Source organism: Drosophila ficusphila, unplaced genomic scaffold (assembly GCF_018152265.1).
Source record: "Drosophila ficusphila isolate 14025-0441.05 unplaced genomic scaffold, ASM1815226v1 contig_106, whole genome shotgun sequence".
Lineage (NCBI taxonomy): Eukaryota > Metazoa > Arthropoda > Insecta > Diptera > Drosophilidae > Drosophila > Drosophila ficusphila.
In genome coordinates, this window is record NW_025063993.1 from 3,103,501 (window position 1) to 3,225,396 (window position 121,896).

The window sequence follows — 121,896 nt, forward strand, 5'->3', positions numbered from 1 at the left end:
TCCACCACCAAAGCAGCCCATTCAATACTCCCCAGGACGGCAACGTCCATTGAAATCATCTCGTAACTGGTCAGCACCACGTTGAACTTGAACTGGGTATTGGTGATTCTCGTCTTTCGAAAGGCACCCTCCTTAAGGCCCATCTCGTTTTTTCGTATGATAGCTCTGGAGGCCCTGCAGCCCACATAGGTGATGCAGTAGAGGTCCGGAGCCCACAACTCCAGCTCCCGCTCCCAGTTGACGAGAGTGGAGAGCGGCACGACCACGAGGAAGGGTCCGCGGCAGTGGCCCTCCTTGAAGAGCGAGTACAGGAATGTCGACGTCTGAATGGTCTTACCCAGGCCCATCTCATCGGCAAGGATGGTGTGGATGTTCTGGCCCCAACAGTGGCGAAGCCAGCTGACGCCCTCGAGTTGAAAGGGATGCAGTTGCAGACCGGTCCCCTTTAAGAAGGCCGGCTGATCCTCGTACTTCTGGCTCAGGTCCGTACTGGGCTTATTGTTGTTGAGATCCATCGTGGAGCTACAGGCCTGCAGGTAGAGTTCAATGGCGCGCCCTAATCCCTGGACATAGTCCTCGTCCTGCTCCCAGGTGGAATCGGCGTAGGGCAACTCCCGCCACTTTACCAAGTAGACTGCGGTGCCGTCGGGCTCTTCGCGATGACCGATAATCCTCTGGAGGAGGAGCCACTGCGGCTTAACACCATGTCTGTAGAATCTGTCTTTCAGATCCCCATCCTCGTCCTCGAATTCGTCGATTATGGGCGGGTCCTCCATGTCGTTGTTCATACAAAAGAAACGCGTCATATTCGAATGGTGCTCCTGCATCAGCACGTCGGGCACCCATGCGCAGTGCCAGTAGGATTTGTTGTGCCACTTGACGAAGTACTCGCGCACCCTTGACCGCTTTGCTACTCTTTCGTCGGCCCATCGCCAAGATAATATCTTTTCGACTTTACCGGGAAGCGGAATGCAGCGTGGACAGGTCCAGTCGCCCTTGGGAATGGACTTCAGAGGAGGATCCAAGCAAGTCAAGTGATACACAAGAGGACACGAATCGCAGCATAGCAGATCGCCTCCATCCTTGCAAACTCGACAAAACTCTTCGTCGCTCAATTTGCTCTTTTTGGCCTTGTTTTGCGGTCGTTTTTTCTTTGTGTCCATTTTCCTTTTTGGTGCCATCACTGGAGTAGTTCCTTCCAAAAAAATTTATTTAATTGCGCGTTATTCAAATTTGTTTTTGGAAACAGTTTACTGGCTAGAGGACCCAGCGTACGTGTGAGCGGGAAAAGTCAAATAAATACTAGCTTCACATATACGGTCCTACAAAGATCCGTAGAAAAACACATTAAGGGCATTCGCTTCTGTAAATTCTTAGTATTTTTGTTCTACATTTTTTTGTATTGTTACAAAAGATATAACTCTCAAAAACTACATATTTTTACTTTAAAAAAATTTATTTAATTGCGCGTTATTCATATTTAATTAGGAACACAATTCACTGGCTCTGGGACCTAGTGTAACTGCGAGCGAGAAAAATCAAAAAAATACTAACAACACAAATACGGCCCTACAAGCGATCAATAGAAGAATAATATTTTTCCCAACTGTCTTTGAACGATTTTTTTATTTCTGTGTACCCTATTTCCAGTGTGGTATTTAAAAGACGTAGTGTGCCCGCATTTACAGGACTTATCGTCAGCTGCGTTTGTTGATCAACAAATCAAAGCCGTTTCTATTGGATGCTAATTCACATTGAACAGCTACATGTATGAGGTTCTTGGTAGGGGCGTACAAAGTATTTTTATAGCCTTGCAGACGGTATTATAATTTCAGTCAGAAGTTTGCAACGCAGTGATCGAGACTAGAGATGCCACAAATATTCGGCTACTATTCGGTATTCGGCCTATTCGGCCACTTTGTTCGGTATTCGGTATTCGCCCGGCTGACAGCATTGCCAAACATTCGGTATTCGGCGAGATCACTAATAGTGGCACCTCTAAAGCAGACACCACAGATCCTTAAGGTATATACTTTATATACTTTATACATATATTCTTGATCAGCATCGCGATCAGAAACGAAATACCTCTGTGCGGACCAGTGTTGCCAACTCTGAGTTCATATATAACAGTGGAAGCGAAAATAAATAGCCAAAAATAGCTAAATTTCTTCAAAAATAGTAAATTAAAATAGCCGTTAGTTTTCAATAATAAAATCTTTTTTTTTGTACATTCAGTGTTGATTATTTAATGATTTTTCTTCGGTAAGCAAATTGCTTAAAATTTTCCCAATTTCTACCTCCTCGGAACTCAAATACTTTCCCATTGTACCAATCTGTGAAAGGCACTTAGGGGGACGTCGTTCTGAAAACAGAATTCAATGTGCACTTACAATATTTGCAAAATGCTTTTGATTTGTTAGTTAAATCTTTTGTAACCCAGTCCTTAAATTGGGGATCCTCCAACCAAGCATCGCGAACATTTTGTTTATACATTTTAAGAAACAACCGCACAAACACAATAACCGGTGAATTTGAATGTAGAGATGGTAGCCTTGCGAGCGCGAAACGATGTTGAGAAAATACGAAGTACCCAAAAGCTACAAAGGGGTAAATAATGTTTTTGTTATTTAAAATACACAATTCGGTCACGTTGGGCGGTAAACATGGTGTCTATGTATCAATAGCCACAGACAATGTCTCTATTGCCAATATACGATTTCCGAAAATTTAATTTGAAGGTCGACGGTTTTTTTGTCGACTATAAATAATATCAAATATTACAAAGTATTTAAAATAGCTAAAAAATAGCAAATTTTTTTTATGAAATAGCCATCAGACAGGCTCCTGCAAAATTGAGTGGTTTCTAGTTTAAGGTCATGCTAAATAGCCAAATCTGGCCAGAAAATAGCCAAGCTGGCAACACTGGTGCGGACAGACTTTTTATTTGAAAACTAGTCTCTCAGTTTTAAAGCTATCTTGCTGAAACTTCTTCAAAAGTTGTGTAGTCATTGCACGCAGTATATATGTAAGTCGGAACGGGCCGGATAGGGCTTACTACATATATGCTATCCGATATATCCCATACGAGAGAATGAAATAAAAAGTTCTCAGGACGTTGTTTTTGATCAGATGGACTTATTTTCTTCCAGATAACGTTTTCTAACTGCACGGATATGATTTTTAGAATATCGAGTTTTTTTTAATTACTCTTGAGTCGAGAAAAATATTTCATAAAAATATAATATACTGTATCATATATGTATGTATGTATGTAGCTGCCATAGGGAAGATCAAAAAATCTACATATATAGAATTAACGGAAACAAAATGTAACATCGTTGTTTTCTATCAGACAATCATGATTTTTGGAAATTATACTTTTTAAACGGCTCTTGAGTTTCGAATTAAAGCTCATAAAAATCGGACTATATCTGTCAATCCTCGAAAATATAAAAAAATAATTAAAAACTGTTAATAGCTTCGATATTTTTTACCGTTTTTGTTTTGTAAGGTAAAATTGATGACTGCAAAGGTATATAAGATTCGGGTCGCCAAAGCTTGCTTCCTTTTTTGTTTTTTCTATGGTAGGTTACTTGCTAAAGGATCTTTTTTATTTTAAAATAAATTATTAAATTATTCTATGAATGGTATACTATGAAGTTCACTTGAAAAGTGGAGTAGAAAAAAATATATTTACAGAGAATGTTAAAGTTGAATTAAAGGCGATCTATTTACGGCTTTAATTTAACTGAAACTGAGAGTTAAAGTTCCTGTCTGCGAATCGAGGCCTGCGTTTATCCCAAAACCAAAAAGCAGCCGCAGAGCAACGAACCGGCGACCGCCGAAACATTTCAAAGACAAGCCACCAACAGCAGAAACACCGTCAACAGTCGGCAACACCAACATCACCATCACCAACAGGATGAGGACAATGGATTAACTCAAACTCGAACTCAAACCTTGTAACTGCCTGACCGCACATTCACTGACAAAGTGGGTGGCATGTGGGCAGTGGGTGGTGGGCAGTGGGTGGCAGCCGAGTGGGTGGCAGGACAAAGAAGTGAGGGCCAGTTGATGGCCACATGTCACAGACATTATGGAATCATGAACTTATGTGCACCTGTGCGTGTTGGCGGGGCGGAACTGGCGAGGGTTCTGGACTCCATTGAGGTTATACCTGTGTGGACTTGTGGCCCAGGACAGCGATTTGTGGTCCGGTTGGAGATGGCAGCGTGATTCGGATGGGATTTCAGTGAAAGCAACGAAATCTTTTTTAAAAATGTAAACTAAAGATTAGAGCTCTATTCAGCCATAGTTTTTACTACATTTACATATAGCATACAAATTTAGTTACCTTAAGTTACCATTAATCACATTATTTATTTTAGAGTTGTAAAATTGTTGTTGTAATTGTGGTCAGATAATATTTACACGCATTCAATCACCAAGCCAAGCTTTTCAAAACTATGCAATGATATTTTTGATATTTCACTTATTTGTGATAATAATCAAAACGGTATATATTACTTCCCAAATGCACTATTCTAATAAGAGATAACCTTTTTAAAATGATTAAAAACAAACTTTTCACGCAGCCATCACTAGTCCAGACCCGTGCCATTTCAATCATCAATCAAAGTGTTTTGTTACGACTTTCATACGTCATGTCCATGCCTCGAAGCCACCGCTTTTTGCATCCCATCCACTTCGCCCCTATATCTCTGCCATGATTCGGGATCCAGTCATGCGGAGGTGTGACTGCGACACAACAGACGACATTTATGGTGTCGTCGAGAAGGATTCCCATTACCGCCACCAGACAATCAATCACATGCGCACCGAAATCAATTGTCGCAGCTCCTATTTTCGTTTTCAATTTCATTTCGCTAAATATTTATGAGGCCGAGCACTTGGGGCGTTCGATTTGTAATCCTAATGAGGCGTAATTAGAAAACATTCGATTACATTTCAGGGGCATCAATCAGTGACGCTTTTTATGGCCATTTCGAAGGGGACAACTTTAACCAGCCTAGGTTTCAATTTTCAAGCACAATATTGGTAATCCTCTAATGCCTTTCTCCCGCTTTCCACCCACTTCCCCATCTCCTGTTTCTGTTTGTTGTTCCTGATTGCTGCTCAAACTTTTCTTTCGCTCTCGACCCACTTGCTTGTGATTAAGCCTTATTGTAAAGAGGTTTTGTACGCCTTTTGATTTATAGATATTGGATCATACCACTCACCCTCCGCCAACAAAGCCCGTTGAGAGCCTTTGCAAACCGGGGATCCAAAATGGGGGGCTAGAGTTAACTTCAGGGGAAAACTTAATGGAACAGCTACCTAGCAAACTTTCCAATAAGAAAAAATGGTACATTGAAGGAATTTACGAGTATAGGTTCATCTGGTTTTATTTTGATGTGGGGCTTGACTCACCTTATTTTTTATGACATATAAATACTATAAATTACTTTGCTTATTACGAATCCTGAGAACTTGGTGTAATGCGGATGTAATTGTTGTGTTTTTTATAGTGTATTTCCGCAGCGAATTAAGAGTTCGTGCTAGCTCGCTTCCTCCATTTAGCGATTCTCACTTGTGCCTTTGTTGCATACTTTAGGCGCGCGGCTGAACTTGTTTACAGGAAAACTCTGGTCCAAGGACCCTGGATCCTGTACATTGGCCCAAACAGTGGACGATGGCCGGCACTACGGCTTCTCTGCCATTCGGCATCCTTGACAGCCGCACAATTTGCTGCCGCGTTTTTGTATCTCTCAGTGCTTGTTTGTCTGCACCAAAGCGCCTGTATTCACTGCACAGTAAAACTATTTGTTTCTTGAACTATTAAGTATAAGCTTAAAAACTAATAAAAGTGCCTAACTTATGAAGGGCTTGAAATCTTGATCAACTTTGTTGTTCAAAAAAAGGTTTTTTCAACTGGTTCACTGATGCAAAGTAAAGAAGTGTTTCTTAAGAAATTAATGTGCGGTTTTTGGACATTTTATTCACTAATCCAAAGTCGATTATATAGAATTGTTCAGCACTATTTTTCTATCTGTATGTTTGTGTGGGCGCTGTTGGCCAGCAAAAAGTTTGCGCACTGATTGCAAACTTGTTTCAATTGTTTCGTAAACCAAACCGAAGGGAAGAGCCCAGAAGAGCCCAGTGGGCGGAGGAGGAGTTGGGCGGACTTCGTGCTGGTTTTTCCGCCATGAAAGTCAAGGCAAAAGCGTCGAGCGCCGAGGCCAAGGCAATTCGCCTGCATATTTGTGTGGCTTAGTTTCCGTTTCACAAACGAAACGAAATGAAACGAACGGCATAAAAACCCATTGAAAATTTGCATACGAAAATGAAATTCAAATAGGTTTCCCATGTCCCTCGCAATCAGTTCCGGCTAGTCCAATCACAAAAAATAGTGAACGAAACTTTCGCTTTCCCTCTGCCGTTTAAGCCCCATATTTATGATCCACAATAATGCAAGGGGATATTTCATCTTTGTGGCTTATCCCCTCTGCCAGTTGGCAATTTTAATCTAAATCGTTTGGCTGACTTTGTTTATCGAGGCTTACTCTGGACGCTTCTACCTCGAATTGCGATTCGAACACTAAGTGATTTTTCATTGACTTTGTAATGCAAATTGCTTGTCTACTCGTATCTTCGCCCTCTCCCTTTGCCATTGGCAGGCTCTTTGGGCCTTTTATCACAGGAGGCCTGGGTTACAGGCCCTTCAACGATTAGAAAGCCAATAAAATGCAAATTTTTTCATCGCGTAAACAAATCCTAGCCAAAGATTTTTAGAGATGGTGGTTTTGGTGCGTGAAGATGGGAACAGAGTCGGTAACTCAATTCGAAATCGAATGCTTGAAGAAAAGAATGATTTTGGGTATACAAGTAAGCACTTGAATAACAAATACTAACTAAGGTTAAAATTAAACTAAGCAGTTTCGCTAAATAAATAAACTAACCACACACCTTTTTTAAAATTTAATATTATTTCAAATACTGTATCTGTTAACCTCAAATGCTTTGAGTTGGTTGGCCCTTAAAACTCACGACTCCATCTTCAGTGGCCGATGGAACTCAAAAACTCAAACTCAAAACCCAAACTCATTTCCATCGGCATAAGACTTGACTTGATCTGGGGCACTCGATTCGCAGCCATTGATTTAATTGTAAGCTGTTGAATTTTGATGGCTTTTAATTGTCTTAAGACCGGTTCAGCAAAAACCAATCAGGGCTCCTTTGATAAGTCCTGATGGATGGATGGTCAAACTGGTGGTAAAGGGAAGGCAAGGGGGAAGGGGGAGAGACCTTCTGTTGTCAGCAGAATAGTTTGAAATTCCACTTAGTGCTGACTACTGACCCACTTATTGGTCACTTCTGGGTCTGTGTTTCCGCTGGACTCCCGACTCCCGACTCCCATCCACTCCCCCAACCTCCTCCTCCTCCTTCCAAAGTCAACCACTTGACTAAACAGCACTCAAATTTGATTTTGATTTATGCTGCCCAGCAGTCCGCACCGAATTGCCTCCTCCGTTTTTGCCCCCACACTTTTCAACTTTCCCTTCGGCCAACTATCTCTGCCATATAAGTACAATTGCAGGCTCATAACTTTGGCATCTATCGTCGTTCGCCTTTCATATTTACATGCTCCTTACGCGCGCATCGGCGTGTAACGGAAATCGAGTAGGGTTGTTACACAGGAAAAAATTTCTTTAAAAAGTAAATGTAAACAATATTGTTCTGTATTTAAAAAGCAAACTATATGTAGTTAGATCCAGTTGCCAAAAGGGATTATTAACGTACTGAATTATAAATTTTATTTTTGATGGTTTCGACACGATTATTGTCGGTGTGTTTATGGCAACTAGGTTTCAAAAACTGGTTATTAAATAATCGTTTTAATTCTGAATTAATTAATTCTTTTATTAAACTTGAATTAAACAATTGTATTTTCAATTATAAAATTGTTTTCAGTGTTGTTTCGCTCTTCACCATTTTCTAAAAGGGTTGTCCGAAAAGACTTGCCCTCGCCCCCTAAACCTATTGAAAGCTGGCAGAGCAAACGGTTTCGGAATTTTCTTTTTGTTTTCCGCCTGCATCCCTTGGAAAAGACACGGACACTTTCCCCATTCCTCGGCAGCTTCACAATGGAAAATACAATTTTCACAATCTTTGCTTATCTTTTCATCTCTCTGTGGCTGCCTCGTTCGCTGCATGATTCGTTGTTGCTGTTGTTGGCCAACCAGAAAATCGGTAAAAAGCTAAGATCCAAAGGGGCGTGGCAGCGGCGGAGGCGGCAGCAGGATGTGTTGGCGGTGTATCCTTTGTTTGTCGGCAGTCCCGGTAATACCAAGTTGCTGCAATAAGCTCAAAAGCATCGGTTATGGACGAGGTTCGCTTGAAGATATCTTTTACTTTTATATTATATCCACCATTTCTTTAATTAAAGTTTCGTTCTCAAAAAAGAAATGGTTCTAGATTGTTAATAATTATTATTTTTTCTATCAATTCAAAATTTCTTAATAAATAATATTTTATTTAAATTTAAACTGCTTATCCATTTTCCGTTTCCTTGTAAATTCTTACCGCAGTGATTCTAATTGCTGGTTTTATAATTTAATAAAAACCGATTCTGGAATGACGTAAGACTGTTCTGAGTTGGTTCTTTTTTATGAATACGCTGAAGCTTAACAACTCTGGAGTCTTCCCTTGCCGTGTGTCAGTCTTCTTTTAGTTGTTTTTGTGTTTCTTATTGCTGTTCTCCGTTTTATTGTTGTCATAATGTGGTGGCTTGTTGCTGTTCGTCTGCCCCCAACTTTCTCCGTGTTTCTCGTACTACTTTAGAACTATTGCCACTATTGACTACCTTCTGGCTTCCCCGCCTCGCCCTTTTCTTCATTTCTGCATTTTTTACTGCTTAATGCCAGGACACGGACACAGAGAACAAACATGGGAAAGGATTCCTTTCTCGGATCCTCTTTCCACCCCACAGTTTATGCTGCTTTTCGTCCTCCTTCGGAGGTCCTACTCCCTTCCTGCATTTTTTATAGGCACCACACAAAGGTGTATTTTACTTGCCATAAACAAGGATTGCATACATTGTTCCTGCTCATCGTGTTTTTGTTAGTGTTTCTCTGGCTGCCTCCTGCGTCAAATGAGGATATTCAATTTGAACTTGATATGCATTTTATTTTGTTGCCGGTTATAAACCGAATGCTCAACAAGCGTATTGAAAATCAGAACAACCATCACACAAGGGTCAAGGGTCTAAGATACAGCTTGAAAAAGTGCCAAGCTGCCATATTTATGCATCTTAGAAGTAAATTTACATGCATAAAATTGACAATTATTTTATGTGTTGCTGTATATCGAAACTCTTTAAAATTTTGCGAATTGAAGTAGGTCTGTATATAAAGTATATTTGTCGTTTCCACGAAACATATTACAACCGTACCATGGCCTATTATAAATAATTTATTGTACTTAACAAATAAATAAATCATGAAAATATTTTAATTGCTTGAGATGTCAAACACAAAATCGAAGTTTAAAGCAATCTAGACCGCCTCGACCGCACTAAATGGGATGCAAAATAATTTATTTAGTTAAATTACACCTGCTGTTCCTGCAATTCACAGAACTCAAAGTCTCACGTTTCGACTGCAGTTTTGCCCACACCCACCGAAAATGGGATCTCGAATGCCTTCTTCTAACAATACGCACGCAATTACCGCAGGACGAGCCGAAAAGGGCGAAAACTTCAACTCCCAAACGCTTGACGAAAGTTTCCAGTTGTCCCGATGACGATGATGATGATGACGATGGCGCTGGACAAACTTTTTCAGGACTCTAATTGCCCAAGTGGCTTTCGAGCTCGAGTCGAGCGACGCCACGTAATGGAGAAAGGAGCCCCAAACTTTTGCCCAATTCAGCAGAACTGCGAACCCGACATCTTCTTCTTTAGCTGCTGCTGGGCCCACTTCTATTTCACTCACAAAATGCACAATCAAAGCTGACCGGTGGTATAAACACAAAACGAAAATTGACCAAACTCATACACAAGAAAATAAAAATTAAAAAAAAAATAGTATCTTTGGTACAACGTAAGTATTTACTTTAAAATTATTAGTTAGTTTTTGTTATAACGTTTACAGATTATTAGGAAAATATTATAGTTATTATTTTGTATTAGTTAATGTAGAGCAAATATGTAAATTATGGGTCCTTCAAGATTGTCAATTATTTTTATAGGGCCAATTCACAGAAAATTAAAAGTACAAGTTTTAATACGGTTCAACTCAGTTTTAAGATATTTATTACAAAACCTAAGATGCTCTTAAAAGTTCCTTTTTAGAATAAATTAATAAAAAGACTACACACATAATTTTCAAGTGCAAATATGACTTCATCTATGCTCTTAAAGGGCAAAGTGTTTTGGTTAATTTATGAGATGGTCAACCTTTGGTAAGTGTGGAGGGCTCCACTTGGACCAATGATGTTCAAATTTAGAGGGGAAGAGCAACCAGAAACTTGCAACTCCTTTATCACATATTCAGACTCATAAATGTTCAGTTCCAACTCCGAGTTTCCTGTGTCCAGTGCTTTAATATGTATTTTTACTTTTTGGACTAAACTTAAGTATTTTAGTTCAGTTCTAACCTGTACTTAACTTCCCGGCTTTTCCTTAACTTTTGACTTCTGTTGAAAACGGGAAATGGTTACGGAAAATGAGAAGCAACGAATAGTGAGGACTTCGGATCGAAGATTAGGTAGGTTTTCCAATTAATGTGCCATATAGCCGTATGTGATATTGTTAAGTTTAATTTGTTTTCCAAGAGAAGTGAACTTTCGCTACTTAATTTTAACCGGTTTTGCGATAATAAGTATCGCAAACAACATAATGCGCCGCAAAATCTTAACTGGGTCTCCTTTTTGACCTAATAAATAAGTGTAGCGTGTAACGAAGGTATTCTGTGGTGAGTTCTAGGATCTGTCCTTGCGGGTGCACACTATAGGGTCCGGCTCTCGCTCGTCTGCTTTGGGGGTGGAGGTCTTGCTTAGACAAATCCGCACACTAGCTACATATTATTATTTTTAAGACCAGAATTGAGTGTGCTGACGAAAATAAATGCGAGATATCAAAATCAGAAGAGAAATAGATAAAATTCAAAAAAAACAAGAGATAGAAAAGATCGAGAAAAGTTAGAATCAGCGATGCCACAGATGTTGTCGTGGTCGCGAAATGCCCACCCTACCTATGATCACCATCCTTCAGAGCTAAACTCCGGTGACCCCTAATACCCTACGATTGTGGAAGCATCAGCCGAGTTAAAAAAACGTGAACTACTCGAAATTCATTTCAAATACAATTTAATTAATAGTTATACAAGAATTCATTATTGTTATTTGCTAACAGGTAGATACTACAAATTTTATATAAATATAATAAATGATATACAGGCGATAAAAATACTATTTAGATACTTAAATATTTAAATGATGTTATCCTCATAAATTAAAGTAGTTATAATGTTCGTATATATTTAAAAAGATAAGAAATAAGAAAAATATAGGGTATTCAGATATCGTACTTCACCAATAAAAAATATTACTCTGGTATAACAATAGATATTTAAATTTCATTGCTTTAATTTATTTTTTTTATTTCACTAAATCATCTTCATTCTGTTTGATATCTTTTTGTTTAATTTAATTTAGTTTAGTGAGGCTATCGGTTCAGGGTTCTTTAAATTCACAGTTTCATTCAAGTAGATTGTTAAAAATTATTTCATAGAGTATTTCGCAATAAGATATAAATAGAATAGATATAAATGCAATAATGAGAATAATAAACTCACAGCTTATACGTTGTTCCAGCGGCGAAAGATCGATCTCCCGGGCAGGTGGCTGTAAAGGGTGAAATTGGGGCTCGAAAACACAAAACTATTCTATAAAAATCTTTTAACTTGGAACCCTTTTAGGCCTACATATTTTACTGAGAACCGACTGTGATATCTTCACTTAACCACATTTTTAAATTTAATATTCACTATTGTTTCTTATCAGAAGTTGCTATTTTCAAATTATATTTAAATTTACAAAAAAAAAATAAATATTTAATTTATCGCTTTTAAGTCATAGTTGAGCGAATTTTCCAAAACAAAATCGATGCGTAAATAACTCCACTCGTGAAAAATTAAGTTTTAAATTTAATTTAATTTAAATATTACGTTTTAGACTGAATCATTCAGACTTTAGAAAATATCACTTAAACTTGATTTTTACGGCATGTTGCTATCTTTGATTCATTAAATTTTCTTCACTTTGGCACGTTTCAAAACTTTCAAATTTTTAATTATAATATTTCACTTTAAAAAAAATCGCAGTAGCGGCTTAAAGGCAATTCCAGGTTATATATTCCCTTTTGTGTCCATATTTGGCTATACTAAATCTGCTGCTGCTGCTGCCGTGGGTAGAGAGGGTTAAACATCTCTCCAAATCACTTCTTTAATGCCGCATTCTTGAATTTAATTCCAGTTGAAACTCCTCATTTTTCTTGTCCGATTTAATTTGGGGCACGATATTAAATCATGCCCCCCACTGTCTTGAAGGGGAGCTCCCACGGATGCCAGTATTGATGGCCACGTGAGAAATATATATATCATATATATCTAAAGAAAATCTGGGGTTAGAATTGATAAAAAATCTACTTCCACCACTTACATCTCAATAGTTTTCCAAAATTAATCACAAAAATATTACTCAGCTAGGCTCGCTGCACTTATTCCTCTTATTATTTTCCACGATTTCAATATATAGTATTTAAACAAAACTTTGTTGACGTTGAGAAAAATTGGCACGTCTGCTCATATCGGATGTCAATCAGAAAAGAACCTTACCAAATATAGGTAGTGTTAGGCTAGGGTATGGTCGGAAGTTCGCCACAGATGATAACACCAGATGTCTAAAACGAGCTTCCCACTGCATCTCTGTTACAGCTGATTTATCAAACATATGTGTAATTAGCTAAGACACTAAGCCGAGCTTAGATATATTTTAAAGCATGCTTCTAGGCCGAACTAAACTATCTGGTCGCTACAGGCGCCGTTACAAAACCCCCCTGCCGCAATCAGACTAGGGTATTTCATTCTAGATACCCTAGGCTGATACCGCCTGGAGTGACGTCATTGGCGAATGTCTTTGGCGTGATAATTACCCAACAGTCGCCCTTGCAAATCTTCAAGCTCGTAGTAATTATTACCTATCTTTCTTTTAATGCGTGCTTTTACGAAGGAAGGTCCAAATTTGGCGTTGTAACCTGTTTGAAAGCAACTCTGCTTGAAGTTACGTCGAAATACCTCCTGTCCTACCACAAAAGATACTTCTCTTGAACGTAAGTTGTATCTCTTTTCGTTACGATCGTGAGCTTTCTGCATTTGCTTACTAGCTTCTTCGCGAATTATCTGGAAAGAATCCTGTCTATTAAACAATAGCGAGCGGTCGTCTAGCATATTCAATTTTCTTAACAAAGCATAAGTTGATCCTGAAGTAACCATATGCTGACCAAAAGCCATATAGTATGGTGTGGTACCAATACTAGAATGAAACGAAGATCGTAAGGCACAACATATCTTGTTCAAATACTCATCCCAGTCTTTTTGATCAGGACGCAAGTACGCTCTAATAGCTGAGATGACAGAACGATTTACGCGCTCAGAAGCGTTGGCCTGAGGCGAGTGAACAGCTGTTAGCGTGTGTGAAATTTTGTACTGCTTCATAAGTTTCTGAAATGCTACAGAACGGAATTGTGACCCGTTGTCTGATACGACAGTTTCTGGAACACCAAATGTCATAAATAGTTCGCCTTCAAGGTACTTTATTACGACATCAGCATTTATCTTTCTAACAGGTTTTAAAAATACAAATTTAGAGAAATGATCGAGGACAATGAAAATGCCTATGTTTCCACTTCTCGATCGAGGGTAAGGACCAAGAAAATCAATGAAAATTCGTTGGAAAAGCCTAAAAGTTATTGGTGCTTTTCCTAAAGTCGGTCTGAGAACTTGATTTGGTGATTTGGTTGTTTTACATGTCTCACAAGCATTGATATATGCTTTGATGTCAGGCACAAGACGAGGCCAAAAATAATATCTTCTAACACGCTCGATAGTCTTATGGATGCCACCATGGGAGGCCAAAGGACTGTTATGTGCTTGGAAGAGGACTTCAGGTATCAATTCTGTCGGTATCCATAACTTCCAGGCATATTCATCGTGAACCTTTTCACCTGTCAAATGTTCTGCTTTTCTGTAAACATAGCCGTCTTCTGTTTTTAAGTCAGGGAAATTTACTTTATTTGCCGAAACTTTTGCTACCAAATCTTGATACGCAGCAGATTTAAAGTGCTCTGAATTTAAATCAACCAGCAACCCTTCACGAAAATCTAATGCTGCTACTTCATCTTCGTTAACGCGAGACAAGGAGTCGGGAACGATGTTTAAAGAACCTTTTCGATGCTCAATCTTAAATCGAAATCTTTGAAGAGATAATGCCCACCGAGCTAAACGAGAACTAAGGTCATGATTGGACATGAGCCACTTGAGCGATGCGTGATCGGTGATGATGGTAAATTCGTGTCCTTCCACGTATGCTCTAAAATTCTTCAGGGCTACTATAGCTGCTAAGCACTCCTGTTCGGTTACGGTATAGTTTCTCTGCGCACGATTTAGTTTCTTCGAAATAAAAGCTATCGGACGTTCGTCTCCCTCTTGAGATAATTGTACCAAGACGGCACCGACACCAGTCTTGCTAGCATCACAATGGATGGCGAACGGCTTAGAAAAAATCCGGGCTACTCAATACCGGAGCTTCACTAAGACGACTCTTCAGCGCTTCGAATGCCTTCAGTGCTTCAGGAGTCAAACAGAATTTACGTTTTGTTGTCATCAAGTCGGTTAAGGGAGAAGCAAGAGAGGCAAAATTTGGTACAAATTTGCGATACCAGCCGCATAATCCCATAAAACTCCTTAAACCTCGTAAAGTTTTAGGAACAGGAAATTCGGTAATTGCTTTGACCTTATCAGGATCTGTTCGGATTCCGCCATCGCCAACAATATGGCCAAGATAACGCACCCGTTGCATACAGAAATGACTTTTGCCAATATTGATTGTCAATCCTGCACGCTTGATGTGAAATGCGATCTCTCTGAGAACGTCAAGATGACTGTTAAAGTTGGAGGAAACCACAAGAAGATCGTCTAAATAAACGAATACTTCGTTTCTTAGATGCGCTGGAACGACTTTGTCCATTAAGCGAGACATAGTACTTGTGGCATTGCATAGGCCAAAAGGCATTACCTTAAATTGGTAAAGAGGCCTACCGGGGACTGTAAACGCAGTCTTGTCTCGAGAATTAATTTCTAAAGGCACCTGCCAATAAGCATCTTTCAAGTCCAAGCTTGAAATATATTCCGCCTTAGGCAAACGACTCAAAATTCCGCTGATTTGAGGAAGCGGATATGCGTCTTTCTCTGTAAAGCTATTGACTTTTCGACAATCTAAACAAATTCTAACTTTACCAGGTTTGGTAACCATCACTATAGGGGAAGACCAAGCGCTTTCCGATTCTTCAATTACGCCCATTTGCAACATCCTGTCAATTTCGGCGTACATACTCTTCTCAACAGCTGGCGACACTGGAAAATGGCGCTGTTTAATCGGCTTCGCTCCACCCACATCTATTGCATGAGTTATTAAATTCGTTTTTCCAAGTCCTTCCTGCGTGAATGACGGGAAACAATTGATGACATTGCCAAGCTTTGCTTTTTCCTCAGCAGACAAGTCGTGTTGATCAACTTCGACCTTGCTGCTAGCTTCGATAGTAGTTTCTAACTCTGATATATTAAGGTTTTTGGGGAGAAGATCATATAGTCTCCAAAAATCTATACCTAAATAAAGATCATGTTTCAAAGACGGTACTAGGTAAATATTTAAAGGTTTTCTCTTGTCTCCATATTCTACGTCAATTTCCATTCTTCCTACTACTTTCTGAGGTCGTCCATCTGCTGTTTTGGCTTTAATGTTTAATGGCTTGTATTCGGTATCATTCGCCATAACTTCTTTAGCTAGATCTCCTCCAATACAACTTATTGAGGCCCCTGAGTCCAGCAAACCAAAAACAGTACGGTCTAATAAGCGAATCGGCAGAAATGGTCGTGGATCTCTTGATCCCGTAGGGAGAGAACAAATATATTTCAACCCGAGCCTACAGCTTTTAACATTCTGCCAAAACCTTTTAATTCTTTCGGCGCTGCGAGACTTACGGATTTCTAAGAGATGTTCAGAAAACACAGTAGGAGTTAAAATCTGAGGTAACTTTTTAAGTTTACAATGCAGTAGAGAGCCGACATTGCTTTTTGATACGTCCGGGGAAGTTGGTGATGCGACTAATGGTGCATTCACATCTGATCGGTCATAGTTGATTGGTGACGAGAGGCATTCAAAGTCTTCGGTTTGAACTGCGACTTCGAACTGCCGGGCTTTAAGTTTTTTGAGCACTTAACGCAGTTTGGCTTATAGGTGTTAGCGGTTCCGCAACCGTAACAAAATACGCGCTTCTCTGATAAGCAATCTTGGTATCTGTGCCCTTCTTTGCGGCAATTCCAGCATACCAAGGAAAATGCGTCCACCTCTAATTCACTTTCGGATTCGGACCCATTCTGAGAATCTGGCTCTTGAATAAGCTCTGAGACTTCTCGTCTAAACGGTGTGTTTTTACTGTATCCGTGAGAGCGTTTGACATCGTCTAGAAAAGCTTCGCGTCGACGACAAGTTTCTCTCAACTCAGATACTGAAGAAATGTCAACATTCAACAATTCATGGCGTATTTCGGGTCTCAAATTGTTTTTGAGAATTCGGACAAGTTTTCTCGGCGACCATGGTACTTCTAACTGATCGACTAATACGTTTACACTATCGTAAAAACTATCAAAAGATTCATTGGGCTTTTGTTTTCTGTTTCTGATTAACTCTTCTACATCAATATCGTCCCTTTTTTGACGAAATTGCAATCGCAAGGCAGAACATAATCTATCCCAACGTACTTCGGTTACCGATTTATGGTAACGCCAATAAAATTCGTTGGCTTTGCCCTCGAATAAGACGCTAGCATTTCTGCAAAGCACTGAGAAGTTGCCTTCAAGTGTCTGATGCGTCAGCGCTTCGACTCTGTAAATAAAATTGTCTATCGATACACCTGATCCGGAATATTTTATCTTCCATCCATTCAGGATATGCACGACCTTGTCGGGTCTATTTAAGAGATCAGAAGGGATACTTCTATGAGAACTTGGAGAACCTAAGTTAGGCGCGACAAAATTTGTGTTTTGGATATGTTCATTGCCAGAAATTGGTCGGTCTAAGGGTGGTGGAGTAGCTGACCTATCTCTGTCATTCGCATTGGAGCTAGATGGAGGGGAGATTAATCTCTGAATACTGTCACTCACTGAAGTTTGTATTAACTCAGTCATTTTCTCTGACAACACTGTGAGCAGTCTTCGCTCCATTGAGAGTAACGTCATTGCATTAGCAACATTAGCTGGATCTACATCCCTACTGCTACTACTATGAGCGCCTCCTGACGTACCAGGGACGTTTTCAGATATATTTCTATCATCAATACTTTCTGTGCCACGACTTTTAGATTGGGATCGCGTTTGTAAACCTTTACTCTCGGCTACTGGCCTGCAAGAAATTCTGCATACTGGACAGCTTTCACTTTTCTTCAAATGTGCCTCAATACATTTCTTGTGAAATTCGTGATGGCATACAGTTTCAAATAAATCGGTTGCTGCCTTAATATCTGCTTTACATAACGGACAGACTGGCTTTGCACCTCCTTGCGATGCTTTTCCCGGAGAACGGTCTAATCCCATTTTGAAAATTTATAAAAATATAACAAAAGCAAAAAAAACAAAATGTTGTATCCTTAATTTCCAACGATTTAAACAACAGCTCAAAACCAAAATAATTTAAAACCAAAATGTTGTATCATTAATACCAAATGATTTCAACAACAGCTCAAAAAAGAAATAAAAAGATAAAAAAAAAAATGTTGTATCATTAATATCAAATGATTTCAACAACAATCGGTAACTCTCACGATATAAACTGTGGTTATAATAATAAAGATAAAGCTTTAACTCTAGCTTGATGTCCACAACTCGTAGGATAAAAATTTTATTTACTACTAACATTTCTCAGGAAAGAAGAAAAGAATACAGATGAAGTGAATTTCTTGCCTTTCTTACTACAAGAAAATTCAATAAGGGAAGTAATTAGGCTTTAATAAATATGAAACGGATAAGTTATTCTTAAAAAAAAAAGTTCTTATGTTCCAGTCTCAACTCACATAAGTCTAATTCCTCTAAGAAAAAATTATAAATAATTCTTTCTAAAAGTCAACCGTGGATAGGGCACTTCAGTAAAACAATGCCTCTATTTTCCGAAACGCCTAAGCTTGAAGAAAGCATTTATTTAAGTAAGTGTGAATATTGTAGTGATTTGGTAAACCAGCAAGGGCCAGAAGATCAATCGCAATTTGATACTCTCTGTATTTTCCTCAGACTAAGTTTTCCTTATCATCACATACAAAAGGAAGGAAAATTCTTACACGGACTTTTAATTAAGGCCAGACGGAAACTAATGTTCACTTGCTCTGTTATCCATAATAAATAAAAATCAACATAAGAGATTTTGATCAGAAGTTAAAGTTGAAATAAATGAAAGAAAGAAAAGAGATTGAATTTATCTATCGGTGAGTCTTAATGAGGTAATACTGTACTCACTAAGGCCCCACACGTTGGGCGCCACCTTTCTTAATAATAATAATAATAATAATAATGATATTATAACTGTAGCGTGTAACGAAGGTATTCTGTGGTGAGTTCTAGGATCTGTCCTTGCGGGTGCACACTATAGGGTCCGGCTCTCGCTCGTCTGCTTTGGGGGTGGAGGTCTTGCTTAGACAAATCCGCACACTAGCTACATATTATTATTTTTAAGACCAGAATTGAGTGTGCTGACGAAAATAAATGCGAGATATCAAAATCAGAAGAGAAATAGATAAAATTCAAAAAAAACAAGAGATAGAAAAGATCGAGAAAAGTTAGAATCAGCGATGCCACAGATGTTGTCGTGGTCGCGAAATGCCCACCCTACCTATGATCACCATCCTTCAGAGCTAAACTCCGGTGACCCCTAATACCCTACGATTGTGGAAGCATCAGCCGAGTTAAAAAAAACGTGAACTACTCGAAATTCATTTCAAATACAATTTAATTAATAGTTATACAAGAATTCATTATTGTTATTTGCTAACAGGTAGATACTACAAATTTTATATAAATATAATAAATGATATACAGGCGATAAAAATACTATTTAGATACTTAAATATTTAAATGATGTTATCCTCATAAATTAAAGTAGTTATAATGTTCGTATATATTTAAAAAGATAAGAAATAAGAAAAATATAGGGTATTCAGATATCGTACTTCACCAATAAAAAATATTACTCTGGTATAACAATAGATATTTAAATTTCATTGCTTTAATTTATTTTTTTATTTCACTAAATCATCTTCATTCTGTTTGATATCTTTTTGTTTAATTTAATTTAGTTTAGTGAGGCTATCGGTTCAGGGTTCTTTTAAATTCACAGTTTCATTCAAGTAGATTGTTAAAAATTATTTCATAGAGTATTTCGCAATAAGATATAAATAGAATAGATATAAATGCAATAATGAGAATAATAAACTCACAGCTTATACGTTGTTCCAGCGGCGAAAGATCGATCTCCCGGGCAGGTGGCTGTAAAGGGTGAAATTGGGGCTCGAAAACACAAAACTATTCTATAAAAATCTTTTAACTTGGAACCCTTTTAGGCCTACATATTTTACTGAGAAGCGACTGTGATATCTTCACTTAACCACATTTTTAAATTTAATATTCACTATTGTTTCTTATCAGAAGTTGCTATTTTCAAATTATATTTAAATTTACAAAAAAAAAAATAAATATTTAATTTATCGCTTTTAAGTCATAGTTGAGCGAATTTTCCAAAACAAAATCGATGCGTAAATAACTCCACTCGTGAAAAATTAAGTTTTAAATTTAATTTAATTTAAATATTACGTTTTAGACTGAATCATTCAGACTTTAGAAAATATCACTTAAACTTGATTTTTACGGCATGTTGCTATCTTTGATTCATTAAATTTTCTTCACTTTGGCACGTTTCAAAACTTTCAAATTTTTAATTATAATATTTCACTTAAAAAAAAATCGCAGTAGCGGCTTAAAAGCAATTCCAGGTTATATATTCCCTTTTGTGTCCATATTTGGCTATACTAAATCTGCTGCTGCTGCTGCCGTGGGTAGAGAGGGTTAAACATCTCTCCAAATCACTTCTTTAATGCCGCATTCTTGAATTTAATTCCAGTTGAAACTCCTCATTTTTCTTGTCCGATTTAATTTGGGGCACGATATTAAATCATGCCCCCACTGTCTTGAAGGGGAGCTCCCACGGATGCCAGTATTGATGGCCACGTGAGAAATATATATATCATATATATCTAAAGAAAATCTGGGGTTAGAATTGATAAAAAATCTACTTCCACCACTTACATCTCAATAGTTTTCCAAAATTAATCACAAAAATATTACTCAGCTAGGCTCGCTGCACTTATTCCTCTTATTATTTTCCACGATTTCAATATATAGTATTTAAACAAAACTTTGTTGACGTTGAGAAAAATTGGCACGTCTGCTCATATCGGATGTCAATCAGAAAAGAACCTTACCAAATATAGGTAGTGTTAGGCTAGGGTATGGTCGGAAGTTCGCCACAGATGATAACACCAGATGTCTAAAACGAGCTTCCCACTGCATCTCTGTTACAGCTGATTTATCAAACATATGTGTAATTAGCTAAGACACTAAGCCGAGCTTAGATATATTTTAAAGCATGCTTCTAGGCCGAACTAAACTATCTGGTCGCTACAGGCGCCGTTACATAAGCTACCTATAATACTGACATATCCATTGGATTAAAAAACATCGCTGTAAAGTCTTAAAGTTAACCGAAAGCCGCAACCGCCAAACCTCAAACTTGAAGAATAATTGCGACCCATTTCAAACCGGCTTTCCCAACCTATTCTGAATGGAGTCGGTATTCAACAGCTTGCGGTTTATTGTGCGTGGCGTCAGCAACAGATTTCAATGTCTATATATATTCTGGACACTCCCGACTCTGACCGGTGGCCCCTCCTCGGCTCATTTGCATCATCGATATGAGAAGACAATCTCCAGCTAAAAATGAGGATTTCAATCTTGTCGCTCTCCTAATGTCCTCGCATTGAATTTTTAATTTAATTTAGCTGTAAGCAAACGCAGAAAAATATATATCAAGTGAAACGCGAGGGGAGGGCGTAGGAAAACCAATTTGTTTTATTAAACTCCTGGCGTTGATTTTTGCATAGAAATTGTCTAATCAAAAACAAATTTAATTTGAATAGTGTTTGATGTCGAGACGTGACTTTCGCCAGCATCTACCCCTAAGATTTGCTCCAGGTGATAACCAATAATGAAAGGGAGATTTCCCGCGAAGTTTTCTGGCTCTCTGGATAACTTTTTACCCACAACTTCTTCACCATTTTCACAGGATTCCTCTGCCGCCCTGACAAGCCACAAGAGCCACAAATTATGCTATTAAAATGTATTTTTTCAATTAGTCGCCGACGCACAGTGGTCGGGCTTGTATGGAACCGCGGCCATAAATACTTCTAGTTGTGCTATCGCTATGAAACTTTCACAAAAAATCTATAAAAATATTATAAATACAATATAAAAAAATTGACCGGATCGTACCACTATATCCTATAGCTTCCATAGGAACGATTTGATCAGTGGTGGCGCTTTGATGACAGAGCAGTCCTAAAATCACTTCTTATGGTCAGATCAGGCTAATATTTTTTATATATATTTATATAAATTTATATATATTTATAAATCGCGACGCCCGCGATTCTTTGGCTGTCTGTCAAAATATATACGTGTACTTTTTAGCGGCATTATTTTGGGCGAAGGGAACTCAACCCTAATTAGAAACGACCAGACGAAAAGCACCAAAAAATGACAGGCTTTGTGTGGCGCAAACAAATTTTAATTAAAACCCGCAAAATTAACTGGAGAAAAAGTGCCGAGATGTGAGAAAGTTCGACCGCAAAATGTTGCCAAATTATGCGGTTGCAGTTCTACCCCAAACAAAAAAGTGAAAATTAAATTTTTAATGGCTAGCTAAGTAAACAAGTAGCTTACAAACTGGTTTGATTCGATATGGCTAGTTAAAAGGTTTCCATACTTTTTACCAATTTGTATTGCTTTTAAGACTTTAATTTAAAACGCGAGCTGAGTTTCATTAACTTATTGGCCTTTCTTTTTACTTTTTGTCATATTTAACAACGATTATCTTTCAGATAAACGTAATTGCATGCTTACCATCGCTTAATTGTTTGATAGCAAATATCTTTTTATCTCGCCAACTGGTCACTGACAGGACAATTAATTGCGAAAAATCTTTACTGGTAAAGTTTGACAATCCCCGGTAGTTGGTGTTCCGCGTAGTTTTTTCTTGGTCCGCACTGGCTTACATTAAATTTCAGCCGAAACTGTTTGCTATGAAACAACAGGCAAACAATTCTCCCCCCATTTATATCCATCAACTGCCAATAAATCATTACAAAAAATCGTTTTATGCTAAAAAATGTATGTGCACATGTACACATGGAATTCCAGCGGCCATTAGTCTTGTGTGTGTGCGTGAGTGAGTGTGCTTATATGGGGGCTGTGGAAATCCCGCAAACAGCAAGAAATGTTCAATATTTGCCAACAAGCATTTTTTGGTAATGTTTCAATTAACTTGAGCAAAAATATTTATGAGCCTGCCCCATAAAATTTGTTGGGCATAAAAACGCATCGAACGATCCCCACACGCATACCAATACACACAAGTGGCTGTCTCTTTTCCGCACTTTCTGTGTGCCGTTTGTTTGCTTCTCGTTCGCTCGCATCAGCCGACAACATAATTTGCGTCTATTTGATGCGTAGCATACTTTTTGGCTGTGGGCTCAGAGCCAAATACAATAATAACAGAAAAGACACTGACGAAAATAAAACAGCGCTCTAAGGGGCAAACGACCAGTTTTTGTGGCATTAATTTATAACTTGAAATCATTATTTTTGGGATCGGTTTTTTTGATTCGAGTTAATAAAAAAATGATAAATGCATTTTAAGAAAAATCGGCGTGGCTTCGCCCATTTTACATTAAAACATTTTTTAATAAATATGTAAGTAATATTAAAAAGAATTTTTTTTTATTTTCCAGAAAGAATTTTCAAACAATACAATTTAAAAAAAATTCGTTGTCCTATTTTTCTTTATAATAAATATTTCGATTTTTTTTTGTATTTTGCGGAAGAAAAATAGAGTAAAATAGTATTAAAAATAGTATTAAAATAAATACTTGAAATCACGGGACTTTTAATAATTTAAATATTAATACATATTTTTTTATTTATTTATATAGCAATGTTTTTGATAAAAACATGTTATTTTGTATTTGGGTTTATTTGTATTTGATAAATAGCAGTAATCTATCAAAAACTAAAGATTTGGTAAGTGCTCATATAAAAATATACCTTTTATATTAAGTTTGTAATAAAATTAATTTATCTAGACCCTTTAAATAACTCATTAATTGTTAATTAAAAATAGTATTAATTTGAATTAAACATATTAATATTAAACATAACTATGTCGAAATATTGAAAATCGTTTTTGCCTAGTTCTTGAGTATTAATTAATATGGTCATGACTAGCAGAGAAATTCCCCCGAAATTTACAGTGGTTGAATTGAAGTGCCAACCTCATAGGCACACTCACGCAGCCACAAAGGCAATCAAGTGCCGCTGAAAACAAAACACACGAAAATAATGTTGAAGGATTGGGAAAGAGTGGCAATAAGGGGATGCTGAGGGGCGTGGCGGAGGGGTCACGGTAGCTTATGCGTGACAAGCGACAAAACCATCAGCAGAATATCGTTAATGTTCGCCCTCCGAAATCCCTTTTCCCTTTCAATTCCTCAATCAATTTTGTGACATTTTAGAGCTTCCTTTTTATTGGGGGGCAAGGGCAAATGGGGTCAGCTGATTGTGCGCCAAAATATCCTCAGATGGCAATTATCAGGAGCTTTGCCTAAGCCCAGACATGCTAAATTTCTCGAACTTTGCTGCCTCGTTTAGACTTTGGAGAATTTCACTTCCGGAACACCCACACCCGGAAAATGTCTATGGCGACTTCATCAGCAACGGCTGGCAGCCCAAACGACCAAAAATCAATGGGCTGGAAAATATTTATGATTCCCATACACCCACATGTATGTGAGTGGGGGAGTGGGTGGTGTTCTGGTGGTGCCCTTCAGCCACCCACCGAACTGGTGTGAAGTTTGGCGAAAATGGCAAAAGTTGACGGTTGCGTATGCAAAGTGGTGAAAAGGTTTCAAAAGGGAGGAAGGCCACAATTAACAGGGCATAAAAACTTCGTGCCACTGACTTTTGCTTTTTCACAGTTGCTTACCGCACTCCCCAGAATCGAAATATATTCCCATATAGCACTAAATATTCATACTACGAATGAATTCCTAAACACATATTTTTTAACTGGCTTAACCTACTCATGTAGACTGATGTTTATACATTCAATTTAATTATTGTTATTTGTTTTTACTTTCATCTTAGATTCATTTATGTATTTTTCAATTTATACACGAATTTATTGTGACAGTACAAACTGAAGTTTTCTATTTGGAATTATTTTTACGGAAAACCAATTCGGAACCACTTTCATCAGCATGGGTTAAAAGCATTAAATGCTTGGTATGAAACTAATGTTGTTATACTTCTCAATGTGTATTGGTATTTGGTGCAACATTTTCCAGTGGCAGCCGCAAAAGAATTTGCCGCTCGAATAGGCATCCAACGGCATTTCTTTTGCCGCTTCCCACATTATATATAACTATATAAATCGAAGCCGATACTAAAAGAGCTGCCATTTTGTTTGGGGTTTTCGGTTTTCCTTGTTCTCAGTCTCCACATTTCCCTCGGTTTTCCCCCTCAATTTTCGCCTGCCTTTGGATGCTGCTGCCTCTGACAATTTTCCTTTTCGATTTTCCCTTACATTTTTTCAGGTTCGGCTGCTGTTGCCACTCGTCGAATGTGTTTTGCCTTTGTTCAAATTTATTGTCTATGTTTTTGAGGCAGAGGAGGGCTGGGGGTCTTATGGCATACAAATCGCTTGCCTCTACCAAAGTTTATCGATCTCTGTTTGTCTGCCTGTTTTTCGAGGGCCTTTGTAGCCCGTTTGTTTCCGGTTTTCAGACTTCGCCAGTCAAAGTAATTATGTTTTATCGGAAATGGGTCTCCAAAACGGTCTTTAAGGGTTTAAGATATTAACCCTGCTGTTAATAGAGTACCACACTCAAGCGTTAAAGTCATGAGGGCAATGCATCAACAATTACTAAACACACTTGCAGTCAAAACATGGAAATTGTTTTAAGGCCAATGTTGCTATTTTCGATTGTCATTTTGTCTCTTTCACTCGAAAGCTGTATCTCTTTCCCACGTTCCCCATGTTTAGTGTATGTATGTATTTCTGCCATAAACAAAAGTCGTAGGCATATAAATAAATTTCTTGCGGAGGCAATGAAAAGCAGTTGACGGGGTTTTGGATGTACATACATCAGCTTGACAAACGCTTGACACAACTGATTGATCGTAGGAGAACTTGATATGCGGAACTCAAATGACAAAAATATTTCCTTCGGGAATGTGGTAAAATAAGGTCTGAAGGTAACGAATCCGATTAATATTATTGGCGAACAGATTTTAAACTAACGAACAGTGTTGTAGTTTTGTCAATTACACAAAATAATGCGGTATATTTTCTTTGAAGACCAAATAAATTTTTTTTATTCAATGAAACTGCTGATGATTGCGACCGAGAATACATTTAAAATTGCAGTTTACCCTTTGTAATAAGCTCCCCATTTTTGCTTTAATCAGGATAAAGCTTATTGTGCATACATAATTTCCCTTACCGCTGCGCTTTTGCCATTTTCTTTTCTTGAGCTCTGCTGCTTAAGATCTCAATCAAATTTACGTTTCTGAGCCACCTGCAGGAGCAGAATCCTTTGCCGGATGCCCAGGGGTTGAGCAATCCTTGCTGCTGAATTGGCAGTTGGCCGTAAAATACTTCCATTCCGGTTTCCGCTGCACATTTCCACAAACAATTGCTGAATCGACCGCATCCTTTTCGTCCTCGTGCTTAATGGGCTGGGCTATTTCGGTGGCATCGAAAGCGGGGTGAGGAAATCATTTTTATAAATATTTTCCACAGGAGCCGCGGGTCCTGGACGTCCTGAATGGGTATCAGACCTTTTTCTGCATGTGTGGGATTTTGCTGCTCATCAATTGACACGCCAACGTGCATTTAATTTTTTATGCATGAAGTGTAAATTAAAATTAAATTGACTGTGCGGTGTCCAGTGTTTTACGTTAGAAAAGCTTTCCCAGCGGCCACCGCTGCGTATGAATAATAAAAAATTACCATGGCGCAAAACTTAAAGTTGCCAGCGACCTCAGGAATGCTTTTTCCCCCATTTATTTTTATATTTATATATGCTTGCTTCTTGTTCCTTTTTTCTGGCTCTGTCGCTGCTGCTGCCGCTGTTGTTGTTTTTAATTAAGTTATAAAATATTAATTTGCCCTGTTTTTATGGTTGTTTGTCCGCTCTGCCGTTGCTGCGGTTGACATGCATTTTGTGGTCGGAATCGCGCAGTCCCAATCCGGAACCTTTCCCCTGCATCCATCCTCCAGGGCCTCAGCCAGGGATTTTGCAGCCAGTTTCGGCCAGGTTTATTGGGCCTCCAGCTACATAATCCATCTTGCTCACTGAGAAAAACGTTGCATTTAACAAGGCAACTGGAGCATAAATACTTTTTCAGATTTACATTTCTTGAAGTTTATGTTTCGCGAAAGAACCGAATGTTGAGGTCGCCTTCCAGCGTTTTACGCGTCATTTAACCCGCTTCGATTTGTTATCCTTTTCAATCATATGCAAAAATTCTCAGATTTGCTAGGTGCAGAGTTGACAACTGTTGCCTGGAATCCAGATCCCGGAATCGAACTGAGGCTGCTGGTTCTGACTACAATATGCGATGCCATATTTGGCTGCATATTCGATTTGACTGAGTTTGCCTGCTCCTGATTTGATTTAACTAGGGGAGTCGAAATCCCCCTACTTTACGTGTTTTTACCTCTTCATTGGTGTTTGCACTAAGGAAGTATTGGGTTAATGCTGGCTTAACCCACATTCAGTGTGACCCTTCGAGAACTGTTTAATTGAACGTCGTTGTGGCGGAAAACGAATATAATTGCACTCATCTTAATATCCGTTTAAAAACCCGAAGTGTATGTACTTTTTATTTGTTAGTTAAATTGTAAAGTACACAAAAGGTGTTTTAGTGATTAGTTTAGTGATTGAATGTTTAAAAGCTTTAGAAATATTGATTTGGACTAGATTTGCATTTAGTTTTTAGTGTTTGTACTAAGCATGCACTTATCTATTATATATTAATATGTATAAGGTTAAAATTACTAAAAAACTAACTAGAAGTGAATTAAATTTGAAAGAACGTGTATACCAAAATAATCAAAATTATTAATTAGCATAAGCTTAACTTCCGATTCATGAACTTTCTTCCCAAATCATTTTTTGTTGGATGGTCCTTAAATAATCCATTTAAGGCGTCTCCAGTGTGGCTTATCCCTTCAGCCATTTCATTTATTCATTGACAACTTGATAATCCCGCATGCAACCGTTAATCCCGCTTCACTTTTTCCACTTCGCAGCCATATCTGCCATCATCCACTTCCGCCTGTTCGTTTCTAATCTCACAATTCCACAACCTAACCCAACTTTCATTGCTGTTGCTGCTAAAGACTGTAACATGACAGCTGTCATATGTTGCCATAGCTTTACATCTATATATCCTATGCACACATACATATATAGAGCACATTCCCCAGCATATTTTTTTGTATTTTACAATCCTTTGTCTCTCTGTTTTGTGCGTTTCTCTTTGTGCCTGCCATTCAACATTTTCACGCACAAGCACGTGCTTTCCTCTCTCTTTCTTTCTTTCTTTCTCTCTCCCTAGCTCCCTCTCTTTCGGCAATTTGAGCTGGCGAAAGCTTTCCTTTCTCTCCGCTCTCTTGGAGCTGACTGGAAACTTTGTTGAGTTTTTGAATAAAACATTGGTCTCTCAGTTTCTTTATTTTTCCTGCTTTTCTATGCTCGAGATTTTCATTTGAACTGCTCCACATTTGCTCGCTGTCATTGGCATCGAGTGGAGCACTTTTTCCGCTGTAAAAAAGGTTGGCTTTGACAGGCTTAACAAAATCCAGAACATGAATTGATGACGTAAACACCTGTGTTCCGTTCATTTCAAACGGTATACTTATATGCTGAAAAGCACCTTCATACCTTTAGCTTTGTAGTTTATAAAGCTAAACGAAGGAGCTACAACAGATTAAATAAAATTGTTGTTAAAAAAAATTTTTTATTTAGTGGGTATATTGCATTTAAGAAAATATATAAAGAAAATGAAGGAATGCTCCAATTGCTTATTTTAAACAATAATGAAATGCAGCAGCTAATATTTCAACTTAACTTGTTTACATCTAAGCAGCACAACTTATTTAAGGGAGCAGCAGCGAAGGGTCACAAAGAACTTCAGACAATAATTCAATCTGAGTTTAAAGGCCCCGCCCACTTCATAATAAATAACAACATAATCATAATCAATACCTGTCAAATGCATAAGCTGCCAATTTCGAGCAGTCGACAAAGAATGAAATACAAATCACAATGGCTGCAAGAACAAGCAGAACAGAACAACAACTCGACATCCGTTTAGCTGGCCCTCCAATAATGACATTTTCCACCGGGCGGGAGAAAAGCCAAGAAAAGCGGAGGAGCGAGGCAGCGAGCAAGCTCATTAATGTTGTTTTTTGTCCTGTTCTTTTTATATTTCGCTCTTCTTGGCTGGCCAAACTACTTCAATTATTTGCTTTGCTTCCATTTTTGCCATTGAATAGAATTTAACGCTCATTGTTTGGCGGTTCTGCCCGGGTCTCCGTCTCCTCCTTTCAATTTTCCCCTTTTCCCACCGACCAACCCCATCACCGTCATCATCGTTTCGTCTGCCTTTGTTCTACGCTAATTAAAAGAATTTCCAGCAGGTGTTTGTGGTTTGTCCAAAGCAAAGATGGAAAATGAAAGAGGGCGAGACGGGGAGTTGCGGAAAAACTGAAAATAGTCTTTGCATTTAAGCCGCAGCTAAGGCCCAACAAAAAATATTAGTTCACACGTTTATTTTTAGCTAATTGACTGAAATTGATTCAGAACGACTTCATTTGTAGGTCAGCCAGACCCCATATTATACTTATCTGCGCCCGGCAAATTGTCAGGTTAATTTATCCACCGAGCACCCCGACTTGTTTAGCACCACTTAAAATTCTCTTTATTGTTCAGCTTTTTGTGTTTCTTTGTGAGGCACTGGCCCAGAAAATCTATTTTTTTTATTTTTTTCCATTTTAAAATTTTATTTTTGTGCTAGGCATTTGCATAAAATGCTTTTCGAAGAAACACAAAGTGGGGAGAACAGAAGGAGCGCGGTTTCCAAACGTCCGTCGTGTGTATATGAAGGAAATCCCCTCCAATTGCGGTGGATTTAATTTTTTTCTTTATTGTATTCGCTTTGGGTATCTTTGGCAGCTAACGAAGTGTAAATATTTACACAGCGCCATCTGATAGAAGTGGTTTGAATTCTATTTGAGCCACAGAGTGTTTTCCGCAATCATCTATTTGTAATTTGTTTTTAATGTGTGTGCCAATGAAGTTTGTTTTTGTTTTGTCATTATTCGGAAGGTGTCTATCTCGCTGGATTTTCAAGGTTGAATTGTTTCTTTATGGATTTATCTTTTGTGATGGATGCGACAGATTAGCGAAAGGTGGAAAAGTTCTAATTTTTGGTGAAATGTTTGGTCTAAGACAAATTCATAGGTGTTTATGACCCATAAAGACCTCCAGACTACAATTTAAAGTTCTGTTAAAGAAGGTATTAAATATTTTGAAAACTATATATATTTTTTAATTACTGTTATGGTTGTACGCGAAATATGTAAGTAAATATTATGTTTAAATTATGTTTTTCTTTATTTACAATCATTTTACTTTTAGCCTCATGGGTCATCGCTATGTATGAGAATCGAATACATTTAGCCAAGTTAACAGCTTAAGCCAAGAGCTCCGTTTAAGCGTTTCTCTTGATATATATTTCAAGATCTTCACCCATCCATTTAATGAGCCCAGCGACTAGACGACTTAAGTAAACACTCAAGTCAGGACCCACGACAACCTTGTATCCGCAGCAGTTTTCACACCACTTTCCTTTCAACGTAAGGATTTTGTAATTTCAATATAATTTTCTTTCACGCACACAAACACCCCACGTTATGTATACGACCTGGTGACGCAATGCGCTTGTGGTAAAGCAAAGAGCCGATTGTGGGCATAAGTGTGTGTGTGAGTATTTGCTGCAGCTGCTTTTGTTTGCTAATATAATATTTTGTAGCATACTTAGCAGCGCTATGCGGGCTTGATTTTCCACCTCTTCGCCCCGGATTTCTTTTCTGCTTATTTGTAAGCCTTTGCAGTTCACTCAACTTTTACTTTGGCCTGCTCGGGGTTACCTGTGCAAAGTCTAGACAAAACTCCGGCACACACACGCTCGTATAAATACCGACTTAATATGATAGACGCGTTAAAACCCTTTTTACTTTATTTTATACTTCTTTGCCTTGCTCTCTCTGCGTCTCCCTTCTCTTTTTCGTGGCTGCGTTGCTGTGGCAATTTAAGCAACAAACATTAAAACGATAACAAATTTCCACATGCCAGCACTGAGATTACAAATTACGACACAAAACACAAGCCATGCTCTTGGCTGAAGAAGAGGGGCTGAGGAGCTGGAGGGGCGGGCTTATACGAAGTTAGAGGGTGGCGTCATAACTTCAAAACAGTTGCAATTATATAATGAGGCTCCGAGTTGGCGCTCTGAGTTATCCAACATATGTTGGCCGGTGCCTGGCCTTTGTGTGCATCGCTTTAGAGGGTTGTTGAAGAGTTTTAGACATCAAAAGGTAGCCATATACGTTTGAACTAGGTAATTTTAAAACAATAATTTTAGTATCTGCAATTATAAAATTATTAATAAATTTTATTAAGAAATGTAGTATTTTTTTTTAAACTGTATGAAAGCAATTTTCTTTTATTTTTTTTAAAGATGAAGGAAAAATTACATTTTTACAAGAATTTATTGTAGGCATGGAATTTCTTTAAAGGGTTTTCATTTGACATTGTCTTTGGCAACCTGAATACTGATTAAAAGAATCTAAAATGACTCTGGAATTTTTAGTTTTCAGCTTTATCTCTCCAAAACTCGTAGTGCATCCCTCTTTTGCGCATGTGAGTTTTTCCTGCTTCTTTTTAGTTTATCAGACATTTCCTGCGGCGCTTTTTGCGAATCCCTTTTGAGTTCTGGTGTGAGAAAGGTTGAGAAGAGTGGCGCTCTCAACTTTTGCAACTATCGGAAGTCGTTAACGCTTTCACACAAACGGCAATAGCAAAGGAATCAGTGGATGAAACTGAGGGGCGGCCACCAGACTCCCACCGCCTCATCATTAATGGGAACAGGAGCAGTTGCTGTCCCCTTTCTGCACGACCGTATGGCCCTCTCCATGCCAAATCTTTCAACTTCCTGGTCAGGGGCTGCCACGTTTGATTTCTTGCTTTATATGTAGGCTAACTTGTGTTTGTGCTGTCAACTTGCGAAAGACCCCCATTTCTCTGCCTGATCCAAACGTCCTACTACGCCCACAATGTTGGCACATTAATTAATTGAAACGCTGCCGGCCATTTCCAGAGTGAGGGGAGCTGCCCAAAGAAAAAGGGAGAGGCAGAGGAGGCGGCGGGGCGGGGAGCAGAGTGCAGCAGTATGTTCTGCTTGTTAGTTTAACTAGCGCCCGGCAATTAAACGAAAATTAATTATGCCACCTCGGAACGGAACCAAAGGCAGCCTCGGGCAAAAAACGTTAACCTTGAACTTAGCGACCACAATTTAGTTAAAACGTTTTCAGGCACTCTTACGTGGTTTTATATAACACCCTCACGTGCGAGGAGATGAAGGTAACGACTGGCGTTACACTATGAATACCCTTAACCCTCAAAAGGTATGAAATGACTTACAGCTTGCTAATGAGGTTTTTCATTTTACAAACTGGTTGTGGTATATTATAAAAATGATTGATTTCTACTCGAGGTTAGAAATTGTTCTTCCTTAAAAATAAATTTATTTATTAAATATTCAAAAATAATTCTGAATGCAAGTTCCTTAGTTCGACCTGGTTTTGTTTAAAAAAAGTGACAAAATGTAAATATTTTATTTTGTTTTTATAATAGGTATTTGCCAAATAGTAAAAGAAATACCTTATTATTCATAGGTCGCACGACATTATCATGTAACTGAAAAGCCATAAAACATTAATTTTTTATATCTGAAAGATTTAAACATTTGTTCGATATGCAGTACAGATTACTGGGAAAGTATTTAACTACATATTTGAAATTTAACTTAATATAGAAAAGTCCTTTTCTCTTAATTTATAAACTTTTAATTTTTCACGGTGTTACTTTGTTTTAAGTAATGACTGCTACGTAATGACTAGTAATTTAAACTTAGGGTCAAACATTTATTTTATTAGATGGTGGAATGCCATCTTTTATTTCTGAGACTTGGGATTTTAAATTCAGATGTGCTGATAAGGGTTAAGATTGCGGGAAACCTGAGAGGCCCTTCCTGAAGAAGCCAATCAGCTGTCTTCTCTCGACTGCCGAGGCCAGCGGAAATGTGGCCATCATCCGCCGCCTTACAGAGACCACGCCCCCCGCCCCCGGCCTACGCCCTGTCCCTTTTCCCTATCTCTTATCTCCGGCTAATACCTACTTAACTTTGACTTTGGTGACAGGCGACGGCTTTAATCAATGCCACGTCCCTGCCACCAGCACAAGGTTAAAAAGTTCGCCCTGGCCATCTCTCTCTTTCCCATTTCCCATTTCCCATTCTGCACTTTGAAAAGTGAGATGGATGGCGGGAGAGGTGGCGGGGCTCGAGGCCGCGAAAACGAGGGAAATTCATAATCCGCGCAAATCATTTTTCATTTTTTCGCTAGTTCTCGGGAAAGGCAGCGAGAATTCTGGCCATCAATCAATTTCATGCTGCTTGAAGATGTAAAACTGCTTAAGTTACGTTGTACTTACATTTCACTTCACAGAGCTCCAGCGGTCTAAAGTTTTCCTCCCTTCCCATTAGATTTTTATTCTCGACCGCCTCTGACTATATTTTTTCTAAATTTTACTCTGGGTGTTCGGGGAGCTTGTCTAAAAAGCCAAAAGTCAGGCAAGCATAAACTCATTTCCATGCCCACTATTGGTCAAGGATAGAAGGGGTCATTTGGACACAAAGGTGGAGTATATTCTATTTTGAATATAAAGCTTTTTTTTTATTTTTCTGAAACTACAAAATTTGAATTAAATTTAATACAGTTTCCTATTAGGAATAATGTTCTAAAATTATGTTTTAAGTGTATATAAAAGTACTGTTTTGACAATAAGTTTATGGGTCTTGCAATAGTTTATAGGTTTTTATAACATCAATGCACTAGTACTTTTTAATACATTCATAAGCCCATAAAAACAATGTGCTTTTCCAGCCCAAATATATTCCCACAACCTTCTAGGGCATTTATTTTGGCCATCATCCATCACCGTTTGCTTCACACTTGTTAAGTTTTCGCTCGGTCGTTACGTTTCGTTAGTCTCGTCTGGGCAGCTACTCCTCCTGATTCCGAATAGGACTCCACCCGATTTTGGCTCTGATCCACCCAGAAACCCCAAACTCGCCCTGAATATTGGTTCGCTTCCCCGGCTCCCGCCTGCAGTCTTCGGCACTTTCGGCTTTCTGGGCCACCTTGTGTCGCTGCTGTTACATTTTTATGATTTATGCTTCGGTCGGCAGTGTCATGAGCCCAATTAACATTTTGGTCCTGTCCAGCGGACCAACATTTTCTGGCTTGTCAACATTTTCGGGTCTCGTTTTTTCATTTTTTCGTTTTTTTGGGTTTTCTCTCCTTCTCGGGTTTTCTTTTGATACTGGTAATTTGATTGCTAACTGAGCTCTATTGCATTTGCCACTGCCTGCTTTCTGTGCCAAAAGTTCACAGCAATTATTTGCATATGGTAGGTCCCTTGGGTGGTGCGGAGAGTGGGTGGTTCGGGGGTGTTTTTCAGGGTGCTTGGGTGGTTTAGTGGTGCGCTTTCAACTCTCTATGCTCATTTGCTTTTCACAGTCGCCGCACAAAGTAAATTTCCACGATGAGGGCCAACGGCTTTTATCTTTTTTAATATTGTTCGAGTTTTCCACTCGCGTTTTATCAGCAATTGTCTTGAGTGCAGTGGGTGGTTGGGTGCTCTTATTATTTTTTTTAGGGATACTCGGCTTTGTTCTCGACACGTCAATTAGCTGGCTGCAAAGTTTTCGGCGAGCGGATTCCCCAGGTGTTTACTAGCTTGTCTTGCGAGTCATGCATTTTATACTTGTAATCGCAAACAACAACAGCCGAACACGCATGCATAGTTAATAAATGCTAACAGCCAAAAGGAAAACACGGGGGCGGGGCTGAAACGCATAACTTGGGATAGAGGTGCTCGAGTGATGCGATAAAATATTGCCTTTTAAATGCTGTATTTTTAACTTCAGTATTAACCATAACCAGGCTTTTACAACCTAATACATTTATAAGAGGGTTTTAGAGAATGGGAACTTAAATATATAAATAAATTGTTAGTATCACCGAAATTTATTTCACAGTGGCTTACAAAAAATTAGTGTGGTTGTAAAAAAAACACACATTATTTTTACTTTAATATCAAATATTAATGTATAGGTATGCTTAAATACTCTTACCAATAAAACTTTGTGAACAAATTTATGTGTTACGTTTTTTTTGAGCATTTAAATTTGAAAACAAAACCAACTCGAATATAATTAATTTATTTAATATCCAAAATATGCCCGATTTCTTAAACATAAGACAATTAGTTTACTTTTGAATATCTGAATAGATCTAAATTAAAAATTAAGCCATGCATTCGTTTAATATTTACAATTTACAATCCTTTGACTTTTATTTCAGGGTTTGGAATTTTTCAGTAAAACAGGCTGAAATTCCTAATTATATTTCAAACTTCAGCTGCCGGCAATTATTACCACATATCTTATATTATATTATATTATTTATTATATTATTATAGCTCTTCTTAATTTTAAAACAATTCGGAAAAGGTCGCGTGCCCGTGACCCAGCATCCTTAGTCACGACCCCAACTCAGAAGCGAGCACACTCTGTTTAATCTGCCGTTAAGCCAAAACGCCTGCCTTTGGGCTCACTGTCTCGACTTTTGGCCATTTAGTTTATTTATAGCCCGGCGAAATATGAGCTCATGTTCGGGCTTAAGCTCGCCACGGGTGCGAGCGAGAGGGCCTCACTAACATGCTCTGCTGACACATCATAATTTCTGTCAGTGTATGCGTGTGTGTGCGAGTGTGCGAGTGTCATCGTGTTCATGTTTCCAGTTCATGTTGTAATATTTTAATGTGTGAAGCGACAACTGCTGCCGATGTCGTTTTCCAAAGGAGGCTGCTCTAAAGGGGAGACGGAAGCCCCGACACAGAATTAGGTATAAATCAAGCATTCTGATAGCATTAATTTAACGTTTCCCAGAGCCTTATATCATCTCAATATGCTAGCAGAGATCGCATTCTAAATATTTCGGAGGGTGGGCGCTTGGTAAATTACTTCAAAGATAAATATTTAAAAAGGGGTTCAGATGGAATTGGCCTAAAGAATGTTCCTTGATTTTATGTTTAGGGGGGAGTACATTGTAAATGGTATTATTTTAGAGCGCCTCGTACCGAAAAAAATATGTATAAAATAAATATACGATAGTAATAGAGTAGTTGATTTGAAAAAAAGTTGCAATATTCTTATGTTGTAGAAACTATTGGTAAATAAATTCTTTATCATAATTTGTTAATCAAAGTCTTCAATAAACAAAAAAACATTAAGCTTTCGACAATGTATTTACAATTTTTTTTATATATGTTATTTTAATTAAATTTAATTTCTGTAACGTGAATACCCCATAAACTAATTGAAATCTGCAGACAAGTTTGCTCTTGTGACCGGCTGTCTGAACTGTGAAATTACAACTCGGGCTTGATAATTAACCTTGTTAAGGACCCACAGCAGATCACCAAGCTCCAAATCCCCTTTGGACGAATCATTCTATTTCAACGCATTACCAATTCCCAGTCGGGTGTCAAGAAGCTCCCTGAGTCAAGAAGGAACAAAGGCCACCCGAAAGTTGAAACCCTTTTCAGCACCATCGCTCATTCATCATCGGCGCCTGGCACTTGGCAAATTTGCACAAGCCAGGTAAATGAATAGGCAAAGGGGAAGAGAGCGAGCCAGAGCCGAAATACAATTAAAACCCAATCTAAACTCAAATTTTAAATCACAAAAGTTATCAGTTACCTTTTCGGCCAGCAGCAGCCGCGTGTAAACTTTGCCCAGAATCCGTAAGTTTGCAGCTGGATCTTGGTCAAAAGATACGCCCTCGACTCCATACACACGCACATTTCGGCAAACACACTCAATTATAGATACAGACAGAGCCAAAAACTTCGGTGGAAACTTCTCGGGCACTTTGGAAATTAAGTGATGCCAGTCTGTCTGCCGGGCCGGCTTTCAAGTTCGATTCCTGGCATTTGCTGTGCTCGGCAAAATGCATTTGCCATTCCAAACTAGTTCCAATTGATTAAGTTTCTGGTTAATGGATTGTTTACATACCTAAGCAGGCCACCTCGGACGAGAAGTGCAAGGCTGCAACTTTCGGCAACGGCCACAGAATGGAAATCACAAATTCATTGGCTGACTTAGTCCTTCGATTAAGTCTGAAAGCCAAATTGGTTGGAGATAGGCGCTGTCTTAAAGGTAAAATTACATTTTCGTATTCAAATGTCATTGTTAGGTTCTATATGCTAAGAAACTCATTCAATACATGTCAATTGTTAAGTCATGGGTTGCAAAATAACATTTCTAATGTTTCACAAAAACAGATAGATAAATTGTTTCTCTTTCAGCAATTCAACTGCAACGCAAGTGCAAAGGGCAAACACTGTATTTTAAAAGAGTATCGTTTGTTTTTTCTCTGTGTGCCCACTAAGAACTGCATAATTATTTTCCTTTATGCCATAAAGCAGATTAAAAAACTTTTGTTTTTAATTAGAAGAAGCGCTGTTTCGGGCAACAAAAGAAGGCATGGAACTTGCGAGTAACTTTGCGAGCATTTCTTTGCGCGCATATAAATTACATGGGGAAAGAAAAGCGTGAAAAGCGCGGAAAGCGAGCAACATTCTTGCCAAAAAACGGAGTGAAATAAAACCAGATGAAAATCAAAATTAATGCAAAGCTCTCCTACAGCAGACAATGCGGCGTATGCGCAATGAGCTCTGCAATTCCTGGCAGAATTACGCATACGCCCCCTTGCGCAAGTATGTATGTGCACACTGCGGCGGGTTCACTTTAAGTTGCGCCAGGGAATGCGAATTAATTCTGTTTTAATTAAGTTCCCATAAGTTTATTAAATTTAACAAGCAAGTCCCGACATTACATACACCGCCATCCAGAAATCGCTGTGGCGAGAGGTCTAAGAACTATGAGGATGAACAAGATGACGAGTGCGACTCCTGCCACACAAAACGCTTCGAAATTAATTAACAACTTATTTACATTTTGACGGTTCTCAAAGTGCTTTGGCCCGGGCTTGCATGTATGTCGCCATAACAAGATAAAGGAGAACTCATGTCGGGAATCCTTTGATACAAATTGAAGTGGTGTGCCAGCTTATAAAGCTTAAATCTAATTTTCAGATTAAACTGCAACTTAAACTTTATTAATTTTGCAGCAAAACTTAACCATTTTGTTATCAGTCCTCTGAAAAACAAACTTAAATAAATTAGGAAAAGCATTTATACAAGCCAAAATAACTGCAAGAATCAATGAAACCAAAAAGGCAGTAGAATTTTATACGTTCAGTTCTGATAGTACAGTCTTAAACTTAAGTAGTTTGCCTTTCAACAGGCTGCTAAATTCATATTAAGTTCATAGGCTTTAATCCTTTTATACGTTTTCAATTAGCGTAAACTTTTAAGTTGCGCAAAAGCCGACTCTGTGCAATTGGCAAAACCCGTTCAACCAAATTAGTTGTTCAATTTCTATTCGGCCGTCGGTGTGATTTCGTTTGAGTGTGTTGGCGTAGGCCAATTTTGTGCTTATCGTTTCATTGTTTATGTTAATTTTAGCTCATTTAATTTTAGTATTTTACAGTGGGGTCTGCCAGCCGTCCTGCCCAGTTGGCCTGAAATGTTTTGCGGTCCGTTTATCGCCTGATGCGAGGCAGCAAATGAAATGCGGTATGCAAATTGTGACGTTTTTGTAAAACACCAAATAAGCTTCTAATTAAGTTTTCATGATTGCTGGCATAACAATGTTTCGGGGTTGGATTGGGAGCCGGTCCTTATCGGTAGGTACACGGATTTCATTTCAAATATTTGCACAACGAGGCGGTATGAAATTTCTCGTTAAAGCGGGAATATATTTGCGGATAATCCTTACGGAAATTAAATGTCTCCGCTTCGGGCGAACTAATTTCGTGCTTTAAGCGAGTGCTGAGGATAACCATTTGTCTCCATCTAAACTCAGTTGACATTCACTTATCAACTGCAAATCGCTCGAGGAATATATTCCCCGGCCACCGAGATGCTTTTTGCTTTCACTTTCCTCCAGCCGCCAATGCCATTAACTCATTTTGCACATCAGCTGAGCTCGAAAAAAGTAAAATTCCAATGCATTAGGTTGACTGTTTTCCACCCCCTGTCTTTCTCCCCCGAGACTTGACACTAAAAAAATATGGAAAGCCAGTCGGAGCATCGAAACAATGAAGGGAAATGTCGTGCATAATTTACAAGAAAATTCTGCGGAAAACGATGTCAAGGTATCGCTGACTGAGATCTTCTGGGGGTTTGCTATGACTACGATAATAATGGTGCATGTCCCAAAAGGATTTTCGTTTGCGGCATTAGCCTGCAGCTGTTTATTTAGCAGATTAGAAACATTTTCGGGCTTTAATTAGTGTAAATTAAAGTACTCAGCCGATATCACGTTTTTTAAGACTTAAAAGTTTTTAATAAAAGGTGGCCAACCCGTAAATTATAAAACTTTTAAAAATAGCAAATAAAATGAGATAGATGGATAGATAAAAAAAGGGAAGTTTAAATAGTTTGGGTCAATAAAACAGGGGATTTCAACCCCGGAGTTAATTCAAATGCTATTCTTCAGTTTTTTTGAAATTATGCTTTAGCATTTTTGTGGCGACTTCCGTAGAAAACTTTTAAAGATTTTCCATTCCATTTGAGACTTAACTTTCTTATATTTAAATAGCAAAGCTTGCTCTTTTCCCCTGTTCACAGTCGACCTCTACTCCTTTCATAAATCTATTTGCCATTCAAATGCAAACGCTTTGCTCATAAAATTCTGCAAGCTGCAAATAAAAATATTCAAACAAGTCTGTATATACATAAAGCATTTGTCAACGGTTCCGCTCAAGCTTCCCGTTCCCCTTTCACCCCGCCCCCGCCCCTTTTGCCGTTCCCTTTCGTGCCGCTTTTGCCTTTGGCGAGTCATTGGGGCGGCTCCTGCGCTGATCCTGTCCCTTGTTGAAAGCTGCATTTCCGGTCACTAATACAAGTCAAAGTACAAAGTTGCTTGGCTGCCTTCTGACTTCCCACACCTCCCCACTTATCACTGCACTGGGGAAAAATATATAAAAGGCGTTAATAAATAATACACCATTTATTTTAGATTCCAATAATTCAAATCAATAATCCAATAAAAATAATGAAGTTGAATTCGTTTCTTGTTTTTCTTCTATTTTTAGTTTTTCTTATTGATATTTTAAATTTAGAAAAAAAAGAAAGTAAAATTTCAAATGAACATTTGAACAGAGCTTTAAAATTAATAAAAAAGGCAATGGGTGAACATGAGAACACAACATGAGGTCTAGAAAATTAATATCAATTATGTTGTGCTACCACTCTCATTTTCGATTGTGCTCTTTGAATATGCAATAAAAATATAATAAAAGCATTCAAAGAGATAATAGCAAATAATATTTTGTTTGACAATATAGTTGCTCAAATCAGAATCAAATAGCTTACGAAGTGAACCATGTTGTTTGCTCGGTCTAACATTTTTATTTTATTTTTTTTTTTTTTTTGTGTTCAAACAGAAAATACTGTTTACTTTAATTTATCTGTAGTATGCTTTTGAACATATTTTTTCTTCAGTGGCAAAATATTCTTCTCTTATCCGCACTGAACTCCCTGCCACGGCACTTAGCCAACGCCATTTTGGGCGGCCATCTCATCCCTCTGTCTCTATCCAATCCTCGCATCCCTCTCTTTCTAGCTCTCTATATCCGTCTCTATCTCTCTGTATGTCGCCGTGCCTCGCTGATGATTTAAGTGCACTTTGATGCACATTTTTCGTTGCTACTTGCAACAGAAGCAGCATCAGCAGCTGCCCCAGATAATTTAATTAAATTATACGCTTCCTTACGTGCGTGGGTGGAGGGAGGCGGTGGTAGAAGGGCGAAGGGGGAGGGGCTACGGGGTAGGGTCAGGGAGTAATGGGTTGAGGGGGCTCGCATTTTAATAAGGTTTGTTGGTTAGCTAGTTTTGAGGTTGAGCTGAGTGTAGTTTTGGTTTAGTTTTATGCGCCCGGACCCCAGCCTCTTTGTGTTTTTGGGTCTGCCAGCCATCTGGGTTGGAAAAGCAAAGGAAAGTGGAAAAGGCGAGGGGAAAGGGCGCAGGGGGGACCAAATAACTCAACTTAAATGGAAGTTTCGCCAATTTTCTGTTTAGTCATTAAAGTACCGAAAATGACTACAACAATGTAAGATAAACAGCATGTACTTTTTAATAAATTAAAAATGAATGTTAGGAGATAGCCTGCAATCTTGTTTATGGGAGTAATCAGCTATACGAGTATCTATTAATTATTGGTGTTTTATTTATAAATGATTTAAGACAAAAAAAAATTAAAATTTATTTTTATTATCGAAAGAAAGCTTTGAATTACATATCCTAATTAAAATAACTACGGATTGGTCTATTTAATCTCTTAAACTTTTTTTTTTAATTTTTTGCGGCTATCAAAGAACTTACTGTTGTTTTCTACTTAATAAACGTCAATTACCAGTCAATTTAAATATTAAGATGAATATAAATATATTTTCATTTATGATGTTATATTTCAAACCATTCAGAAGGAAATGCAAATGCATGTGGAACATCTTCTTTTAACACTGAATATCTTATATTAACATAGTTGTCATAAATCATCGTTTCTGTCGCAAATACCTCCTCTTCATCATAATAGAAATTCATTGCATTTTACAATATTTTGGGGTACCTTATTTTTCACACAACCCAGCTAAAAAGAGGAAACTCGCCTGCGCCGCAAGCGAAAAAGTGCTAAAAGTTATTCGTCAACGTCACAGCGTGGTTGTTGATGCCACATGCGAATGTCAGCGCAAGCCGCAACCGACATAAGATATATCAACGAAAAAAATACATAAAAACATAAGGCGAAACACATTTGGTGTTCATAAAGTCATCATGTTTTCATGTTTCAAGTCTGCAGCCACATTGCTGTTTGCTTATGTTCTTAAAGTGGTAACTGCCCAAAAAAAGACGCCGCACAAAAAGTTTCTGGACAGCAAAAGGTAAACAAACTCTCGCAAAATTCCCGGCAAACAAACTTCAACTTTAACACACCCAAAATGTCTTCATTTTCACCTGTTTTCAACCGTTGTGCCTCCTTTTGCTTTTCACATAACGCCTAACATAGTTGCAAATGTGCAGGAACAACAACACGAACGGCAAAAGAAGAACCTCAGACCCAAACATATTTGCATAAACAGAACCCCACTTTGATGGTTTTGCGGGACGGAGGCAGAAAGTCGAAGGTGTTTCAACTATCATATGAAGTTGGTCCAAAAACACCCAAAACTTTCTGTAGAATATTTATGTGCGAGTTTTTCGTGCATTTTGAAGGGAGATGTTAAAAAAAAGTTATAAACTTTTATTTAATACAGAATGTGGTGCTTTTTTCAGAACACCTAATGACTTTTTTTAATATTTAAATAAAATTAAATTTATGTGTATCCACATGTCGTTTTTGGGGCCGAAAATTAAATCCAAATTATTGTTATTTTAAAAATACTTTAAAAATAACAAAAAAATTTTTCATTTTTTTATTCTTGTAATTAACAAATTGTTTGTCCAAAAAGTGTGTTTTATTTTCGCTTTGCCGTGTCGAAAGAATCCTTTGGAGTCCTCTCCACATTTCTTGCTGTTGTGCGACTGTGCTTGGCATCATCAGGTTAGTGTTTAACCTCTGCAGAGTGCTGCAGTCCACTCAAAAAGTCTTTGACTTGCCATTGCACTACCCCTTTGGCCCAACTTGGGCCAAGGCAACAAACTGAGGCAACCAACCAGTAAACCAAGGCAGCCAGTCAGGCAGAATTAACCAGTCGCCGTAATCATCATCATCCTCGGCATCATCATAATCGTCGTATTCGGTGCAGCTCTTAGCCACTCGGCTTGCTCTTTAACGCGTTACCGGGTTAAGTTGCCTTTTGTGACCACGTTTTTGTTTTTAGCCGTGCCTAAAACAACAGGGGTGCACAAAAAACAGTCTTCAAGTCACATTTTTTCTCAAGGATAAGCGGAAAAGGTTTCAAGCTTCCCGCAAAACCTGTTCCTTAATGGAAAACATTTAAACTATTTAAGGTACACTTTTTTTATAAAAAGTACAAACGTTTTAAAACGTTTATTTATTTATAAATAGATAATACTACAATATTTCCGGCAGTGTAAGAGGACAGGAAAACTGCAGAGAGGCGGGTCATGTGTAATTAGTCGCGCTGACTTTGCCATAATCTGTGGTACCTCCCTGCTAAATGCCTTTGTGGCCACATTTTAAAGTCAATTCTGGGAGGCAAAAGCCACCGCAGCGGCTAACCGACAGATTTATCCCACACTAATCGACGGAGGGAAGCCGCCAAAATTTTGCGACTCCGGGAACTTAATTTTTCCGAGGCGCAACAACTGCGGCTACTTCAATTCTGCGACCGCGCATTCATCTCACTTGCAGGCGGGATTAAAAAAAGGAAAGAGGCTGAGTGACAGCAGCTGACGGCCCCCCGATGTAGGCGTGGTGTTTTGTCTAGCATTTCCCCGACTGCTCCCTGCCAATTTTCCCAGCTGCCCACTTCAGTCTGCGAGCTGTCGCACTGCCTGCGGTTTTAGACACACTTTTCTCGCTATGCACCCTTGAAAGAAGCTTTAAATTTGAGAGAGCCCAGCTTAAATGGGAAAAAATGTATTTCTTTAGCATTAGCTATAAGCCACTTTACAATAGCTCTCTTAACATATGCAAGTGTAGTATATTTAATATAAATGACCTTACAAGTACTTTTCTTTAACTGCAACTTTGAAAGTCAATTAAGTTAATAATAGTAAGTGTTTTTTTTATCAATTAACTTTTTTTTTACCCTTTTTCAAATAAAATGTTTGCTTATAAGGTTTAACATCAATAAAACCAAATGATTGCTCGACTAAAAAATATCACCCCTCACAGTGAAAAGTCTTACATTTACTGAAAGTTTTTTCAGTAAATGAAAATACATATGTAAGTTGTGTTGTGAACATTTAACTTCAGTAATCATATTTGCCCTAAACTTATGGTATAAAAAGCCTACTTTCGTTTAAGAAAACCAACTAATAGTCCTAGAGCAATCATCATTTGCTTAGCACACCAAGGGTCTTTAAGAAAAGCGAAGGCCCGAGCAGCGAACCCTATTTTCTGGTTTTCATTTCAAAGCATTTTTTCCACGCCCTCTGCGGCATTTTTCTCCCGCAGAACTTTGTCATAATTTTGCAGCGAGGCACGTCGACTTCTCGGGACTCCGGACTGCGGAGACCCAACTCCACCGCCGACTCTTGTGACTCCTGCGACTCCCCAGAATCCTCCCACGCCCCTGGGCTTGGCCAGGCTGTCAGCGTGATAACTCCTTTTCGTGTTAAACATTTTCAGCCCGCCTTGAGTGCGAGTGCGAGGCGGTGTGTGCGAAAGCTGTACGGGCTCTAAGGATTGTATGGGTTATGCAGCAGCTGTCGCCTGTGTGGACGCACACAAACAAGGCCCCGCACTCACACTTATGTGCACTGTCAGAAAAATAGGGGATCTAAGAGCAAGATTTTCTTAAGGGAAAAGAAAACCGAAGAAAACCGGATTTAGAGCCTTTAGTTGATGTATGTGTCATATATTCATTACGGTTTCACGCGGAACCAACAAGATCAAACAATTGTAAGATTTTTAAAAATTATTAAATTTCAAAAAATAAATACTAGATATTTAAAATCTCTTTTGGTTCTTTTTTTTAATAGTACCTACATATTGGACTCGATTTGTAGTAATATTTATGTTTTGCAACAGATGGATCTTTTCTCTCCGTGCAGCGGTGCTTCCCTGTCGACCTCGGTCACACTGTGACTCTCGACCGTCCATTGGATGGCAGGATGGCAGGATGGCACGGTGGCACGGCGGCAGGATGGCGGCCAGGAGCCCTCCACCTCGTGTCCTGCGAGGCGACGAGGCTACGACTCTTTTGGAGTCAACTGCATGTCAGTTTTGTTCGCTCCTCCAGCTTTCGCCTGCTTTTGATTACAATGCTGGTTATGTTCTCACCCTCGGAGTGTGTGCCTGTGTGTGTGTGTGGCAGCTCCGTCCTGCAGGATCCCGGATCCTGGCATCGTTTGCCTCTGATAACACGTTAAGTGCGCTTGTTTATCCAGCAAGATAATTTGGACAAGTGTCACCTCTCGGATTTTCACGCGCCGGCTGAAAAATAAAAAGTAACCCGGCGAAAATGTCGCAACTTTTCTGAAATATGTATGCATGCATGCAGGTCGCCCGAAACCAACTAACTAGCTGCAGTCGGGGTTAACTGCTGGATCAGGTGCGACTCCGGCTCGGGCTCCGGCTCCGGACTTGCCTCATTTTATTTTGCGGTGCCCGCCGTAATTTCGCCAGGCAACCGTTTTCGTGGCATATTTTTTGTTTTTCGGCAGCGGGGCACACGCGTAATTGGTGTTTGTGGTTAGTTTGGGGTCTGTCCGCAGCACAAGGCGGATGTCACCTGGTGGAAAAAGAGGGTGTTGGCACTTTAATGTTGGCTTAGGCTGCTGCTGAACACTGATTTACAGCCGAGCTGCTTTAGGTGGATATCATTTCCTAACATTTTCTTGCCTTTTTTATGTTCTCTGTAGTCTCATTTAGAAATGGTGTTGCCCTGTTGAAAAAATTCACTTTTTACACACTTTGCTTAATAAACGAATGTTATTATCAAAATTTGAGGTGCATTTTTCTTTAAAATCCTTTTGTTTCTAAAACTTTGTTTTACTTAAATGTTTGAGTTTCAGGCACCCGAAATGGTGCACATAAAATAATTATATACGCTTCCAAACCAATAACAATTATAAATATTTTTTAAGGCAGGTTCTCACCTTGTGGCAAAAAAAAAATTGATTTTTTTTTTTTGGCTTATCGTATAGATATATGTTGCGAAAATGTTCTCAAAAAATTTCAGATCCAAATTTGAAATATTACAAAAGTTACATGCCCTTACATGGAGCACATGTCGAGCACCGGCCATTGGAAGCAAAAACTTTAAACGCGTTTATCTCGGAACCACGTTTTCGGACCTTACGGAAGTAATTGGAGGCGTTGGGGTTAACCAATCGTCATCAAATTTTTTTTTAAATGTTCCTAATTGTTTCCTTTAACTAGTGAACTAGGATATTTCAAAAATATTGAAAACTGTTAAATTGAGAAAATAATTAGTGAGAAAAAAAGCGCGAAAATCGAAATTTTTTTTCAAAAGCTAATACCTTTTGCAATTTTTATTATTTTTTTCTGATCCTAGTTCATTTTATGCACAGTACTGTACACTTTAAGAATCTTTTTGGTTTTTGTGTTTCCGATTACCCGTTTTGGCTGAATCACTTCCGTAAGCGGGACACCTTTTTTTCAAAATCTGCAACTGAGCAACGCCCACTCCCACCTCTTTTTTGGTTTTTCAATTTTGAAATTTTTTTTCGCAAAATAAATATGTTTTCAAATAAAGTTACAATTTTCAGATTTTTATCTTTAACCGTTTTCTCAAAACAATTTTTAAAAAAAATGTCCATTTTTCGGCCCTACAAGGTGAGAACCTGCCTTAATGTATAAAATGCAGAATTAATAGATACAATGTTGTCCAATTCAAAATTTCAGTCTGAGTATGGGTGTGTATATTATATATAGAAAAATAGGTTGCTTATTTACACGAGCTTTTTTTTTTGCTGTAGAAACAAACACAAGTGTAATTCCCAAGTCATTATAAAAACTCAACACCATTGTCAAGAAAGGCATTATTACGCTTTTGTGAAAGACACATGCCCGAGTGGAATGTGAAGTATTTAAAGTCGGGACCCAGTTTGGGCAGAAAGACAATCCGAGCTCACCTGACCATCGCAATGCCGTGCCAAAATTAACCCACATTAACCGGAGTCAAGTTGAAATCGAGAACACAATGGCCTCGGAAAAGCGGAAAAATGCGCATGTCCATCCGAATCCCTGACGCATGCAACATTTTTTGACAGCAATCAGATGTTTTGGAATGTTGGCGCCCAGACACGCACACAGACGCGCTGGCAAACGCTCACACAGACGGGGGAGAGCTTTGTTTTTGTTAACCTTGCCTAACGACGAATGGCGAAAACAAAACAAAAACGTGGAGAGGCGAGAACGAGAGCCCAAAAAGGGGGAACACGTGCAGAGAAAACGATTCGCGAGAGGATTCGCAGCTGCGCAGGCGCAGAAAATCCGCTGAATGGAAATGGGAGACTGGCGAAAAACTCGGCGAGAGAGAGGCGAAAGCTTCTTTTTTTGGCCTGTCCAGGATTCCGAGTTGGTGGCCAAGTCATTACGTTCGAACCTCGGTAGTTGGAACAAGGACGCGTTACGTGCAGAATCCCCAGCGCGCAGCCTTACAAATCGCATTAAAATCGCCTAAGCGCGTTCACTTCAAGCGGATAAATTAAATATTTACAGATAAATAAGTTAGCAGCGATACAAAAATTGAAAAAAATACAAAGTTCAGCTGTCCAATCTCGAGAGCTTCAAGTGCTCTAGTGCTCTGTGTGTTCTTGTGTTTTTCCCGAGGGGAAATTGTGCCAAATCAGCAGATAGTCGTTACATATACGCACCGTGAGCGGAGTGTTGTTTTATTGATTGCCAGGCAGTAAAACCCATTTAAACAAAAGGCAAACGAAAATGCTGATGAAACAGTGAAAATTTAAGCAGCAGCCTCTTTCCCGAGGCAGGAAAGCAGTGAAATGTGTGCAGCTGACAGTCAAGGTCGCCGACGCCTCATGTCACCCACAAAAACATAAGGATCTACCGAGCAAAAACAATTGTAATAAAGGCAAGCGAAGCGTTTTCGCAGCCAGTTTAAAGTCATCAGCAGCTCATCAAGAAAGCGAACTTAAAGTAAGCAAACTGCCGAGTCAGTCCAAAAAAATCGAAAATTCCTTACGTGATTCGCTTGCGAGGGAGGGAAAACTCGGTGAACTCGGTGTGGAAAGGAGGTAATCCGACCGAGGAAGGCGGCCATCCCTCCTTGGTGTGTGTACGGCTGGCTTATCTCCTCGGTTAGACACACATGGATACATTATGTACTCTATATAAAGGCGGCTATATCTATATGTATAGAGGGAGAGCAATCCTTAAGCCGGCCACAAAGACAAGTCTGCAGGCAGCCCCTTGTCGCCGGATTTTGCATTCTTTTTGTAGGACAACGAACCGAGTATCAACTGTTGGATTATTTTTGTATTGGTTATTTTCGTGCGCCCTGGCTGACATAGTTTTTGGCTTTTGTCTATTATTTGTGGCCTGCGACTGCATTACAGGTAGGCTGCAAAGCGAACTTTGAGACAGGTCAGGACACAGATTTCCGGGCTGAGTGCTAGAGTAATGAAAATGTGACTTTGCAGCTTTGTCTTTGTGACTCTGGCAGACAAGTACCTAATGGAATTGAGTGGATAACACACATAACCGAGTTTTTAGAAAAGGATCAAATGAAATATTTAGTTTAAATATTTAAGTGCTTGGCAGTCAAGACAAAATAATGAAAATAAGAGTCTGGTTGTGGAAACAAAATGTTCGTTGGCTTTACTGTTGGTAACTCTTAAAAATTTGGGAAACCATTTTGATAAAAGTCTTTTGTGGTACAAGAACAATCTTTGTTTAAGTTATTGAAACAAAAAAGCCGGAGTAATGCAAAATGAATCCTCTTGCTGTAGTTTTTAAAATGAGTATCCTTTTAAAGAAGTTAAATACACATAAAGCTCAAAATATTTTATATCGTTGTTTTAATAATTCAGTTTATTAAATGAATATGAATAATATGAATACCAGAACCATTTTTGAAATTAAATCTCTTTTTAAGTTTTAAAACTTCTTCTACAGACCTGCTTTTGACATTAATTTCTCGGAAATGACTTCTAACGTATTTGATATGTAATGTTTTAAAGGGAAGCTCGAAACTTTTTAGCTTATCAATGTGCCCTTAACTCTTCTCAAGTAAATTTTGCTTTAAAGGTTGTTGATGACGACCCATTATGCGTTATCTACATTCGCCCTTTTTAACTTTGTCATGTTGCGAGTACGAGAAAAAGGAGGGAAACATCAACTTACATCAAGTGGAGTGTCCCGCCCACGTGGCGTATGAGTTATGCATTATGGCTTGCCGCTCGGAGACTTTCCCCAAATATATTTCCATCATCCCAGGCACTTTGTTTGCTCTACGCATTACGACAAATATTTGCCCATCGGACAACATATTCTTGTGTTGTCTTCTTGGTTTTTCTGCTGTGTTTCGTTCTGTTTTTCTTCTTTTTCTGCTATTTTATACTTGTTTGTTACTTTGGCTTGTGGGCCGTACGAGAACGAGGTCAGAGCTAAAATCTAAGCCGTAAGCTCTAGCCAAAACAGCTGATGTCAGCAGAAAATGTGTGCACGTAACGTGTTTTTTGTTTCCGACTCTCTTGAGTTTTCTACACGAAAATAAAATGTTAAGCATAATAAATGATTTTGTGGTAATTTGAATTTCAGCATGCATTTTCCTCGTAAATGGAGGAGTAAAGAAAAAGAAGACAAAACCGCAGAGTTGTAAATGCATGAAAAACTATATTTTAAAATTGAATTTGAATTATTCTTTAAGTAGTTGCTTCTACATATATCTTCTTCTCACATTCGAAGTGATTTTGTGGTCCTGCTGTTTTTTTGGCAAGTGCAGGGGCAGACGTACAAGTCACCGACATGTGGGCGTGGCTGGGAGGTGGCTCTCCAACAGCCACTCGGCCATGGCCGAGAGCAGTGTCAAAGACTTTTTGCGGGCTTTGATTTATCAGCAGTGCACCCCGCAGGCGCCACTGCACCCACACTCGTCGACCAGTTCTGGGCTCCCTGGCATAAATTAAGTGTTTATTTTGGCTTCAGCCGGGATATCGTTACATTTTATGCATGCCAAACTCCCCCGGCTGGTCATCATAAATTTGTTGGCCGAGGCCCGCTTTTAGGCGTTACTTGCAATGCTTTGCAATGTGTGGATGTGTGGATGTGTGGGTGGGGAAGCGAAAGTGTGCCAAATCGGAAAAGGAAACGTCGGGAGTTAAGGGAAGTATTCCAATAAATTTCCGATGACTTATGGAATAAATAAATTCCTGAAAGTCTAAGATACAGTTAATAAAAAAGTAATTGGAGATTCATTGCAAAAGGAAAATACTTTGCTCCTTAAAGAAAAGCACAAGGATGAGTTCAGTAAATACATCTTCGAAAAATCAGCTGATTTATGAAAATTATTTGAAAGATCTATCATGTCAAATTTAAAAGAATAAATTCAAAAGAGGTTAATAAAGAATAGAAATTTACATCTTCATCCATTTAGTTTCTTCAGCCGTTTAGTTTTTTCAAAGTATTCTCCAAAAGTTGTAATGCCATTTTTACTTTGGTACATAAAGTATTTACATTAAGGAAAAACTACAGCCATAAAAAAAGGGTATTTCAGCCCGCTCAGTTAGCAGACTAATAAACATTCGTGTTGCCACTTGGCCACACACACAAGATTCATGTTATTTATATAAGCCTCTTTCATATTTAAAGCTAATGCCGTATGCACATTTCAATCTCGAAACCGGGAAAAAGGTAAAGAGGCAAACAGGGGAAAAGGTGACGGGGAAAAAAGGAAACTCTCGCTGATTTATGTGCTAGTTTTCCTGGCGATTTCTCGCTTTTTTTTCTGCGCTTTCCTCTTTCGTTTTTTGCCCTCTCTAACTAGTTTTTGAGAGTTGTGCAGCAGCATTTTACTCCAATTAAATTTTCATGCCATATGAGCATTTCGCACAGCAACTGGGACAACAACAACAAGAACAAGGACGAGAGTGGCACACAACGCGACGCTATTTTCAATTTCCGCTGCACAGTACAGAAGTACAGAAAGGAATGCGATTTTTAACACAATTTCACTTTGCCGGGCGAACAACAGGCTGCGAGTATGCTACTGTGTGAGTGCTTGGCATAGAAAACGTTGACGGCTAAAAACAACCGACCAGACCCATCGAAGCCCCCCCTTCTGCCCGACCAATTTCATCCGACTCAAAACCCGACGACCCGACACATCGACCCAGAAAGGCCCTTCGCCTCACTCGCCGACTGACAGTTCAAGTCAAAATGCCCTTTTATTGAGATTTAAGCATTTTTGGGTCATTTCCGAATTGTGTTTGCGCAACAGGGATAGACACCAGCGGAGGGAGGGGGACGGCCGGCGTTTAAATATTAAAAACCTTGTAACGAAACTACTGGGAAGCCCCAAAAATCAATACCCAACAGCGGCCAGAGTTGAAGGCTAAACGTGGCCGCTGTAAAGTAAAAAATAAAGCGGGCCACTGAAAAAAACCCCATTTAGCCAACAACCAAAATGGGCATTTTGCATGCATAGATACATGAACCTGCGAAGGATAGCCACACATGATGAAAAAGGATACACATGACTGCGAAAAAACAAAACAAGCAGAAGGCAATGAAAAACAGAACAACTTTTTAAAAAGCTTGTTTTATTGGCATTTAGCCTCAGCTTGTTTGAGAACACAATATTACATGACATTGCAGTGTAAATAGTTAAGCCAACACTCTTTTTCCAGTAACTTTTTTTTCCACTTGTTTGAAGCACTTTTACCTAAAGGGAAACTCTAAATCTTTGCTATTTGTGGATGCTGTTTGCGATAATCGAAGAACTAAATTGTTTTTGCGTAGAGCAATGACGATGAGAGATCTGATGATATCCTTTCTATTCGTTTTAATTAAATTTCCCAGAAAGGAAATAAATATCAAAATTTCCTAGGTTAGTGTTTACTTACTCAAAAAATATTTGTCATAAATCGATAAACGAATTTTTCCCAATTTGTCAACTTGCTCAATAACTTATTCTCGAGTTGAAAGTCTCTTTAGCTGCTTTCAATTTTATTTGCAAACAATTTCATTTTGTGGATCTAGGATTGCAAATTTTATAGGAAGTCTCCACGTTTGTCAATTACGTACAAAAATGTATTTTGTCGACAAATATTTTGTGCAAAGTAACTGCTTTTAACGATTTATTTTATTAATACATATTCGGAGTTACAATTTTATATTTATATTAAAAAATGTTTAAAATAAATGTATACAATATAGATTATTTTAAATATTTTTATATAAGAACAAACAACCAAATAACAATAATATCAACAATTTTGTATTTATGCAACAAAAAACATAAGAAAAAACTGTTGTTTCCCAAGACAAAATCGATCCAATTATTTGGTAACTTCGTAATAGACCCTTAGTCCTTAAATAACATCCATCAAAATTAAGTAGACAAATGTATCACACCGTTATCCAAATGCGGAACCGAGATCCATTTGCAGGCCAACATATCAAAGCTAAATTACCATAATGTGACCGACATTTTATTCGGGGCTTCCGTGATACTCGTACTTTCACTTTGACTTTTTCGAGCCTCCCCAGCGAACTCTTCTTTGGGCCATTTTGGTTGCTCTTGGCCCTTTCGCGTGTATGAGTTTAATATATCGCGGCCTTATAATGTACGTTCTGCTGTTTGCTCTTTGCCTTGCATGCCGAAAATGGAACTCGGAACTCGGAACTCTGGGGGTAAAAACAAATTACATGTGAGTTTAGCCCCCGTTTTCCACGGCCAGCTACCCCTTTTTGCCTTTTCCGCAGTCGCTTCAAGGCCACAATAGCGGTCAGGCCGTAGTCGGTCAAAGTTGGTAGCTGTTTGGGTTTAGCTCGGCAATTATATTGTACTGTGTTTCTTTTTTTGCGGAGGGGCGAACTCTCGGCTCTAATGAAAAATGTTCGGAGGCAGAGCGACTGCTTTTCATGTTTTCATAAATAATTAAATTTCTCGTTTTGTTTGGCCTTTGTGTGCAGCAAGAGCGAAATAAAAAATGAAATTGAAATGGGCCCAGGGTCGCCACTAATTAGGAGCGTACCATATTTCACTGGACTTCGTTCTGCGAACAGATGCATTAAATTTGCGGAGAAAGGCGGGAGGAACTGGGGGGAAAGTTCGAGGGTCCCATTTCAAGTCGCTTCTTGTCAAGTTGCTGTTGCCAATTATGCAAAGTTTTGGCCAGTCAAGACTCAGTTGGCCAATAGCGAGTTGAAGCACTTGGCTCTTTCAGGCTTCAGAGTATTTGTGTATTTCGATAGCGTTCGCAATGGCCACTGAGTGAAATTATAAAGCAATTCTTAAAGCTTCTAACGGAAATCTTAAGTTGGATTTAACACTTATTAAAGGTTAACAGACACCAATGGTTTGGTTATGAAAATTAAGTACCCCACAAAACCAATAAAAATTAAAGCTGTTTTGCTGATCAAAAATCAAATCAATTACAGTGCCTTTATTGAAATGGGTGGTCGTTTCGTCACTTAGCCATTTTGATTGCCAGCTAACTTCTCGCATTCCTGACTCCGCCACAATTACCCACAGCAACTGAACAATCAGTAGGGGAATATATAGTATAAAACTTTGTCCTGATTAAATCGATGACAACCTCTTCCGGCAAGCTCCGTTTTTCCTTTCGTCGTGTTATTTTTCTGGCTTTTTTCTAAAGCGAAATTGAACTGTGCCATTGGCAGGCCCAAGAGGGCTGTTGTTAGTTGTTGGTTGTTATACCCCTCCTGCTGCCCCTCTCTCGCCCTCCTGCCACGCCCCCTTTCTCCTTGGAGAGATGTAACTTCTACGGGCTCCTACGTGTCCGTTGCGCTCTGTTTGCGTGATCCGGAGAAATGCAAGGACCTCTGCGGCTCCCTCCCCCTTTTTCCACTCACATGCCATTTCATTTTCCGCCTTTTCTATTTCTGTTTCTATTTCACTTTATTTTTGTATTCTTGTTGTTGCCAAATTTTATAAGTTTCGCAGAGTTTTCTGCTGCGCCATCGGTTTTGGCCGTTGTCCCAAAAGTCAAGCATCAATTTGATCAACTCTTGGCGCCAGACTTTAATATGTTTTCACATTTTTTCTGCCCTTTTATTCCAAGAAATTCTCCAACTTCTTCATATTTTGGCGAAAACCTCAAAGAGTTTATTGTTTTTCTTGCTCGGAGCTTGTTACACGCCATTTAGTTTGCTCTGCATATGCAAGAGAACGAGGAAAATGTTTGTCGGGACTACAGCAAATGGAAGATGAGAAAATATTTCGATTGCATTTAAAAATTTTCTGCAGATTGCAATACTTTCTCGCACATGCCATGAACTTTCGTTTGAATTGCAGACAAAGTTAGTTCGAAACGAAATTCTTCGTAATAGCAATTGTTTTTTGTGTCTCGTCTTGTTTTTATTGCCGAGTAGCTAATTTAAAAGTTGTCTCTTAAATGAGAAATCAAAAGTTAGGAGATGGACAAATTGGTGAAATCACAATTTCTTTATACTCGATTAAGCAATAAATTCATGGAATAATCGATATTATTTAATTGGAGTAAATGCAAAACTCAACTGTGAAAAAACTTTATTTCCGCTGCTTTAATTTTTTTCTGGTTCTGTCCGATCAGAAGTTCCGGTCAACTGGCATCAATTGTTATCTACCTTCCCTGGTTTCTGGCTGTCAGAAACTGCCATCAATTAATTTTAAAACTGGTATTATGAATGCTAAAGACTATATAACCTCGTTTATAGGACGCAAACTGTAAAAGAATTTAAATGGAAAATGCTTGAAAGCGCCGCAGCAAATTTGAAACAGTTTTTGTGTATTTTTTGTTTGGCGTAATTTGATTTGCATAAAAACTAAATAAATTGCCAAGATAAAACTCCACAAAGCTGTGACAGCAAGTGCTCAGGCAAATGAAAAAAGAGATACGTGACACTCGGTTTCTGGCCACAGAAAATCAAGTGCCAATAAATACCAAAAATTGTACAATAAACACGCGCAGGGCCAAAAGTGCAGGGTCATGTTGGAATTCGAGCGAGTGGATATCAAACATCAAACTAGTTTAAATAAAACTAAATGGAAAAGGAAAACAAGATAGGAGCTCTAGGTGAATAAGTTTCCTTCCTCTGACATTTTTTACAAATTTCGATTGAAGTTTGTTTCTGCTGACTGCGGTTTTAGAAATAAATTCTAACTGACAAATATTCCGTCAGATATCTAATTTATCAAAGAGTATTAAAATAAAAATGTGTTTGCTAAAAAACTTTTGTTTATTTGTGAAAAAATTAAAGAAAAGTAATATAAAATAATATAATATTAAACATAAACAAATTTTATGCTCGGTTTTGATTGATTTTTCTAAAAATCTTTTTTAAGTATTTTACCAGTTCTCAATGGTTTAAGGATGTTTTATAGGTATGGCTGTATTTATTAAAATACCAGTGTTATTTTTCAATAACCTCGTTTAAAGCTTTCACAGAAGTGAAATGTGGATATCCAAAAGGAATTCATACATTTTCTGTAGACATTATATAGAATAGCCATTTGAGAGCACTCACCCAATTACGAACTCTCCCCTTTTCACTTTCTGTGGCTGTCATTCTCTGGTGGGAAAATTCATCTTCTAATAGGCGCCAATATCGCTTTGATTGCACGCTTCCCGAAAACTAGGCCATAGAGTACAAAATAAAAAAAGAGAAAGACAAAAATCGAGGAATTGAGGACGTCGGTCGCTCCTTTCTCCGCTTATTCACCATTCTCCAGCACTTTCTCCGCATTTTCCCCCTTTCTTCGGCGGCAGCTTGTCAAGTGGCTGCTTCAGAGCTCACTGTGCTGAGCAATATGGGCTAAGTTGAGCTCTGCCAGTCGTCTATTGATTGCATTAAAGACGGGAAACTCGGGAAACCAACGAAATATTACGTATACGTACATTAAAATTCAATTTACGTCCGTTCGGTTCGATTCAGCTGCTGCCGTCTGACAGTTTGAACTTTAATTAAAGCCACCAACGACAGGGTGATAAGGGTCATTGATTAGGAGACATGGCCGAACAGTTGGCAGGCACGTGCCTCCATCCACATAAATGGGATGAAAAACCTACAAAGTCGATACACACACACTGCACTGCATACAGACCCATAATCAAACATCATCGGAAAAAAGCAAATGTCGCTAATGTAATTTATTGTGCCAGGCATCGCCGCAAATCGAACGACAGTTTTTGGGCAAAAGGTTACTTTGCTGGGTTAATTAACTAGGTATAAATAAAAGGGCTGTCTGCACTTCAAATAAAATAAAATAAAACCTATTAAGGATATAATTTCATTCGTTGAATTATTTGTTTTACATGTGGAAATGGTTTTTACAAACTTGTTAAATTAGTTAGTGCTTCTATGAGATCTTCAAATGTTATATTCACGAGATTTAATTTTGGGTAAAGTTATATAAATGATTTTACAAACAAAACTTAAGGTTTAGCATAAAGCTTTTAATTTAATAAAGAAAGTAATACAATATATAAATATTTTATAAGCTAATTTTAGACCTTTTCTTAGAATGGCTCTTCATTAAGACATTCTGCGTATTCAGGTGCAAGACATTGCCAAAATTTTTGACTAATTAAGTCATTCAACGCAGAGGTGAAGAGGCGGCTTCGTGGTCGTCTGACATTCTGGCCGTAATGTTCGGGTGACACGCAAACACGTAGACAATCAACGCCGTCAGGACAATGACAATGGGGATCCCTGCCATTTCGGGGCCGAAACAGAATAATTCCCAGAGTCGGCAGAGCATATTTGAAAGTTTTGCCGCAGCACTCGAAGCTCGAAGCGGCTGTTACTGCTACTGCCATTATTATAGTTATTTGTCAGCATTAGTGCAGTTGGAAAGTGGCGCTGACTAAACAAATTAGCACATTTTCATGTTGTTATGCAATGGAATTGCTAGTTTGCTTTGCAGGTGACAACCGGGTGAAGTGTCTTAATGAAGGTAAAAGCCAAATGGGTAGAAATGGGCTGTGCCATTAGTTGGGCAGGGTGGACTCGGATTTCGGGCGACTTAATGATGAGCCTTCCACAAATGGGGGTGGAAATCTGTGGAAATTGTTCTAGGATTATCCCCGCAGGGGTTCTCTGCGTATTCATGGAAATTGGAAAATAGGGCAAGGAATTATTTTATTTGTTAATTTGCGAAACAGTAATAGTTTGATAATAAATAAAATAACTAGTGGAAAGGCTGTAAATGATCAATTACTCTGCACTCGATTGCCCTATTTTTCAAGGCTCTCCAATATTGGGTTATTTTTTTGATACATCATTTTTTTGTGCTTTAAATTAAAACTATGGGGCATATGAGTATTTCATTAAGGAGAGTCGTAAAAAGTTATCAGTCAAATTAATTGCGTTACCCTCCCCCGAGCGGAACTATTAAAAAAAGGGTGCTAGAAAATGTAATAAACTTGAATTTCAATCAGCCATTAAATTAAAAAACCTTCCCCAACTAGTTATGCACATTTTACGGTCTTTGTTTTATGGCAGACAGATTCCCTGGATTCCCCAGTTTTTTGGTCCTGATTACACCCAGTCATCCCCCCTCATTTACCCCCTGGCCTACCTAGCTTTTAATTAAAGCCGCAAAAATGCAGCACACGGGAGAAAAATAAGAAAAAGAGACACGTTTTACTGCAACCAATTAAACCATAACGCATACATTATAATTTTGTTTTTATTTTAATATTTATGTGTTTTCCGCTATGCGCCCCAAGTGAGTACTCGTGTTTTCCGTGTGTGTGTCATAAAACGGCCCCCAATTACTTAAAACTAACGAAAAATCCCCCACCGGTGTCCCCAGGTCCCCGAAGCCGTAGAGTTTTCCTTTCGCAAATACAAATATCACACCTTTCCACCCGCCCACATATCTATTTTAATATGTATATATCCTAGTTTTCCGCCAAGACAATGAAGGCAACTACAACTACGGCGCCCGCTTTTCCTGGCTGCGTGCGGTGCAGTGTATTCCGAGTAATCAAAAATGCAAATCGAGCCCATGAATTTCGAATTAGTTTTTAGCCTGGCAGGACATGGAAGGCGAAAGCGGGGAGAGTTTAGGCCACGAGGATTTTAGGCTAACGAACACACGTACTCGACTACGGCCGTATCTTTCGCCTCCCTCAGCTGTACGTGTAACAAATTTGTATCAGTTAGGCCGTGGCCAGGAGGATTCGCTCCCCGGCAGCGTTTACCCGGTTTACCTGTACCGGCGTAACCAAAACCTGCAGAACGAAAAAAGACGGAAGAGACCCACGAAAATAGTTCACGGCATTGCGCGTGAGGCAGCGACGGAAAACAGAGCGATGGTTGCGTGAGCCCAATTAAATGCTGCGTATTTGTACTGCCCGAGGTCAAAGGGCACTGAAAAAAAGCTTCGCAGCTTCTGCACATGTTCAGCACAAACAGGTTAAAAAAACCGTTGGTGCATTTTGCATTAAGTACAATACAATTTCTGTTTATCTCTTTTTAATCTTTTGAAGTTAAAAGCAGTTTTTATTGTTCTGTGTATCTTGTTTCATTAACTTTTCAAATTGTACGTTAATATTTTGTTTCTTTTATTAGAATGTTGGGATGAACACATTAATATTATGATAACCAAAATGATTGAGCGGCGAAAGCCAAAGGTGTTGATTGATAAGCAAATTTGGTAGCATTTTTAAAAGGTGTCCTACCAAAACGAAATGTAAACTCATTTTATTGAGCAACTCTTTCTAAGTTTTTAGACTAAAACATTTAACAGCCTCCTGCACATTTTCACGGAACCATCTCTGCGATCCGGAACGCAGCCTCAACATTCGGAGGCCTGTGATTTGTGGCCTCTGTTGGTTTTTGACTCGGGATCATCCTGCGCTGGGCCTGTGCCCCTTCCATCCCATCTCCATTTTGCCTCGATGTACGTGACGCGCATTTCCGCAAGTCCGCCTATCAAATATAAAGTGCCAGCAATTTATATTTCAACGCAGCGGATAGTGGAGAGTGGAAAGTAGGGGGCGGCAGTGGATTCTGGCAGTCAAAGCCAAGCAAATCAATGTAAATATTTTTAAGGAAAACGCCACGGAAGAGGAGGGGAAACCGAAAGGTTAAAGCAATTGTGGACTGGAAAATGCAGGCCGAGTCAAGAACTGCATTTGTCGGCTTTCGAAAGCTTTCCTTTTATTTTTCCGATTTTGGTTTTTTCGGTTGGCTTCTGCTGCTGCTCCTCCAGCCCACTCCCAGTGGCATTTTCAATTTTACTTTATATGCAAATTTGGCATTTTGTAGCAACTGCTGCCATTGATAGCTCTCAGTCCCTCCTTCCCGCTCGCCGCTATATTTATACCCTTGCAGAGCAAAAGGGTATTATAATTTCAGTCAGAAGTTTGCAACGCAGTGAAGGAGACACCTCAGACCCCATAAAGTATATATATTCTTGATTAGCATCACGAGCAGAATCGAAATATGTATGTACGTCTGTCCGTCTGTCCGTCTGTCCGTCTGTCCATCTGTCCGTCTGTCCGTCTGTCCGTCTGTCCGTTTCCGCGCAAACTAGTCTCTCAGTTTTAAAGCTATCGTGCTGAAACTTTCCCAAAAGATGTGTAGTTGTTGCACGCAGTATATAAGTCGGAACGGGCCGGATCGGACGACTATATCGGATAGCTCCAATACAAGAGAATTAAATAAAAAATTCTCACTCTGTTGTTTTTGATCAGATCGACTTGATTTCTTTAAGATGGCGTTTTCTAACTGTTATTGAATTTCGGATTAAATTTGAACAAAATCGGATAACTCTATCATATAGCTGCCATAGGAGAGATCGAAAATTATATATAGAATTAATGGAAATAAATTGATAACATCGTTGTTTTTTATCCCACGAGCATGATTTTTGAATATCAAGTTTTTTAACAACGATATAAAATTGAGAAAAAAGTTTCATAAAAATCGGTCATATATATCTTATAGCTGCCATAGGAAAGATCGAAAAATCTATATAGAAATAATGGAAATAAAATTATAACATCGTTGTTTTTATCAGACAAGCATGATTTTTGGAATATAGAGTTTTCTTACGACTCTTGAATTACGAATTAAATTTGATCAAAATCGGACAAGTATATCATATAGCTCCCATATGATCTATAGTCGAAAATATGGAAAATGAATAGAAAAATCGTCTTAGCTTCGATGTTGTCTAGCCTTTATGCGTTTTGTTCGACATATTTGATGACTGCAAGGGTATATAAGCTTCGGCTTGCCGAAGCTAGCTTCCTTTCTTGTTTTCAGTTTGTTTCCGTAACCCATTCGGAACCGGGGTCTTTAAGCCAGCTTTACTTGGGCGCTGCCATTGCATTTGAATTTCTATAAATTTTTCATTTTCCATTTAGTTGCAACACCACACCACAAATAAAAGCGAGCATTGGTTTCCTACACAAACTAAATCCCCTAAAATTCTTGCAATGTGTTTACGGCTGTTTTTCTTTAATTTGAAATGCGCCATAGATTTTTGGGTGTTGTGTTTGAATTGGAAACCAACAATGGCATACATTGTGGGTTCTTTGCCAGCAAATAAATAAATCATGTTGAAATAGTGGACTTAAGTTTTCAGTTGCCTTGAATTATTTATGGCACTTTTAATAGCTTAAATTAAGTGACACCTCTGCTCCTCATGGATGCCGTTTCACTTTAATCCCAACTTATGTTTTGGAGAAGACAAAAATGTATTTTATATCTATAGTACGCTGAAATAGCTATAAGTTTTAACGATTGATGATTAAAGTTGAAAGTAAATGTCCGCAAAAAAATATGGGCTACATAATATTTTATTTATTTTGCTCAAATACTTTTTACCAAAGTCGCAAAAAAACGCTTCCACAAAGTTTTTCCCTTTTTTTATGTCGCTCTATTTTTTGTTGGAAGCAATTTTTTGGCAAGAATACTTAGTTCGAAATAAAATCTTTTCCAAAAACATATTGTGGCCTTAAAGCAGAAAATAAATCACATGCAGAGGGCATATTTCTGTGTGTTTAAATAATAAAATAGTTTAACGAAAATGGCAAGCAGAAGTATGTTGCTCTATAATGCAAGAGTAATCAATACGGGAGCCTTTTAGAAGTAGTGCGAAAATTATGCCATAAATAGACCCTAAAACTGTAGCACTCAGTCACGTAGCCTCCATTGCTGCACCTCCCAAAAGCGGCTTTTCCCACCATCTGCCATTAATCTCGGATACTCCGGGAGGCGGGAGGCGGCACACGTAGAGGGTCCTTTGCCCCCTTGGACCCCCTAGACGTGGCGAGACACCCCTGGCCACACACTAATGGCACTCCGATGCTGCTAACCAAGTCTAAAAAGCCGACCGAAAACTGTTTGCCGCCGCTGGCGATGGGCAAAAGTGTCAAAGTGCTAAAGTATGTTCAAAGATTCATAAGATTAAATGCAAAAGCCTAGGCCGTGATATCTCTTTCCCCTGGCATCGCCGTCTCGATTGCCGTCTCTGTTTGTCCTTGTGGTGTCTTGTGTCTGGCTCACAGCTAAGCTCTGTCAATAAAAGGTAAGCCCGACCTTAGAGCGGGCTGGAAAATAGACTTGAAAATATTCTGCCGTCTGCTTGGAAAACTTAAGTGGCTTCAAGCCCAAAATTCAGTTTAAAGAAGTTGTTAATTAATCAATAATTTTTTCAACTTAACTGCTGAACTTGTATTTGGTTAAATTAGAAGTCTGATATCGCCAGGCCCAAAAGACTCACTCCCGAAGACGTTCACCCATTATTTCGGATGAACGCGTGTTCAACGTGGCGTATGCGCGATGTGTGTGTGCCCCGAAGACGATGAAACTCATTAAGCCCAGTTCGAAGGAAGAAAAGCAAGCGAGTGGAAGAAAAGAAAATGCAAAGTCTGGTCCTGGCGCCAAAGGCTACCGACGTCGTCTGGCCAGCCCTTGAACTCACCTCGAGGTTTTCATCTGGCCAAGTTCGTTGCATTATAACGCTGCCTGCATTAGCTTTTCCCACGGGTTCATCGCCCTTCGGCTTTTAATCCTGCTCTATTTTTAAGGAAATTAAACGCAAAGATAGCGTGAATTCCAATCTACGGCAGTGTGCTCCGCTTTTCATTCCCTGTTTGGAATGCCCCGGCGTAGTGAGCGCGAAAAATTTAAATTGAAAATGCAAAATGCTCATATGCAATTTGTTTGGAAGAAAAGCTGAGGGGGCTTTGGCCCTTTTTACAGTTTGCCGGGCATAAAAATCCACGACGGTCTACATTGTTGTCAGTTTGTAGCTTTGGCTACAATCGCTTGCTTTACGACCACACCCACTCATACACACACATGCCGGCGGGACAAGAGCATTTGGCATTTTATGCGAAATGTTTCCTCAGCGAAGGAGCCGTCGGGATTCGGAATTATAGTTGTATGAGATCGCAGCCCCATCCCTTTGCCTCCAGTTCCAACTTCAGACGAAATTCCCGCCATTCCACTCTTCGGCTGGCTTTAAAATTAAGTTTACATTTTTAATGTGCAGCAGTCTCTGCCTCTCGCCTTTGCCAGTGCGTCAGTTTTATGTTTGCCAACTTTAATGGCCCTGACTTTTGGCATTTCTGCTTGCAAGTTGGTAGTCAGCATACGAAATAGTTCGAAAAGATAAAGACAGCGGAGTATGTGGTATAGTATATCCTATGGCAAATGATAGGGGTGTAAAATATGTAGTTTTTGTGCGAAAAAGAATAGGGAATATGATTAAGTTTCTTGTCCGCCAAGAGGAACATGGCGATACCAATTATTCGGAATCATTTGGTAGCTTGTCCTTTTATTTGCTCTCATTAAACGTATCTAGAAAACGAATCTGTTCCTTTACAATTAAAACCCTCAATCGTTAACTTCAGTAAAAATTAATCATTTATTTAGTTAATATAGAATTTTATTAGCTTTAAATCCAATTACGTTTATAGGGCAATTTTTCAATTTTTGAAGCTTTAAAAGATGTAAACAATCTTCATAGAGCTTCATAGCGATTTTATTGCATGTTAATGTATAATTTTTAGTTAGTTTAGTTCCTACTTTAAAGAAAGATTTTCTCTACAGTATTCAATAAATAAATAATGTCGCAAAGCCTTTAATTCCACTTTTATAACTTTATCTTATAACCCATAAATTATTTGCTATCCAATTTCTGATCAGATCATTTTATATTATCGAGGCAATAGTTTTCTGCGAAATCCTTTGAGTCTTTTTCTTCGTCCATTAACTTGGCTTTGCCAATTCCCAATGGTAAATTACTCATACGCCGCACTGTCCGCCGCGAAATTAATCAGGGCGTGTAACCGGCGTTGGTATCCTATATCCCTCCCTTATTCGCCCGACTTGATTGAGCCGCGTTGGCCAAATCACGTTGCAATTGCCGCAGACGAAGCTGTGGCGCAAACGAGAGGAGAAACGAGACTCATTAGACCGAAGCGTGATGCGTGACACCAACTTTAAATTGTGCAAGGACAGGCGAAAGGACCTCCGCGCCATCCTCCGCATCCTTGTTTCTTTCGCCGACGCCAGCCATTTCCCGTTTCCATCACATCGCAGCGTAATCTTGGCCATTACTCAAAAAGTAGCTCCGCACGTAGAGTGCGACTGAAGAAAAAGCACGGAAAATATGGCATTCATAGCTTACACAAGGGAAAATTCTATGCCCGATTGTAGATCCGATTCCGTAATTAAACGGAATGAAGTTTACCATATAATTGTTAAGTTAATTCTTCAAATTTTAGGCAATTGATTTAATTGGTTTTGAGAAAAGTGATTTTGTTAGGCTGAAATGATATTGGCAATAAATTCTAATCATATTAAAGTTGTCAACTACCTTCTCCTATCCAAACATAGGTTCATCTTGTTTATTGTTACAGGGTGTTATACTATAACTTTTGATAAAAGATTTTTAATTTAATGACATAAGTAAGCGTCAGTCGCAAACCGAAGTTTTTTTTGTGTAGCCAGGCTCTGCGGGTGACATTCGCAGTCTGCTCGTGTTTGTGTTTGTGTTGCCGTTTTTCCCGGCAGCACCTCCCCTTCCCCCTCCCCAAGTTCTCCGCCCACCAGCGTCTCCGCCCCCTCGGCCTTGCGTCTCTGTCATTGCCACAGTCGCCTGGATGCCTTTGAAATCAGAGTCCACTGGAGTTCCCCTGAGCCCCCTAATGGCTTTGTTATGCTAATTTCTCGACGCCCGCCGGCCATCGGAGTCGCCTTTTGCCCCCCGTTCCAGCCGGCTTTTGATGCTGTTTCTTATTAATTTAATTATAAATATTATTCTTTTTGCCGGTTGTTGTTTTTTGGTGGCAATTGCCGCAGTACCAGGAAATGGAAAAACTCAAGTGCTCGCATTTGCAGTGTGATTTTAAAGTTTTTTGTTGGGCAGAGAAATCTAATTTCAGTCAATTGCGCTGTGCACTGAAAACAAAAGCGACAAAAAAAAACTAAACGTTTTGAAACAAAATATTTCAAAAGAAAACGCAATATGAGCGTACGATTTGTTTTAAAATGTGAATTATGCCAATGCCAATTTAATTATGAAATAAGATTTTAAATAAATACCACTTAAAAACTTATCTTGCAATATAAAACTCTCTATTTTGTTTGGTTACTATAAATTTTCCGATACTTAAAGTATTGAAAAAAAAGAACAGGCTCCCTAATGTTTTTCTGTGCTCTTTTATCTCATGGACCAGATGAGTTTATTTACTGTTGTAAAACTAAAGGACATTGTTGTCATTGGCTTTGCCCATTTTCCCTCACGTTGTCCTTGCAGAAAAAGTGAAACTCTGTCATTTGGTGAAAGAGACTTAGCTGGAAAGCCTTTCATAAGCATCGCATAAATTCTTTGTCAATTGTGGCAAATTTTTAGCCACACAGTTGGCCAGTGGTCCTGTTCCCTGTATCTTGTGCACTTTGCAGTTTTCTCTCTTTCTCTTTCCTTTCTCCTCTATCCGTTCCTTTCTAATTGTGCCATGTGTTTGCTAGTGAAGTCTTCAAATTGTAACTGGAATTTGATTGTGCCGAGGCATGTGAGTGCATTGATTGGATTAGCTTCTGAAAGCGACTGCATGTGGCCATAAATGGAATGAAGGGCCTGTAAGCCCATACGATCTGTAGATGAAGCTAGACAAAACGCATTGGGGTAATTGAGGTTTAGAAAAAATCGAGAAAACGTTAGTTTCCAAGGACAAAAAGGTTAAGAATGTGTTGTATTGTTGTTTTTTGTTGTTAAGAAATGTGTTGTATCGCAGGTCATTTAAATATCAATAAAACTATAAAAAGTCTACAAGTTATCCAACACTTATGATTTTTATAAACAATATTTTTAAACTCTGCATTTGCTTTTGTTTTTGCCTATGACTTTCCCTTTGGCTTTGAGGTCCGATCTTGGTTCCCCAGCTAAGTTAAACAAATCAAAATTAAAGTAAACATGAGCTTCCGTTCGAGGCCCAATCGATTGCGCCTTTTGCGTTTCAAGCTCCCACCAAAATGCATGGCTCAGCAAAATTGAATTTCACAATGAGATTCGACAGTTTCATCTTAAGCTTTTGTTCAGCATTTATTCTAAGCAAAAATTGAAGTCCTAAAAAATCAAAACGAAAAGCTCCTGGCCGGGCTTCATTGGACCAGATTGAAAGAGAAAGAAAAAGTCAATCCTATTTTGATTGACACTGTGATCGGTCTACAGAAAAATGATCAGTAAAGTGTCTTGCAAAAAAACTAAGTTGAATGAATAAAGGCTTAACACCAAAAAATATAATAAAAAGTTATGTTTTTTAATTCATCAATTAATCATAAATTAATTCCATTATATAGTGTTGCTTTTATTTAACTTGTAATATTTTTTTTGTTTATTACTCATTTAAGTAGTGTCCTAGAAGTATCCCATCCAGTGTTTCTCCTCCAAAGCCCTTTTTGCTGTTGCTGGCCCGTCTTTCTTCCGCTCTGTGTTTCCTTTTTCTGGCTTGTTTGCAGGCATGTGGCTTAGGAATGGCTTACAAGCTGCTTCCTTGTTTTTTCCTGGCTCTTCTTTCGACCCCGGGGATGGTGGGTGCAGCAACCGATTATCTGCCGACTTTCCTTCCTCATCTCTGGTTATTATCCTTCCAGCTCTGCAGCAGCCTTATTCATGGTTGTAACTGCATTCTCAAGCTCAATCAAACGGGAAGTTGGCTGAATATGCATTGAATTAAGTGATATTTGTGTTGCTTTGGATCCTGGCCGAAAAACTTGCAAGGCTTGATAATTAAAATTCCGTGAGCCTGGAATCCGTTTTGCACATAGGTGCATTTTCCCTACAGAATTTAAATGTCCTTTTCACCGGAATGGTTGTGTGTGTGTGTTAGTGTATATGTGTGTGTGCGCTCGACGTTCAAGTGAAACTTTAGACATAAAAGCCAGACCCCTTGATATCCTTTTTTTCTGTGTCCACCCTTTCGGGCTTTATTGTTGTGCTGGCTAAGACCGTGCAGACATTTGGACCTAACTACTTGGAGTTTTATGCCCCGTTTCTTTGCTTCTTCTTCCTTTTTTTTGCTGCCACATGGGAGGACTTTATGGCGCATACGTGTGGGTTCCTCCGGGCCCATATTGAAAACTCAGCATTGTTATGACTTTGAAACAAACTGAGGGCAAAAGCATCCTTTCTCCTTGGCCCTCAACCTAATGGCAGGTGCAAGAAAAAATGTGATGGAAAAAGGCGAGCGAAAATAAAACTGTTATCGGTCTGCGTGCTCAAAAGCGCACTTGATTGCTCAAATCCTTTGTGTATCCCCTTTTAAGCCTTTTGTTTTCCATTATGCGCCGGAAGTGTTGTAAACACTTCAGCACAGGACAGCAGCCAAGCCGCAGCAACAATAACAGCAGCCCCAGAAGAACTAAAAGGGCAAGGAAAGTCCAAGTCCAAGGAAGCGTCTCAAGCGGCACTCCTTCTACACAAAAAAATTCAAGTGAAATTTAAAACACTTTTCAAGACAAGAAGTAAAGTGGGAAAACTTTTCATGACAGTAATAATTGCTTAGTTCATTATGCTTTCTGAAGTTGAACAAGAAAGGAAGCTAGCTTCGGCAAGCCGAAGCTTATATACCCTTGCAGTCATCAAATATGTCGAACAAAACGCATAAAGGCTAGACAACATCGAAGCTAAGACGATTTTTCTATTCATTTCCCATTTTTTTGACTATAGAGATATGGGAGCTATACGATATAGTTGTCCGATTTCGATCAAATTTAACTCGTAATTCAAGAGTCGTAAGAACACTCTATATTCCAAAAATCATACTTTTCTGATGAAAAACAACGATGTTATCAATTTATTTCCATTATTTCTATATATAATTTTCGATCTCTCCTATGGCAGCTATATGATAGAGTTATCCGATTTTGATCAAATTTAATCCGAAATTCAATAACAGTTAGAAAACGCCATCTTGAAGAATTCAAGTCGATCTGATGAAAAACAACAGAGTGAGAATTTTTTATTTCATTCTCTTGTATTGGAGCTATCCGATATAGTCGGCCGATCCGGCTCGTTCCGACTTATATACTGCGTGCAACAGCTACACAACTTTTGGGAAAGTTTCAGCTCGATAGCTTTAAAACTGAGAGACTAGTTTGCGCGGAAACGGACAGACGGACAGACGGACAGACGGACAGACGGACAGACGTACATACATATTTCGATTCTGCTCGTGATGCTGATCAAGAATATATATACTTTATGGGGTCTGAGGTGTCTCCTTCACTGCGTTGCAAACTTCTGACTGAAATTATAATACCCTTTTGCTCTGCAAGGGTATAAAAATAAACCTCGATGGCCCCAATAAAATCATTATATTTCTTTACTTATTCCCTTCTTTGCATTAATACCGCCATATGTACTATTTTTAATTTATCTTCAATCTGCGGAAGAGTGTGTTCTATCAAAAGTATTTTTCTTGCGCTTGCATATAGATTTGAAGGCCTTTTTTAATACGAATGATGCAGGAAGACAGCCACGGAAATAAAGCATAATAATGTGGCACGACAATCGGGGGAAAGAAAAGTGAAAATGGGGCAGGGAAATGCGACTCGTGCCAAACGGGAAAACACTCATAACGCTTTTCGCTCCCCGTTTCGCCGCTCCTTTTCTTCTGAGTCGGACCCTCGTGGCTTTCTCCTGTCAATATGTTTCCCGCCCGACTTGTGCCATAATTGTGTCTTCCCTCTCCGGACACACAAGTGTGTGTTGCGAGAGTGTGTGCTTGGCGGGGTTAAGGAATGGAGATAATGCCAACCGGGACACTTTCAGTTACTTAGCCCAAGGAACCGGGGAGCGTCTGCTGCTCGGGGACTGAAGGACCAAAGGACTCAACCTGAAGCCGAGCGTTTCTTCCCTTCTTTGTGTCTGTTGTTTTAGGAACTTACAAGTGGCCAACGAAAAATATCCCAACTGAAGCTAAAATAATTAGCTGGGGGCTGGGAAGAAATTGCAGAAAAATGAGAAGGCCACAAGGGGCAGCTCAAAGAGATAAAAGGAGAAAGTGGGTTGCATGTTGAAAGGAAAAGGCAAAGAACTTCAAGAAACCTGGTGAGGGAATGCTTTTAAATGTTTCAATATGCCAGAAAGAATTTGAAACTGAACGCTGCATTCCTGCATACATTTATTCCAGATGGAGTTTTGTGAGTCTTAAAGTTGTTGGGTTTTATAAGCAGGAAAGTCCTGCCCTACAGTTCAAGTTTGCAACTCATTTCCATGTCTTTAATACTGATATTGGTAAAAATGACGTGAAATACTAAGTATAGTATGTTGTATAAATATTTTCAGAAGGATAAAGGTTGAAAATTACAATCTAAAGATTTCTTAGAATTAAATATTATATATATTGAAAATCTTAGTGTTTTTATGTACCCTTAGAAAGTTGTCTTTTTTGCTAGTTACAATATTGAACTCGAACTACTGTTTTCCCATCATTTGTTAACCCTATAATGCCAAATTACTAAACTTCAAAACATAAGGTTTAAAGCCCCTCACCTCCATTTCTGTGATGCGTTTGCTTTCCAATCTGCAACGGCGGCTGAGGGGAAAAACCTGCCACTGTCCGCTCCAATTTGCACCTCTCATCTGGGTCAGCTGGCGGCCGTTTCCTGCGACTCACCGCTGTCTCATTTTCCGGGTGACAGGAGCCCTCCGATTCCAGGCATCACCTGACAATTTGTTGACTCAACTAATCTCCCTCCGCCGCCTCTCCCCTCTTCCCTTTCAGATGCCCAGGATGGGGAGACGCCACAAGCACTGCCGCCATCGGCTGTGCGGTTCGTCTTCGTCTCCGCTGCAGCGACTGGTGGAGCTGCAGCTTCTGCTGCCGGCGGTCCTGGTCGTCCTGCTGGCCACCACCCTGGGCCTCGCCTGCCGCGTCTCCGAGTTCTCCTGCAAGGGCAGCGGGAGCAGCGGCACCATCTGCGTGCCCCTGGACAAATACTGCGACGGACGGAGCGACTGCGCCGACGGCAGCGATGAGCCCAAACATTGCTCCGGTGAGTGAATGCCGCCAGATGTCGTCCCCCTCACGAAGGAGGGGTTGGCAAACAGTACAGTAAGCCATCGAGAGAGCGAACCAGTGCTGGGATTATCACATTGGAAGAAATTTGTACTTCTTTGAGCCACTATTTCTTTCAATTTTAATTCACTAACATATCATGTTGTAAAGCAATCTTTGTTTTGCTCGAGGTCGCTCCTTCGATTGCTTACTGTAGTTTACACAAGTTAACCCCCAACTCACACTCTCTACTCCTTTTGTCCCCCTGACAGTCTGCAATCGTACGTATTATGGCGATATCGGACGCACCTATGCCATAAAAGTGCCAACGCCACAGTGGAATAAATTGCCTTTCCTCTGTCACTTGACATTCACAGCATCCGGTCATGATCAAGGCGACATTGTTCAGGTGAGTGCCGGTGAAGGTTCCTGTGGGTGTTTGCCAGTGGTGGGACAAGCCACGTACCTGTACCTTACTATAATCCAGCCTATTTTCAATATGTTGAATAAAATAGATAATTTAATTTCAGGGAAATTATTTTGTTTCTAAATGAAATGAATTACTTTTTAGTCAGTTTCTTCCACCTTACTCTTAATATCTGATATTAATATAAATTTTAATTAGGCATAATCACTTTTACACAAAGCCGTAATAAATTTTATAAAGGATGTTTATATTAATAACAGGTTAATATGAATAATTCACATCGTATCGTATCTATATTGTATAATAAACACTTGGGATAATAATGAGAGCCAGTATTCCAAACAAGGTAAAAGTAAGTGGCATCTTTCCCAACACTGGTGTTGAATGGGTGCACTGTTTGTCCGGTTCGTGTTGCCGTCCGTTGTCCGTTGTCCGTTTTCCGTTTGTTGGCTTTAGTGCGCCGTAGGCCAAAGATTAGCTGTACGTCAACGAAATAAAAGTGCAATGCACACACACGTGCACTCGAGGGCAGATGGACGGTGGGAGGTCCTGCAGGAGGAGTGCTCTCCAACGGGAACAGACGCACCCACACAAACACAAACACTGCCAAGAGACAGCGACACGCACAAATGCACCGCCGTGAAATACCCGAGACCCATTCCCCGTTCCCAACAATAGAAACCAGATTCGTACACACCAGTTGAGAAGCTGTCTGAACCTGCCGTCCGGATTAAAGGTATATGGGTTCTGTCTGGCTAAGCACCGATTTAACTAGGCCTACGTATATAAAATAACAAAAACGCAAACGCTACCTTCGTGGTCATCGCACTGGCTTAGAAAACATTTTGTTATGAAGGAAGCCGGTATATCAATTTGACATCACTTATTTATATAATAATAATAATCGAAGAAACGCCATTTTAATCACAAAAATTCCGTTTACGTTTTATATTCAATTAGATTCCACATATCAATCTGAACATAAAAGAAAGAAATTATAAGCATCAAATGGATAGATTTCCTTTTTTTTTGTTTTACTGTATTCACCTAAAATTTTATAAGTTGAAAAACCATAAGATATATAACTGTAAATTACAATAATATGAATAACAAATATGTATAACATACTTGTTTATCAGTATTGAACTTAAATATCTGAGATCCATCTGGAAATCGAAGTAAACTAATAGTCTCTTAATAGTTACGTATGGAAATCATTCCTTCAGTATATCTTCAAAAGTTTACAGGGTATTTCAAAAAGTGTGTTTTCCTATTCTCGAATTCGGCAGATTCCGTTCGAGCTTGTTAGGTAGAATGTCTCCATTTCTCGCCTTGGCGGCGTATCTCGTGACATTTTTGGAGCTCTGGCATTTGGTGCGTGCTTAATTAGGACTCCCAGCGATTCCAGTTGAATCCTATTCGGCGTGTCCGCGCTCTAAATAGAACGCAGCTCTTTAAAACGCTTCTGGCACACAAAAAGATTGATAAATAGACTCAGAGGCAGACTAAGAAATAAGCAAACAAATCGAGCCCCACCGAGAGTCGAGAACCACCCACGTTGACAATGAAATTAGACACGCTTCAAAACATTTTTGGCGAGCTGTCAGAGAAACGTCAATTTCAATTTGAAAAATAATTGATTTCCCCTGCAATTTGCGTAAACATCGCAATGAGCAGTTGAGTCCCAGGAAACGGTAGTCAGCAAATCTGTTCCCCCACTCCGAATCCACCCCATTTGCTCCTTAAATTTCCCCAATCCGCTTGGGAGTCTCGCACATATAGATATTCGAATAAGAGTGAGGAATGATATATGCAAAATGTTCCTTCGTGGGCTTTGCACCTTGCACAAATCTGTCATGCATAAGTTATAACTTTTTATTTTGTGTTTCAGAATTTGTAGACTACTTTTTTCAAAGAACTTGGCTACACGTAGAAAAAAGTAATACAATTATTGATTAAAATACGTAAGGATTTTCTGAAAACCTCAACGACTAGTAGAAAACCAAGTTCCATTTTTTAATGAAGTTTAATTTTAAAACTACGTTGTATGTATATTTTATTACGATATAAACTATCCCTTAAAAAAAAAAAACACTAATTAAAAGCCCCAAAAGTTATCATGTAATTAGACAGTCGGGAATTTTGTTTTTCTTTTTGATAAAACTGAAATTATATGTTAGGGCCTTTTTTATTTTAATGAATACAATATCGAAAAAGCCATATAAAAAATTATAAACTGTTCAGTGTAGATTTTCTTCTTCAACTCTTCATCGTAGCATATAAATCATGCGGTTGGCTTTCCCGGGCTTCCCTGGTTTTCCTCGCTTCCCTTCGATTTTATATATTTTTGCTTCTCACTCGGGTGCGTCTGTGTGGGAAATTGCTTGAAATAATAATGTTAGACATTGGCGCGAACGAGGGAGTGGTTGTTGTTGCCGCTGTCTGTTTGTACATATTGATTGATGATTGTCAGCCAGAACCCCGGACCTTCGCAGAAGGGAGAAGTTTAAATTGCCTGGGACTCTGCCGTTTACCCATGGGCTAATTTTTAATGGAAATACCTTACCCCAAACTCCGCAATATGTTTGCTATAATCGAATAGCCGATAGCGCCGTTTTTTTCCGTAATTAAAGCTTGTTTTTCACGCCCTCTAATGGACGGGAAAATGTATGCAACAAATCAACCAAAAGAAAAACGTTTTTTTGCAAAAGACAGACAGAAGTGTGCATAAATCAAGGTTTTTGTTTAAATATAATTTTAGTTTACCATTAAAATTATTTTTACTCTTCTTGTTTACCCTGCATTGTAAATCATGTTTATTTGCAAATAATTTTTTCAACTAGTTTTTCAATGCGGAGTTTAGATTTCCTGAAAACATATTTGTTGTATTTTACATAACAATTAATTATATCACAATTAGAATGAATCTTATTGTGTTCTTCTATAAACTGCTCAGTTGGGCATCGCTGATGGAATTTTTTAGAATTTTAGGCATTTATGTGGTCGAGTTCATAATGAATTAATTGCGTTGAAAATTCAAAATAAAGACCTTATTTACTGGCACAAACTAGTCAAACATTGAATGAGTTGATACCACTGGTGTTTAAATTTTCTATTAAAGCCGTGATGAAAGTTTTCCCGAAAGTTGTCACGCAGAAGAACAAAAAACTTGAAAAGGAAAAATATAAAACATAAGAGAGAGCTTCTTAAAAAGCATACACTACTCATAAATTATGCTTCCTCATTTTCCCAGGAGAATTTCGGAACGAGGAGTCCACGATGAAGTCCAAAGCAAACTTGCAAATGCAAAAGTTTTTCTGAATATTTCGCACTGTCGTCCAGTCGTCGCTTCTAATGAAGCCACAAATGCCATGTACGACGGGTATGGAAATGCCTTGCTCATTTTCCCCGCTGTCACTTTTGCCTTTGTTTAATATTTCAAATTGGAACCGAAAATCTTTTCGTGCGCGTAGGTGTCGGGAAATTCAGCTAAATGAAAAGCAAGTGGCAGCCATCTGAAACCCGAGGCTGAACCCTTTTATTGGAGTTTTCTTTCCAATTTTCGACACACTCTCCGGCAGGCATTTATTTGCATATTTTATTAAGCAAAGTACATGTGCCCGCACGAGTACATAATGTACATATTGCATACAGGATTAGACACTTGGCTCTCTGCCGCACAACTTCCTCACTTTGACCTTGACTTGACTCCCCGAAGGGCCGGTGTTGGGGGTGGTGTTTTCTTTTTTATGGCCAATCAAATATGCAAACAGTGGGCGGGCACAATGAGGCGTTGTGCGGTCCCTTACATTTTTCGCAAATGGAATTTCATTTGCATAACTTTAAGCAAATATAAAATATAGTTCTAATACCCTGGAAGGCCTGGCTAAACTGGGCTCTGAAGGATTTAGAAACGGAAAAAATAATGGATAAGAAACAGTCAGCTTGGCATAAAACGAAGTTGCACAGAAAAACACACACAAACTTTGCCAAATTAAAAGTTGGCTTTGATACATCCAACTTTAAAAGTATTCTGAATATGAACATACCAGCATTATTTATGACTTGCTTATTTATTTTAAATGTTTATAAATAGTAAATGTACATACACTTATTAAAGTACAATATTTGATGGATATGTTTTAAGGATTAAATTGAAATACCATTATGTCTGTTTCAGATCATCTTTGACGGCTTCACGGTGGGACGGTTCGACGAGGGCATGGTCGATACGGATGTGGATGGATACGAAACGAACCTCAGTCCCACGGGCGAGTTGCCCGGATGTCCCGAGGGGTTCATGCAGGTGAGAGGGCCGGAATTCCATTTATTAAAATTCATGTTACGTGATAGTAAAAATAGTTTGCGGGAAATTGTGTCCGGGAGTTTGCACTCCATTTGCTTGCGTTTGGGACCATAATTTCGTGCCCAAGTGGGCGGTGCTCGATGAGGGGGTGGTGGTTGGGTGGAAAATCCGGGCGGGGACTTTGCCTTGTCATCGTTGGTGGCTTTCGTCGATGGCGATGCCGTCGTCGTCGTCGTCGTTGGCGTTGTCGTTGTCGTTCTTCGATTCAATCAATGTCCGAGTAATTCTGTAATTTTCTGTTTGGTTCTCTGTTGACAAATACCACATTAGCCCGGCAAATTGAATTGAATGGTGCGCCTGTGTGCGTGTCTCTCCCGATATCCGTGTCTGTGTGTGTGTGTGTGTCCTGCGATCCTGGAGCTGGGAGCCTGAGTGCCTTTGGTGCTGTTGGTGCTGTTGGGTCACATCCATTTGCCCTTCCTGCACCGAAAAGGAAAACTATTTAACATGGAAGCTGGCTATGTGTGCGTGGTGTATATTTTTATCGCAAGTTTTGCGGACACATTCGGCAGAGGACTGATGGCACTGTCGTCGCCCTTGTAATGCCAAAACCCAAATCCTGGCCAAATAAAATGTACCAAAAAGCTCACTAAATCCCTGTAATTGACTTGTGCAATATGTTTGAATGCTCCCCTCCGCTTCGCAAATGTGTTCGCTTTGGCTCAGTTTTTGTTTCAGCTTGCGTATCTGCAACTGTATCTCTATCTCGGTTTCGGGTTGACTGGCCCTGCTTAAATCGCCTTTGATAAAGTCGAGACTTCCAGACTGACTGCTCGCTTTTCATCCACTCCTCGGGCGGATACCTTAAGCTGTTTTAATTTGGGGATTAAATAAAATATTCGCACAGAGGTGCTGAAATGCAAATGAAGAGGGAGGTGTGTTAGGTCACCTAATCTCCTGCTCTAAATATATTCTGGAAAATGAAGTCGGTCCACACACGTGTGACTTGTCGAAATGGACATTCATGGTGTTTTCAAGGAACATGAGAAATATTTTTATGAATTCTCATTTTTTTAATATTACTCACTGTCAAGTTATGGTAAGTCCTTTTAATCTACACAATTTTCTTATTTTATTGGCTCCAAGCAACGAGTCTACTTGAATTCCAGTATTGTGTCGGTCTCTGTCTCACTAATATATCCATGACGAAACTGTTGAAATAAATAATTTAATTTGTATTAAATGAAAACAAACTCGAACAGAATAGTTATTGTAACTATTTTATTGAGCTGGATCTTTAGCTTCGTTCTACAATACAAAAATAGAAATGTAAGTTCATTTTAATTAAATAAATTTTTTTATCAGATTAAATATTGCATTATATCTTTAAAAAATCGACAAAGCAGTAGTGAGTCTATATAGATTGTGTAGTAGTCTCCCACAAAATCTCTCTTTCTCCTCCATGGGCCTACAGATTTTCGTACTCTCTGCTAACGAGGAAGGCCCTTCCGCCCACTGTCTCTCTGGTTGGAAAACCATAAACCTCTATTAGTTTAGCTCCGTAGGCCCAGCAAGGCCCCCTCTCCGCCGGCGCCCTGTATCTCCCGTCTCTGTCTCTTTGTGCAACAATAAATTTTAACAAGCGTGGGGCGTGCGCTGACATTCTGCGGTGTTCGTCCCCGAAAAACTGAAAACGGAGCCGGACTGCGGCACATGGAATAGCCATCCAGTGCAGTCCATGCACTTCTGGGCTGTCCTGTTGAGGTTTCATTTGGCGCTTGACATGTGTACGGAGCTGAGGGATTTCCGCACAGGACGAAGGCCGGGGTGAGCTAACAGACATGCCTCTAGTTATCCTGCCGCAGCGTTTTCCGGCAGCAGCTGTGATACGCTGAAATTTTGTTAGTGCACTTAGACTGCATGAGGGCTTAAATAAGATATAACAAATATTTGTGTTTGAGGGAAAAAGAAAACATCTAACTACTTACTACTAACAAACTACCTAACTAACTTAAAATACGATCATGAAAATCATCATCATAATCCTTAAAAACAGGAAAGCAAATTGCAGTTGAAAACAAAGAAAAAGGATTGGCAACAAACCCATAATGTCGACATTAACTATTTATCACTCATAGACTATTCCAAGCTCCAGCTTTATTTTTGCCGTGTATTTTATTTTTTGAATGTTTCGCCTTGCTCTTCGGTTTTAAAATGCAGTTAAACATTTTCAATTTTTTGTCGCCGCTCTTGCATTGTTCATTGTTGTCGTTGCAGTTCTATATAGACTCGTAACTAACCGCAGGTTTGTGTTGTGTTTTTGCCCCCTCAAAGCCTCCGTTTCCATCGAAGCGGCTTTTTTTTACAGAAAAGGCAATTTTAACTGCTGACGCGGTTTGTAAAGCCCCTCCTGGCCCACCGATCTGTATAAATAATGCGTGTCATGGCCTGGCCACATAAATTCTTGACCGAAACGGAAAATTTATATCCGCTGCCTTTCCCACACACGAGTATACGAATATACGGTTATATATGATTTACCCAGGTTCAGGCCCAGCACCCCGTGTCGAGTCTGAAGTTTCGGTTTAATCATTTATTCAATTTAGTTGGACATTCTGTCTCATGCATTTTATAACAGGCCAAGAAGGGAGCGTAACTGGGCTGTCCTTATCTTGACCTTCTCGGAATTATTTTTAATAATTCAGCAAACAATCCTTGGCCACCAGTGGAAGGGGAGAGCGATAACTTTAAAGACAAGTAGTGTTTAAAATTCTTAACCCGAATTTGCATGCGTCAAATTCCTGCAACCAGCAAAAACTAAATTATTTCCAAACATAAAACAAAAGACCAGTTGTTTGAGATAACTTTGAGTAAAGAAATACAAAATCTTTCAGCTAAAAGGGTATTTCATAGTCTTTACCAAGCAGCACTCCCGCACTTAAATTTCTCTCCGTTTAAAACTCCTGCTGAACCTTTTGTATATTGGCTAATATTGCTAATCATAAATAATAAAGTTTATGCATAAACGTATTAGCCTAAATCAACAGAAACAACAAAGCTTCAGTTAGGCGGAGGAGGGGGCTGTTATCCTTGAGTGTCCTTGCGAGAGCAGCTTGAGCAAATGACTCAATATTTGACAATCATAACATCCCCAGCCGTTGTCCTTTTCCTGACCCTCCGTTTCCGTCCTTCGTCCTTCGCAGAGAAGGACATCGAAGGGAGGAGAGCGGACAGCTTGGTCCTTCCTCAGTTCGCCAATAGTTTTTATTAGTCTGAATGAGTATGTATATAGATAATGCTTATAGATTGTTTAACAACTTCCCTCGGATCAGCTCATAACTGACCGTCGACCGCACGGAAGTTAGGGGAGGTTTACGAGTTTGGCTGGAAAGTCTCACAAGTTTACAATATTTTTAGTTGGTTATTTATTGGCTTGTTCCGCCCGTATTTGTGTTGCAAATTAAAAGCCTCACGGTTAAATAATTTATTTGCAACTTTCCAAATGCCTTAAAATTCAATAAATCATCAAGGAGACAGTCAGTCGGAGCTGGCATTATGCGCTTAAATTGTTTCACAATTAAGTTGAAAAACACACTGCAACAAAAGAAGGAATCGGGGAGGATAAGCCTGCGGAGGAGAACTGAAGTGGCAGCTTTTGTTTGTTGCTGGCAGATTATGAAGCGAGAAGGATTCTGCGGATGCCAGTACATCAACAATGCTGATAAAACTTTTATCTCACTCAGTGTGTAAAACATGTGTGTGCGACCAAGCGAAGTCCGCGAACAATGTATTTCAGATACTTGTGGGCGGACCGCATTGCATTCGAAATTACTATTAATGGTAAAATGGTTTGATGAAAACTACTTTCACTTCAATATCTTTTTACTCCTGAATATTTAATCTTTACAAGGCCTGCATTTTTCTCTGTTTTTATTTAAAGACTACATTCGTTTGATCCATTTCAAGAGTATACACTTAAAACGCTAGTTATCAACTTCCAATTATCCAAACTTGTTCACTCTGCCAAAATGCGAGTATTCTAACTGGCATGTGAGCAAATGTTTTGCCAAAAAGTCGGTTCAGTATTGGCCTTGGCCTAATCAAAGAGAGTTCCCTTAAAACTTAACCCAGAGGCAACGGCAGCCAAAAAAAAAAAAAATGGAATGCTACAATAATAATTCAATCAATTTAAAACCAACACAAAACCCAGCAGAAAAAGCAGGAGCAGATAGGCCAAAGACGGAAAGTGGGGCAAGGGGCAGGGGGAAAAGGACACACAAGGACCAAGGCCCAATAATTCGTTATGAAGTCGATGCTAATAACGCTTCAATGCACACAATGGACATGATGACGATGATGAAGAGGAACGACCAGAAGGGGAAGGCGGCGGGTGGAGCTAAAGAGGGGAAAAAGACAGTGCACTCAGAAAAAAACTTTGAAACGGGAAAGGGTCAGTGATTATAAGCGACGAAATAGGCGGAAACATATAGAAAATTATTCAAGTTATTTACTACTGTAAATTAAACTAAATGAAACTTTATTGTAGAAACCATTTACATTTTTATTATGGTTTATAGGGATATTTAAGGATGGTAAAGAAACAAAGTGATGGTTAAAAAACTTATTAAGTATTTTAGGGCTTCCACAAATTGAAATCCCCTTTCTTAAGGTTTAAATCCTTTTTCTGAGTGTGCGAAGAAAAACCTATGAGCAGGACCCGTCCAGAGCCAGCAATGAATTTACACAAAATCGAAATCAGAAAATTACCATTATGCCGGGCAGTCAAGCCTGCCTGTGGAGGCCGCTCCTGCCATCCTGCTATCCTGTGCCCAATGCCAATCCACTACTCATCCTGCCGACGAGCCGGAGGAGGATGGCCAATGGACTTGGCCCGGTCATTCAGTATGACAGCAGCAGTGGACCGACGGGTCCCAGTGCAACTGCAACTCTAACCAGTTACAAATATTGGCCAGAGCTCGATTGGCGACTTTGCAATTACAGCAAAAATTGTTGTTTGAGTTTGAGGCAGCCGCAGGACATGTCCGGGGCAGAAAGGACACAGAGGAGCACAGGCTGGCTTCGTCGGTCGTCGGTTCAGTTCAAATAACCCATTAACTAAAAACTTAATCAATTGGAACCCCAGTGTAAATGAGCTGCCGTGGCCATTGCCGTTTGCCAATCCCCACATTTATCGACTGCTGGCCACTGACCCAGGCCGCAGGCAGAAAAAAGATACTGAAAGGCGGACCGGCAGTGGAACCCATCCTGCTGGTATTAGCAATATTAATGCTGCCTATGCGAGCAGGCTCAATAAATGTCAGTTGTCCTGGGGCGAAGCCAGGCGTTTGCGCTCGAATGGGGAAAAGATTTGTGTGATTTTGCGGCGTATGCTGAGCATTCATAGTTCAGGAATCGGTCTAGACACACAAATGAATTTTTAAATAGTGAAACCAGAACGAGAACTGGTGCTGGTCAAGTTGGTGTCATCAACAAACAACAATTCATTTTTAGAATTTTCAATATAGTAACAAACATATTTCCATTCGATTGTAAAACGTTTGTATTACCACATAGAGCCTTTAAAGATCGGTATAGTCAAGTTTAGTATCACTCGATGTATGAGTAATAATTATATAAATTTTAAATAAAAAAAAAAAAGGTTTGGTGATAAAAATAATATATTTTGCTATATTAATTTTATCTAGCCGTAAAAAACTTCTAACTTAGAACCCTGTAATAAAAAGGGAAATGGAAAACTACAGTTTGAAGTATATTTTGAATGGTAGTTATTATTTTAGTATCCATTTTATACGGACACTAAAACAATTATTTTTATAGCATTTCTACTATCTCAATAGAACTATAGCCAACATCAAAATATGAAAACCGTATTATTTTATAGTGTGTGTTTTCAAGATTACTTTAGTCTTTACTAATTTGCACCATTAAAAACCCAACAGAGGTTTTAGAGTGGGGATTGTAATAATTTCCGGTTCTCCGACTTAAACCCACAGTTCTTCACTGCCCATTATTCTTCTTCCCACTTAAATTTCGGCCTCGTTTTTTTCATCCGTGTTAATATTTTAACCACCATACGTTGCCTAGCTTTGGGCTTTATATTTTTTGGTCGCAATGTAAATACATTTATGGGGCAGCACTCGCAGTGGCGCTTCCACGGCGCAGAGTTGTTGCAGCTGCCGGTTGCACACCTTCGCCGGTTGCCAACGGTTTTTCACATGCATAAAACACCGCTCCAAAAGTGGGCCACAGTCCGATTTGGTACCGCTGCCAAGTGCCACGATGCGCGGCAGAAACGGGACGAAAAACAATCAAATATGGAGCGGAGGGGCGGTGGGAATATGGAAAAAATTACACTGCACAACACGCACTCATAATCCATTAGCCCCACGCCAGATGGCCCCCTGCAACGTGCGTTTATTAATTTTTCATGCGTTTTTCACTTACCCAGTGCCAATAAAATCAATAAGGGCATTCGAACTCCATAACTTAACCCAATTTTTTAATGCGCCTGCGATGTGTGTGTGCACGCGGCCTTAAATGCAGCATCGCAGCGTTTTCCCGAGCTGTGCGAAATTGCTTTTAGCCTCTCTGTTTGGCTGTCTGTGGGCGTGTCACCAGCGAAACAAACTTGATTTTTAATTAATTAAATTTTTATTTATTTACTTGGCAGCTCAGCGAATTGGGACGCCCATTCACCGGCGGCTCCTGGTGCGGCAAGGCCACCGGACCGCAATTGTACTTCAGCGAAACATCCACGGTGACAGCCTCGGTGAAGGTGAGTGCAAGTGCGAGCGAGAGGGAGCGAGAGGGCGCGCGAGGGAAAGGGACGGAAGCACTGGGGCGTGGGGAGCTCGGCTCACTGAGCATGCTTAACTCACATACCCTTGCATCCACTTTAAGCAATAATGTTTATCAGAGCTAACAGCGAATTTTAAATGTAGAAATGCATTTTTAAATACTTTGCCAACTAAAGGCCGTTCTTTTGATGGTATTTCTTGAAAAATGTTTGTTTTAAAATAAAATTATTTTTATAGCATGTTTTGTGATCATTAAAATAACTAAAGACTATCATAAATCATCTAGGATTACCGAGTTTATTTTACGATTTACACATAAACATTATTTACTTTTCACACTTTAAAATGTTTAGTTCATTTTACTCTAGCAATTGTATTGATAAAACAATGATAAAATAAAGAATAAATAATTATAGCTTCAATAAAGCTTTTTATATAATTGGTAACAACAAATGGCTCCTTATTTCTTGAGGACAGCACAGTACAAAAGCGAAACAGCATTATTTATTCTATATATAGCAGTAGATCTGCAGCTCCTTTAACTTCTTCTTTCTGATAGTAAAATCTTCAGGTCGTTCCGAAGTTTACATGTCCTGCTTTTCATTTTCATTTTAAATTAAACAACTTTCCTGCGCACAGCACACGGCGTATGCGTGATATTTTCTTAAGGCAGTCAACCAGCGAAGCAGTGCCACTGCCACTTTTTGATTAATTTTTAAATAAACGCGCTGCCATAAAAATGGGCAAATGGACAAGGCATCGTAAAGGACACGTCCACGGAAAGCTCTTGGCCGGGAATATGGTTTCAGTTACTGCCGTCGAGTTGCCGCGCATAAATTATGAAAATTAATAAAAGTTCACTCGGTATGTGAGAGGAAAGTCCTTCAGACACTTCTTGTCTGCAAAAGTGTTGATGAGCAGTTGACATGGCAACGGAGGAAAATCAAAGAAGAAATCGCAGATTGCATAATTAAAGATAAATTGCGTGTGGAGATGGCAATTTCGCTCGTTAAGCATCCTCTTGAGTTCCTTTCTTTCGAATGGACAGTCTTATCTTTTATCATTATAGTTAAAAAGCTCAGAATTGCTGATCTTGAGCCAAGCTTAAAATAAATTATCCCACTATATTTGTTTTTAACACCGTAAACCGGGCTGAAGTCGCAGTTTAATAATTTTTCCTTAAATAGTAGCAAAACAAAGATCGCAAAACTTATGCTAACATTTTCCAGGTGATAGTTGAACTCATTAAGCAGCCATTGCTGAAATGTTCCATCACACGGGGAATGACTTCAGTCACGTTCCCATTGAAACATTTTCACATTGATTGCTCTTTTTGGCATTTTAACATTTCAAATTGCATTCAACTAGCGTTTTCTATTTTCCTGCAGGTTTTTCATCCGCCACGCAACATCCGAGACGAGAAGCCCTTTGAGTTCAGCATAAGATATAAATTTATAAGCCAGTCGGATGCAGTTGTTAGGTAAGTCGCTGGCCCGAATTGCACCGGCAAACTGACAAATATCTGTGCAGCTCGAAAAGTATCCAATTGATATTGGTTCAATGCATTTTCCCGGGCTCTCCTCGCTCCGAGTTTGTCTTACTGTCAGCCAACCGGGGTAATGTCATCAGTCTGCTTCAGCTTTCCCGCTCGAGTTTTTATCTATACATAGATGTTTCTATTTCTGGCCCGGCTCAATTCAAAGGTTCTTGCTTAGAACTTAAATCTTTCTACCTGAGAGAACAATGGCACTCGGTTGCCTTGGGGATGGCGTTTTCGGTGCATTCCGAGTTGGGGCAGCCTGCATAAAACATGAGCCCGTGTACCGTCTAGTTCCTCAATGGGGTTTTATCCTCACCTCATGTATTTGTAGGGCAATCCGTTTGTGCCTTGTGCCTAGGCATGTGTCAAATTTGTCTCCGCATCGCTTTCCCCGCCCAACTTCCCAACTTCCTTTCCATGTGTCGCGCTCTTTGTTTGCAGGCGGAAAATGAGAGTGGGGGAAAATGTAAAATTGAAATGTATTTTTACGCCTGAATAATTTTCACAGAATTTCCAAGTGCAGGCGGGGTGCACGGCAAACCTAGAACTAATTTCGTTGCAACACTTGAAGAAATAGTGCAACAAAAGGGATTACTATTTGTAGCAAGATAAAATATCGATGCGATTAAAGTTATTTCAAATATTGCAACTGCACGGGATTGCTCTACAGTTGGTGTACGGTCAAATTGTTATTTTTTAAAGTGGATTCTCCGTTCGTTGTCCGTGAATCGTGTGCACACCATTAGCAATCTAAACAATGATCACAGCCCCAGGTATGACCACCTACACATGGTTGGATGTTTGTATGTGCGAGCGTGTGAAATGCCCGTAGCACATTTTATGCAAATTGAGAGCCTTTGTGTTGTTGTTGTTGTTGTTGTTGTTGCTGTTGCCGCTGGCCCAGACTTAAATACCATTCAAAATGTAGTCGCACGGAGCGAAACCGAAAACGAGCCAGAACGATGAATGAAAATGCTAAACTCGCACAACACTTAGTGAACTGAGAACTGAGAACCGAACCGAACCTTTGGCCTCTTTTTCCAGATACGGCCTGCCCGATAAGCCGCTTGAGTTGGGCCGGGTGACACCGGGCACCTATTGTACCAGGCAATTCGACGAGTGCTATCGGAACAAGTGTCGCCTGCAAAGTCCGAATTATCCCGGCATGTATCCGAGGAACGTAACCTGCTACTGGACGATCCGGCAGAAGGAGGTCCCGACCAGCAAGCACGCTATGATTGCCGTCAGCCAGGAGAATCAGCACAAGGCCTTGGTGAAGCGGTAAGTGGGGGGCGGAGTTGGACTACCTGCATCGGAGAGCATTAAATAAGCATTACCATTCTGCCCCACAATCCGACAATCCCAATGCCACTCCCGCACCCGCACCGAATGCATATAGATACTATATATGGTGCATACATATCCCAGACTGGCTGAGTGCATCTGCATCTGCATTTGTATGACAAATTTCAATTTGGCAAATTGCTAAGCGAAGTTCCAGTTTGCAGTTTGTTAACTGACGACACAAATGAAACTGTTTCGTGTCCGAGAATGTTAAGCATTCGTCGCCCGAAAAGTTTTGTATATTCCAATTAAATGCTGCAAACAGACAGCCGGTGAAATTTGTATGCAAAACCGTATTACGGGGCAGCATGTGAAGTTTGTAATTGGATTGATGGGATTTGGTAAATGTATTTTTGATATTAGCTGCCATTTATTTTCAATTTTCAAAGAGGCCAACTAAGCTTCCTGAGGGAAGGTACAACAAAGTCAGTTTCCAGCTGCTGTTTTCCTCCTACAAAAAAGTCAACATGGAAGGCTTTATTCGATTTAAAGAAACTTTTTATAATACCATTAAAATAAAAAATAAATAAAATGGCATTATATGAGTAACCATTGGGCAACCATATCTTTCAATGTATTAATGTCTGCTAACAAACACATACATTTACCAAAAAATAAAAACTTTTTTAATCTATTAAAATAGGTATTTCTTTTATCCTTCAAATATAATATTGTTTTGATTTTAGTTTGTTTTTTTAACGGATTTCACATATCAAACACTATTGTTTTGACCCCAGCTGTATGTATTTTATGGCCTGGCTTTGGCAAATGAAAATGTTTTCATTGCATTCAATTTGATTGCTTTTCTCCGATTTCAATTGTACATATTGTTCTGGTTCTTTGGCTCACCTCTCGAATATGATTTCTGTTTTTCTCCATCCACGATTACAGCTCAATAGCCAGCTTCAATAAAACGTCGCGGTCCATTCGAGCCTGGTCGGACTGTACAGGTGAACGGGACCATTTAATCTTCTACGACGGCAGTTCCACCAACGATCCTGTTTTGGCCAAATACTGCGGAGGAGATTGGTTGCCACGCGTTGTTTCACGGTGAGTCAGACGAGAAAATCGCACTCAAAGCTCTCGCATTTCATAGAATTTCACGATATTGTTCATCTTAATAAGGGGGAATGGGGAAGGGGGTGGTTGGGGGGAACAGCAGGCAGACAGTCATAGGACATTTATTTAACGCCGTTTCTTCCTTTTATGAAAAAGTTAAATACGAGCAGAGCAAAGCTCATAATATAGTACATTTACAAGAAAGGATAGACAGACATTTTTAATGAGCATGTGTGTGTGGGAGTGTGTTACTGTGTGATGGTGTTAGTATGGTCCACAGAGATGGCACAAAGTTTGTTTTCTAAATCAAAATATAAATGAGAAAGGTTTCATTTACTATTTTTGTGTGTCTTAATATATTTAATAATTTTTTGAAACTTTAGTATATAAATCATCATATAAATATAAAATGCTTTGCACTTAAGAAATATTTAAACAATTTTTAACCAACCGCGAGTTTATGAATTATCTTAATTTTTCAGTTATTTAGATAGATATAAGTTTATTTAGGTTTTATGGAATAAGTTCATAAGGATTTAGGCTTGGAATTTGTCCTTGGTATCCACAAGTGATTCCTCAATCACGGTGAATGGGGAGCAAGAATCCTTTTTCCGCATCACTGCTGGTGTGCAGGACATTGTGAGAGTGTGTGTGTGAGCGGAGACCGCAGCCTAGTGCACTGCACTGCAGTTTTGGCTCGGGGCGCATGTGTTCCAATTCAGTTACTCATAGATACAAAGACCCACACACACACTCACACACTTTCACACACACACGGAAGAGGGGTTAGTGTGTGTGCGCTCTACAATTGTGCGCAATGCTTAAGCAAAACCGGAAATTGGGTTGCTCTGCAGACAGTAACCGAAGGACAGACACGGAGATCGACCGACAGACAGTCGGAGCGAAAAGTGAAAAAGAGATGCGAAATCCGAGATACAGATACACTGGCACACACTCGCACACACACTTGCCACAGAAAACATCCTGGCGCACACATAGAAACAAATAGATTTATGCTGCCGTTTGAAACTTTGCTAGTGCCATCTATTGAAAACATTTTGATGCATGTGATTTATGCAACGGCAAAATTTTGCTCATTAGTTCCAAGTTGCCTGCATTTAGATCATCAGCCATAAATTCTTAAAGACGCCCCGGCCTTTCAAAAGCAATTTCGAGTTTTCAAACTCCACGCACACAGGCACACCTGCGGTGTCCTGGAGTTTGGCTTTAGCAATTAAAATGCAACTACTAATCGGTGGGGTTTCGGATTTGATAGTGCAAATAGTCGGCCATTAGTGCGACTAAGTTCAAGACGGAAGTTTTAATTTATCTGAATTTTGGTTGTTTTCGGTACGGAAAAGAAAAGTATTACCGTAAATAAAAAAAACAAATTCATTTAAGTCCTTCCCACAATATAACTAGTTCATAGTTTGCTTCTTTCATCTTCTTATTGTACTTAAAAGCCAATAAATAACAACAAAAATGTAGTTTTCCAGTAAAGTATTATTTTTATAGTAAACAAAGTAATACAAATTTACCAATTTTGGTAAAAATAGGCATATATTCATTGAAATACTGACATATAATCCAATCTAACCCCCGTAACGGCCTTAACATTGAATGTTTCAACTAAACTTCTTAGAAACTACCTCACTTGCATACTTTGTACAAAGGTGACCTGAATATTTTAATCCCCATAAACTTAGTAACACATTTATCACCGAAACTTGTGAACTACCAACTCATTGGGTTTGGATTGTCATAAATTCCTGGGAGTCTGCTCTCGAAGCCCTCAAAAACACTTTAAGGACCTGCCCGAAATGCTAGAATGCAGCTTTCAGCCACGCCCACGTATTTCCATGGCATTCAAGTGGCCCAGTCCTCCTCCTCCTCCTCCACCACACAACTCCATAGCCACCTTAAGCCCCCTTTGACGGCGCCTCTGGCCATTTATCTTGCACTTGAGATTTTGTTTTTGTTGTCTTTCGGTCTTCGGTCGAGGCCAAAAGTTTGCTCTTTTGCAGGGTCTTCTCTGCCCACTTGGTGACCTCTTGAGACATGCACATAAACTTTGGTATTTTTTGCGGAATACTATATGTCTTATTTTTAGTTTTTTTTTCACGCAGCTGTTAAAACATACCATGGGTGATCCACAATAACCAATTTCGAATAAGTGCCAAAATTAATTATAAAAAATATTCCTTCTCTAACAAAGCTGATAATACAGTTTACTGATAAACTGAGTTTACAAGACATTATAATTTTGTCTTATATAGATTGTGCAAAGATGATGATAGCTTTGCCTTGTGCACCTTAATCTCTTAATGAGTTGCACTCTCGCATTTATTGACATCCTTTCCGTATCCTTGGGAAAATCCCATAAGCGTGCACAGGTGCCAGAAAAGGGGAGACGGGAACGGAAAAGAGGGGGGGCGGCATCAAATATGCATAGAGCGTAATATGCACATGAAGGAGAAAACGAACGAAGCAAAAGACGCTCAGAGAACTTGATGGAAAAGTGGGTGCCGAAGAAAAACGGCATTAAGAAGCCAGGACCGTAACTCATGTCGCGATTTCCTCTACCCGCGTTGCACTCATTTTCCACATCCTTTTTCTTACCAGACACGAAGAAAAACATTTCTATTCTGATTTTAAGAGCTCCGCAGACCTATGTTTTAATTATTTGTTAAAATGTGGAATGATTTCTTTTGTTAAACCATAAATATTGGTAATAAAGAAAACGCTTGTAGTTTTTTTGATATAAGACTTTACTATAAAGACATTTTAATATTGGAACTGATTTATGCAAATATGTATTATTTCCATTATTTTTCGCATGCTATGAGATTACATCTTTCCTTCTTTAACTAACCTTAAAATAAAATGTGCGCTAACCAAATATTTTTTTCTTTGGATTTAACTATTTGTAATATCTTTCGGTGCACTCTGTCATCGTCATAAGCGACACGAGCACAAGAATTATAAATGCACACAAACACGCGCGGGAAGAGTCCTGCTGCTCCTTCTGCAAACATCTCTCGTTTTACTTCTCACCTCAGTCATGGTTCCCTGACTTTGTACGAAAATCGCATATGCACACAAGGACGAGAGAAAGTGGGCGTGGAGGAGGCGGTGAGGAAGAGCTACACGAAAATTATTAATTTCCCAGAGCAACTTAAAATTGCAACAAGCTGAAGGTGCCGTGAGACGTTGGCATTTTATTGGCTTCTTTTTCGCTTTTCCATTTTCGGAGGTGTGTGAGGGAAAGCTGGAAAAGCTATATTTTTCTCCCAGCTGCAGCAGCAGCAGCAGCTGTTGATTTTCCTCTAAGTAAATGTTAATTTTTGTTAGCCAAGAAAAGAAAAACCCAAAGCGATAACTTTTTAAATTGCATATTAATTTTTTATGGCGCAAAATTTCCTTCCCCTCGCTCTTTTCCGCTCCACCTGCTTTTTGTGGTTGCACTTTGCGGATTAGACCTGATGAAAATGGAGGAAGGAAAACGGGATGTTTGCGTTTGGTTAATTCTAATTTTTGGGAGGGAGATTGGACTTAACGGACTTAAATAGAAGGCGAAATAGTTAATGTACCAGTACTAATGGTTACTTAAAGAACGTGTTTTTAAACATCTCTACTGATATTAAAAATAATATAAAAACATTAAAGTTCATTAAAATTCTTTTGAATTCAATTGTAATAGCAAATAAGTTTAAGGCAACTGGTTTGCTCAGCTTTAGGACTGAAATTACACATGTATTGGCCCTCCGTATAATTTATCTAGGCCCAGGTCCTTTAATCACTTCAAATTCTCGTCTGCTCCTGAGGTCTTCTCCAAACACGAGGCTTCCCAAAACCCCGAGGGAGCAGGATGACCGCAATTCCATAGAGTTTCGAGGGGGATATTCGGGGAGGTCCTGGCTGCCATTTGCGGTCAGGACACTCTGACGCTTCGGAGAAGTTTACGTGTATTGATAACCGACAAAGGGACGGCGATTTAGACCAGAGGTCGGCGGGGGCAAATGGCGAGTTCAACAGGGAAGTTGGCTATGGATTCGTGTTGATTTTACGACACCCACAAGTGTGCCGCAGGCCATAAAGTAACCAAATGCCACGCAAGTACGCGTACCAACCAGACACTCAGAAAAACGACATGAAATTTTAAAATGTCAATTTAAAAAGATTTTTAAGTTTAAACTTTAAGTTAAAACTTTTGAAATTATTTTTTTAAATGATTTTTATTATGAGTAAATCGTTATTTCTGCCACATATTTTTTTCACAAGGAGCAAACATTTTTTTTAAGTTTTGCACTACACATAAGGTGGGATGTTTTTTTCTAAGTACCGCTGCACACACAAGCTCAGGCAAAAAGGACATTCCCCAGCAGCCAGGACATGCCCCAAGTGAACTCCAGAGGCCCGAGTGGGGACCAAACATTTGTGTCGCTTTATTAAAAATTAATTTACTTTTCATTTGCAGTTTATTGCACTTGGCACTGTCAGAAAGCATTGCAGCTGCTCCCCAGCCCCGACTCGCCCCTCTAATCCAACCTCCATATCTAAGAGCACGTCTCGCTTAAATAATAAGGAGCTTTGCCACCCACACTTGGCCACACTTACACGTATTAAAAAGCCATTTTGTTGGCCATGTTTGATGGCTTTTGACATACCATCCTCTGCGCGGCGTTTCTCTTTAAGTGTTCAAAGTCTTGGCTTAGGTGGGTGCGTGAGTGTGGGAGCTCAGTTTCCGTTTTATTTTATGTCATGCCATATTACGCATACGCCGTGTGTGGGCAGGCACCTCTTGCCCGGGCAATAAAAATTCAATTTGATGTTTAAATTGAAAACTTTGAACATAATTTATATGGTCATGAATGCCGCATGCTCAGAAGATGGAAAAAGTCCCCTGCACCTGGGTAAATTGTTTTTGAAGAGCAGCGTAACAGTTGACAATAAAATGGGATTTCCTTTGAGTTTGATTTTGTATTAGTTTGACACTAAACAGTACCTTATAGTAAGTTACTTTGTTTGCTTATAATCTTTTGTTTAAATTTTAAGGGATACAGAAATGGGTTTTGCTGGATAAGCTCTTCCTTAAAGAAGATTTTTTCTAGAAACTAATAACTCATTAAATTCTTTTGTGGGAATCGCGTTATTGCAGGCGTTCAAAGTTTTATCAACACTCGATGTCACTTCCATGTCTGCTGCTCTTCCCTTTCCGCTTCCCGTGAAATCTGGCGTCGCGACGTCTGCAAATACCGACAAAAATATAAGCGGGTAGAAATGCTCTGGGTGCAACACCCACCAGCGACTGACATTTCATAATTTTTGGCTAGAGAAATCAAAAGACAAACGGCAGAATGCTTGGCCCAACTCGACTCAGTTACTTTGTTATGCCAAAAAATTTGCCTACAACTTTCGTACGCCACCCACAAGCACCCACCAGCGAGACAATGGCGAAAAAAGTTAATTTGGCAGCAAAAATGCAAACAACCAGACGGAGCGGACACTTTAAATAGCCCAAAACAAAGCGGCGGAGCACTGCGTCATACTTTTGGGCGCGGTCCGTCGGCAATTTGGCAAAACGCCCGCCGAGCTTGTTGTTTGTGCCATTTTGTTGGGCTGTTTCGGGTTTGTTGCCTCTTTCGTGGGCAAAAAGTTTACGACTTTTCTTGTTTGCCGAATTGTGCAAATTAAATTTATGTGAGCCGAAGTTTTTTCACGCCTCTAATTGGAGTGCCAGTGGCCTGGTTATAAACAAACATCGCCAGCAGCTCCACCATACGAGCGGTATTGGAAAGAACTTCTGGGATTTCTTTCAAAAAGTTTTCGGGAGCCTGGTGGTCGCCACTCGTGGCCAAGTTTTATAGAATCTTGAACAAACGCTAAATTATGCTAATATCAAGCTAATTTAATTGTGTATTTGGTGGTTATGGGGCTCAAAAACCACCAGACTTTATTTCTATCCAATTGATTTTATATCTTTCTAATATTATTCTATTAATTCTAAAGTTATGAGTTAATGCAAACATTTTATTGAAATATTGTTGTTAAGTTAAAATATATTTAAAATGCATAAATATAGACATACAGAAACGATGTTTTTGAATAACTACAGAAATAATATATTGTTTAATTGATTAAAAGTTAGATAAATTGATTTGGGAACCTCATTTCAACAGATGTTGTGTACATTGTAATATTCATGACGAACTCACATTGAAATGGCTGAATAAATACATCCATAAATGATATGTCATGAGCCTGTGTTAATACGATTTCAATTGATTTTTCTCACTTTCAGCGGCCCCGAAATGCTGGTAGCCTTCCACTCGAGCCCGTTTTCAGCGCCTTTGCAGCAGGGGATTCCCAATCGGGGCTTCGAACTGGACGTGGACATACTCTTCACCGATTCCGACTCGTTCGACTTCGCCCAGGGCACCAAGAACCTCTGCGAGTTCCACATAAATGCCTCGAATCCAGGTAAGAGGGAGATCCGCAAATGAATATGAATAACCATAATTAAGGGCAATTAATGGGGGCTCAGCTGCAGGTGCAGGTGTGGCAAACTTACCCATAAAAGACACTATCAACTGGGTCAGCACTTGCATTTCGCTCACAGTTTTTCCCTCCTTTTTAACTTTTCCGGATTTCTTATCGTCTTCTTTATTTAATACTGCGGAGCATCCTCTTCTTTGTTTTAACTGGAAATTATTATTTATATTGCCTGCTGATGAATGTTTCTTGGATGAACACTCCGTTGGCTGCTTAATTGCCATAAAAACAATCAGATGTCGAAGTCCCATTTCTTTCTGTATTTTTGTGGCGTGGTGTAAGCGGAGTAGTTTGCGGCGGTGTTTTCTTGGTGGCGTAACTTAATGGGCGTGTCCGCAGCTCTGCCGCCTATATTAGCCTTTGGCTCTAATCTAAGCAGACTAAATGAGATTTTAATTAAATTCAAGGCCAGACGAACCCCCCACGGAGACCAAAGACTTAAGCTGGCCAAATGGCTTTTTAGGCTTGACTTCATGTGGCGGCCAAAAAGAAAAGTATGAGAAATTGCTAGGGCAGCAAATAATGTTATGAATCAACTTTGGAAAGGAGTGAGCAAATTAAATGTCTAGGGATGTGGTTCGTTAGAAAATTATCCCTTTTATTACTTCAGGTTTTTTAATTACTTTTATGATTATTTTAACTCATCAACACCTTGGCAGTCATGATTTACGTTTACCTACTACTTTGTTATATGATTTATAGTAATAAAAAATTTGAATACTTTTTTTGAAAATGGAAAGTGTGGTTGCCTTCAGCTCCTTGTAGAAACAATAATTAGCATTCCCCACTAACCGAATGTTCTGCTTGAAGAAGTGCACTATTCTAAGCTTGTTTTTCATCATCTTCGCCCACTTCCATAAGCTTTCTCCTACTTTTTCTGCATCTTTCACCCGAACCTTCCTCTGACTGGGTTTTGCCCGGAATTTCTGGCTCCTCGGTCAGCAGTCAGCTGCATTTAATTGAAAAATTATTAAATGAAATTTCAGACTGCCCTCCTGAGCCTCTTGGGTGCCGGAACTCGAGAACTCGGGAACTCGGGTACCAGGGAACTCCAGAACCGCTCCATCAATTTAGTGCAGCAGCCGCAGCGGTGGCCAAAAGGAGGCAACGCCATGGCAGCCGCTAATGTTCATTAATTTGCACTTAATAACTTTTGAGTAGATTTTATTTTGCTGGCCAGCCCGAAACGCTGAGCTTTTATTATTTCCCTCAACGCTTTTTTATCTTGCAAAAAACGAAGAAAATTGAGGGACTCTCATTTGAAATTAGTTTTTTGGTTGAGCAGGCAATTTCGGCAGGGAAAAGTATGGGGCAAATCAACTCATTCCCTGTTTATTTTCCCTACTTCTTATGCTTTACATAACAGCTTTTCTATGCCTTGTTGTTGTGCTCATTAACTCGCCAGCTTATATATATAGCTGTATGTATTTGGCCGTTGTTGTTGTTTCAGCTTGTGCTTAATTTTTGACCGTTTAACTTTTGGGAAATGCCTTTCATCCTCATCCCATGTTCCCTTGGCTTTTTCACTTCGGTTTGGCTTAATGCGTTGGCTGGGAAATTGAGCAGATGTGTCTGCCATCATTAGGCCGGCATTTGAAGGTGGGTGCAAGGAGTTTTGACCGACGATTCCGTTGAATTATCTATCTTAGTTATAACCTATTCGAAACGAAGTGCTTTAAAAGCAAAAATTAGTATGAAAGAATTATATATTTTAAAGATCCTCAACTGGATCTGAATCTTTTATCGAATTAAATGACTTAGATCTTTTGTAAATTTTGAAAGTTTTATAAATAGATACAAAGTCCTTGTACAAAACATACCTATGAAAGTGTTATAAATAAACAAATATGTTTAACAAACCAAATAATAATTCAAAAACAAATAAAATAAAAAGAACGTGTATAAAATGTGCTCAAAATAAATGCTGATAAAGCCAAATTTTTCTCTGGCAAAAGCCTTTAATTATAAATAACGAATCGCATTCCAAACAGCGGCAAAATGGAAAATATGCCGCGAATTCCTTCAGATATGGCAACACATTGCGGCTTGTTCAATTAGGAGAATTTGGCCAGCGTATGAAACATTTATTTATAGTGGCCAAGGAGCCATGCGGTGTTGAGGGGGTTGGAAGGAGTTGGCCACCAGTTCGGCAAACAAGGCGGTATAATTGTTTTGTTATCGACGCACGCACACTCCTCCACGGCCACGCCCCTTTTAGCCACCCCTAATGCCAACGATTTTAGGGGAAGGGGCGGCAGCATTGCGCGGCGCAAATAAATTATTAGGGGGTGCAGCATGATTTTAATTAAAGTTTTAACGAAAACCAAATATTTATCGTTTCATTCTGCTTTCATTTGTTTGCTGTGTGCGGTTTCATTTGCCCCTTCATCCCAGAAACCGGGCTTTGCCACACAAACAACAACATCATTAGGCATGGGGACGCAAAGCTCGATATGCAATTGTATTTGAATATTTAAAAATTTTTAGAATATTTAACAGGAGGACGGGCGAGCACAAGGACATTCTATTATAAACAGCAAAGGTCATTTCAATGTTGTATGGTATCATATGTGTGCGATTTTCAATGCGATTTTCGTAGAATATTCAATGTAAATAATGCGCCAGGACCACGCGGCGTATGATTAATAAACTGCAGATGCAGATGTTTTGTGTACATAAGTTTGGCTTGGGTTTCACTCATTGCGTTGATTACGAAACTGAATCTGTTGCATATTTAATTTGGTTTGATTTGGCCATAACTTTTTCAATTAACTTTAATTAAACGTGCAGCTTTCCCTTCAGACAGGGAAGAAAACCCTCTGGGTCTGCGGTGTGTGTCGATTTTAATTAAATTTTGTTTGCTTGTAATTTTCCGCTGACAGCCCTTATCGGCGTTTAAAGTGTGTTTAAATCAATTGCAAAAATATCGCCGAGGTTTTCCGATATTCATCAAAAAGTTCTTGGGTATTTTCATAGCCAGAAACGATTGTCATAGCTGCCAATTGCCTATCCAATTATTTTCTAAAAAGGATTTCTCCGTCAGCGAGGCGATATCTGACCCAATCAATATTCGATTCCGTCTGGATTCCCTAATTAGTGCTAATCAACTTCAGCCAAACATTCCACATGCAGAACCGCCCACAAACACGGAAAAAACTTCACCCAGCGAATATTTGACATGTCCATCCCCATGGCAACTTGTTCTCACATCCAACGCCGACAATCAGAATCGGGTAATAAATTACCCTATATGGAATCGCTGTAAGATTCGCCCAATTCATTTATGCCAACTAAGCAGCACAAGATGAATACACAAGCAGAGAAAGGGGAACTGGGTAATCACAGATGTCGCGAATTTATTGCCATAAGCCAAGAGAAATATATTTGGATTATGCTTTGAACTTTAAGCCAACTCTTGGAAATATAGCAAAATATTAACACAATTTAACTGGTTAGATAAAATGAATTGCATTTTACTTTTAGATTTAAAATTGTTAGGTTTGAGTTTAATTACTTATACCAAAAACATTAAAAAAATCAAATAACGTGAAAAATTTAGATTAAAAACTTATTTATTTGTTTGGAAATCATTGCTTGACATTTTTTAATCCTCACTAATAATGTCAAACCAAAAAGGTTCTTAGTCTGACCTTAAATTAAAACATTGAGCATCTCAATTTTATTCTTATTTGACAGCTACGGTTTGGCCAGTTCTCCCTTGCCAATTCCACGAAAGTTGTTTTGACATTTTTCTGTTCATTGATTTACGGATTATTGTTGATGACATAGTGGGGGGAATCAGCGATTCGCCTCGCAGAACTTAGGTTCCCCTAAGACCTTCCACTCAACCCCAGTAACTCACGCCATTTCTTTGGGGCCGCCCTCAGCTGTTGTTACACCTAAAGTTTCGCAAAGTTTTTCAGCAAACTTTAAACAAAAACCTTTCAATTTTGCTGCCTTCTTTTTCCTTTTTCTGTCTGAACGTTTGTGGAAATTTTCCTTTTTAATTTCATAAAGTCAACAGACGAAAACAAAGAAAGGGAAAGCAAACAATGAAGCGTGGAACGGCGGGCAAAGACAAAGGAAATTTGTATTTAATGTGCAAGTGTGGTGCAAATTGGGTGAGGGGAAGTAACATTTAAAATTTAAGGTGCTCGGCGAAAGGGAAAGTATGGAATTAAGCGATACAAAACTGCAGCAATCATAATTTGTACTGTAAACATGATAACTGTATATTTGTTTATCATTTACTTACTATTCGAGTAAGTAAGAAAGTATTAATGTATGAGGAAGTATAAATCGTTTTTGGCATTCCTAAATAAGGCGACGACCTCGAACCAAAAGAGTAAAAAAAATTTTAATGCCTTGAACTTCAATTTTTTCATATATTCTTGATTTTTATTTTAAACCAACTATTTGTGAATCCCATATATATTTTTGCTTACAATGCGCGACAAAATCCAATTTTGGATTTCCGCAATAATTCTTTTGTAATAAGTTTCTCTACATTGCTCTAAATGTCCTCGAACAATTCATTTTTGTGTTCTTAACCTAAAAACTGGGAATGTTAAAAAACCTTATTTTATCTGACTTTTTTTCAGGATTAACAATTATAGAGATGTATAAAAAACATTATTTAAATTGGTTAATGTAGACCTGTGCTATTTGTGGCTTAACTCTTCAAACTGTATTGTACCAAACCGCGTAAATGGAAATCGGGCTAAATTTCTCCGGTTTTGGCTAATGCGCATGGGAGCGAAATCGAAGGAAGTGGGTCTGCGATGTTGGGGAAGCTGGTGAATATTTGCTGTTTAGTTTGCTTATTGAGTTGCAATTTTGTTTGCAATCAGCGGATGGGAAGAGGAAGCAATAGAAAACAACAACAGAGCCGGCGAAGGGTGCAAACGGGGGGAGGGGAGGGGGTGATTGGCAAACAACAAATTAGCATATTTGCACATAACGGCAACATTTTATTTGCATTCGAATGTGTGTATGTGGGAGTGTGTGAGTATGTGTTTTCGGATGTGTGTATGCGCTTTTATGTAATATCAATATTTAAACGTGAATTTGTCAATGAAAAGCAGAACGTTGGGAACTTTCTATTAACTGTGTGCCATTTTTTGTGGGATTTGATTTTTGGGCAAATATTGAAAATATTTCAGGATGTTTATCTAAAAATGTATTCCGGTGAGCAGATATTTGCAGAGAGTTTACTTTAAACGGCTTTAATAACATTTAATTTGGCCAGCGATTTTGCTTATCAGCCGTCATCTTTCAGGCAACCAAACATAAATTGGCTGAAAGCTTTGGCAACTTAATTTTCCATGGAAATTAATTATTGGGGCAAACACCCGAAATACGAAAATTTCCATTGGGGACATGGGGCATGCCTGTGCATATATTTATTAAGCTACTTTCAGCCCCGCAGCCAGAAATTTTGTAAATTTTGGTTTTGGCCGTGCACAAAAACATAATTAACTTGCTCGATCTGATGCATATAAGTACGACCAACAAATGTGGTGGCAAAAATCGGGTCGAGGGGCAAAAAGTGTGTTTTTGTTTGCTTTTCATTTAATATTTATTACGTTTAATTTGCTTTGCTCCTAGGGCCAATCATATTCTCTATTCGGACTGGGAATTGTTATTCTTGTTGTAGTCATTTTGTTTGTTACTAGATTTCCAAATGTTAATTTGGTAACTTACCCAACAACATCTTTTTATAGATTATTAATATCGTTTAAAAAATAAAAACGCATTAAATAAATTTAATAAATTAAAAATAAAGCCTACATTTGTAGACGAGTTTTCTTAACAAATTTCTTAATTGTATGGATCTTTCCGCATTTTTTCCTAACTTTAGTTAGGCTTTCTCAAAAAAAATTTGCTGTTTTGTAAACTTGAAACATAGTAAATCAAAATAAATAATTACTCGTAAACAAATTCGAAAATAAATTGAAATCGCTTGGAAAAATAAATCGAAATCGGCCCAAAGCGCCCGGCACATTTATCAGTTTAATGTTGAATGACCATTAGGCTTATGGCGATTTACCGGCTATTCAACGAAACCAATTCAGCGCCATCAAATATGCGTGACAATCCATTAAGTGATATATTCGTAGTGGACCCCACTTGCATTTTAAATCGCCGTCCTGAAACAGTTTCACTGGGGTTCGGTTTCTGGTTTGGCTAATTGTTTGAATGTGTTAAATGTAATGCAGCATAAAACGAAAATAAACACACCCAGTTGGTAAATTCGCTATGGGCACATATACATATACATATCAGCCTGCGGGGCAAAATCTATTTAATTTGCACCGGGTCTGCCCCCCAAAATCGAAAAACAACAACTAGAGCGGCGATCCAATAAACAATCAACGGAAAAGGAGGGAGAATGGAAATGGAAATGCTACTCAATCAGCAATAGTTAGGATTCAGGTCCCTTTTCCTTCTCCCCGCAATCAATAAAAGTAACACCCCATAATTTAATGCCCCAAATGTGTTGCGACTACATTTTGCGGTTTCTGGCCAAGGGAAAAAACACAAAGCCACCGTAGCCGTTGCCATCATTTCGCCGCCACCGGCGGCCCAAATGCACTCTAATAATAAATCGCAGAAATAACAATTTTATTGCCAGGGCTTGCGGTTTCCTATACCTGGTCCAAAGCTCCCGAGCCCACAAACACACCTGTCTGCGCAGTGTTGCCACTCGATAGTCGCACTTTATGGCCAGCTGATAAGCATATTATTATTATTGCTACCATTACGCACCCACAGTCCCGCCTGCGAATCCTGCCGACTTGAATTATTCCAGTACGTGTGTGCGACTATATGGCAGTATATATACATATATATACGAGAACTACAGTACACTCATTGTTGTAAGGCCCACGCAGTCAGCACAAATGTGTCGAAGCGAAATTTATTGCGGCCAGCTCGTGCAACTTTGGCCAGCTGAGTACCATCGCAAATTAGAGGTGTGCACTGAGGGTTAGTTTTTGGTTTTTTTCAAAAGACATGCGATACTATCGTTACGTTGCTCTCAATTGCCATCGTTTTTATGATTTATTGCCCAAAATTTAAGTTACCTAACACTATTTCGATAAATATAAGTTATCCTTGACAGCATGCAAGTATTTATTGCAAATGAATGTGAGTTACAAATCCAACGAAACTATCAACTTTTGTTTAAATTAAACTTTAAATAATACAATGGTATTGATGAAGTACCTCCATATACCTACAGATTTTCCGTTTTATTCAGCCTTCGTTACAGGTACCACCCACTTTTCCATCTCTAGGTAAAAGTGCCACCGGCCATCTGTTAACTAATTCACATGCCATGGCAGCAATGGCCAATGATTACATTTCATGTGCCATATGCATTGCCGGGCTCTATATGCTTCTATGTGTGCCTTTCATGTGCCGAGTTGTCGATTATTTTGAGCATTTTAGTTGCTATGTGAAATCACAATTCCCCAGCGAGTTGAAAAATGGTATTGAGATTTCTGTTGACAGTTTCGACTGCAAATTCAATGAATGTTCACTTTGGTTGAGCCACTCCGCACAGAGGGCCTAAAAAATCATACACTCTCATGCATTTGAAATGCGGGTTAAATTTGATTTGTATATATCAAATGACAGAAATGGAATGAACAATGGATTTGAGGTTTCAAAAACAATGTACGCATTTATTATTCCTCGGATTACGTCGACGACGCCCAAATGTAGGCACAACTTTTTTAAACTCGCATTCAGCTTTCGCTGCCTTCAAGGAGCAGCTCATGTTTAAAGACCACTTTACTTTTATATGCCACAACCAGCGAAATGTGACAATAAAAATCTCATAAAAACGTATTACTTAGCAAGCATACACACAATGCACGGGAACAAAAAGTTGAAAGTAAAAATCGGTTTAAGTAATAATTATTCATGACATATCGTCAGAGTTTTTTTATTAGTAACCGCAAAAAGCTTAATTTGATTTTATAAATAGGTTCAATTAACTTGCATCATATTTTTTTCAATTTGTGTTTGTGCTGTGATATTTTTCTGTAAATCATATTGGGACTATTCAATAAGCGTAATTCAAAAACATAACAGGAAGCCAATAAAGCATTAAATTTATAAATTACAAAAAAAGAAATATTAAAACACATTTTACTTACTGAGCTCAATAAATCTGAATACAAATCTAACCTTAGAGAAAAGAAGATATTGACAATCAGTAATCAAAAATATAAATTTATTGAAATTATTTATTTAAACGCATAAGGCTTTGCTGGTTTAACCACGAGTTTAATATGATTTAATTTTTGGTCTTTCATCTTTGTTAGAAGTATTTAGAATTTTTGAAGTGTATGCGAGTAAGGGGAGCTGGCCTCCAACTGGCTTGGTTCTTCAACTCTACGCTCCCCAAAAAAAAAAACGAGCTCAGTCGGCCGACAACTTTTGCCTTGTGGCAGCTGCAGCAACTTTTCCCTTCTGTCTGCCACTCGATGCGGCACATCAAAAGTCTTCTGGCCTCTTTCGCCGGCAAGTTGGAAAAGCTGTCGCAGCGGCTAGAATCGACGCAGGTGTTATCATCGATACCGTTGACGATTGTTTCCTTTATATCGACTGGCACTTCAGCCAGCGCCGCTTTCCCCCTTTTCCCGGCTTTTCCTGCTGGCGCATTGCTACAAAACGTGGCGACTTTGCCAATTGAAGCCCCGAGTAGATGTTGCTTTTTGCCGGGCTCCTTCGCTTTTTGCAGCGTTGTTTTGCTCCCGTTGCCTTTTTTAATTTGTCACTTGAATCAAAAGTTGCCAAAGTTGTCCCAGGCTGAAGCTGTGTAGCTCTGGGTTTTGGTTTTCTCTCTGCGTTGTTAGCCCGGCTCGTTTCGCCGCTTCTTTGTTGCCGTTTCCTCTTGGCAACTTTAATTAAAGCCGAGAGCCGGAATTGCAACATTAGGCAGCTGCCGTTGCTTTAACATTGTATCCCACTCAAACGTTATACAAAGTTGGCTTTGATTAATGAGAGGACATGGTTTAAGATTTTAAAAAATTGGGTTTGGGCAAAGAAACATACAGCACAGAGTAGAGTTTAAAGATCATAGAGCTTAAAAGGGTTTAAAATAATTCCTCATCTTTTTTACCAGTCATTCTTTTAAACTTCAAAGTTTCTGTTCAGGTTTAAAATTTACTTATAATTCCCTCCGTTCACTATAATTAAGTTAATATTTAAAAGTGAGAAGGATATTTTTTCGCTGGGTCGACCAATCGTTTTATCCACTATCTGCCCACAATAATGCGGAGATAATTATAGTATATAAAAACAAAAGGAAAATCCCCAGTCAGGCGCACATTGTAAATTAACCTAAATCACGTGTAAGCCGCTTGTCATACAATGTTCTTAGGAGACATTAAAAAGCATCGGGAAGGACGAGCGACTGTGCACATCGGCGTACATAAATATCTATATCCATACACGCGTGTTTGAATATTATAATCCTCCTCACTCACTCGCCGCTTTTTTCCCTCCATTTTTTTCAGATGATGTGCTATTCTCGCGCCGCGGTCGCATGGGACGCATTGTGAGTCCGCGTCACACGCTTCCGCCGAATACGACATGCACGTACCACTTTCACGGATATCCTGGTGACCTGATTTGGTTATCGTTCACCAGCTACAATCTGCAGATCCTGCAGCAGGCGATACACGACAACAATACGCTGGGACGGGTGAGTTGGGTTGGGTTGGGTTTTGTCGAGCGTCTGTGTTTGCGCCATAAAGCGTTTAACCGAACAGCTCTCGGGGGAAGGGGTAGAAATGCACTGAAAAAAAAATAATTTTTAATCAAGTAGATCCCAGAAATCTGTTAAAATAAGATTTTAAGCAATGAAAACAGAAACGTAGGATCTGAAATTATATCTGTCTTTGAGATACGAGTTTTTAAAAGTTAAACCTTAAAAGGGTTCAAATTGCAAAACATTTCAATAACCCTGATCTAATATTACAATCGAATTTAACGACAAAAACGCTTTACTCAGATGGAATAAATTAAAGAAATCATTTCTTAAAGAAATCGTTAAAAATACAAAAATAAATTGCTCAGCGCCGATGACTATTGGTTCCAGTGTGGGCGTTCAGCCCTGTTATAGTTAACCGTTTACATAAATGCATAAAATTTATGCCCAGGGGAGGGATGCAGGAAGGCAGGGACTTGGGTGGATGTGGGTGGTTGGGTGTTTGGGTGGCTGGGTGGTTTACACCGTTTGCCGTTTGCATTGTCTTTTAAATGCACTGCGTCTACGCCAGCGGCGTCTCCTCCAAATGCCATTGTCTTTGGCCCCTTTTCCCCCATTTATATCTCCATATCCCCCGACATGACTTGCTATTAGTGCCAGTCGGTCGACACTTTGTCTCTGCTGGCCAATTAAAAATTCAGCCATAGAAATGCGCCGTATAAAATGTATAATTAAGTGAAAGCTTACGCAACTCCTAACGAGACATTTTTGAATCTGAAGTCTGCCGCCAGCATCGCCACTGCATCAAAATGCGGCACTGACAACAATAACGTCCTGCTTCATCCTTCGACCATTGTGCATCTCTTTTCTTCCCAAGCTGCAAGGGGAAAATATATAATAGAATGGACCGTAAGCTTCCAAATAGCAAACTAAAATTTTTAGAACCGCTATTATATGACCATATGAAAAACGCATTTATTTAATTCTGTGTTTTATTCTCTGAGTTATAAAAAGATGTTACTCACACTTTAATGAGTGCACTAAATTCCATATTGATGACCGTGAGACAGACTCTAGCTTCAGTGTTCAAAATAAAGGGGTTATTTATTATAGTGTAAGAAAGAGAGTGAATACATTAACAGCTAAAAATCTTTTGAACTTAGTAACGAATTAAAAATATTTTGTTTAAGTATTTAAAGTTAATTTGTTCTGTGTTGTTGGATTTCTTAATTATTTTATCATTTCACTTTCACTGCGTGGACTGCCTTCACAATAAAATCCACAAAACTCAGAATTAAATCCCTTTAGATGAGAACCCGTACAGAATCTTTTAGTAATTTCAAATCTCAAACCACCACCTCTCCCCAGTTTTTCTCAGTGCACTCATCAGAGCGCCGTGTGCATTTAAAATGTTCGTTGTCGCCTGCCTAACGGTCCGTGAATTGTGTCAAGGTGGAATGGAATGTTGAGTTCACCCGGACGAACTACGATAGCGCGTAATGGCGGGTCAGTGGGTGCCTCAAAGGACGAGGCGGTGCCCCTGTCCCCAGATAGCTGGATGGTCATCTAGGCTAGGCCAGGCGAAAGTTTGTCCGAGTCGCAGGATGGGAGGACCTACACCAAGGGGCCCTGATTTATGTTAAAGTGCGATGATTTATGCTCAGTCAGGTCGCAACTGCAAATGGAGTAAAAGCGAAGGGAAAAGGAAAACAAACTTATCTTCATTAATAAATCTTTACAACTTAACTGATTAATATCTTTAAAAAAGAAAGTTATCGATAGCGGAAGGGTATGGGAAATAAAAGCCTTACTCATATAATCTGATTTTTAAAAAATGGATTGGTACAACTTAAAGATGTAATTATTAAAAACGCAATGTCCTTTCTCTTTCCCATATATGCATTTTATTACAATTTTAGGGCCTCAGAAGTTTTTAACAATTCTTTAAGAAGGTTTACGCTTCGAATGCGAGTTCTACTTTAGGTTCGAAAGTCTCAAAAGTTAAAACCATGGTTGACTTCCAAACCTGTTTGTCTAAGTGCTTGAAAATGTCCAACATTGCTCCCATTTCCAGAGTGGGCCAGAAGATCACAGGGCTCAAATGCGAATTGAAATAACAGGAGGTGAAATGGAATGATATGGGCGACATGTCAACGCTTTGCGTGGTCTCATAAATGTCCTCGCATTACAAATATTTCCAACATTTCTCTGCAGCCAGACTCCAATCATTCCCATTCCCATTCCCATTGTTGTGTTTTTTATTTCGTCGGCGAGTTTTAACTTTGGTTCTTAATTTAAAAAGTTTGTTTTGCCTCGCTTTCCCTTGTGTGTGTGTATGTGTGTTTGTTTTTGTTTCATTTGTTTCTTTTTATTTTAGAAAATTCGCATTCACTTGTTCGTGAGCTTGTTGTTGGGCCCACACTCCTCGAAAAAAAGCACCTCCCACGTTCCAGTGACTTCAGTTCCCCACTACCTGCTGCTTTTTGTTTTTGTCACTTTTTCCTCGCTGTTACAAAATTCATGAACTGTTTTTGCCGTTTCCATTCTCGTACTCCCGCCCACCGGAGTCGCCCGTTTTGTGTTTTATTTTACACATATTTTTGTTCTGTCACTTTTTATTGTACTCCCATTTGAAGCTGCTAAAGAGGGGCGAGTGGATATACAGAGAAAGAAATTTATAAGTATATCATCGATATAACAATAATATTAAAGCCCTAAAATATTGGTCATCAAAAAATTCTAACATCCGGTTAATTTTTAATAATAGTTTCCAGTAATAAAAAGATAATTTCAATGTACAAGAAACCCTTTAATACAATTCAAAAATATATCAAAGTTCTTATTGAAAGATAAGAAAACATTATTGTAATCATAGGTTTTGCTTTAATTCCCTGTATAAACCGCTTTTGCTCAAAACGAATACCTCATCTTGTAAATTTGCACTTCGGTGCGGCTGTACACATAACTAACCATTAATTTCTTTCTCTGTACGAAGGGAGGTCGAGTGGGCGGTAGGTGAACAGATAGTAGGTGTTACTGCAAAGTTGTTTTTCCTTATTTCGCCCGCTGCCCCCTCGATATATATTCCTTTTTTCCATTTTTTGTTTATTTGTGTGCTGCTGGCAGCTTTTCATTTTTCGCAATTTAAAGTGTAGGTGAGGCGACTGCAATTGACACGGACAGGGGAGCATCCTGCGGGGGGCGTGGCCCAAAAACGGAAGAGACAATTGTGTGGGTGTTGGCAGAGAGTTCAGTCACCATTTATCTGCTCCCCTTCCCCCTTTTCCCTTCCCAATGGGCTGGCCAAATTAATTGGCAGCGAAATTTTACAAACGCCCGGTGAATGTATCTACCAAAAATAAATTAGATGCCCCTGTTTTATGTGGAATTCGTCTAGACGGGGAACGACCTTGGGTGTATGGAAAGCTTTTGGCAATTTATCTGATTACATGTCAGGTGGAAAGTCTCCAGGAACCCCACTTCGTCCTTCGAAAATGTCTTGAAGAATGTGTGAAAGTAATCAAGGTGCAGCACGTGTGGCTTCCTTTGAGTGTGGGTCTTATTGGTGTGGTTTGTCTGTGGAATTTATTAAATTTAGGAGCAGAGAAAGTGATGGCACTCGAAGCCATTTAGAAATCGCAGGTTAGTTGTTGGCTTAAAATACTTTGGGAAGAACATGTGACATAATATTGACTTAAATGAAGTTTTAAACGTTTACTAGGCAACATAACTAATATTAGTTATACTGCTCATTGGATTCAACTTTTTCAAATGTTTTCAATTTCATTAAAGAAGACAAAAATATTTCTCCTAAGAGTTTACACTTCAAAAGGTTTCGAGAAACTGTCACAGAATCTCACTTAAAATAAAATGATTATTTATAGCCATATATAACTGTGCATCCTTGACATACATTGCAAATAACTTTAAGTTTTAAAGATGTTCAGACAAACTTAAGCTTGCAACGCAGAGGTAAAAGTGTCAGGCAAATCAGGAAAATGAAATGAACAGAGGCAGCGGGCTTAAATGGCTGTCAGTTAGTTTCTGGGCCGACACTTCGAGCCAGCGACTTTGTCCGGGTCCGGAGTCCGGAGTCCGTTACTTCATTTTCTCCAGTCAAGCCACAGCTGTTTGCAACTGTCTTTTTCATTATTAACACAGTCAACAATAATCAGGGCCTAGGCAGAATGGAGTGGAGCGGAATGCTGGGGAGAACATAAACATTGTCAGCCAGGAGGCGTCTAGGAAAAATATTTAATGCCTGCAAACAACAACAAGGAGACTTTGAAGAATGCAAAGACTGAGACTACAACTTCAACAGCCGTCGAGTGTGGAGACCCCTCCACTGGAAGGGGGATAGGGGGTTGGGGGGTATGGTACAGTGACAAACGACAAATAACTCACACTCGGAACTGTTTGAATATGACATGTGACAAGCGGAGGGCGAGCGGACAAACTAACAAAGGCAAAAACAACCAGCCGAAGGGAAAGCGTGAAAAACGCGTGCGATGAAAAGCATCATGGCACATGTCACATACTCGGAAAAATCTTTAAAACTTAGCAAAGAACTTGAAGTGAAAAAAATCTGTAACTCACATTTTCAGTAACTTTATTTTAAATATATTAGGGCTTTTCAATATATTTACTATGATAATAAAATATTAAATATCAATAATAATATGATACACAAAATAGTAAACGATAGAAATACACAACAAAAATTAGAAATTCGGATTTAGGTGTTGATTATTTTTGCTGAGTTTAAAAATACCTTATTATTTTTTGTTTACTTGCGTGAGTTAAATGGGAATTTAAGAGATTCATTCTCATGTGAAAAGTCACCCCACCCCTTTTCTCAGTGCACAAAAAATAATGTCAACAAGAGAATTAAACAATAACATGTGTTCGCTTTCTTCGCTGCTCTCCAATTGTCTTCCTGCAGAGCGATCTGCCACCGTGGATAACCCGCCTGAGGATGTGGGACAGCTACGGGACGTACGTGCCCATGAAATCGACAAGTTCAACCACCGGACAGCCGCCCCCACCGCCCCCCCGTTGCCTCGTCGGCGGACGGGGGCAAGCCCACGCTGCTCAACCAGAGCAACTACGGCAGCTACTACTACAGTGCCAGCAATCCGAAGCTGAATCGGAACCTGCGGGTGAACATCGACAACGCCTGGAACCCGGTGGACACCTACATCTACGGACCCACGCAGTCGAGTGTGTTCAACCAGGAGAACAAGTACAGTGGCTACCAGGGAGGGGGTTCCGCCGGGGGATCCTCTGGCTCTGGAGCCTCGGGAAAATCCCTGTCCGGCGTGAAGGACACCCTGAACTTTATTTCCGGTGGCAAGTCCTCCAAGGAGGTCTCCGCTGCCGCCGTCGTCAGCTCGGATCGCAATAGTGCCGTGGCCCTGATGAGCACCAAGGGGAAGAGGCGCCTCATGCTGGAGATCTACGACTACGAGACCCCGAAACTCTGCGACCACACGGCCATCGGAAGCGGAGTCAGCGGAAGTAGCGCCGTAATGGGCGGCAACAAGCAGAGGCCGTGCAGTCCGCTCGAGAGCTACGTGAGCACCGGCAGGGATTTGGTAAGTACTTTTAATAGTTAAGGAGCATATTCAATAAAATTTAAAGTAAATACATTTCAGCTAGGAAAGTTTGAGTTAGAGATACTAGCATTACCTAATTTCTTATAAATCTTATATAACATGTTTTTTTTATTGGTTATACTTTTACTTAGAATACCAATATCAGTTTAGTTTCACTAAATTTATTGTGCAATTCATAGATAAAATAAACCCAAGTAACTTTAGAAATATTAAAAGCTTTTTCTAGTCCAAAGATAGAAAGCTATGGTGGATCACGTGTTAATTATGATTCCTAATTGGAAAGGTTGACAGAACTACACTTAAAATAAGATTTTTAATTACTTTGAGAACCAATCTCTTGCTTTAATACTATTATTTTAGAAAACAAAAATAGTTTTAGAATAGTTGCTGTTGATAGGGCAATTTTCAGTTAATAAAGAATGCACCGTTTTTAATTTGATATTTTGTGGCCTCCTAAAACTGAGCCACTCTTCATTCTCCTACCGCGTCAGACCAATCAAAAGCGTAGTCTGCCTTCGGGCTTCGTTTGCCATCACAACGAAATGAACGAAAATAAGAACTTAACCAAAGGACTTTTCTAATTTGTCAGCTGCCGCTGTTTGCTTTGTTCGTTTCGGGCCATGGCTTGCAAAATAAAAATAAAATTAAGACGAAAATAAAAATAAGGCAATGGGAAACACGACTTTGCGACTGCACCTTGGCTGCTTGGCTGCTTGGCTGCTGGGCGGCTGGGCGAGTAACGAATGCCGAGTGCCCAATTTGGCACGCCCAAGGGCCCTCACAAATAAATAAAACGCAGCTGGAGAGCTGCGAACTGGAAGCTGGGAATTTTTTGGCAGAGCGCTGAGCGCTTCGTGTTTGCTTTAAACTTGACAAAATTAATCAAATTAAACACTCGACTGCATCGCCAGACGTGCACAAATAACGAAGGAGCGGAGCAAATTTCCCAGAGGCGGGCGCCAAATTCAAATTCGCCAAAGCCCCACACACACACACACACACACAGCACACAAAGGCAAATACTGTAGGCGGCAAGGGGGCGGGACGGAGCGGTCGTGGGGGGCGGTACGGGGGCGGCATTGGCGGCATGCACGGACAAACAGACAACCGCAATAAGCTTGCTTAGCCTTTTTGACGTCGCTCCTCGTTGACAAATATGAACTGCAAATATTGTGATGCCAAATTGAAGCCTCCGCGCATTGTGCAGCTCTACACTGAACAAAAAATATTTTCAAAAATGCATATATTTAATTCGATTCCAAAAAATACAGTAAATACTTCGTTAGTTAAAAGGCAATTCTGACTTTTTAACACCAAATTTAGTATAGCAAGAAAAATACTTATTTCTAACATTTTATGAAAATAAACATTAAAAAAAACCTAAACCTAAGAAATAAGTTTACGAAATTGAAGCCAAGTTATTTTTCTTTTTTTTTACATTTTAGTTTTAAGGAATTGAGTTTATAAAGTTTAAAAAATGCTCAAACCAATTTGTTTGACCTGTATTCCAATACTAAGCTTTTTTTTCCTTTGCAGAAACTGGAGTTCCATACGCACACTGGCACCGCCTTGTTCCCGGCTCAGTTCGCCCTAAACTACGAGTTTGTGGACACGGAGCAGGGTGGCGAAACCTGGGCGGGAAGAAGGGGAGAGGATCCAGTGCCGCCACTCTGCTCGAGGATTTTCAAGAAGCGCAAGGGCAACATCCAGGTTCCCAGGAATGTGTTCCTTTACGGACGAGGCGGTGCCAAAAACATAACCTGCTTGTATCGCTTCGAGGCGGGTCCTTCGGAAAGGGTCAAACTGGTCCTGCACAATGTGTCCTTTGGCGAGGGGACAGCCTGCACCACGGACTCTGACCTGCATACGGGCAGACCTCGCTGCAACCAACTCGATCCGGAGGGTCGCATCACGGAATTGCGTCTGTTCGATGTTCCATTCAGGGACGTGAAGATCCAACTGGGATGCTTCTGCGATAACTCCAGTGCTCTGTACAGCAATGCGCCGCTCACCTTCGTTTCCCACTCGAGGATCATGGAGCTCTCCTTCACGGTTACGAGGCTCAATATTTCCGAGGACTTCGCGGACGTCTTCTTCTCGGCCTCCTACGAGTTCAAAAGACAGCCGGACTGCAGGAAACAGCTAAAACTCAAGGGAGCCGGAGGGGAGGACGAACTGAAGTACCCGCTGAAAACCCAGGACGCCAGTTGCGAGGGGCTGGCCTGGTACATCGAGGCCCAGTCGGCCGAGAGGTCGCTCTTCGTCCAGACCTGGGGCGCCTACCTGCCCGTGGATCCCACCTCCGAGGACGCCATGAGGTGCCACACCAAGAACCGGCTGATGATCTACTCCGGACGACCCCTGCGACCCATGAGGGTCGTCTGCCCGGCGCAAAGTGGACCGCGGCCCATGTCGCTGCACATCTTCTCCGAGGACTGGACCAACGGACAGCCCTTGTTCATGAACAAGTAAGTGAAAATATAAATATTCTAGGTCAGTCATACCAGCATTTTTAGAAGAAATGTTGCTGGTCACTGTGCTTTAAATATAGCTAATTTAAAGTCTCGAAGCTAATTGGTAATTCACTATTATTAATAGTGATCTTCTTATAACAGTCTCAAGCAATGAAAATCTTTACCTGGGCCATATCTTTGAGTTATCTCTATTGTTGTTTAGATTTAAAACACTTGAATAAAGTTACTAAAAGTGCACTACAGTTGGTTTTGAGATTAGAAGTCATGTAGTCTAAGGAAGTTTTCTCTCAAACTTTTGTTTGTTTTGAAAACCCCAGAGAATTCTGTGACATCCCCCCATAAAAAATAAAAGACTGTCGTATAACATGTTCTGAAATTCACGCTCTGATGAAGGCCACCAATCCTGCCTGACCAATTACCCATTCCCGAAAGGACAACTCTTAGAAACATTCATGCGCATTGGCACAGAGACTCATTTCCATTATCAAGTGCATGTGAGTTAAGTCCACTCGAGCACCTGGACGCTACACAAAAAGCCTCTTAGCTCGAGTATTTTTGGGAATTTTTCACTCAAAATTAATTGCATTTTAATAGTTGCTAATATTTCAAAAAACTTCTGCACTTAATGCACAGGCACAAGGTTTTCATGCCTGGACGCCAGGCTCCCCAGATCTCCATCAAAGAGTCCTGCTTAAAAATGCAATAACAGGAAATGGCTACGACGGCAACAAAATACAGGAAATTGAGCGCAAAGAAATATGCTATAAAGAAACGAAAAAAATGAGAACGTAAACGAGATGAAGTCCAGGCAAACAAACATGGCCGTCAGACATAAACGCAAGCACACAATTATGGTCAAATAAATAACGCATTATTAGCCAATCTGTGTGCAACACCAAACAAAAATATTAAACGATGATATTTATTAGGCACCATTAAAGGGTCATCTGTTTGTTATGCCTTTTAGAAAAAACTCAATTTCGATCGCCACTATTTACATTTTAGCTATGTCTTTCTTAACAATTTCAAACTGTTTATCCTAATTATTCAATTAATAAATAATTATTTTATTAATCTAATGATTCTCAAATGTTTGCAAAGACACCAAAGTTATTCTAGCTGTTTTTATACCCTTGCAGAGCAAAGGGTATTATAATTTCAGTCAGAAGTTTGCAACGCAGTGAAGGAGACACCTCAGACCCCATAAAGTATATATATTCTTGATCAGCATCACGATCAGAATCCAAATCCGTCTGTACGTCTGTCCGTCTGTCCGTCTGTCCGTCTGTCTGTCTGTCCGTCTGTCCGTCTGCCCGTCTGTCCTCCTGTCGGTTTCTATGTAAACTAGTCTCTCAGTTTTAAAGCTATCTCGCTGAAACTTTCCCAAAAGTTGTGTAGTTGTTGCACGCAGTATATAGGTCGGAACGAGCCGGATCGGCCGACTATATCGGATAGCTCCCATACAAGAGAATGAAATAAAAAATTCTTACTCCGTTGTTTTTGATCAGATCGACTTGATTTCTTCCAGATGGCGTTTTCTAACTGCTATTGAATTTCGTATTAAATTTTATCAAAATGGGACAACTCTATCATATAGCTGCCATAGGAGAGATCAAAAAATATATATATAAATAATGGAAAAAAATTATAATGTCGTTGTTTTTAATGCCACGAGCATGATTTTTGGAACATCAAGTTTTTGAAATACTCTTAAATCGAGAAAAAAATTTCATAAAAATCGGAGTACTATATCATATAGCTGCCATAGGAAAGATCGAAAATCTATAGATCTATATATAAATAACGGAAATAAAATTATAACCTCGTTGTTTTTCATCAGACAATCATGATTTTTGGAATATAGAGTTTTCTAATGAGTCTTGAGTATATTAAATTATAAATTATTAAATTATAAATACATATTAAATTTGATCAAAATCGGACGACTATATCATATAGCTGTCATATGAACAATATGGTAAATAATAGAAAAATCGTCATAGATTCGATGTTGTTAGCCTTTATGTATTTTGTTTGACATATTTAATGACTGCAAGGGTATATAAGCTTCGGCTTGCCGAAGCTAGCTTCCTTTCTTGTTAAAACTAAATTGGTTTAATAATTGTAAAGAAAACATTAAAATCTACAAAAGCAAGAAGGTTGGAGGAATATTTCACAGGGAAGTGAATTCATTGTACTTGAACTACTAGAGTTTTCACCTTTGCTGTTAACATGAAGCATGCAAAACGAGCAGAAGGCGAAGACAGGTGGAAAACTGGGGGAAAGGGGGCGAAAGGGGGTAAAAGGGTGATACAGGTAAGAGCATTTTGCCTGCTGGAACTTGGCCGTATGTGCTCCGGCAATTTATGTCCAAGGTGCGTGCCACCGAAATGAACCGTTGAACCTGGACGTTCACTCGATTCTTGGGGGAAAAGTCGGGCCAGTTGACCAACCTTCGGTCCCTTTTCCTGGTCCTGCATTTAACGTGTTGCCATTAAATTTTATGGTCAATTTTTTCCCTTCGCCCATGTTTGCATTTTGCTCAATTTTGTCGCCGCAGAACATAAAAAAGGGAGAAAGGATGAAACCAAAAAAAAAAAAAAAAGAGAGAAGGAATGTTGCATTGTGGACGACATGTGAAAACATATTTTTATGGGACCCCAAAGGGTAATTGGACACTGCACTGGATATCCGAACTGGCTAATGAGTGTGTTGAGCCTTTTTAGATAATTAATTGCGAGCTTTTCAACTCAGTTGTGAATTAAAATTACCACACTCTAAAGCACTGCAATGTGGAATTTCTTCAGGGAGTAAGTAGAAAAAAAAATACAAAATCAAGAAGATTGAAAAATGCTTAACCTTTGCTCAACAAGATACTTTGGATGGTAATATTTTGTAAAATAAATTTGAATGTCAAAATACATTTTAACATTTTCATCAAAAACGTAAGAGACTAAATATAAGATACACTACAAAAAACAAATGACCTCTACCTGCAATATTCGACCTCTATGTCTTTACATATTTTTTATTTATCTGAAGAAAAATTTAGTCTTGATTAAAGCTGAAGTATCTAAATATAATAATCAGGGCTAACAAAGTTATGTTTTTAAATGAAAAAATATTTATTTCCATATTTTCGCCTTTTTTCCTATAAATCCATATTTTGCACAATCACTTGAATAAATCCATATTTTGAGCATTAAAGTGTCTGAAAACCTATAGAAAGATATGTTTGGCTCAAATATTATGAAATTTCTGTCGTTTTCCTTACCTATACTTTACTAATTGAGCGTTCATTTTCATCATATAAACAAATATTGAGTGACAAACGCCGTAGTTTTGTTTTTACTAATCTGCAATGATCTTTGAGACAAACGGTGCACTTTTGTTTGTAGCGATTTCTAATTGTTCATTGTCATAAAAAGTTGATATGATCGATATAATCGTCTACGTTTATCCATTTGTATACCTATATTTATCCCTTTTTTCGTCTATACTACCTATATTTATCCATATTTATCCATTTTATTCCATATTTGTCAACTTTTTCGTCCATATTTCGTCCATATTTCTCTATTTTTTCGTCCATAAATCCATACATATTTTTACGTTTTTAAGAACATAACTCTGTTAGCCCTGATTAATAATAATGTACAACAGATTTGCAATCAAGGGTAGTTTTCGAGATTTTCTAATTTACTGTATTGCTGTCGTATATAATATTATATATAATAACTTTGTAATAAACAGTTCTGGTTGCCATGTTAAACATTTAATTTCAATGATTTCAAAGAATCACATTGTTTGTCGCTTCTTGCAACCAAACTTCGACAGCTAACTCGCTTAATGCGCGAGTTGAGCCAAACTGCGAGTAAGATATTTTGTCTATGGCAACTAGAAAGTTGCGAGTAATTAGTTGCACTTGAGCAACTACTAGGCTCCGGAGAAACCAAGAAAACGGCAAAGGATGTTCCAGGATGGCTGTTCAGAAAGTTATGTAGAGCATGACAGAGGCAAGGGGAATGTAAATGCAGGATTAAATTTTTGTCTGATATTTTAGCATCCTTAAACAGATAAAAAACAAATTAGATTTTGATGTCTGGTAACCAATAAAGTTTTATTTGAAAAAATGTTTCTTTAAAGTATAAATAACAATATAATATTTAATTTAATAGAAATTACAAATAAGAGAAAAACATGTCACTATGTCAAACAGCTAAGATTTGCTATCTTAGTTTTTATGTTTTTTTTTTATGAACAAGCATACAAATTTTTTTATTGAATAACTTTTAAGACAATATTTTTTCGCAGTGATGTAATCGCCCCCCTTTCCAATCTCTCCCCTTGCAGACCAATCAGCCTGGTGCTGGAGCCCATCCTGAAGGAGCCGGGCGACATCTCCTTCACGTGGCTGGAGATCCACCGCACCAAGAACGCGCTGCTGCAGCAGTTGGACCTGCATGTGAATGCGAGCGTGACCACGGGCATGGGCTCCCAGACCTCGTCGCAATCCTCCCCGGGATCCAGTTCGGGGATGGGCGGGCTGGGGGGCAGTGGCACAGGATCTGCTGCCAACGCCGGAGGCTCTGCAGGCGGGGCGACGGCCAACGAAACGCTGAACGAGTTCGGCTTCTTTCCCAAGGAGTCGGACTGCGAATACAAATGTCCTGAAATTGATGCATGCATAGCGGCCAGCTTGTGGTGTGATGGTGAGTACAGATTGCCAGTTGAGGCCACAGCCCATTTCTCAGAGGGTCGTCGAATGGGTTTGGCAGAGGAGCACTAAATATTAAGTAGTATGTGGAGGTCCCATGCATAGGAAAAGTCATTCGATTCAAAGCTGCTGAGCACCTGCTAAATAAAGTATTTTATCCACATTCGGGGACATAAATCGAAAAGGAAAATGTATGTCAGACATAAACTGATTTAATCGAAAGTCTAAGCAAGCAACGTAGCTCAGAATATTTATTTATATTAAATCTGGAATTTAAACAAGGAACAGATACTATGGTGAAAGAAAACCTTTCCTAAAACTAAACTCAAGAAAATATCAGGACCTTGTTTTTATTTTAAACTAGCTGCCCGTCCCAGCTTCGCCTGGTTTTTTTTTAAATAGTTTTACCTTTCACACAATTATTATAAAGAGGTAAAATTTGTTTGCTTGTTTGTTTGTATCATTATCACTTTTTCTAAAAATTTTATTATTTTAACAACTCCCAAATTTATTATTGTAACAACTCCCAAGCCATATATCCGATAAAAATAATAAATTTTTTTTTTAACATATTGTAAATCTAATCCATCCTTAAGCCCCTGGAATAAAAGTCCAGCCGTTTAGGAGGAGTTCAATGACTAATAGGCGTACAGAAGATTTTTACAGAAGATTTCCCGTCACACGGGAACGCTGTCGAAATGTTACATAAAACGAAGCCATCACCAAAACCACAAAAAACTTCACTTCACTTCAATTCACCAAAACCACAAAAATTTAGTTAAAATGCTATGGTAGCGGTAGTAACTCACTTTATATGTGATTTTTGGTATGTCGAACGGGATAAAAAGTATCCTATGTATTGTGACTGTCAATTTATTATAGACAAATAATTTGCAATAAAATAAAATTGCGACTATAATTAAAGATCTAAGCTATCCTATCTCTCAAGTTGGACCAGACTGCACACGGTGTGCCAATTGAATTTAAAATCGGTTAAGGGGGGCTTCTCATGTAACATGCCAAAAAGTAGTGGTTTTTTGGGAATTTTTTTCTCTTGGAAAATGAAAACTTACACAAATAATTTTTGCACATATTTGAAGACATGTTTAAAGTATGAGAAAAACATTTTTTGAAAATTCTAAAAAACAAAATGGCGGACTTATACAAGGGCGCGTGTAGCTCGACGCGGCTGAGGGACTTATTGCGGTACAGTGTGGAGCAAAAAGTTTTCATCTGAAAAAAACAAAAAAATTTTTTTGTATGCAGCAAGGTTCAAACGAGTGCGTGAATGTCAGCCACTTCAAAAAATTCGATTTTAAAATATTGAAATCACGTCTTGAAAAAAAAGTGTCATTTTTTCGTCTTTTTTTTTGCTGAATTGGGCTGAAAAGTGTATAAAATAACTTTTTTTTCACAATATCAGATATTCACGCACTCGTTCAATGTATAATCTGCAAAACACTTTTTAGAAATCAAAAATCGGTTCAGTAGTTTTTCCGTAATCGTGTACCGCGTTTTTGAAAACATAGTTTTGAGAAAAAACGATTTAAAGTTTTGAGTTAGTGTGGGTCTTGAACTTGAGCGCGCTCGTTCAATCACTGATATTTTCCATAATATTGAGAGTTGAGTCATAAAACTTCGGGAATATACTCTCAAGACGTTATTCTATCGATTTATGAAAAAAAAAAATTTTTGATTTTTTTTAAATTTTACATGAGAAGCCCCCCTTAAGTAGTTTAGGAGTCCATCGCGGACAAACATCGTGACAGGAGATTTATATATATAAGATATTAGTTTAAACTTTAAAGTCAATGGTGTTGCTCTAGATAAAAAACTATCATTTGCGATACCACCAGCAAGTGTTAAGTTGTGTATACCGATAGAGCTATTTAGGCTTAGGATACCCAGAATTTGAAGCCTCACTAAACAGAGTCCTTGAACTCCCCTCTCGTTCTGAAGTTTTGCATTATGTGTACGTGATTTGGCGCTCGGCCCTTGGCTTGGAGCTATCCAGTTGCAGCGTGCTCCCGGCAGTAGGCAACCAAAAATTTCACTTGTGGCTGGCTTGTCTGTTAATTTCAAGGCGGGCTGTCCACGTTTTTGTAATCAGGCAAAGTTTCCTGACAACTGCACACAGGCTGCACAACTCCTGCTGGTTGTGAGTTGCTTCGTTGGTCGGTTGTCGTTGTCGGCGGTTGTTCGTTGTTGGCTGTTGGCTGTTGGCCGACTGGTGGGATGGCTGCTTGTTGGTAAAACCCGCAGCAGCAAAACCTCGAAATGTCTTGCGCAAAAAGTTTGTCCCAGTCCAGCAACGGACCAACCCAAAAGGCCGCAACAGCTGGTCTAAACTTATTTGCGATGCACTTGAGAGATGAAAAGTAGGGGACAAAAATAAGTGCAGCTTACTATGTTTACAGACTTTAAAATACCCTGGTAAAAAGAAATGATTTTAAAATAAATATTCTAAACAGTTAAATTGTTTATTTTAGTAGGCAAGCAAATCAAAGTTTATATTAATTTTTTGTAATTATATAAGCTACCCTTATGAAAGTTTTAACTAATATTGCACTTTAGTTTTGCATTTTACTTATTAAATTGCCGATGAAATACATACATTATTTAATGTATTCCAGCTCACATATTTCAATAATTATAACATACAAGGTTGTCTTTAAGGACACTCAATAAATACGTTTGAGGAGAGCTAATACAAGCAGCTTATTGAAAAAGAAACGATTTCTTTTCACTAATGCACTTAAAGCCGCATAGACTCTTTAAAAGGTACGCTTCGGGAAAAAAATACAAAGGCTGGCCTGGACTTTGCCTTTTTAGCTTCAATTATTTATGGGCAACCAGGCGCGTCTGCATCTGGAGCTGGTTAACCGCAAAAGCCAGGGCATTAAACAAGCTTTCGGACCCCACGGGCCACTCAAGTGACACTGCATTCAATTTGTAACCTTAGAGCAGGCCACCCAGCTTCCCCGATTGCTGCCCAGAGCCCCAATCTACTTTCAATTTTTCAATCAGTGCTCGACACTGCCTCCATATCGGTTTCTGGATCTGTTCCTACACTAACGAAATCTTTTCAGCTTAAAGTTAACGCTGGAATAGTTTAGTACAAAGTGAAACCAGGTTCATTGCTTTTTAACTTTTACTAGTTGATTTTAATAAAGCGGAATTTGATCAAAACATGGGTTAAAAAAAAAAAAAATCATCTAACATAGGCATCACTTTTATAAGGTTACACTTTAATTAAGTTAATTGGAATAATAAAAATTGAAACAGCTTCGTTGCTTTTTACCTATTACTAGGTATTTTCAATAACGAGATGAGTATGATAAAAATATGTCTTAATTTAAAAAAAATCATTTAACATAGGCAACAATTTTTGCAAGTTTTTTTTTGACATTTCTATTGGAATTTCTTTATCCGAAAATTGCAATTGTGTTTTCTTTGTGTATGCAGTTTTAAAAGATTCAACTTAAACTCTGTTGTTTTTACAATGTATACGTAAAGTTTTTTCCAGTTTTAACATTGATTTGGTTTGTAGGTGAATGGGGCTCCTATTTCCTCGAATTTGTTGTTAGTAACTCGACGGTTGTGTGAAAACTCCAAAGTTAGGCTTACTATAAAATAGCTTTTCGGTTCTAAATGCTCCTGTTCTCCTCTTTTTAGGTCACCACAACTGCCCCAGCGGATTCGACGAGTCGGAGGAGGAGTGCGGTACCGCTCGCAAGCTGCTGGAGTTGCCGGGCGGCGTGTTCGCCGCTCTGGGCTGCATTGCGGCCGCTTTGACCGCCTGCCTGATATTCTGCATGTTCGGGCTGATGAGGAAGCGGAAAAAGTCGGTGGTGCAGAAGGGCGCCGGAGTGGGCGGCATGGGCGTGGGCGGAATGGGAGTGGGCGGGATGGGCGGTATGGGCGGCATGGGCGTGGGCATCGGGTTCATGAACGGGGCGAGCAACGGCAACGTCTCCGCCGCCAGCATCGGAACCCTGAAGAAGGACTTCAAGAAGGAGGCGCTCTACATCGACCCGGCCTCCTGACACGGACTCCAGCCGGTCGAATATATCCACGTGGATCGGGAGACCACCGTGTGATATGTTGCCGCCGGCTGTGGCACCAACTACGATCATGTGGAGCTTTCCATGGAACTGGAACTGGCCTGACCGACGGATCAGTCCGCTGATCCCGTTCAAAATCTGGCCTGGAGATTTTAAAGACACAGAGTCGACGCCTGGAGGTATGAGAACACTAAAGAATCTACATTTTAAGCCGATAACTTTTCTAAACGCTTCTGGGAGTAACAACATGAGCATTAGCAAAATGTTTGTATGTAGTCATAAGGAGAAATGTGTTTTGTTCTTCTAACCAGTGCACTGCAGTGGAATTATTATTTGGGGATTTGGATTTATTTCATTTTTACCGAATTTGTATTCGAACTTTATTTACTTTCTAGTCTGTATATAGGTTTACTCGAGTAACAAAAAGTCAGGACTAAAACCTATTCCCAAATAACCAGTTTTATAAAAAATGTTAAAATAAATAATAGTAATAATAATAAAAACAAAGGAAAACCACAATTTATGTTATGTGCCTAAAAATTCTTTTCAAACAGGCCGACATTTTTATTTAAAATTTGATTATCACATTTTTGACATGTTTAGTGTTGCCTTGAAATTTTTAGAGGTTTCAAAAACAAATTATTTTAAAACAGTTTTATTTTCTAATAGCCAGTCTTGACTTTGAAATTATTTATTTCACCCACGAAAAAATACCTTATTTACTTCTTGTTTTATTTGGACTACATACGACGAGGAAAAGAAAAAATTAAACTATTGTAAATTAGGTACCTTTAAAGAGTTAGATCAGCTAGAGAGCAAACAATTCGTGTGCAGTACTTAGATGCCTTCGGCAATTTACCAAATAGCACATAGCACCCGATCGAAGGAGGTAAACAAACCACATTTAGCAACTAAATGGAAGATCATGAACTACAATGAAATTGTATAGAATCAGCAACTCGAGGAGCAGACCCCCATGCGTAGGGCCTCTCTGGCATTAACTTTTAAGCGACTAGACTAGGAATAAAACAAAACTGTTAGCAGCATTTGAAAAGGAGTTACGACGAGTCGAAGGAAATCTCTAAAGTGTTGTGATCTACGGCATGCACATACTGAACTACGTTTAAACAGAAGCAAATCGAGCATTTACATGAATAATACTCACACCCGGCGTAGTACGATATACACGTATTGTATAGGTATTAGCTATATAGTCTACTGAGGTGGCGGCACTTTTGGGTTTTATCGTACAGCACAAGCACTTAAGCAAAGAGCATCACTTAGTGGTTTATTAAATACAAGTCGATACAAGTTAATGAATGCAATTGTTATTAATGAATTAAGTAGGACTCCAAGCCAGAGATATGTTCACTTCATCTTAATCAAAACTGCCAAAAGAATTTAACAACACAGCCAATCAAATGTAAATATTTATGTCGAGCAATAACTTGTTTTATGTCAGCATTTATGTTCGTCGTTTGAACACAAATTATTTCCCAAAAGTAGCTGCAGTAAGCTATATTCCTAAAGTTATATGGACTTTGTAAAAACTACAAGCAAAGAATAATGAATAGCTGTATGCAAAACTACCATTTAAGACACGGCTCATAACCCATATAAACAATCAAACTTTTGGCAGTTGCAGTAGGATTAAGCAAAACACCAAACAAACGAAAAGCGTAAAAAACAAGACATAAGTACTTTATTTTATAGACCATAAACTAGGACAAAAATTATGAACTAAAAACGAAACACACAACTGGCTGCAATGAGAATTTTAAAAATTTAAGAGCCTCTGCCATTTGCAGGCGGAGTCCACATTCATAAAACCCCATTAAAATTTCAACTCCAATAAAACTGTACCGAAGAGCAAGTGTATAAAAAATATATATATGATTTAGTCAGCATAAAAAAGTAAAACGAAATATATACATAAATTAAATCAAATATTTTTGGTTGGCATTTTTGATAGCAAATAACCTAAATATTTATAGCTGAAAAGGAAAAAACTCGAAACGCACTTTGTACAATTTAATGAAAAACAAAAAATATTATTTTCCACAGACACCACAACATACATATAGGATATTTTACACGCATTCGTATAAGAGATAAAATAATACTGAAATAAATATATGAGAACGAAAACAAATTAAATTAATTAAAATGGCGCATAGGCCAAAAAATGCATTTTTGCTGCCGGCCATCGAAAACCAAATATAACGAAAATGGCTGGCAGTGCATTTAAATAAGTAGCTCTCAGACCGGCCGGAGTTGGAAAAACCAATGCCGCACTACTTTGTTGGCCACCATTGTCACACACAAAAACACGCATCTCAATCATCAGTTCGGTTCAGTTCCTTCTCTCAACCAAACCAAACCAAACTATGGAAATTTCTGTGCCAACTGTGTTTAAAGTAGAACTCGAAGATAAAACACGAATAAAAAAGAGAGCGGACGAAGAAATTGAATTATGACCGCGCATAAAACATTGCATGTAATTTATTTGAAATGTTCGAAAATAAAGTAGACGAAGAAGAGGAGAAAACTGTGCGCGAGATGGTAAATAAAAAAATAAAATACAGACAGCTGTGTAAATAGTCAAACTGCGTACAGTCTACGCATATTTAATTAAAAATACAAAATAGAAACCCAATATGAAAAGGCAACGTAAAAGAGATCATGTTTTATGGTTAATTTCTGAATTCCCCATACTTTTTTTTCGCAGTTTGCTAGAGTAAGTTTCACTTGTATGATAAATAAATTAAACCAAATATTTATATAGAGATATTATACGTATATGAAAGAGGAAACCTTAACATAATGACGCACTGAATCAAATAGATGAAACGAGTATTTAAAAACCAAGACAATTAAAACCAAAAAGAACTTTAAGCAAAAATAAAACTGAGGAAAAAATGAAATTCAAAACAGAACACCTGTCGTTATTAGCCGAATTTGGGGCTTTGGCTGAGCTGGGTTGATTTTGGCAGCTGGTGGGTGGTGGGTGGTGTACCAACTGTTCCGTTTGACGCTTTGGGGAAAACCGTTGGCCAAACTAAGGCTAGCTCGAAATCGTGTCCAAATAGCTGGCAGTCAAGTAGGCCACAGATTTTGATTGCCCGCATCCGGCAACCATCGGTGGACATGCTCGAAAATTCGGAGCCTCGAACGAGATGGTGTTAAAGCCAAGCCGGCTGCCTCGGGCGTGGGTTCTCACCGGTCGGAATTGGGTTTTTGGGGGGGACCGGGGACCACCCCCTTTCTGAACCGCCCAGTGACCAACGTTAACCCGCATAAAACATAAGCCACGAGCTGGTCCTCGTGTTGTGTGCCCTGTTTACCTCCGACTCGAACGCCGACCCCCGATTTCCACAGTTCTGTGACTCCGTGCTAATGGCCAGCAGCTCTGTTTCTGGGCCTGGCCACTCTGGCCCCAGGACTTGGCCAAAACGGCTTTGATAAGAGTGGGCGACGGAAAGTCCGAAAAATGCTGACGAGGCGTGGCAGAGCACTTTTTGTTAAGAGTTGGAAACTTTTTACAGGAATGTAAGTACTTAAATAAAACAATGAAACAAAAGCCAGTCAAGCACCATTTTTAAAAAATATTTTACCTATAACTAAT

At 39.1% G+C, this 121,896-nt stretch overlaps 3 protein-coding genes and 1 long non-coding RNA gene across 4 annotated transcripts in view; 2 read left to right on the plus strand and 2 right to left on the minus strand.

Annotated features, from left to right (window-relative positions):
* LOC108095296 (chromodomain-helicase-DNA-binding protein 3) overlaps positions 1 to 1,280 on the minus strand; it is a 3,172-nt gene extending 1,892 nt beyond the window's left edge. Inside the window, exon 1 of the mRNA XM_017196343.1 lies at positions 1 to 1,280. This exon is cut by the window's left edge and continues 1,892 nt beyond it. Coding sequence (XP_017051832.1) covers positions 1 to 1,181 — 1,181 coding nt within the window. The 5' untranslated portion in view covers positions 1,182 to 1,280.
* Positions 1,281 to 3,934: 2,654 nt separating this feature from the next.
* Positions 3,935 to 8,265, plus strand: LOC108095275. Its single transcript, XM_017196322.1, is given in 4 exon segments — positions 3,935 to 4,007; positions 8,006 to 8,029; positions 8,032 to 8,087; positions 8,089 to 8,265. Coding segments are annotated over 4 exon segments (330 nt in total).
* An 11,317-nt stretch (positions 8,266 to 19,582) lies between these two features.
* LOC122319897 lies at positions 19,583 to 21,070 on the minus strand. The gene is made up of 2 exons (XR_006245371.1): positions 20,688 to 21,070; positions 19,583 to 20,635 (listed from the first exon to the last, which is right to left on the minus strand). It is a non-coding gene; the product is annotated as an uncharacterized LOC122319897 (long non-coding RNA).
* A 26,463-nt stretch (positions 21,071 to 47,533) lies between these two features.
* Positions 47,534 to 121,207, plus strand: LOC108088325. Its single transcript, XM_017186063.2, is given in 15 exon segments — positions 47,534 to 48,074; positions 69,359 to 69,629; positions 69,904 to 70,040; positions 74,239 to 74,364; positions 81,056 to 81,160; positions 82,571 to 82,662; positions 83,767 to 84,003; positions 84,958 to 85,116; positions 91,427 to 91,605; positions 101,208 to 101,395; positions 106,344 to 106,448; positions 106,450 to 106,995; positions 108,553 to 109,484; positions 113,844 to 114,202; positions 117,883 to 121,207. Coding segments are annotated over 14 exon segments (3,807 nt in total). The 5' UTR covers positions 47,534 to 48,074; the 3' UTR covers positions 118,254 to 121,207.
* Positions 121,208 to 121,896: the final 689 nt, after the last annotated feature.